The 136,817-nt window shown below is 51.2% G+C and overlaps 8 protein-coding genes across 14 annotated transcripts; 5 read left to right on the plus strand and 3 right to left on the minus strand.

Moving 5' to 3' along the window:
• Positions 1–6,218: 6,218 nt before the first annotated feature.
• Positions 6,219–18,033, minus strand: LOC106863407 (uncharacterized). The gene is made up of 9 exons (XM_088173475.1): positions 17,973–18,033; positions 16,965–17,078; positions 13,432–15,102; positions 12,225–12,324; positions 11,167–11,315; positions 10,850–10,962; positions 9,584–9,673; positions 8,514–8,636; positions 6,219–7,923 (listed from the first exon to the last, which is right to left on the minus strand). The coding sequence occupies exons 1-9, from the start codon at positions 18,031–18,033 to the stop codon at positions 7,747–7,749; spliced, it is 2,598 nt and encodes an 865-aa protein (XP_088029601.1). The 3' UTR covers positions 6,219–7,746.
• A 3,275-nt stretch (positions 18,034–21,308) lies between these two features.
• LOC106863419 (putative glutamine amidotransferase-like class 1 domain-containing protein 3B, mitochondrial) lies at positions 21,309–26,311 on the plus strand. Of its 2 annotated transcripts, none has more exons than XM_014892882.2 (4): positions 21,309–21,465; positions 23,589–23,760; positions 23,994–24,195; positions 25,614–26,311. In XM_014892882.2, exons 1-4 carry the CDS (start codon positions 21,358–21,360, stop codon positions 25,804–25,806), a joined length of 675 nt encoding a protein of 224 aa, XP_014748368.1. In that variant the 5' UTR covers positions 21,309–21,357; the 3' UTR covers positions 25,807–26,311. The 2 variants fall into 2 exon arrangements, with proteins under 2 accessions (XP_014748368.1, XP_088029149.1); XM_088173023.1 differs by lacking the exon at positions 21,309–21,465 and adding an exon at positions 23,282–23,384.
• Positions 26,312–26,913: 602 nt separating this feature from the next.
• Positions 26,914–35,774, plus strand: NSDHL (NAD(P) dependent 3-beta-hydroxysteroid dehydrogenase NSDHL). Of its 2 annotated transcripts, none has more exons than XM_088173022.1 (8): positions 26,914–26,954; positions 27,683–27,733; positions 30,160–30,321; positions 31,000–31,146; positions 32,167–32,295; positions 33,398–33,540; positions 34,025–34,127; positions 34,591–35,774. In XM_088173022.1, the coding sequence occupies exons 2-8, from the start codon at positions 27,713–27,715 to the stop codon at positions 34,924–34,926; spliced, it is 1,041 nt and encodes a 346-aa protein (XP_088029148.1). In that variant the 5' UTR covers positions 26,914–26,954; positions 27,683–27,712; the 3' UTR covers positions 34,927–35,774. The 2 variants fall into 2 exon arrangements, with proteins under 2 accessions (XP_088029148.1, XP_014748367.1); XM_014892881.2 differs by having other exon boundaries at positions 26,922–27,066.
• Positions 35,775–45,687: 9,913 nt separating this feature from the next.
• Positions 45,688–66,745, plus strand: ZNF185 (zinc finger protein 185 with LIM domain). Its single transcript, XM_088173476.1, is given in 27 exon segments — positions 45,688–45,712; positions 47,048–47,183; positions 48,234–48,284; positions 49,323–49,361; positions 49,550–49,621; positions 50,072–50,140; positions 50,732–50,806; positions 51,419–51,502; positions 52,173–52,211; positions 52,683–52,766; positions 53,678–53,764; positions 54,084–54,152; positions 54,683–54,754; positions 54,941–54,985; positions 56,624–56,707; positions 57,603–57,686; positions 58,700–58,792; positions 59,186–59,266; positions 60,264–60,365; positions 60,809–60,964; positions 61,634–61,730; positions 61,930–62,024; positions 62,906–62,983; positions 64,236–64,304; positions 65,218–65,298; positions 66,035–66,137; positions 66,647–66,745. Coding segments are annotated over 27 exon segments (2,169 nt in total).
• A 3,821-nt stretch (positions 66,746–70,566) lies between these two features.
• On the plus strand, positions 70,567–91,893 carry LOC106863413 (SLAIN motif-containing protein-like). Of its 2 annotated transcripts, XM_088173024.1 has the most exons (9): positions 70,568–70,701; positions 73,774–74,441; positions 81,301–81,434; positions 83,438–83,587; positions 85,739–85,879; positions 87,517–87,834; positions 88,455–88,592; positions 89,956–90,262; positions 90,837–91,893. In XM_088173024.1, the coding sequence occupies exons 2-9, from the start codon at positions 73,795–73,797 to the stop codon at positions 90,901–90,903; spliced, it is 1,902 nt and encodes a 633-aa protein (XP_088029150.1). In that variant the 5' UTR covers positions 70,568–70,701; positions 73,774–73,794; the 3' UTR covers positions 90,904–91,893. The 2 variants fall into 2 exon arrangements, with proteins under 2 accessions (XP_088029151.1, XP_088029150.1); XM_088173025.1 differs by lacking the exon at positions 83,438–83,587 and having other exon boundaries at positions 70,567–70,701.
• An 817-nt stretch (positions 91,894–92,710) lies between these two features.
• VAMP7 (vesicle associated membrane protein 7) lies at positions 92,711–105,668 on the minus strand. 4 transcript variants are annotated; one of them, XM_088173027.1, is made up of 9 exons: positions 104,435–104,737; positions 103,627–103,703; positions 101,038–101,193; positions 99,509–99,566; positions 97,946–98,083; positions 96,869–96,959; positions 96,548–96,615; positions 95,147–95,239; positions 92,711–94,313 (listed from the first exon to the last, which is right to left on the minus strand). In XM_088173027.1, exons 1-9 carry the CDS (start codon positions 104,582–104,584, stop codon positions 94,245–94,247), a joined length of 900 nt encoding a protein of 299 aa, XP_088029153.1. In that variant the 5' UTR covers positions 104,585–104,737; the 3' UTR covers positions 92,711–94,244. The 4 variants fall into 4 exon arrangements, with proteins under 4 accessions (XP_088029153.1, XP_088029155.1, XP_014748363.1 ...); XM_088173029.1 differs by lacking the exons at positions 103,627–103,703; positions 104,435–104,737 and adding an exon at positions 105,622–105,668; XM_014892877.2 differs by lacking the exons at positions 103,627–103,703; positions 104,435–104,737 and adding an exon at positions 105,622–105,653 and having other exon boundaries at positions 101,038–101,196.
• Positions 105,669–105,692: 24 nt separating this feature from the next.
• Positions 105,693–108,556, plus strand: LOC106863416 (DNA-directed RNA polymerases I and III subunit RPAC2-like). Its single transcript, XM_088173030.1, has 5 exons — positions 105,693–105,769; positions 106,677–106,774; positions 107,617–107,693; positions 107,998–108,080; positions 108,364–108,556. Exons 1-5 carry the CDS (start codon positions 105,734–105,736, stop codon positions 108,409–108,411), a joined length of 342 nt encoding a protein of 113 aa, XP_088029156.1. The 5' UTR covers positions 105,693–105,733; the 3' UTR covers positions 108,412–108,556.
• Positions 108,557–108,650: 94 nt separating this feature from the next.
• LOC106863414 (endothelin receptor type B-like) lies at positions 108,651–115,577 on the minus strand. The gene is made up of 7 exons (XM_014892876.2): positions 115,084–115,577; positions 113,401–113,513; positions 112,734–112,938; positions 111,882–112,031; positions 111,056–111,189; positions 110,379–110,487; positions 108,651–109,827 (listed from the first exon to the last, which is right to left on the minus strand). The coding sequence occupies exons 1-7, from the start codon at positions 115,528–115,530 to the stop codon at positions 109,678–109,680; spliced, it is 1,308 nt and encodes a 435-aa protein (XP_014748362.2). The 5' UTR covers positions 115,531–115,577; the 3' UTR covers positions 108,651–109,677.
• Positions 115,578–136,817: the final 21,240 nt, after the last annotated feature.

Below are 136,817 nucleotides of genomic sequence, written 5' to 3' on the forward strand. Positions count from 1 at the left end.
AGCACAGAGAACCAACTCATCCTCTCTGAAGGCAAATTTTACCAACTCATTATTTAGTCTAAAAATAAGGAAGTCCTCCTGAGGCCAGGAGTTGGTGCCACCCTCCCCAGAGCTGCCCCACATCAAGGCTGGTGCTCTCTGGTTTCTCCTGCCCACACCTGTCTCCTTCCTTCTTCTTGGGATTTTTTTACTGATGGATCAAAGAATTCTATCTGTCAGTTAATTTTAGCAGGTGGCAAAATGCATCTTCCTGGTGGCAGTTAGATCACAGCTCCGTGAATTTGCATTTTATCAATTTAAACGTGATTTCATGCATAGAAGGACTCAAAAACAACCTGTGAGGACACGAACACAACCAACTCCCACCAGGGATCTGCTGGGATTCACTTTGTCAAAGGACAGCAGGAATTTTTCCGAGCAAAGCACGTCCAGAAAGCTCCAAAATCTCCAGAATCTGCAGCACCACAGACAAGGCAACCTCAAAGGATCCACCTGGTGCTGTGCAAAACCATTTCAGTAATCCCAGAACTCCAGATTGGTTTGGGTTAGGAGGGACTTAAAGCTCATCTCACTCCACTCTCCTGGGCAGGGACAGCTCCACTGCTTGGTTATGAAAGCTGTTTCATATTAAAATTTAGCAAAGCTGCTAAATTTTAGCAGCTAAATTCACATTAAAGTTTAGCAAAGCTGCTGTTTCATATTAAAGTTTATCAATGGAGACACCTGGATGAGGTCTCCCCCTTCCCTGGATTCACGTCTCAGGTCTTTGAGGGCCAGCCCTTGGAAGTGAGATGGAGAGCAGGATCTCCATGAAATGTCTGTGCAAAGGCCAGCTCAGCTGTTCCTGTGGCCCATGGCCCAGCAGTCATGGAATCCTGGGATCGTGGAATTGTGAAATTGAGGAATGCTGGAATCATGGAATCATGGAATTGTGGAATGCTGGCATGATGGAATCGTGGAATTGTGGACTCATGGAATCATGAAATAATGGACTCATGGAATCATGAAATCCATGGAATCATGGAACCATGGAATCATGGAATTGTGGAATCATTGACTCATAGAATCCATGGAATCATAGAATCCTGGAATCATGAAATCATTGACTCATGGAATCATGGAATTGTGGAATCATGAAATAATGGACTCATGGAATTGTGGAATCCTGGAATCATGGAATCATGGAAACATGGAACCGTGGACTCACAGAATCATGGAACCATGGAATTTTGGAATAATGGACTCATGGAACCATGGACTCACAGGGATTTGTTAGATCATCAGTCTAACCATCTGGGCTTGGTTTCTTCATTCCCAAAACAACAGCGAGCTTCCATGTCTGCTCCTTCCTTATCCCTCACTTCTTTTGCCATTTCCAATCCCCACAAGAGAATCCTGTGCTGCCAGTCAGGACTGGGCTGGTTTTGCAGGGGAAGGAGGGCCTGGAGCAATTGTAGGGTTGGGAAAGAGGGGGAGAGGGGTCTGTGTGACCCCTTGGGACCTGTAAGATCTGATAACCCAGAGTGGGACAGCAGGGAAAGCCGCAGGCACGGGATGCCAGAGGTGGTTTGGGGACTTTGGGGAATTTTGAGGAGATAAGGTGAGCGTGGGGTCAGTGCTGCTGATACCCCCTCACCCTCCGGGTTCTAAAGAGCTCCTGAAAGGAATCCAGGGCACAGCCTGGTCCTTTAGGGAGTTTTAACTCCCTAAAGGGTTGTGCTGGAACCCACAGCAGTGGGAATGATCACCTGGATCCAGGTTAATTCAGCAGAATGGGGGGTGGGAGCCAGCAGTGATACACGGGAGGTCAAAGGGGGAAGGGGCTGTGGCACTTCCAGCAACGGGTGGTGTGTCAGGGAAGGAATCTGGGGCTGGGGATTTACTGAAACTCCTCACAAAAACACCTCCCAAAAGGCCCACGCTACTTCCTGCTGGGTGGGTCACACAAAAAATGGGGTGTGAGAACAGAGGTGCTCACCTGGAAAATCTCCCGTGCCGAGGTGAACACCTGGGTGAGCCAGGAATGCCAGGAATGCCTCTCAGTTTGGGATGGGGCCATGGGAGCTGCACAGAGATGGTCAGAGGATCCTCTTCTGCAGCAGGGGGTGAGAACATGGGGTTCCTCAGAGCCTTGGGGGGACCTCAGTGATTGTTCCACACACGAACCTCTCCCTGCACAGCTGTCCCAACCCTGACACCCATCCCGTGGCCAGAGCAGAAGAATTTGCTGGAATTCCTGGGTTTTGCTGTCCAGAACCAGATAACAACACGAGGGAGATCTTGGTGTGTTTTCCAGGGAGGGAATGGAAAGTTCTCACAGGAGCTGACAGTGCTGACCCTTTAACACGAGATTTTTCACTCCAGGTATTTATTGGAGCTGCTGAGCTGGATGTTCAGGGCAGACCTCCCCATCCAGCCCCATCCACCCCCCCCTGCCCTGACTGCTCTGTTTTCCCTGGGATCCTCTGGCACTGGGAGGTGGCAGCAGCCATGGGATGGAGCAGGAGAATCCAGGACATGCCATAAACCCATCAGTGCCTGGTGGGATGCAGCTCCCACAGACCCTTTCCTCCCTCAGCCCCAGCTGGCAGTGCCCTGCAGAAAGAGGGGATGGAAATCCTCAAACCAAACAGGAAGACCATGATGGAGTCACAACTGGATTTAATTAACCCCATTAATTGCTGTTAATTGTCAAGAAACTCGATTTCCATCAAGCTGTTTATTCCTCCAAGATTTCGTACATGATCCATCCATCCCCTAGGGAGATAAATTCTCTGCTGCTGTTCCCCATTGGAACACCGAGAATCACAAGCAGTAAAGGACAAAGTGTCCAGGGCCAGGCTGGAAGGGACTTGGAGCAACCTGGGATAGGGGAAGGTGTCCCTGCCTGTGGTAGGGGTGGGGCTGGATGAGCTTTGAGGTCCTTTCCAACCCCAAAGAGTCTGGGATTTTGGGATTTAACAGCTGTTTTCTGCTTTGGCTCAGGGCCCCGTTGCTGCCATCAGCCATGTCTAATCCAGTGTCACCCCTGGCAGGAATGTGGGGGCTCCAGGGTGGCTCTGGGCCAGCTGGGCACCACAGCTCAGCCCCTCTCAGGGGTTAAATCCCAGCAGCTGAAAACCTGGCCCCGGGTTTTGAGGGCTGATGTTTCTCTGCTGTTGACAGAGAAGATTACCTGGTGATTTTGCAGGAATAACCCCAGGCTGTTGCTGGGAAAGGGAGGAGCAGAGGGAAGAATGCAGCGGGGTGAGTGTGACCCGAAGCCACTGCAGGTCCTGTGCCCTCAGCCCTGGCCAGGTCACAGGGCTGGGCTTGGACTGAAGATGACCCAACCAAGCTGGGCTTTATTCCTGTCTTTTCCCTTTTCCCTCACCCCATACCCCATCCCAAGCCACAGGCAGATTTTCTTCAGGATAAAGAACCCAAGAGGAGAATCATAAAACCATAGAATCAATAAGGTTGGAAAGTATCAGTGGGGAGTTTTTGTTTTATTTTCTTTTTGTTTTCTTTTTGTTTTTATTTTTTTGTTGTTTGTTTGGTATTTTTGTTGTTTGGTTTTTGGTTTTGTTTTGGTTTGTTTTTTGGGTTTTTTTTTAGTTAGAGTTGGGATTGTGTGTATGAGAGACGATGTTTTGTGTTTGGACTTGGTTGTTTATTAATTCTTATCTGCAGTACAGAGAAAATCAATCCTACAGCACCTCTAGCTAACAAGCTAAAAGTGAGAAAATGTTGGTGGATCTCACTGGTTACAAGGTCTTTTAAGGCCCAACTGTTCAATTAAAAACTAACACCTATATTATTTGTACTTTTGACTCAATGAATGAACACCCATGACCTGCAGTGCAGCACTTTTTATTTAACCAAAAAATATTACTTAAAACTAAGAGGAAGAAGGAGGAAGAAGAAGGAGAAGAAGGAAGAAGAGTCACTGCCTTAGAAACTCCATCTTGTCCCATACCTATTACTGTATTCTAAAACTCTAAATTCCAAACAATTTATTATAAATTAAAAAAAAAAAAAATTCCAAACCTATGTGATGTTACACAATTCTCAAACTGCACACCAGTGATTTTAACTCCATCACTCAATTTTGGAAGCTTTCTCCAAGCCCTCAAGTTAAAAGCAGAGATCTTTTGGGGGTCAGTGTCAGAAAACAAAGAAAATTCAAAACTCCCAGGTTTCAAGGTTCCAACAGGAAAAGATCTCCAGGATCACCCATTTCGATGTCCCCCAGAGCTCCCCGGTGTTCCCGTGGGTGGGAGGTGACCAAGGGACCTTCCTGCCCCTGTCCCAAGGTTTCTGCAGGGTGGTTTTGGCCCCCAGCTCTTCCCCAGGAAGAGCTCTGCCCACCCCAGCATGTCCTGGGCCATGGCACCGGGTCACTCCTGTCCCATGGCACCAACTCATTCCTGTCCCCATGGCACCGGGTCACTCCTGTCCCCATGGCACTGAGCCATTCCTGTCCCCATGGCACTGAGCCATTCCTGTCCCCATGGCACCAACTCACTCCTGTCCCCATGGCACTGAGCCATTCCTGTCCCCATGGCACTGAGCCATTCCTGTCCCCATGGCACCAACTCACTCCTGTCCCCATGGCACTGAGCCATTCCTGCCCCATGGCACTGAGCCATCCCTGTCCCATGGCACTGAGCCATTCCTGTCCCCATGGCACCAACTCACTCCTGTCCCCATGGCACTGAGCCATTCCTGCCCCATGGCACTCAGCCATCCCTGCCCCATGGCACTGGGTCAATCCTGTCCCCATGGCACTGAGCCATCCCTGTCCCATGGCACTGAGCCATTCCTGTCCCCATGGCACTGAGCCATCCCTGCCCCATGGCACTGAGCCATCCCTGCCCCATGGCACTGCTCTGCTCCCAAGGGTGAGCTGGCTTTTTCCTCCCACTGCAAGGAAAACACTCTTCTTTTACATCCCTTTTTAAACCTATTTTATTTTTTCCATTGACACGGGTGTCTAGACTGCACAAAGGGCAGAGGGAAGGTGGGACAGCCCTTCTTCCCGGGCTGTTTCCAGCCCCAGTGGGATTGCAGGGCTGGCTGCTGCACAAAGAGCCCCATTCATGAGCTTGTTTTGTCTCCCAGGGTGACCTTTCAGGCCTAAAGATCTCCCAGACATTGACAATGCAAACCCAAATTGGTTTCAGGGGAGTCTCCTCTGGTTTTCCTCCTCCTGGGGTGGAGGTTTGAGGTCCTCACACCCCCTTCTGTCTCTCTCATCCAGAACATGGGGATGGAAAGTGTTCTTCCCTTTGAGCAGGACAGAATCTCCCTTGAGGACACCTAGACAACCTTTTTTGACCATAAACTCCAGTTTTAGTGATGAAAAGACTCTCGTTGTTAACCCAAAATAGATTTGATCTGTGATTTTTCAGCACATGCACCCAAATAATCAAATGTTCATCTCAGCCCTTTCTGACTGAAGTGTTTTGGATTTTCCCCTTAAAACAGCAACTTTTTCCCTCTCTCCACTTCTCTTCAAAAATGTTTTGCTTCCCCCTAAATGCTGGGGAACTGTGGAAATAGCAGAAATATTGTTTTGCCTTGGTTTAAGTGAAAGATGCCATTTAAATCTCCTTTTCCCTGAACTGTTCCTTTTCGTTTTGCTGCTACACAGCAGAGCTGTGGGTGGGGTAAAACCAAGGCTGAAATGAAACCTCTCCTTGTCTCACTCCAGCAAAGTGAGAAATACTTCCCCCAGTGTCCTGAGACTGAAACCAACATTTGCTGTGAATAAAAACCAAAAATAAAGTATGGAGACAAAGGGGGAAAATGGATCCAGATGAAGTACCAAGTGAAGAACACAGTTTTTTGAGCCACTTTTAATTTGTCCCACATTAAAAAAATCATTATTTGCAGCACAGGGCAGCAGCACCCCTGGTATATTTAAGCCAGGGCAGTTTTCCCTCACCAAAAGGCTTTGTGATGTCTCAGCACCTCCCCAAATTCCCAGTTTTTACCACATTCCCTCAGATTTTGGTGTTTATGGGGTATTTTTAATGATTAAGGGGTGAAATTCAGCCCTGGTTTTCTTTGAGCTGGTACCAGGAACTGCTGTGAGGAGTTTTCTTCTCCCTCCCTCCTCTTCCCCACCCTGGGAGTGTCACAATTCGATTCCCTCCTGAGATCCTGCATGGCCAGGAAAACCCCAAACACCCAGAAACCATCACCCCACAATGGCACAGCCCTGGGTTGAGATCTGTTTATGGAAAACATTTTATTGCTTTCTAAAAACCAGTTTTGATAAACTCCAAGGAGATAGAGGAGGAAGTAGACCAGCAGAACTACTGAATATAATGAATTCTCTGGAATTTTCTCTGCAGGAAGAGAGATAGAGAGCCAGCTCTGTGAGGACGAGTTGAGGAGACCCCATTTTTGCCAGAGCTCCTCTGACTGCACCACTTTTATCTTTAAATTCCAGCACAACTTCAGGTGAAATCAATGACCAGTGGATTGGTTTCAGCTGGAGTTTGATCAGCACCTTGCACCTGAGTCAGGTAAGAATAAGATCAGCAGTTTTTGGAGCTGGAACGAGCCACAACTGCAGAGTTTGCAAAAAAAAAAACCAAAAAACTCCTCAGGAGGGTTTGAGACTCCTTCCCAACTGCTCCTGGCCAGCAGCCACCACTCCACACTGCCTTGTCCTTCCTAAAATGTCCAGGTCCTCCCATTGCTCCAGTCCAGGAGCCATCCCACCATGGCCCAGTAAGGTCCTGGCTGAGCACATCTCCAGCTCCTTGCCTGTGTTTCAGGAGAAATTTCAGAGTTTGCAGAGAACTTGTGCCCCTGGAGAAGACAAATGAGTGCCTGGAACGGCTGGAATTCCTTCCTCTGGTCCTATGGAATTTGCACTCTGGAGGAAATGTGCCATGAGCTGGGAAGGGTTGGGGTGGAAGGCAAGAGAGCAGCTCCTGGCATCCTCAAGCACACAGAGATTGGGCTCCTGAAATTCCTGCCATGGGAAGGGAGGGTCTTCCCTAAAGCTCCAGCACCTTGAAGGATGTAATATTGGGGTCATCCAAATGGGAATTCCACCCTGACACCGAGTGTGAAGTGCAGGAGTGACACCTCACACCTCGGGTCTGGCATTTCTTTGGAGTGTTGGGCTCTCCCAGCAGAGGAATCACCTCCCGGGGGGGGGTCAGATGTGGGGGATTCTGAGGAAAACACAGCAGGAGACACCCCCAGCTCCCAGCCAGGCTTTGCCAAGCCCGTTGGATCCAACAGCAAAGCACCTGGACACCTCTCCCCTCCTCCTTTCCCACGTGGTGTGGCACCTGGGGACACGGGGACACACCTTGGCACACCTTGCTGGGGCCACGGCTGGGCTCAAGGGTTGGGAAGGTCTTTCCCCACCTAAAGCTTTCTGTGTAATTCAAGTTTCATGTAATATTTCTCCCCCACCACGCAATTCTGCACCGCTTCTCCTCCAAATTTGGGGAACTTGGAATTCCCCAAATCCAAGGAATTCCCTCCCAGTGGCAGGGATGGAGCTCTGTGACTGCCACCAAAGGCTTTGGTGGTGACTGATCTCCGGGGAGAGCTGGCAGTGTCCCTAAGGGAAAATTTTCCTGTGGTTTGCAGGGATGTGTGAGCAGTGTCCATAGAAAGACAAATGAGTCACCCCTGCAGCTGGGCAGCCTCTCCCATTCCCCAATTTGGCCCAAATGGCTTTTTCCACATTCTCCACGTTTGTTTTTTTTCCAGCAGACGATGTCACAGTGGGACTCAGAACCGGGTGTGATGCTCGGAATCAGGATCCAGCTCGCCCAGGGCAGCTCTGCCCACCCCGTTGTGCACGGCCTGGCCACGAGCCTGGAGCTCTTCCCAGCCTTTTGTGGGACAAGTGGCACTGGTGGGCACCACCAGGTGTTTCTTCTGCACCTGCTCCAGGATCTGCAGCACCTGGAACGAGTAAACAGAACTGGGAGTAGGTCAGGAATTAGGGGAGAGCACTCATTTCTTCTCCAGCTGTTGAAAGAATCAAATAATCATATTTGATGATCGTTTTATCATAAAATAACCAAAAGAAAAATTGGGAGGTTTTGTTAAAGGTTGGAAGTGACCTTTAAATGTCCCCCATGGGCAGGGACACCTTCCACAAGATCTCCTCTTTCACGTGTCTGGCTTGGGATTTTTGGGATGGCACAAATCATTTCTGTGCTCAGAGGTCTCTGGGATGGGTGAACTTGGAGATCCACGGAGGTCCATGACCTTGGATCTCAGAGCCCTTTCCATGGATGAATCAGCCCCATTTTTGGGGGGAATTGCCCATTCCCCAGCCCCACAGAGGTGCTCTGGAGCAGGATGAGGACAGGAGCTCTGCTCGTGTCCCTCACACCAGGCTGGGATAACTCCCCAGGCATTCACAGCCTCCTTTGTCTCCTCACTGAATTATGAAGGCCCAGGCTGAAACTCATTCAGTGGAGGGAGGGAATGGAAATGAAATCCACGGAATTTCACGGATTTCCATGCCATGGGAAGTGGAATTTCACCTGAGACTTGGGGATGATGCCGACGCGGAAGAATCCGATGTTGCCGCTGTCGATCTTGGTGCAGTCCACCACGGTGGAGGCAACGTTCTCTGGAGAAGGCCCTCCACAAAGAACTGCATCCACCTGCAAACAGCAGATTTCCACACCGAGTTCCCCTCGGAATGGGGAGAGTTTTCCCTCTCAGCAGCAGATAATTCTCACCCAAGGCAATGCTGCTCCTTCCTGCCCCACTGCAGGGACACCAGGGCTGCATTTGGGATGAATGAGCCCCAAAGAAAGGACAGGGAGAGCTCAGTGGGGTGCAGGTTTGCAGCAGATGAGGAGCTCTGGGGAAGTCCCATCCACAAAGAAAATGTGAAGTTTTGATTTTGGAGGAGTCAGAGGTGGAAGATTTGTGCCACCCCTTGTTTAAAGCTGTGCCTTTTTGTGACACAAAATGTAAAACCCTCGGAATTCAGCAGTGAAATCTTCGAATCATGGAATTATCCTGAGCTGGAAGGATCCACAGGCACCATCAATCCAACTCCTGGCTCTGCACAGGACATCCCAACAATTCCACCCTTCCAAACTCTCCTGGAGCTCTGCTTCAGGGCTGTGCCCATTCCCTGGGGAGCCTGGGCAGTGCCCAGCACCCTCTGGATGAGGGAAGAACCTTTCCTGATCAGAACCAATGAAAGGCCATGACCATGGCACTGCCATGAAAGCTCTAAAAGCCAGCAATGTTTTGGAGCTCAGCACCAGTTTTAGGCCAGGCTTAAATGGGAATCCCTGAGTTCTGGAGCCCTGGCACATCCAGGCACCAGGATTTGATTGCTTGTAAGCAAGAAGGAATTTTTGGTTGCTCCCATCATCCCGTGTTGGAATATGAACCAACTCTCACTGCCAAGCCCTAAGAGCAAGCATTGCCTAAGAGCAAGATCTGTGTTTGAAAATCTTTGAGGGGCAGCATGAGGAGCATCCACAAGATTTTTTTTTAATTAGAGGCTTTCCCAAATTCCTGATCCCATCTATTGGTTTGCCTTCTGGAAGCAGAGGGGTTGCACCTTTCCATGCCCACACCCCTTGGTTACCTTGTCTCCCAGCTTGGCGTACACCTGGTTGTGGTGGGTGGTGTCAGCCTCACCTGTTGGGTTGGCTGATGTGACCACAATGGGGCCAACCTGGAGACACAAAAATGGGAATCACTGCTCTGAGCAGCCCTTTTGGGATCAAACAGGTGACCCGAGCTCTGAACTTCACCTGTGACCCTGAAGAGAGCTCAGTGTGGCTCACCCAGGTGAGGAACCTTCTTCACAACTACAGTCCCACCAAACTGGGTTTGGGCTACCAGCTCTGACAAATTTGGGTTTGGTGATGATGGCCATGAAATGAAATCTTGCTTTCCAGCATCAGCCCTTGCCTAGACCTACAACACTCAGGGTATCACCTGTGGTGGTCACCTGAAGGTTCCTGTGGCCACTTTCTGCACCTTCTGAAGTCATTCTGGCCTCACAGAAGTCTGTGCTTTCCAATGCTGGAAATGAAAATGTGTCTGTTGAGGGCATTCTCCTGATTTCCTGACGTGGTGGTTGTTGGAGTCAGTGAGTCAGGGGTCTCTCAGAATTCTTCAGAGAGAAATCAGAGTGCAAGGATTGAATTAAAGCCTTTGGATGGATTGAAGTGTGTTAAGCCACTCACACATAAGGCAGAGGTGAAAGTTTAGGTTTTAGCATGAATAAGCAAGTAATTAGAATGGGTTTTTAATGCTTTTAGTGACTAAAAGTTCTTAGATACCAGTGTAGAAGTTCGAGTTCTAGTGAAGGTTGAAAAACATAGTCCTAGGTACTGGTGTTTCCTGGAGGCTCCAGGAACACAGTTTCAGACATAATAAAGTTATAGTTAAGAATATTGCTTGCATTTTTCAGATAGAACAAGACAGACCATGTATGTAGTTTATACATAACCTGGAGTGCTAAAAAACTAGAATTCTAATGGGTTAAGAAGTGGTGATCTGAGTTTGTGTCTTAGCTAGTTGGGAAGTTTCTATATAAAAACATGCATTGGGGAGAGCTGGTGCCTTTTGCCATTTGCTTTTTGCCATGCTTTGCTTTGCTTTTGCCTCGGAGACTGATGTGCTTCTGTAATAAATAACTTTATAGTAACTGTGAGCTGCTTGGCTCATTGAAGAAAACAACAACCCCACAAATTGGGTGCCCAGGAGCACCCAGAGGTTTAACCTCACACGTGGCTGCTCCTTTCCCCCTCTTTGGTGCCATCAATCCCCTCCCAGGTGCCTGCAGGCCCCAGCCCCTCTCGGGGAGGGCTCAGGTGAGCTCAGGTGAGGTGCCCTGACTCACCAGGTCGATGAGGTGCGTGGTGACAGAGCAGTCGGGGATGCGGATGGCCACGCTCTGGGGGGTCCCGACGTACTTGGCAGAGTCCTTCATTCCCAGGAAATCCACCCACTCACCTGCACGGAGCAGAGCCACAGCCAGAGCACTCAGAGCTTCAGAGCAGCCCAAACACCACGGCTGGGACGGGAACATCCCCAGGGAACATCCCCAGGGAACATCCCCAGGGAACATCCCCAGGGAACGCGCGGAGCCGCGCGGGGCCGAGGGTTTGGGAATTCCAAACCTCTCCAGAGAGCTCGGGATGAACAGCATCTCCTCACCTCTGGGAATGACCAAGCTAATGGGGGACGGCCAGGCAGCCTCCATGAAGTCCCAGAGGAGGGGAGTGAACAAATGCTTGGCGGGTTCCAGCTGCTTTAGGCTGGAAATCCACAGGGACATGGGGCGATCCTGAGCCTGGCGCTTGGACCTGGGAAAGAGGGAGGAAAAGGAGGCTGGAAATTTAATTGCAAGGAAAAGAAACTGTTGGAGAGGTCTAGAGCTAAGGGAAGGTGTGCAGGCTCTGCCCAAGGTCACCAGTCTGGAGTAAAAGTAGGACTGGGAAGGGACATTCATGGCTGCTCCCAGTCAGGAATGTCCATTCCCAAAGCAAGGCTTTAATTTCTTGTGATGGGCAAAGGTCCCAATTTCCCCTTGGAAACCCCACCAATACGAGGGGCTCCTCACAACTCTCCATATAACTCCTCAACAAAACAGCTCCCCATAAATCTAGCAGCAAAACTCACCAAAAAATTACGTTTCAAGTGTAAAAAATTTAAACATATCAAAAATATTACCTAAAGTCTACAGAAAATACGAAAACACCAAATCGTTAACCAAGATACAAAAAAAAGACACTTTACAAATCAGTGTGGTTCCAAAATAAATGGAATTAAGAAACCTCTGCCACTACCAAGAAACTCCCCCAAAAAAATGAAAACAACACACTACAACACAAATAATAACAGTAACTCATCAACCCAAAACCCCTCAAAACACACAATAGACTAAATACCCCAAACTCCTTACACTCTCCTGAGGAGTTATATGGAGAGTTCACAGTCTGTTGTCACCAGAGGGGTTTTGTCGTGACAACAAAAAAGAACAAAAAGTTCTCACAACCTCCAGGTAAGAACAACAACCCCCTGCCCTATTTTCCGCCGGTTTGGGTTTCTGGTGGTGTCCAAATTACCCAGCTCCATCAACCTTCAGTGTGCCAGGACACAACTCCAGCTCAATTCCCTCCTTCCCTCACCTGGATCTTCCCCCCAGCGAGGCTGAGCTGCTCTGGCTCTGGTTCTGGAAGGTTCCTGAGGCCAGCCCAGGTGCCAGGACTCACCTGTGAGCTTTCTCCACGGCGTCAGGCCGGCTGCAGGCGGCCACCAGCACGTACACGGTGTCGGTGGGGATGCCACAGGTGCCACCATTCCTCAGGATATCTGTTAGCACAGGGAGGTGACAGGGCTGTCATTCCCATGGCAGAGCTGCCACACGATGTGTGCTGCTCTCCTCTCCTCTCCTCTCCTCTCCTCTCCTCTCCTCTCCTCTCCTCTCCTCTCCTCTCCTCTCCTCTCCTCTCCTCTCCTCTCCTCTCCTCTCCTCTCCTCTCCTCTCCTCTCCTCTCCTCTCCTCTCCTCTCCTCTCCTCTCCTCTCCTCTCCTCTCCTCTCCTCTCCTCTCCTCTCCTCTCCTCTCCTCTCCTCTCCTCTCCTCTCCTCTCCTCTCCTCTCCTCTCCTCTCCTCTCCTCTCCTCTCCTCTCCTCTCCTCTCCTCTCCTCTCCTCTCCTCTCCCCATTTTTGGCAGTGCATTTTCCCAGCACTCCTCCAAGGGGATTTCTGGTGTTCAGGACCAAACACTGGCTCTGATTTCTCCGTGCAGAGCCTGGAGGATTCCTTGGAGGATTCTCAGACTGGATGAGGACACAGGGAAATGATGCAGGAGACTCAGCAGGGAATTCATTGCCCCACTCAGCTCCTGACCCCTCTAACTTGGCCCAGGAATTCTGATTTTCTCCCCAGGAATAACCTGGACAGATTATCCCTTGTCCTTTCCAGGATTCCTCATTAAAAAGGAGTTTATTCCTCCTTTGCAGCCCTCCCTCAAATACCAAACATGGTGAGAAGATCTCCCCTAAATCTCAGCTCCCCAAGGATGAACAAGCTCAGCTCTCTCAGCCTTTCCTCACTTGGGAGCTTCCCAGGCTTTGGATCATCTTTGTGGCCTTTCTCTGGATCCTCTCCAGCCTGGCCACATAATTTTTTTTTCCTGGTAAAGTGGGGATCAAAACTCTTTCCACCACTCTGATGGCTTAAAAACAAAACTTTACCAAAACATCACCACATCACCCAGGTTCCCACATCATCCAGGCTGGACGGGGCTTGGACCAACCTGGTCTGGGTGAAGGTGTCCCCATGGAACAAGAGGGGCTTTGAGGTCCTTTCCCACCCAAACCATGCTCTGATTGGGATAATATCCTTTTAACAGTGTTCTGCTACAAACCCTCCATCCCCACATCCCACCCTCTGGTTTTTTTTTCCCCTCCTTACCTGCAATTCTCTTGACTGAGGACGCTTTCCTGGCGGGCAGGTGAGGGCACTTGGTGGCTCCTGCCCCGACCCCGCTGAGCTGCACCACGGGTTTCCCCATGGGCAAACAAAAACCCTCCAAGGTGCTGCTGGCCAGGGCGGCCAGGAAGCAGTAAAAGCTCACCAGCCCGAAGATGAGGCTGGCAGCAATGTCATATCCAGCAGGAAGGGCGTGGATGGCATCCAGCAGGAAGCTGCCAGCCACCAGCATGAAGGTGAGGGAGTAGAAGAACCAGGCTGTGCTGAGGAAGAGCGAGCAGAAAACCACGAAGCTGTTGAAGAGCATGAAGGCAACGATGCCCACGGCTGCGTGGAAGCTTCTGGAAGTGCCATGGAGGCCAGCAAACCGTGCCAGCCCCCAGATGATCCACATGACAGCGTAGAGGATGAAGGCGCTGCTCTCCAGGGTTTTACCCCGGGCAAAAGCCACCGAGCCGCCGAGAAGCTTCAGGATGCCACCAGCCACCACCAGCCACGGGATGACCACGGTGGCCAGGGGAGCCTGGGGGTCTCCCGTGGCTGTCAGAGCAAAAGAAGCCAGGACGCTGCAGGCGTAGGTGAGGATTTCTGCATCGGCATACCTGGAGTAGCCCAGGTAGGGGGCGTGGAGGTCGGGCCCCTCCCGGAGCTTCAGGAGGCTGCTGCGAGCAAGGAGAGCCCTCACTGCCCCCTTGCCTGTCGGGATCTTGGCCTTTGCCCTCACGTTGTACAGGTGAATCAGAGCCACCAGGGCCGAGGCCACGAAAATGGCCACAGCCACACCTTGGGGGCCACCCCCAAAAAAACCCCTGGGGCTGCAAGCCAAGGCGATGCAGTAGGTGACAAAAAGCAGCAAGTAGAGCCCATCCACGGGGCTCTGGAGGGAGAGAAAAAGAGCCAGGACGGCGAAAAGAATGGAGAAGACCAGCAGGAGCGGGGTGGGGAGGGCTGGCTCCTCTGGCTGCCAGGTGGGGTGCAGCAGGCTGTAGCCCCCGGCGAATTTGAGGATGGAGGTGAAGCCGAAGGCCGTGGCCATGAGCGCGTCCATGGCTCGGTAGCACAGCACACAGGTGCCAAGCTGGTGGGTGGCAGCGGCCCACAGCCAGGGCACGTGGCCCAGGGAGAGGCTGTGGGTGACCCCCAGGAGCCTGCAGCAGAACACACTGGCCGACAGCGCGTTCAGGAGCAGCCCAGGGGCTACAAAGGGGTGGCCGGTGCTGGCCCAGCCCCGCTCCTGGGCTTTCTTCTGCGTGCCGGGGAGGGCGACTCTCCCTTTGGTCAGGAAGCCGAGGATCCTCCCCAGAGCAAAGTAGCCCCCGAGCAAGCAGACAAGGAGGTGGCTACAAGCCACGGCCGAGGGGCCCAGCGAGGAGCTGTAGTGCAGGGCAACCTCGTGGCCACTGGCCAGGGACAGGGCAGTAGCCACCAGGGCCAGGAGGGGCTCTCCACAGAGGAAGCCCACCGTGGCCAGCAGCAGCAGGGCCAGGGTGAAGGTGGCCAAGCCTGGCACCAGGGCGTCACGGGCATCCCCTGGCGTGGGCAGCACCCCCTGCCCTGCCAGCATCAGAATCACTCCATAGGCACTCCAGAAGGACGACAGGGTCAGGCACAGGGGCACCAGCAGGGAGCCATTCCCGAGGTTCCTCCGGATCCCTGGGGACAAAGGGATGAGGTGTCACACATGTGGGAAGCGAGCTTAGAGTCATTCAGAGAGAAATCAGAGAAATCAGGTTCGAATTCAAACCTTTAGATGGATTAAAATGTGTTAAGCCACTCACACATAAAGTAGAGGTGTAAGTTTAAGTTTTAAAGTAAGCAAGCAAATAAGGAAGGAAGGAAAAGGAGTTTTAAATGCTCTTAGTGAGTAAAAAGTCTTTGATGCTTGAGTAAAAGTGCAAATTCTAGTAAAAGTTGAAAAATGTAGTCTTGGATACTGGTGTGTCCGTGGAGGCTCCAAGAACATAATAGTTTTAAATATAATAAATATATATATATATATATATATATATATATAAATATATAAATACATAAATATATATAATATAAAAATATATCATATATAAAAATATATATAGAAATAGATATATAAGCAGTTTGAAACATTATAAAGCTATAGTAAAAATACTTTTTATATTTTTCAGGTAGAACAAGGTAGACCCTATGCATAGTTTTTACATAACCTGTCGTGTTAAAAAACTCAAATTCTAAGAAGTTAAGAAGTAATGGTCCGAGTTTGTGTCTTAACTTTTTGGAAAGTTTCTATATAAAAACATACATTGGGGAGAGCTGGTGCTTTTTGGCTTTTTGCCATTGCTTTTGCTTTTGCTTTGCTTTGGTTCCTGCTCTCTCACCACCATCATCAGCACCCAAAAAGAAGACAGGAGCTTCACCAGGAGCAGCTTCTGCTTCTATGTGGAGCCCTACATCAAATCTAAACATAAACTTCAGCATCTGTGATTTTTTTGCTTTTAAAACTAACGTGCTTCTACAATAAATAACTTTATAACAACTATTAACTGCTTGGCTCATTAAAGAAAATAACCCAACAAGTTGGTGCCTAGAGCACTGGAAAAATAACCCCAAAAAGCAAGGATCAGCACGGCTCCTGCCTGGTGATGGATTTATCCTGGAGAAAAAAAGGCTCAGGGGGATTTTATTACACTTTACAACTACCTGGAATGAGATTGCAGTGAGGGCTCGGGCTCTTCTCACAGGGAACAACGACAGGATGAGAGGAAATGGCTTCAATTTGTACCAGGGGAGGTTCAGATTGAGTATCAGGGAAAATGTCTCATGGAAAGGGTTGTGCAGCCCTGGCACAGCTGCCCAGGGCAGGGGTGGAATTCCCAGCCCTGGAAGTGTCCAAAAGCCACGTGGATGTGGCACTGAGGACATGGCTGAGTGGTGACCATGGCTGACTCGACAATCTTTAAGGTCTTTTCCAACCGGAACGATTCTGTGATTTCGTGTTCTCATTGCTATGAGTGGCAAAGAATAAATAATTCAGCGTTAATTTTTGTTCCAGGCAGGGATTGTTTCCTCTGAGATGAGTAGGTGCCATTCACCCATGGACATGTCAACCCGTGGGTGCTGAAAGCACTCTCAGAGAGCCTGGCAGAGAAATGGTGTGCTCAGTGGGTTAAAACTCCGAGATCCTGGTAGAGAACTCGTTTAAAACAAACATTGATTTCTCTTCTTGCCTATAGAGGACAAAAATTGCTGTGCTGACACAGAGCCATGGATTTGGGCTGGGAGAGACCTCAAAGCTCATCCCATCCCACCCCTGCCACGGGCTGGGACATTTTCCACCATCCCAGGCTGCTCCAAGCTCTGTCCAGCCCGACCTTGGACATTCCAGGGATCCAGGAGCAGCCAGAGCTTCTCTGGAGAGCACACACAGCCCTGGGAGAAGGGATGGGTGCTGCAGCAGGGTTTGTGTCCTGCTGGCAAAGCACACCTGGGTGTGCAGAGCCACGGGAGGGAGGTTTGGGGGTCTGGGCAGCCCCAGATCTTACCTGCATAGGCCAGGAGAGCCGAGAGGAGCAGCAGCAGCACCCCCAGGGCCGTGCTGGGGATCAGGGGGGCAGCTCGGGGGGAGCTGTAGAAGTGCACAGCCAGCAGGAGAGACCCTGTGGGACACAGAGGAGGGAAGCACAAAGAGCTCGTAAAACCATCCCAAAAACTCGAGAGGATCAGGGTGGAACGGGGCAGGGAATAGAGGGGAAACAACAAAGTGAGATCTGCAGCTTAGGGAGCCTGAGGAGCTGAGTGTGGCTCGGTTTGTGCCCAAAGTCTCGCTTCGTTTGAGGTGCCCGGTTTGGAAAAGCTCGAAATGAATCATTTGAGGCTGCCCAGAGAGGCTGGGGATGCCCCATCCCACCAAGGCCAGGTTGAACAGGGCTTGGAGCAACCTGAGACAGTGGGAGGTGTCCCTGCCCACGGCAGGGATGGAAGTGGACGGGATTTAAGGTCCCTTCCAACCCAAACCATCCTGGGAATGTATGGAAGAGTCTGAAAATTGCCAGCTAAAGGTAAAAATCCACCATTCCAGTTATGCAAAAGGCAGACAGACACAAACACCCTGCAGCTGATCCCTCCAGCTTTGCCCTGATGGAAAACCAGCCCAAAAAAAATCCGGGAAGACGAAACACAGAGAAGGAGCAAGTGAAGAGGAGAGAGCACAGAAAACAGAGCTGCAGGGCTGGAAAAGGAAACCGCATCCAAAGCGAGATGATTTACTACGGTGACTACGAAAAAAAAAAAAAGTTTGGACTCGCTTCCCACCCAGCGTGGAAGGAGCACCAAACTGCAGGCCAGCCCTTGGAAGCCAACACAAATATTTTGCTGGCGGCCGAAGCGGGCGCTGGGATGTGTGGGTTGAAAAGCTTTGCCCAGGGCAGAGCAGCCCGCGGATAAACAGCGCCTTTAGCCCCCCTCGGCAAAGGGGGAAGCTCTTCCCAAGCCCTGTCCCGTGCCAGGATGCCGGGATGCCGGGATGCCGGGATGCCAGGAGCGGTGCCTACCTGCGGCGATGCCCAGGAGCGCGATGCAGGAATGCAGCGACCCAGCCGCGCTGCCGCCCATCCCTGCGCCGAGCGCTGCACTGCTGCCTCTCCTTCCTCCCATGCTCTTTATAACCAAACCATCGCCTTCCTCCCTGCTCTCCACCCCTTTTCCCTACAAACCTCTTCTGTTCCTGCTCCTCTCTGCATGCGGGAGGAAATGCAAATGAAGTTCTGGCTGCAGTAAATTTGGGGCTGTGAGTCAGCCTGGGTTGCTGGTAGCTCCCTCCAGGGGCCTCTTAATTTTACTGTTGATTAACCCTTGTTCAAAAAGACACTTGGAAAATAAGGCTGAGGGTTTATTGCCGTTGCTGCCTTTCTTTTTTTTTTTTTTTTTTTTTTTTTTTTTTTCGCTCCTGCCAGTGAGGAAATTAGAGTGGTTAAAACGAAGGTTTTTGCAAGCATCCACCTCGATGGAGCAAACAAGCCCTGTGCAAGCCCGGCAGCTCCTTGGGGACCACTTGTTTCTCCTCACCCTGACCAGGGGCCTGCTGTTTGTCCCTGCCACAGCTCTGAATGCCTGGCACGGCCCCCTGAGCTGGGCAAACCCAGGGCACACTCAGTGCCATCCCCTTAAAGGTCACTCCTGTCCGTCTGTCACTCCACATCCAGCTCCTCCAGCCCGGAGGAGCCTTGCTGGCTTTCCAGGTCGGCAGTGGGAGCCCAGAACTGCCAGGATTGTGTCCCAAAGGGGACAGGAAGGACCTGTGGGCACCTTCCTGCCTGCTCAGGGAATAAAGGTGGTTATGGATGGAGGGGAGGCTGCAGGGAGCAGTGGGGATTGTGCTGAGCCATGGGTGGGGTGGGAATTGTCCGAGAACCATTCCGGGAGAGCTGCCAGAGCTTTGCTCCTCTGCTGTGCTGTTTGTGGGGATGGAGCAGGGCAGGGATTGCTCCCCGGAGGGATCAGCTCCAGTTAAAGCAAATCCCACAAGAGCAGAGGTGCAGGACAGCGTGCAGAGCCCTGCACTGATCCTGCCAGGGATGGCTCTGCAGAGCTCCTGCAGCTCCAGCTCCGATGTTCCCCTCAGCAGAGCCTGCCCTGTGACCCAAAACCCATCAATCCTGTTCCACGGGAGCCCGGAGGACAGGAAAGCTGCTGGGAATGGGGCTGGGAGCTGCACCGGCCTGAGGGATCATCCAAGAGGTGTTGGAGCTGTGGCAGCATCCAGAACAAGCCCAGAGGAGCCTGCCCCTCCTGCCCCTGAGCCAGCTGGAGCACGAGGGACTCAGCTGCATCCCAAAATTCCCTGGGATCTCTGTGTTCATCCTGATGATGGATCCAGCTGCATCCCCATCCCTGCTCCCAAACTTTCCTGGGATCTCTGTGTTCACCCTGACAATGGATCCAGCTTCATCCCTGTCACTGCTCCCAAACTTTCCTGGAATCTCTGACTGTTCCCCCTGACAATGGATCCAGCTCATCCCCACCATTGCTCCCAAACTTTCCTGGGATCTCTGTGTTCACCCTCTCGATGGACCCAGCTGCATCCCAAATTTTCCTGGAATCTCTGACTCTGTTCACCCTGACAATGGATCCAGCTCATCCCCATCACTGCTCCTAAACTTTCCTGGGATCTCTGACTCTGTCCACCCTGCAGGACGAGGATTCCTTCCCACCCCTCCTCACTGGAACCTGAATGCAGATGAAAACTTGTTGAAACCAAAGCCCACAATAAATGTGTGCAGCCAAGGGCACCCGGGCCGGAATAACCCAGCTGAGAAATGTCATTTATCGCTCACCTCCTCGCTGCACACACATCTTTAGGGCTGACATGTTTTTCCAAGGGGAGGAAACAAGCCTGGCTGGTCCAGTTGCACCAATTATCCCAGTTAGGGGAACCAGCCCAGCCAGTTTACAGCAGGCAGGGGTTAGTGCTGTGGTTTGCAGCAGGCAGGGTGTGGAAATCCTTAGCCTCTGGCTATTTTGTTCCATGGCTAAGGGGAGCTCCTGAAGCAGCTGCAGGAAGGAGAAATTACCTGTTCAGGTTGCAACATCACTCGGCTGCTCTTTGATGCAAGGGGAAACAAAATACCCCTAAACCATAGCTGGGATTCCTTGGATAGCAAAACAAACTGCAGGGGAAATGCTTTGAGGATTTTTTTTTAAATGTATATCTCAGTTGAATTCTGGGCAATAAAAGCAACTGGGGTGGATTAGCGGGACTGCAAGGTCTCTGCCACACATTTCCTGTTCCTGCTCGTTCAGGTAGCAGCTGGGTGCCTGAAATCCCTAATTTTGGGAGAAACATGCCATAAATGAAGTCCCAAGCAGCAGCAGCAGCGAGCCTGCCCTGACTGAGCACCCTGCCAAGCCACGAGTTCATTACCCACAGGATGTGCTTCACGTCTCTCCCGAAAATGACGGAGCCCCGAGGAGCAAGTTTTATAAATAAGCCCTGAAAACCAGCCCGCGGCCGTGCTCTGCCAGGGTTTTGTTCCCTCAGCCCCCACAGGGCACGGTTATTTCAGCAGGGCCGGGCTGGAATGGAGAGGGGCAGGATCATCTCCCTGTGAGCAGAGCCAGGGAGGGAGGAATGAGCTGCAGACATTGAATTTGGCTGCCAGGGGTTCCGCCAGAGCTCAGGGCTCCACCAACCCCCCAGTGCCACTTCCGTGGAATTAAATACATGGAGAGGTGGTGCTGTTGGTGAAGAATCCCATTACTGCGGACATCAAAAAGTGTTTGGACGACGCTGTCAGGCGCTGGGTGGGATTTTTGGGGTGGGCACAGGGGTTGTGGGAGTCCATTCCACCTCTATGACTTCATTAACTTCTAAACTCAGGGTGCAAAAGCCAGCAAAGAACTGCAGCAAAATGTGAAATATCCACATCTGAGAGATGGGATCTGAGGGAAGAAACATTCAGGAATGTTGGAGGTAAAATCCGCAGCAGCCTAAGCAGTGCAGGGTCCAAAAAATGGGGCACAGAGGGGAATGCACCGCCCGAAATCCTGGCTCCCTTTGGTGCCACCTCCTCTGCAAAGGTTTTGGTGCTTCAGTCTGAGCTAGGATGGAAAATCAACAGCAGAGGAGGGAAAACACAGCTGCTCTGTTGAGCCGGGCACGTCAGCTCTGCAGACAACGTGCTGGGAGGAAGATCTGGAAGGGAGCAGCCGGTTGAGGAAACAAATAATATTTACATGCCCTGCCTGTGGAACTGGAAATAAAACCTCCTTGCCAGTAAAAAAAAAAAGAAAAAAAAAAAAAAAAAGCCCAGCCCATCCCTGCCGGCCCCACCTGCTGCTGGCGAGGGTGATGCTATAAAGGGCTGCGGACGGCCCGCGGGGCTCAGAGCGGCGCGGGGCTCTCCGGGGAATCGCTGCGCTCGGGGGACAGTGGCAGCGATGCCAAAGAGGGTGGCAGTGGTGCTGGCAGGCTGCGGGGTGTTCGATGGCAGCGAGATCCACGAGGCTTCGGCCGTGCTGGTGCAGCTCAGCCGGGACGGGGCTCAGGTAAGAGGAGGAAGCGGCTCCTTGTCCCGGGATCCTTGTCCCGGGATGCTGTCCTGGGATCCTTGTCCCTGGATCCCTGTCCCGGGATCCTTGTCCCGGGATGTTGGTCTTGGTGTCCTGTCCTGGTTCCTTGTCCCGGATCTTTGTCCTGGGATCCTGCCTCAGGATCCTTGTCCCGGGATGCTGGTCCCGGTGTCCTGTCCCGGTTCCTTTTCCCGGGATCCTGGTCCCGGTGTCCTGTCCCGGTTCCTTTTCCCTAGATCCTCTCCCGGGATGCTGGTCCCGGTGTCCTGTCCTGGCTCCTTGTCCCGGGATCTTGCCCCGACTCCTTTTCCAGGATTCTGTCCCGGGATGCTGCTCCAGCTCCTTTTCCCAGGATCCTGCCCCGATCCTTGTCCCGGGATCCTGCCCCGACTCTTTTCCCTGGATCCTGTCCTGCCTCCTTTTCCCGGTGTCCTGCTCTTCTCCTTGTCCCTGGATCCTGCTCCCTCTCCCTCCCCTCTCAGCCCCTCGATCTCTCCCCTCTTGTCTCCGAGACGAGCTCCCCAAAGCCAAGCAGCGGTGCCTGCAATCCCTGCGAATGCTTTGGAGAATTCCCTGCCCGGCTGTGCTGTACGGAGGGATTGGCTCTGGATCCAGTGTGTCCAAACTCTCCAAAAGACTTCCCTGAATGCCTTCTTTCCCGAATTATTTATTTCCCGAATTATTTATTTCCCGAATTATTTATTTCCCGAATTACTTATTTCCTGAATTACTTCTTCCCTGAATTACTTCTTCCCTGAGCGCCTTCTCTCTCCACTTTTGCCTTGCACATCCTCTTTCCTCCCCTGCTGTTTCTGTTTAAAAGACAGTTTGGGCAGTTTGAAATTCATCTTTTTAAAACCTTCCAAGAGCGGAGGTGAAAATAGAATCAGAGAATCCCGGGAAGGTTTGGGTTGGGAAGGATTTTGAAGCTCATCCGTTCCCACCCCCTGCCATGGCAGGGACGCTTTCCACTGTCCCAGGCTGCTCCAAACCCCGTCCAGCCTGGCCTGGGGCACTGCCAGGGATGAGAGAACAGGCAAGGGTTAAACCCGAGGGGTAAAAATGGTGCAGCTGCTCTAAAAGTCGGGAGAGCCGCTCCGTGAGGCTGGGAAAGGAGCGAGGGAAAAGCTCTGGAATATCCCAGTGAGCTGAGAACCAGCCAGTGCCTGGGAATGGGAATTGTGGAACACGCAGGGGTGACCTACCCGTGCCACCCCCAATTCCAAACCATCCCAGCGCTGCCCTCGCTGTCGGGATGAGATTTGGCCAGGCGTTTTCTCCACTGTGTGTCGTTTTGCTTTTCCTCTGCTGGAGCTGCTGCTGTCGCTTCCCTGCTGCCACATCCCAGCCCCGCAGGCTCGGATCCCATCCCTCCCTCATCCCTGGATCGGCAGGGGCCTCTAGTGGAGGAAACTCGGGAATCGTCCCATTCCCTCCTTTTCTAACAGCTTAGAATGGAAAATTTCAGCCGGAAATATTCCACGGGAAGCTCCTCACTCACCTTGTCTCCCACCTGGATAATTCCAAAATCCTCGGCTGCTCCTCACGGGATATTCCTTCCAGCCCTGCCCTCCTCGGCACACCTTGGTGTTCCTTAAATCATTTTTAAATTGTGGGATCCAGAACTGCACAGGTGGTACAGTCCCCAAATCCCTTCACAGCCCTCCACTCTCAATTTCTGCACATGAGCTTTAAAGTGCTAAAGGAAAGGGAAGCATTTTTATAGAAAAAAAACCACTCTGGCTTTGGGAGAAGAGTGGGTGGGGAGAGGAAACTCCCAAGTGCTGTCCTGGGGTGGGACAGCAGCTCTCTGGGTGAGCAAATCCCAGCAAGAAGGATTTACTGGGATGTGGATGGACCCTCCAGCCCCCCAGACAAGCAGATTTGGGCTAAAGGTTTCCTTTTCCTTTTTCCTTTTCCTTTTTCCTTTTCCTTTTCCTTTTCCTTTTCCTTTTCCTTTTCCTTTTCCTTTTCCTTTTCCTTTTCCTTTTCCTTTTCCTTTTCCTTTTCCTTTCCTCTCTCAGCATTCCCACTGTGCCATTCCCACATTTACCCACCATTCCTGAAGGATAACAGCCCCTTTTTTTTTCTCCCTCCAGGCTGAGGTTTATGCCCCCAACATCCCCCAGATGCACGTGGTGGATCATGTGAAGGGGCAGCCAACACCAGAGCAGAGAAATGTCCTGGTGGAAAGTGCCAGAATTGCCAGAGGCAACATCAAGGACCTGGCCACGCTGGATGTCAAGGGGCTGGATGCCCTCATCATTCCAGGTGGGATTTTGTGGGGCCTGGTGAAATATTCCATAGGTCTGGAATGATGTGGGAGTTGTGGGATGGGGAGGGAGAGGCTGGAGCAGAGGCTTGGAAAGAGAGAAAATTTTAATTCTTTTATTCTGGATAATTCTGCCAAGCATCCAATCCACCTGGTAAAAAAAAAAAAATTAAAAAAAATATCGTGCCCTGGGTAGAAAAATCTCCATCCTAAACTGCTTCTCTTTCCTCAGGTGGCTTCGGGGTGGCAAAAAACCTGAGCACTTGGGCCACCCAGGGCAAGGACTGCAGCGTCGCCAGGGAGGTGGAGGCGGTGCTGAGGGCGTTCCACGCTGCCCACAAACCCATCGGGCTCTGCTGCATCTCCCCGGTGCTGGCAGCCAAAATCTTCCCGGGCTGCGAGGTGACAGTGGGACACGACAAGGAGTGTGAGCAGTGAGTGACCCGGGGGGCACACCCCAAAATCCCCCCAAAATCCCCCCAAAATCTCTCCAAAGTCCCCCAAAGTCCCCCCAGAGTCCCCCGGTGGTGCTCAGGGGTGGGAGTATCACAAAGAGCTGAATTTTATTTCTCATTAGGAGAAATGGTAGAACTCAGCTGTGCTGCCTTTCTCAGCTTTTGGGGATTTAACAGAGAAAAGCAGAAACTCTGGAATGCTGATTTTATCATTTCTCAGCAAAGCAGAAGGAATGGTGCAACACCAGATCAGTTTGCCTTTTTCTGACTTGTTTCCACCTTTGAATAAGACATTTCCTTTTAAATTGAAATGTAATTTATTCTCCTAAATTAAACATTTGCCTCCCTGATGCCTCACAGAGCCAGGGTAGGAAAAAGCTTTGCTGGCTCCAAGTTAAGGAGATCCAAGGGAGTGAAAATATCTTCAGTCCTGCAGGAAAACTGTGGATTCTCCCGAGGGCAGGCAAGGAATGTTGGTGGCTTTTGCTAGGATGGAGTTTTTTCACTAAATTGGAGGATTTTGGTGCAAAAAAACCCCCACACCAAACCTAAATCTAATTGTTGCCAAGGGAAGCTGTGGCTGCTCCATCCCTGGCAGTGTCCCTGGTCTCGTTTTGGCTTTCGTTCAGGTTTTTAACTCATTTGAACAGGAGGTTTTCTATTAGTGGTTATCTTTTCTATTTTTTTTCTTCTGTTTTTAGTTAGAGTGGGGACTGAAGTACAAGAGACAGGATTTTTGTGTTCAGACTCAGTTGTTTATTAATTTTTATCTCTAGCACAGTGAGTTCTTCTGCACTTTTAGTTAACAAGCTAAAAATGAAAAACTAGATCTTGGTAGTTACAAGGTCTTTCAAGGCCTAACTATCTAATTAAAACCTAACATCTGTATTATTTATACTTTTGATTCAATGACTAAACACTTGTGACCTGCACCGTGGTACTTTTCTATCTAACTAAAAAATATTACCTAAAACCAAGAAGAAGGAACAAGAAGGAAGAAAAAGACAACCCAGAACTTCTATCTTGTCCCATACCTATTAATATTCTAAAACTCCAAATTCCAAACCCTTCACCGTGTGATATTACACACTTCTATTCAAATATTCTATTCAAACTACACACCAGTGATTCCAACTCTTACCACTCAAATTTGGGGAGCCTCAAATCCAAAGCAGAGTTTTTTTGGGGTCAGTGTCAGAAAGCACAGATCGTTCAGAACTCCCAGGCTTCAGCATTCCAAGAGTTTTCCTGTTGTATAATCCTGGAAAACTCCTGGAGCAGGACAAGATTTGGCTCCTACAGAGCAGGTTTTGTGCCCTGAATTTTCCCTCTTTCCTTTTCCCAGCAGTCTGTAGGATGTTCCTCACTCCAGGTTTTCATTCTTGGTTGCCTTGCAGGTGGCCTTATGCCAAGACAGCCGAGGCCATGAAGGAGCTGGGCTGCAGGCACATCAACAGCCAGGTCAGCGAGGTCCACGTGGACCACCAGAACCTGCTGGTGACCACCAGTGCCTTCATGTGCAACGCCCCCATCCACCACATCCACGATGGTGTGGGGAGGATGGTGCAGGAAGTGCTCAGGCTTGCCTGATCCCACCCTGCTGCAGGGATGATGTCCCCAAATGTCCCTCCCCTCTCACTCAGCAGCTCTGTCCCCACACCTCTGGTGGCTGCTGGGGAGGGACAACCTTGGAATTGTGTTCCCTCACTGGCAGGAGCTGCCCTGGGGTCATGGAGTGGTTTGGGGTGGGAGGGATCTCAAAGCTCACCTTGTTCCCATCTCCTCCCATGGCAGGGACACCTCCCACTGTCCCAGGCTGCTCCAAGCTGGCCTCGGGCACTGCCAGGGCTGCAGGGGCAGCCACAGCAAATCTGGGCACCTGTGCCAGCCCTGCCCACCTTCCCAGGGAGGAATTCCATCCCAAATCTCACCTGTCCCTGCCCTGAGGCCAGGCTCCCACAGGGCTGAGGTTCAGCTGCTCCCCAACCCCTCCCTCGGAGCAGTGAAGGAACGCAGTTCTGCTACCAAATAAAAGAAATAAAATTGATTTTATACCATTTATTATAGCAAATAAATGCTTCTACTGAATTCTGAAGTCTGCTTCTGTCTCTGCCTTTCCCTCTGGGAAAATGACCCAGGAAGAAATGCGCAGCACCAACCCCTCCCCTTGTTTTCTGGGATTTCTCAGAACCCAGACTGGAGCGGGAATGTGACACTGCTGAGAGCAGCCCCATGTCCCCAGCCAGCTCTGCTGGGAAGACGTGAAATTCTTCTCCTGCTTTAACAGAAGCAGAGCCCTCAGTGCCCCTGATCCCAATCACAGCCCTGATCCCCCATATTTCCCCACGGCCCCAGAGCCCCCATACTTCCCCTGATCCCAATCCCCGATATTCCCCCACATTCCCCTCACTGCCGGCCTCCCACCTGCCAGCCTCAATATCGCGCCCTCCCATTGGCTGCCGCCCCCACGCCGCTGCTATGGCAACGCGCGCTCCTATTGGCTGGCGTGATGGCGGACCAAAGGTGAATGAAGGCGTGGAGGAATCTCCGCCTTCCTTCCACGCGATTGGACGGAGCTGAGAGGGGCTGGACCAATCAGCGAGCGGGAGCGGCTGGCGCGATGCTCGCCCCAGGGAAAGAGGCGGGAACGGGAGGAGTGGGCGTGGCCTGGCGGGAGGCGCGGCGCTGATTGGTGGAGAGCAGCGAGGGGGCGGGGCCAGAGCGCCCTAGGGGCAGCGGTGAGCGGGGAACGGGCAGGTCCTGGCAGCTGGGAAAAGGCGTGGGAACCGCGGGGAACAGCCGGGAACAGCGGGGAACGGGGTTCGGGGAGGTCCTGGCAGCTGAGAAAAGGTGTGGGAACCGCGGGGAACGGTGTGCGGCTGCGGGAGGAGGTCTGGGATCCGGGAGGAGAATGGGGAAGGGTCCTGGGGGCTGGGGGGAAGGTGCTGGGAGCAGGGGAGGAGGTCCTGGAAGCTGCGTGGAGGGTCCTGGAAGCTGTGGGAAGGGTCCTGGGGCCATGGGAAGGGTCCTGGATGATGTGGAGAGGGTCCAGGGTGCTGTGGAAGGGTCCTGGGGATCGTGGGGACGGTCCTGGGGGGTTGGAGTGAGGTCCTAAAGGCCATGGGGGGCTCTGGGCTGGGGGGAACTGGAGGTGCAGCAGTTTATAAAGGGAGTTTTGGAGAGGGATGAGGTGCTGAGGAACAGTTTTGTCCCTGCTTTAAACCAGCTCCGTGTTCCAGGACACCAATTCTGCCTCTTCTCGGTTTTTTTCCTTGGAATTTCAAAGATTTTTCAAGCACCAAAGAGCCAGGCCAGCACCTGCACTTGCTGATTTATAGAAGAACAAGGAGAATCAACTCCCTCTCTTCATCCTTCTTCAGCATCACGGCTTCAAACCTGGATTTCTGTGACTAGAAAAATGTCGTTTTATTGGGAATAAAAATATTCTCCTTTATTTTTTTTCAAGGATTCTGGTGGACAGTGCCTCACCCAAGCCATGGCCACACACCTGAGATCGGTGAGTTGGGGCCTCAGATGGTGCTTTGGGAGCTTTTGTGTTGCAGAAATAAATTCATAAATATTCTGCACATCACTAAGGGAAGGCATGAGGCTGATCCTGCTGTTAATGATAATTCTGGGGAGAAAACGTGATTTTCCAAGGTACGATTTGAATGGGTTGAATTCAAACCTTAAAATCAATATAGATGTGTAGCTTGGCTTGCCTTAAATATTGTACTGTGCAATAGCAAATGATAGAGAGTTTGTAATAAAATTATCTATAATTGTGGCTGCAAACTGTGCAATAGCAAATGATAGAGAGTTTATAATAAAATTATTTATAATTGTGGCTGCCCCTGGATCCCTGGAAGTGTCCAAGGCCAGGCTGGATGGGGCTTGGAGCAACCTGGGATAGTGGAAGGTGTGATTATTTTATTTTTTTTTATTTTATTATTTTATTATTTTATTCCAACCCCCGTTTTAAGGATGGAATAAAATGAGCTTTAAAATCCCTCCCAGCCCAAACCAGTCAGGGATTCTGGGAAGCCTCTGCAGTGCTCTGGGGTGCAGAGGCAGAGGGCAGCATTCTGCTGCACTAAAACTTCACTTCCAGCACTTCCCAGAGCATTTTGGGGGCCCAGGGGTCAGGGAATGCCACAATGGTGTGGGCTGGAAGGGACCTGGTGGGAAAGGGTGCAGGGAAAAGGGAAATGTCAGTGGAAGGGAGAGACTGCCTTTGAGGAGGAGCTGAAAATGTTTCTGTCCCCTGTCTGACTGAATGCCCTCATCTGCTCCAAAGCACATCCCAAAATCCCCTCCTCGTCTGAGATTCCCAGGGATGAGCACTCCAAACCTCCCTGGGCCACTTTTTCAGTGGAGAAATTTCCCCACCGTCCCTCCTGTCCCCGTTCCCTGGGGTAAAATCCCAAATCCTGCCCCTGGCAGGGGCTGTGCAGAACCAGAGGTTCCCCCTGAGCTCCTTTCCCAGCTGCTCCTCACAGGATTTCTGCTCCAGCCCCTGCTCAGGGTGGCCCATCCCAAAGAACTGGTGCAGCTTTGATGAAACTCAGGGAACTGCTCCCGTTCCTCCTGTGGATCAGCAGAACTTTTCCTGAAGGATGTGGCCCCTGAAGGGTCGTGACCAATCCTTGTGTGGCCCCAGGGGGTTCAGGCTGGCCCAGAGATCCCTGCAGAGCTGAGGCTCGCGTTACAACCAGGAGTAAAAAGCACAGAGCATTCTTTGTGTGAAAGCTCCCTCAGACTCAGGGCAGTTCTGGGCAGTGCTTTGGTCTCAGTCCAGTCAGAAATCTGTTCACCAGAGACTCCAATCATTGCTTTACAAAGCTTAAAGGACAAGAAAGGCAGAAGTGATGGCTCCAAAGCAGAGCCCAGTCCTTTTGAGCCTTTACCTGGCTGCTTTCTTGGCTCTGAGGGTCACAGGTTCTGATAATGGTGATGCTGTTAATGGTCTGAATTAAGAGGCTGAAGCAAATCCCAGAATCATCCCAGAATCCCAGACTGGTCTGGCTTGGGAGGGACTTTAAATCTCACCCCTGCCATGGCAGGGACACCTCCCACTGTCCCAGGCTGCTCCAGCCTGGCCTTGGGCACTGCCAGGGATCCAGGGGCAGCCACAGCAAATCTGGGAACGTGTGCCAGAGCCTCCCCACCCTCCCAGGGAACGATTCCTGCCCAATATCCCAATATCCCACCCATCCCTGCCCTCTGGAAATCCTCTCTCTCCATCTTCCTTGCAGGCTCCCTTCAAATCCTGCTTTGCTCTCCAACCTTCCCTTTCTTCCCTCCTCCCTGAGCCTCTTGGTTGTGTCAGGAAAATGAACCCACAAACACCAGAGGTTTGTGTCCAAAAGGGAGACAGAGGAGTTTTTTACTTTATTGAATAAAGGAGAGGCCGTGGGGCTTTCCCCTGGGGTCTCTCAGATTTTTGGAGGACTCCCCTCCCTTTTTATCCCAATTTCCCTCTCTCTTTCCCCCTTGCTGAGGGACTGGAGAGGCCCAGACTTCCCAACCCCTGATCCCTGAGATTCCCCTCGAATGTACAACCCTCCCTTGGCATTTTTAATTCTTACAGAATTCATGGTTTTCCCCATTGCTTCTTTCACCTTTCAATATCCAATTTCATTTCTCAGCAAACCTGCAGTTTGTTTGTAAAGGCAAATATATCTTTTTTTTTCATTTATCAATCAGTGGAATCCATCCCATTTTTTCTTTGATCTCTCAGTGCTGGTTTTATCCACCAGCTTGTTTGTAAAGACAAACCCAACATTCCTCTGTGAACACGGGGCAGACTCCTTCCAAAATCCCGATTTTTCTGCACTCCTGACTCTCTGTCACAGCTCAGCTGTCCCAGCCCAGCCCCAGGGCAGCTCGGCTCAGTTTGCTGGGTGTGCCAGGGGGGTTCTCCCTGTCCCTGTGTCCCTGCAGGCTGCCAGGACCTGCACGGTCATCGGGGGCTCAGGATTCCTGGGCAGGCACCTGGTGGAGCAGCTGCTGGCCAAGGGCTACAGAGTCAACGTCTTCGACATCCAGCAGAGCTTTGAGAGCCCGCAGGTGACCTTCTACCTGGGAGACCTGTGTGACAAGGAGGTGAGCACGGCTGGCTGCAGGTGGCACGGGCAGGGATGGCACTGCTCTGGCATTTTCCCTCTGGAGGAAGCAGATCTCCTGTCTGTTCTTGCATTTTTCCCTCTGAAAGGAGCAGACCTGCTCTCTGTTCTTGCATTTTTGATTTTTGCCGGGTGTGGATCTGCTGCCTGGTGCCTGCCCCGTGCTGAGAGGAGCAGGGCTGGGCTGTGCCCGGTGCTCTGCACTGCTGTGAGCTGGGATTCACGGGGTAATTACAGCCCCTGCCTTAATTACAGGGGTCTCTCCCGAGCCCGTGTTGCCAGCAGGCAGGGTGGAATGGGTGGGAGCCTGCAGGGACCTGGGGACAGCACCCAGTGCCACGGGGGGAGCTCGAATCCTGCTCCTTCCTCATGCCCCAGCTCCAGGTAAATCCTGGGAGCTGCAGAGAGCTCAGCTCCGGCTCTGGGGAGGCTCCCAGGATGTGTCAGGGGACAGGAGAGGATGTGGTGTGTGCTGAGGACCCTGTGGAGATGCTGCAGGCTAATCCCATTCCGGGGAGCACGACTTGAAATGGAGCTGTTTCCATGGAAAAAAAATTAAATCAATAAAAAAGAAAAAAAAGCTGTTTTATTTCCCTGCTGTTGTTTTTTCCCACCCTGGCTGCTGCTCCATGCCCTTGTCCCGTGTGGTTTCCTGCAGGCTCTGCTGCCAGCCCTGCAGGGAGTGTCCGTGGTGTTCCACTGTGCCTCCCCAGCCCCTTCCAGTGCCAGCAGGGAGCTCTTCTACAAGGTGAATTTTTTGGGAACCAAGGCAGTCATTGCAGCCTGCAGAGAAGCTGGAGTGCAGGTAAAGCTGGAAAAAAATCCTGCAGGGATTGTTTGGATTTGGTGACATTGGCATCAGTGGCAGCCTTGCTTGAGAGGGGGCTCTGAGACCCTGAATTTCCATTTATTCCATAAAAACCAGAGACTCTGGGGGTTTCCTGAGTGTAAACTCAATCCCTGTTTGCCACAGGAAAGCATCCTTTAAAATCAGTCCTTTAAAATCAGGGAGAGCAGAACCTCACAAGTGGCTCCTTTGCACTTGTGGCCACTGGGACAGCCCCAGAGGAGACTTTTCCAGCAGGGAAATATTCCTGGTATTTATTCCCTCGGAATTCCTCACCACAGAATGTGAGTGAACACCTCACTCGTGCCATTATCTCAGTGTCATTTGGTTTAAAAACTCAATTTCCCACAAAAGGAAGAGCCTGAAGAGGCCAGCCTGGAATTGGAGACTGAATTTTCTCCTTAAATTCCTTTGATATCCCATAAGTTTTCATTTAAATGTATTTATTTCATTTATATGAAATTGATTTATTATATTCATTTCAATCACCAAGCAAAAACATCCAAGGTTTCCTTTTTCTATTTATTTGAAATTGATTTATTACATTCATTTCATTTTAATCACCAAACAAAAACATCCAAGTTTTCCTTTTTTAATTTGAGATTGATTGAAAACCATCCAAGGTTTTCTTTTTTTTCTTTTTCTGTTATTGCCAAGATGAGCAAATCTTTCTTTAAAACTCTGGCTGTGTGTTGAGTGTTCCCAGCCTCTGATTTTCCTGGAGATATTTCCTCTGGATTGACTGCCTTGGGTGTTTGTTGGAAGGTTTTAATTTCCTTTAGGTACCATTAAATGATGGGACAAAATTAATTAAAAAGGGGGAGTTCTCTTATCTGCAGTTTCTCTTCATCTTCTGTTAGACTCAGGTTATTTTCTGTAGCATCAATTGGTTAAATATTATTATTATTATTATCTTTACTCAGCCTCTTTAAATAATTTTAGGCTTTAAACAACTGTTTTCTCCCCTTTCTCTTGCAGAAATTGGTGTTAACCAGCAGTGCCAGTGTCGTTTTTGAGGGCACAGACATCAAAAATGGCTCAGAAGATCTCCCCTATGCACAAAAACCTATTGATTACTACACAGAGACCAAGATCCTGCAGGAAAAGGTATTTACCAATGGTTAAAATGTTCTTTTTGGATGTGTTCATTGAATAAAAAGAGGATAAAATGAGGCTGTGGCACGGATTGTGAGTGCAGTCCTGTGTGGCACTGCAGGGCTGGTGCCAGAGCTGTCACAGCCACGGGATAATCCAAATTCTCACCTGCCCCAGCCCGGGGTTCACAGCACTCAGGGCAGGTTTTTGTCTCCTCTGCTGCTTTTCCTGGATTTCCAGTTGGGAATGTGCAAAAGGCACTGGGGGAGGAGAGGAGGAGGAGGAGGAGGGAATGTGGCCTGAGCTAAGGGGCACACTGAAAATATTAATATTAAATTGATAATCTCCAATATTTGCTCCTCTCATGTTGCTGCTGCTGCAGCATCTCTGCTTGCAGTGTGGGATAACAATGTTTGCAATCAAAGGCTGCAGGCCTTTTTTTTCTTTTTTTTTTCTTTTTTTTGGATCCTTTTTCCATGGCTTGCATTTCAGCTGGGGGGAAAAAAATCTTTGCTTTTTGTGCCAGAAGAATTTTGTCCCTTCCACGCTGACAGTGTGGAATTTCCCCCACAAGAGGAGCTGAATTAATTTTAATTGTGGCAACATCTGTGCCTTCAGAGCAGCAATCAGGGGGAGCCCCAGTGATTTTGGCTTTGCTTTGGGGGAAACTGAAAGGATTTCTGTCTGTGCCTCCATCACAGAAATTCCTGCAGCTGCTGGAAATGAGGAGAACACGTTGTTCAGGGAATCCCAGGAGGATGAAATGGGCTCCAGGGAGATGCAGGAGGGCTGGGAGGGGCAGAAATGTGGAATTCCTGAGACTTGGAACTGCCCTGCCCCAGAATTCATGGAGTGGAGGAGCCTGGAGAGCTGCTCTGGCTTCTGGGGTGTTCAGTGAGAGAAGCAAAACTTCCTGTGTCAATTCGTGGAGTGTCAACCATAAAAACTGAATTTTGTCCGATTTTCTTATCGAGGAGAGCTGGGAACAAAGGGAGGACCAGGAAAGACAGGAGAGGATTAAAATTGAGGGAGATGAGCAGCCCCCAGCCCCTGCAGTGGATGCTTTGCTGAGCTCTCTTTTCCTCCTTCATTTTTTTCTGCTCTTTCCCCACAGGAGGTGCTGAGTGCAAATGACCCAGACCACGATTTCCTCACCACTGCCATCCGGCCCCACGGGATATTTGGCCCCAGGGACCCTCAGCTGGTTCCCATCCTCGTGCAGGCAGCTCAGAGTGGCAAAATGAAATTTATCATTGGGTGAGCAAGGCCCAGGCATTGCAGAGCTGGGGCAAAATCCCTGCTGGGTCTGCAAAGGACTTTTGGAAGGGAGTAAAAGGAAATCAGTTGTGTTGTTTCTTTTCTTTTTCACTTTCTAGATTTTTTTTTTTTTTGCTTAAAAATCCCCTATTAGGGGCTCACTCCCTGCCATGGTGAGTGTCCATAATGCCAAAGGAATATCCATGAGGAAAGCTGGAGCTGTTCAGGAGCTGTTCCATTAATATGAGACAGCTCAGATCACTTGCTGTTAATTTATAAAATTACCACTTGTATTTGAGGTTCTGGCAATTAAAACCTCTATAAAATAAGAAATAGTGAAAGTATGGCCTGAAATTACAGCACCAGAGAGTGGGAGAAGGGGAAACTTGGCCTGAATTTCTCCTGGAGGGAATCTTTGCTTTTGCCACAAGCAGATTTTCAGCCCAGCTTGCTTTTGGGACTAAAATTCCTTTTCTGTGTGCAGGGATGGAAAGAACTTGGTGGATTTTACCTACGTGGAGAATGTGGTGCATGGACACATCCTGGCTGCAGAAAAACTGAACAAAAACTCTCCCCTGGGTGGGAAGGTGAGGAAAGAGGGAAGGGAAAAGGGGAAAGGAAAGGAACAGGGAAAGGGAAAGGAACAGGGAAAGGAAAAGGAAAAAGGAAAGGAACAGGGAAAGGGAAAGGGAAAGGAAAAAGGAAAAAGGAAAGGAAAAAGGAAAGGAACAGGGAAAGGAAAAAGGAAAGGGAAAGGAAAAAGGAAAGGAACAGGGAAAGGGAAAGAAAAAGGGAAAGGAAAAAGGAAAGGAACAGGGAAAGGAAAAGGGAAAGGAAAAGGAAAAAGGAAAGGAAAAGGGAAAGGAAAAGGAAAAAGGAAAGGAAAAGGGAAAGGAAAAAGGAAAGGAACAGGGAAAGGGAAAGAAAAAGGGAAAGGAAAAAGGAAAGGAACAGGGAAAGGGAAAGGAAAAAGGAAAGGAAAGGAAAAAGGAAAAGATCCCCACCAGCATTTTTAGGATTTTAACCCCTGCTTCTCTGCCTCTCTCCCAGGCCTTCCACATCACCAATGATGAACCAATTCCCTTCTGGACCTTCATGTCCCGGATCCTGACCGGCCTGGACTACGACCCTCCCAAGTACCACATCCCCTACTGGCTGGCCTATTACCTGGCCCTGCTGCTGGCCCTGCTGCTGGCCCTGCTCAGGCCCCTGGTGACCATCAAGGCCACCTTCACCCCCATGAGGGTGGCCCTGGCTGGCACCTTCCACTATTACAGCTGTGAGAGGGCCAAGAGAGCCCTGGGCTACCGGCCGGTGGTGAGCCTGGACGAGGCCATAGCCAGGACTGTGCAGAGCTACCCCAGCCTGCGCCGCGCCAGGGCCTGAGGGCCGTGCCCGCAGCCTCCCCGGCCTCGTCCCCGTCATCCGGGCAGCTCCACCTGCTCCAAACGGCAGCGATTCCCAGGAGGATTTTTTATCCTGGGCTCTCTGCTCCTCCTCGTCGTTCCCGGTGTGGGAGTTTGTTTCTGGGATGCGATTTCTCGTTTTGGGAGCAGCTCTCTCTGGGCTGTGGATAAACACCCACCCTCTGTGCCCTCTTCAATCCCGGGCAGGCACACCAGCATTCCTGCTCCCTTCCCTCCGCCCTCGTCCCGTGTTTTGTTGCTCTGGTGACAGCAGCCACCCCTTCCCAGAGCTGGCTCCCCGACACTTCCCGTGCCTGCCTCCCCTCGGGGCTTTGGCTTGGCCCTAAAGGAGCCCTGCCACCGTCTCTTCAGTCAGCGCAGCTCTCCTGCTTTCCCCTCCATGATCAGGGCGTCATTTGGCTTCTCCCTGAGGCAGCAGGAGGAACCCGTGAGCGGGGTGTTCCTTCATCCGTGCAGGATTGATTTCTGTGCCAAAAAAAATCCCCGAATCAGTCACACGGGGGTGACTTGCCAGCCTCGTGTCCCGTCTCCGAAAGGGCAGATCCACAAACAGGATGTTCGTGATTCCCTTTGTGGGGACAGAGATTTTTGGGGAGCAGCCCCAGCACGGTTTTAGCACAACTCCCTTCGCACAGGAGTGGATCTTCCCAGCCCTGAGCACCGAGCTCCTCCTCCCTGCCCTGGCCCCGGGATTTTTGGTGCTCTGACCACGAGAAAAAACCTCTTTTCCACAAGGAAATGGACACGAAGCAATGGTCCCCAAGCTATTTCCTGTAACTTGTACATTAAATGTTCTTTGCCCTCTAATCCTTCTAAGTTCTTCAGTTCTGGTTGGGTTTTAAAGGAGGGGTTTGGGTTGGAGCTGCAGTTTCCCCCTGTGCCAATTCCTGGCTCCCTGAGAGCTCTGGTGTTTGGAATTTCAGAAGGATGGGAAGTGCCTCAGAAGCCAGAGGATTGTGGAATCCCAGGATGGTTTGGGTTGGGAGGGACCTTGAAGCTCATCCCATTCCACCCCCGGGGACACTCCCACTATTCCAGGCTGTTCCAGCAGTTTGGGACAGGGGATGGGCTTTAAGGCCCCTTCCCACCCCAACCATTCAGGGATTTTTGTGCTCCCGGTGTGGAATTGTTGTGTGTGTCAGCAAGCAGAGGCTGGGAAGGGAAATTGCTGTTATCAAACTTCCCTTGCAAACCTCCAGGATCACATCAGGTGCAGCCTGTCCTTGTCAGGAACCCTCAACAGGAGCTCCCCACGACTTCAAAGAGTTCCCTGGAGCACTCTCATCAAACTCCTTATCTCCCTCTCTCTGCTTTTCCCTGCTCCTCATTCTGCTGACCTGACACTGGTTTTGGCAGTGGGAGAGATGAAGACAGAGATGTGCTGTTGCTTATCCTGGAGGAAGGAGAGGGAGGGAAGGCACAGAGGATTAAAAGTGGAGTTAAGGTGACCAAAACCCCCATCCCCCTCCTCCAGAGACTGCAAGGTGAACTCGCTCAGTATTGCCCAAGGAATTCCTTTCAGTCTTGCCCTTGGAATGTGGGGGAAGCCCAGAGAGGAAAAAGGGTGGCTTGGGTGTAATTAAAAATAGTTAAGAGGAAAAACGGATAAAAGCAGGTCAGAAATGAGCATAAAAGGCACGGAGGGCACCCCGGGGGTGTGCAGGAGGTGTCCAAGGCCAGGCTGGGAATAATCTGGGATAGTGGAGGGTGTCCCTGCCCATGGGGTGGCACAAGATGGGCTCTGAGGTCCCTCCCAAGCCAAACCATTGTGTGGCTCAGCCAGCTTTGGGAGCAGCGTGCCATTCCCAGGCACAGCCATCCCGGCCACCTGCAGGGCTCCAGCTCAGCATTTTCGGGGTGATTTTTATCCCTGGTACCCCCAAAGTGAGCACCAGGACATTCCCCACACCTGCCAGCCTGTTCTTCCCAGTTCTCCCTGGAGTTTCGCTGGTGCTTGTGCAACCCTGCCAGACCCACGGGGGGAGAGTGCAGCAACCCAAACCCTGTCACGACGGGGTTAAGAGGGAACTCTCCGAGCTGCTGGGGACACATTTGGAAGCCCTCAGCATCTCCCTGCTTGCTCCAGAGCAGGTTCGGGGTGTCCCGGTGGCACCGCGGTGTCCCCGCCACAGCTCCGTGCCCTGGCTCTGCTGACAACAACAACATTTTGTGTCAGTGCTGGCACTCCTGAGCTCCAGGTGTGTCCCTGACCACCTGGTTCCAGCAGGGAACAGCTTGGGATAGGCAATGCCCTGCTATTAGGAAGGTGAGGTCTGGCGTTCTGGCAGTGACACCTCATGAAAAACCAGTTGGATTCCCTCGTAAGGAATGGGTGTAGTGGTTTTACACCCTGCCACTCATCCCAGCCCGGCTGGGCTCGGCCTTGGTGGCAGCTCTGCAAAGGCCAGGGTTACTCACCTGCCCTCCCCCCCTGCAGCACCTGGGAGGGGTGTGGTCACTGCTCTGCAAAGAGAGGGAAAGGACAGCAACACACACCGGGCAATTTGGGGGAAAAAAGGCCAAATTTATTGTCCTGTCCTGGCTGCACTAACACACTTTAAATCCGGGCTGTCTTGTACAAGACAGCCCGGATTTAAAGTGTGTTAGTGCAGCCAGGACAGGACAATTGGGGAAAAACATCCTTGGGACAGCACCTCAGGATGTGTCCCACGGGACAGACACCAGGGGTTAATGTTGGTGATGAATTCCACTCTGTTTGTCACCGTGTTGTCACCCTGGGAGACTCCTCCCTAACTGAAGCTGCAGTCAGCTTGTCAGCCTGGGAATGGAGCTGAGAGTCAGGAGAAATCCAGGCCTGGAAAGGAATTTCCAAGCTGGAATTCCCCAGCTCTCTATAAATGTGTGTGTCCACAAAGGGGCTGCTCAGAGCAGTTTGGGCAGAGCAGGAAAAATTCCAGAGCTGCTCCGTGCTCTGAACTGGGGCTGGTGCACTTCCCACAGCCAGAAAATACTGGAAAGTGGCCCAGGATGCTCCCCAAAAACACAAACACAGGCTGGGAGGGTGGCCCTGGGCAGGAGCCACCATTGCCAAGGGAATGGTTTGGGAAAACCCAAGAAATGGGCAGCCTGGATTTGTAAATCCCTGGATTTGTAGACCCCTGGATTTGCAGGTCCCTGCATTTTTAGATCCCTGGATTTGCAGGTCCCTGGATTTTTAGATCCCTGGATTTGCAGGTCCCTGGATTTTTAGATCCCTGGATTTGCAGGTCCTTGGATTTGTAGGTCCCTGGATTTGCAGGTCCCTGGATTTTTAGATCCCTGGATTTGTAGGTCCCTGGGTTTGCAGGTTCCTGGATTTGTAGATCCCTGGATTTGCAGGTCCCTGGATTTGCAGGTCCCTGGATTTGTAGGTCCCTGGATTTGTAGGTCCCTGGATTTGCAGGTCCCTGGATTTGCAGGTCCCTGGATTTGCAGGTTCCTGGATTTGCAGATCCCTGGATTTTTAGATCCCTGGATTTGCAGGTCCCTGGATTTGCAGGTTCCTGGATTTGCAGAGTGTGGGGTTCCAGCTGTTGGCACCCCTGGAAGTGGCAGAACCAGGCTCAGTCAGTGGCAGCTGTGGGACATCTCCATGAGAAAAGGGATCTTTGTGCTTTCCTTGGGGAGGAGATCCCATGAAAATCCATTTCCTGGTGAAGTCAGATACTCCAGGCCGAAATTTACTTTATAACAATAATGTTTTTAACAGGAGCTGGGGAAAAAGCTCTTTATTCCTGCTCTGCTGTGTGTGTGTGTGTGTCCCTGTGGGGTTGGGATGGGAGGCACCAAATTCAGTGGGAAAATGGGAAAAATTCCCCTCTTGGATTCTGCTCAGGTGGGATGAGTATAAATGAGTATAAATGAGTATAAATGAGTATAAAGGACTTTTTGTGGTGTTGCCTTCAGCACACTCAGGTTTCCACCCGAGGTGGGTTTCTTTTCCTGGAGCATCCTGAATTTGGCAGCATTTAACTCCTGCTTAACTCCCTGACACAAATCTGGGTCTGTCCTGAGTCTCTGCTAGGAGCTCTCAGCTCCTTCTTCCATTTCTGGTTGAGATTGGGGTGTTCATAACCTTTTCTTTTTTTTTCTTTTTTTTTTTTTTTTTTTTTTTTTTTTTTTTGTTTGTTTGTTTGTTTGTTTGTTTTTTGTTTTGGGGGTTTTTAAATTTATTTTGTTTGTTTGGGGGGGTTTAAAATTTATTTTGGTTTTGTTTTCTGGGGTTTTTTTTCCATTTGTTTTTTTTTTTTCTCCCAGTTTTTGATCACTCAGCATGGAACAGAGTGTTCCCACTGGGAAGGACCAGAGCCCTGGATGTCCCTGCCGTGCTCTGGGCCCTCCTGTCCCTGCAGGGCTGGCCAGGCCGGGTTCTTACTCACTGTTATTCCAGGGAAGAACCCGGACAAACCTTCAGCAAAGCCTGCCGTGACTCAGGGCTTGCCCAAAATAAAGCTGCAGTGTCAGCCCCAGCCCTGGGGCAGGGGATGCTCTGGCACGAAGGGTCGGGGCTGCTTTAAAAATTCTGATTTCTCTGAGCTGGACCCACCCCGAGCTCGGGTGCGGCTCAGCTGAGCTCGGCTTATCTGAGCCGGGATCAGCGGCAGCGCAGAGCCGGGCTCAGCTGAGCCTGGGGAGATCGGAGAGGGAGATTTAGGCTGGAGTTAATGCCTGAAATCCCTGATGTCATCCTCGCTGTGCTGCTGGGAGCCAGGGCTGGGCCATCGGGGTGGGATAGGATGGGATCTGTGGGGTGAGAGCCATGGGAAGGGATGGGATCCATGGAATGAGATCCATGGAATGGGATGGGATAGGATGGGATGGGATCCATGGGACCTATGGGATCCATGGGATCTTTGCCCATCATCCCCCAGCACACCCAAGGGCTCACAGCAGGAGTTTCCCTTTCCAGCTGCTGCAGGCTCAGCATTGCCTGAGCTTGAAAAGTGGAGCAGGGACAGGGGATCCTGGGCTGGAGGAGCTGCTGGGATAAATAAAACTGCTGGGATAAATAAAACTGCTGGGATAAATCCAGAGGAACCCACGGAGCTGCTGCAGGGCTGGAGCCAGGCTGGGAGAGCTGGGGGTGCTCACCTGGAGAGGAGAAGGATCCAGGGAGAGCTCAGGGTCTAAAGGGGCTCCAGGAGAGCTGGAGAGACAAGGGATGGAGGGACAGGACACAGGGAATGGCTCCCACTGCCCCAGGGCAGGGCTGGATGGGATTTTGGGGATTAGGAATTGTTCCCTGGGAAGGGGGGGATGGAATTCCCAGATTTTGCTGCCCCTGGATCCCTGGCAGTGCCCAAGGCCAGGCTGGAGCAGCCTGGGACAGGGGGAGGTGTCCCTGCCGTGACACTGGGTGGGATTTAAGGTCCTTCTAATCCAAACCATTCTGGAATTCTCGGGTTCTCCCCACCCTGTGGCAGTGCCAGGCTGAGCCCTGACTCCTCAGGACGGCTCCACGCACACAGCCCCGGCTGCCGCGCTTTGGGGACGGTCAAAATCGCGTCCCAGGTCCTGGCAGTGCCATCCGTCCCCTCCGCCAGCCCTCGGGGACCCAGCGGTGACCGGAGCAATTAGAAAGGGAAATAAAGCCGGGAAGAGCGGAATGCCCGGCAATTTCCCGGGCCATTATCACACCTATGGGCCCCGTTAATGAGTTCCAGTGACAATCAGTGCCGAGCGTTAATTACAGCGCCGGTCCCCGATGCTCCCTGGGTAGCGCTGCCCAAAGCGGCTCCGAGCCCGCCCGACCTGGGCATTATCTGGGGGTTCTGGGGGGTTCTGGGGGGCTGCTCTGGGCCGTGCCAGTGACCCACAGGGCTGGGGAATGGCAGGGGAATGCCAGGAATGCAGAGCAGAGCCTGCAGGGAGGGGAGCCCGTGCCGCCCAATGGAGAAACCTGTTTGATTCCCCTGAAGGGCAGAACACACCCAAGGCTCCTCCTCAAAACAAGGCTCGGCCCTCTCGGCAGGTAAGGGCTCAGGTGTGCCACAGGTAAAGGCTCAGGTGTGCCCCAGCCGTGCCAGGACCAGCTCCGGATCGCCAGTCTCACCTGGGGAGCTGCACAGGTAGGGCTGAGATGGGGCTCCCTCACCTGTCCCCTCCCTCCTCTTCTTCACCTGTCCCCTCCCTCCTCTGCCTCACCTGTCCCCCCGTCCTTCCTCACCTGTCCCCCCTCACCTGTCCCCCCTGCCCGCAGGTGAGGACCAGCAGGGTTTTGCTGTCCTCAGTGGGACGCCCCAAATCCTTTTCCCGGTGCGGATCTGGAGATTTGTGGGGTGCTGGGGGTGTGGGCTGAGCTGTGCCCGGATTGGGATTCCTGCAGCAGCGGGGCTGGGGCCGAGCTTTGGTTCTTGGGGTTTGGTTGCACCTGTTTGATCTCAAATTCCCTGCCCCGCATCCTCCTAAAACCCTTTTCCCTCTGGGATTCACCTGGGACAGGTGCGGGTGGGGGCAGAGTGGGGAAAACTCCCGGGAAATTCAATCCTGCGACCTCTGGAAATCTCTGGAGAGATTTAGGGCAGCTCCAGCTCCTTCTGCCCCTCCCTCCCAGGACTCCTGTGGGATCCAGGTGGGGATTTGGATCCCTCCCTTCCTCCCTTCCTCCTGCTCTGCCTTGTTTTCTTTCTCCCTGGTGAAATCAGAGCCCTGGGAAGGAGTGGCAGAGCTGGCACAGGGGACAGAGAGCACCTCCCTCTGTCCTTGCTTCATCACAGCGCAGGGAATGTCCCATTTAATTTTTTTCCCCCCCAGAACCCATTTAATTTTTTTCCCCCCATCTCCCATTTATTTCCCATTTTCCTGTTCCACCCTCTCCAGGACAGGAGGATGAGCTGGGATCACCTGGACAGGTTGGGAAGCAGGGATCTCCTCCCTCCTCAACTCGATTTTTTTTTTTTTTTTTAGGGTATTTTATTTATTTATTTTATTTATCCGCTTATTTTATTCATCCAGCCAATTCAGCACATTTCTTCCCAAAAAAAAAAAAAAAACAAAAAACAGTCATGATTTTTTTACAAAAAAAAATTAAAATTGTATTTTCTTGGCAAAACCTGGTGGTGTCTGTGATGTCAAGGAGCTTTTGTCCTGCGACACGAACACAAAGCTCCACCTCCGACACAAAACCCATTTATTTTCCCTTCCTTTTCCCTTTCATCTTCGGACATCCAGGCTCAAGGTCAGCGGTGCGTGGGTGTGGTGAAGGTCCCGCACATCCTTCCTTTCAAAGGCAGAAATTAGCTGAGCAATTAGGAACGGATTCCGTGTAATTAGAGCAATGAAACTGCACACCCAGCACGCTGAAAACAAAAAAAAAAAAAAAAAAAAAAAACGAACCGAGGATGTTTTTGGGCAGTAGCAGGGGGGGGAATTTTTTGTGCTGGGGATGGTCCAGGATGATCCCTGGGCATGGGCAGGGCTGGGCGCTGCTCTCAGGAAGTTTTCCACTCTTTCCTCACTTCAACAGCTCCAGCATTTGAATTTTTAATTTTTTTTTAATATTTTATTTTTGTGGGATGCGTGGTTGTGAGTGAATGAAAGGAAATTCTAATTGTGCATTTGTCTGTTGTGAGGTCTGGGCAGGTTTTCCCCCCACCTCCAGCTCCAGGTTTTCATCCCTTTTTTCTATATTCAAGGAAAATTCACTGTCCTCAGGCCACGGGGAGATGATCCCGAGGGAATGTGGGGCTGGGATGGGGCTGCTCAGAGCTCCTGCAAAGCCCCAGGTCAGGAAATCAGGAATTTCTCCATGGAAAGGGTGGCCAGGGATTGGCCAGGGAGGGTTGGGGTCCCCATCCCTGGAGGTGGGAATTGAGCACAGGATGGATTTGATGATCCCAGAGTGATTTTCCATCCTCTGGGAGGTTTGGGGTCCCCATCCCTGGAGGTGGGAATTGAGCACAGGATGGATTTGATGATCCCAGAGTGATTTTCCAGCCTCTGGAATTCTGGCTCATGAACCAGGCAGGCAGAGCTGCTGTGTTGCACAAGCCCAGCAGGTTGGATTTAAGGTTTGGCTGAAGCATTGATTTAAGGTTGGATTTAAGGGTTGATTAAGGGTTGAGTCCAGGCTGGATTTTAAGGGTTGGGTCCAGGTTTGGTTGAAAGTTGGATTTTAAGGGTTGGATTTAAGGTTGCCTGGACTCTTTCAATTCCTGAATTCCTGCTTGTTCACACCTTGACTTTAGGAATCTCCTGGTGCTTCTTAAACATCCCCAGCGTTTATGGAACAGCATCAGTGTTAAACAGTGGCTGCATGGAGGAGGGAAAAGCAGGAATAAAAATCTGGGCATTGGCTAAAACTCTGGCTGGGGTTAATTTGGTCCTGGCAGGGTTAATTTGGTCCTGGCAGGATTAATTTGTCTCGGGCTGTCCCTTCTCAGGTGACAGCAGGGCAGAGCAGGGACAAGCTCAGCTTTGTGTGCTGTGCTGGGCAGAGAAAGCCGAGTGTGTGCCCGGCTGGGGGGCAGTGCCAGGCTCGGGATGTGCCAAGGGGGAAAAGGAAAAGATTTCTCTCCTTGCTGTGCCTTTCCAAAAGCTGGGCTCCACCTGCCACCTCCAATTCCCACTTTTCCAGGTGGACTGGGGGCCTGGCCCCACTGGAGACGGGGCTGGAGGAAAAAACCCTCAGCAGGCTCAAAGGAAGGAGGTTCAAACCTTTTGCAAGCTTTCAACACGTTTTAATTGGAGGCCGTGAAGGTCAGAGCAGGCAGCAATTATCCTCAGAGCTGGAGATTTTTCTGCATGACTGCCCTGGGTGATGTTTGCAGCTTGGGGGTCACTGGCCAAGCCCTGTGCCCAGCTCCTGAAACGAGTCCTGTGCTCGCCAAGGGCAGGGGAGAGAAATCCTTGGAAAACTCCAGTGGTGGGAGCAGAGCCTGGAGCTGCTGCTGGATCCGGGACCCAGATCAGGGTGGGCAGGATCCCCTTGGGATTTGGGGGAATAACTTGGGAAGGACAAGGATTGGACAGGAAGGGCTCACAGATGTGTGTGGGTAACAGAAAGATCTTAGAATGTAGAATCTGAAGAAGGAATAGAAATGAGAGCAAGTTTTGATATAGAAGCAAGAATTGCTGAGCCAGTCTCAGTGGATAACTAAGAAAGCAAAGAGCAAGTGGGCTAGAAAGGGTTTTTATGACTCAGAGCAAAGGATAAACCCACCTCCAACAAAAGATGTTTTTACCAAGCAAAAAAATTTTCACAGACAAAGAAAAAAAGCCAATGTTGCAAGCAAAGAAAAAAATCTCAGAATTTTTCACTGCAAGAAAACTGAAAAACAACTTTTAGCTTAAACTGTAACATATTAACTTTTTGTGATTGGAGAATAGTAACAGGAATATGTAATGTTAGTGGTTATGATAGGCTACAGGTAATAGTAAAGGCATTGATTGGTTGTCATGTATTAAAATAAAAGTTTATAATGCATTGTAACCAGAACTGGAGTGGCTCGAGATGAACCCAGAGCTGATGCTAAAAAACCCGTGGGCTTGGCTTTTGTCACCCCTGACCTGTGAATTACTGAATCCTCTGGATACAATAAACAGCATTTTAAACAATAAATAAATGGCTGTATCCTCTGTGGCATGGAAATTGAGGAGTGTGGGGTTTGGGGTGTGGAAAAAAGGGAGCAAAGCTGAAAGGGGTCACTACCCCACAGAATGCAGGCTGAAAAGTTGGAATTAACATTGAACAGTCCCAAAAAGGAGCCTGGAAGGGAAGGGGAGCTTTTCCCATCAGCTTTGGAAGAACAGCAAATGTTTCATCTCCTGCAGGGCAATTTCAGGTGTTTAAGTGGCTCCCGTGGAAATCGGGATTTCTCAGTTTAGGACGGGGCTGGCAGGGACAGGTCACCCCCTCTGGGGCCACCACAGCTGCACAGCCCCGGGCACAGCTGGAGCTGCTCCCCCCCTTCCTCCAGGGCTGGGATCCAGAGGGTCGGGAAAATGAACCCACAAACACCAGAAGTTCGTGTCCAAAAAGGAGGCAGAGGAGTTTTTTACTTTATTGAATAAAGGAGAGGCCGTGGGGCTTTCCCCTGGGAGCTCTCAGATTTTTGGAGGACTCCCCTCCCTTTTTATCCCAATTTCCCTCTCTCTTTCCCCATTGCTGAGGGACTGGAGAGGCCCAGACTTCCCAACCCCTGATCCCTGAGATTCCCCTCGGATGTACAACCCTCCCTTGGCATTTTTAATTCTTACAGAATTCATGGTTTTTCCCCATTGCTTCTTTCACCTTTCAATATCCAATTTCATTTCTCAGCAAACCTACAGTTTGTTTGCAAAGACAAATATCTTTTTTTTCCCCTATTTATCAATCAGTGGAATCCATTCCATTATTTTTTTGATCTCTCAGTGCTGGTTTTATCCACCAGCAGCCCCACAGTTTATAAAGACAAATCCATCATTCCTCTCACAAGGATGCTCCAGGAACCTCAGAGCTCTGTGGGCTCCAGGGCTGGCTCACCTGAGTGGCTCTGGGCACTTTTTTCCAAGGTTTCCTCCTGGAAAAAACCCCTCTGGCATGGCTGGATTTGATTTTCCTTGTCCTTGATGCTGCAGGTTCATGGATGGGGAGAAATCCCAGGTCAGAGTGTCCCCATCCTCTGGGCACCCTGGCCAGGTTTTTATACCACACCTGACATTTTCCTTTTTTCTTTTCTCCGTTTCTTCCAGGGGTTGTTGGCTGTGAGCAGTGGCAGGAGGGGAAGGTGCTGCTGACACCATGATGTCCCTGGGTGTTGCTAAAGGTAATTCCTTTCAAAAAAAAACCAAAAAACCTCTCCTGGGTTTCCCTCTGTCCAGCTGGGGCTGCTGGAATGTCTCTGCTGGCACAGGCCACCAGGTGTAAATGTGTAATTTCACCATTTAATTAATGCCTTGTCTTCATTTTCTTCTGTCTTCACTCAGAGTCAGGATTAAAAACACGAAGGAGATGAATTTTGGACTTGGTTGTTTGTTAAATTTTATCTAAAGTGCAGAGAGTTCAGCAACACTTCCAGCTACCAGCTAAAAGTGAGCAAAATGGAGATGAATTTAGTTAGTTACACGGTCTTTTAAAGCTAAATATTTCAATAGAGAATTAAAATCTATATTATTGATACTTTTGACCCAATAACCAAACTGCTGTGACCCTCAGTGCAGAATTAACTGTCCAACCAAAAACTACCTGAAATCATGAAGAAGACAGAAAGGAAATAACACCCAAAATCTTCCATCTTGTCCCATACCTATTACTATATTAGAAAAAAAAATATCAAAATCCTAACCCTTGACCATGTGAAGTCACACGTTTCTATTCAAGGACACACCCGTGATTTTAACTCCATCACCCACATTCGGGAGCTTTCCCCCAGTCCTCAGGTCAAAAGCAGAGTTCTTTTGGGGTCAGTGTCAGAAAACACAGAAAGCTCAAAAATCCCAGGTTTCTGGGTTTGAGGTTTCTGGATTTGAGGTTTCTGTGGTTCCAGGTTTCTGGATTTGAGGTTTCTGGGTTTGAGGTTTGTGTGTTCCCAGGTTTCTGTGTTCTCAGATTTCTGGGTTGAGGTTTCTGTGCTCCCCAGGTTTCTGTGGTTCCAGGTTTCTGTGTTCTCCAGATTTCTGGGTTTGAAGTTTGTGTGTTCCCAGGTTTCTGCAATTCCCAAGTTTCTGAGGTCCCAGGTTTCTGGGATTCCCAGATTTCTGGGTTGGAGGTTTGTGTGTTCCCAGGTTTCTGGGTTTGAGATTTCTGGGGTTCTCCAGGTTTCTGTGATTCCCAAGTTTCTGAGGTTCCAGGTTTCTGGGATTCCCAGGTTTCTGGGTTTGAGGTTTGTGTGTTCCCAGGTTTCTGGGATTCCCAGGTTTCTGTGTTTGAGGTTTCTGGGATTCCCAGGTTTCTGTGCTCCCAGATTTTTGGATTCCAACACCAGGGAGATGTTTCCACTGAGCTGTGGGGATCCTGCACGGATCTCTGATCCGGCACGGTGCTGATCCTCATCTCTGCACAGCCACATCTCCCCCAGAGCTGGCCGAAATCCCCCCCAGGGGATGGGAGTGAGGAGGGGGCTCCAGGCTGGGATCTGAGCCCTCCTTTCCCGGTTTTCCAGGCGGGCTGATCCCGCCCACGGACGAGGATCGCCGCAGGATCATCCGGCAGATGAAAGTTCGCACCACGCTGCGAGGGGACCAGAGCTGGATCCAGCACCACGACAAGGATGAGGATGAGGAGAAGAGCAGCTCCCTGTGAGAACATTTCCCTCTTGGCAGGAAAATGAACCCGCAAACACCAGAGGTTTATGTCCAAAAACGAGACAGAGGAGTCCTTTAATAGAATAAAGGAGAGGCCGTGGGGCTTTCCCCTGGGAGCTCTCAGATTTTTGGAGGACTCCCCTCCCTTTTTATCCCAATTTCCCTCTCTCTTTCCCCATTGCTGAGGGACTGGAGAGGCCCAGACTTCCCAACCCCTGATCCCTGAGATTCCCCTCGAATGTACAACCCTCCCTTGGCATTTTTAATTCTTATGGAATTCATGGTTTTTCCCCATTGCTTCTTTCACCTTTCAATATCCAATTTCATTTCTCAGCAAACCTGTAAGGCAAATATCCTTTTTTTTTTTTTTTTTTTTTCATTTATCAATCAGTGGAATCCATCCCATTGTTTCTTTGACCTCTCAGTGCTGGTTTTATCCACCAGCTTGTTTGTAAAGACAAATCCATCATTCCTCTCACTTCCCCTTCCCTCATCACAATTCCCAGATCATGGATCCAAGCCCCAGCCCTGCACCACACCCCAACCATCCCACCCCGTGCCCGAGGGCATTGCCCAAACCGAGCTCTGCCTTCTCCCGAGCTGCACAGGATGTGCTGGGACAGGTTTTGGGGTCCCCGCGGTGCCAGCAGAGGAATTGCTGCTCCTGATTGTTCCTGATAAAGGCAGCGTGGGGAGGAGCTCGCACAAATTGAGCAGCACGGACAATTTGGAGGATTCGGGAGAGCTCCAGGGTTTGGTGAAGCCAAATTGTGCTTCAGCACCTCGGGGTGACAAATCAGGACAGGCTGGAGGGGCGAGGTTTGGATGGAGGAGGAAGGGGATCAAACAATGCCCTGGGTGCCACAGGGAGCCAGGGAACACCTCTGCTCCATCTCCCCTTTCCTTGGGAACAAACCCAATCCCAAATCTTCATCCTCTTCTCTTCCTCCTTCTCTTCCTCCTTCTCTTCCCTCTCCAAACCCATCCTGGCCACGTTCAGCAATCATTTAACCCCTTGTGTCCCTGTGTTTGCTGTTCCCTCAGGTCTGCACAGAGACCCCCAGCCCCCAAAGCTGCTGCTCCCCAGCAGGACAGGTAATTCCAGGGACCCATCCCAGCCCCATCCCTGTGAGCCCCCTCAGCTCCTGCTGCCAGCACAGGGCTGGGCACAGCCATGGAGAGAGCGTGGATTGGTTCTGGAGAGGTCCAGAGGGATGGAGGGGTGGCTGGAATGGAGAAGGAAGATTGGAATGGAGAGCTTGAATTCAGAGGGATGCCTGGAATTCAGAAGGATTATTTGAATTCAGAGGGAAAACTTCAATTCAGGGGGATGGCTGGAATTCAGGGGGATAACTTGAACTGAGAGGGATCACTTTTGAAATCCAGAGGGATAATTTGAATCCAGAGGGATCACTTTTGAAATCCAGAGGGATCACTTTAAAATCCAGAGGGATAATTTGAATCCAGAGGGATGGAGCCTTTGATCCCCTGTCCCCACAAGGGATGGGACCTCAGTGCTGTGCTGGTGTCACCCCCCAGTGCTCCCAGCAGGGGCTCCTCAGGGCAGGAGAGCCCTGGGTGAGGCTGGGATGGGATCAGAGCACCAGGAGTCTCCAGGAACTCAGGAACTTGCAGGAATATCCTGAAATCCCAAATTCTTGGGCTGTGGGAGAGCTCTGCCCTGTTCCCTGCTCCCCTTTCCCAGCTCTCCCCACTCCTGGTCAGTCACTCTGTGCCAGGGATTCCTCCCTGGGAATGCACCCCCGGAGGAGCTCCTGGAAATAAAATATCCTGGAAATAAAATACAATATAATTCTTTTATCCTGATAAAATAATCAGGATCTGCATCACAGCTGATTTCCCCCTCCTGGGGAGTGAATGTAGAGAACACTGCCAGCCTGGCTAACATTAATTGGCTCACTCTAAAATTCACTTCCCCTATTAAAAAAATCTTTAATGGATTTTTATGATGATTATTAATTTTACTCCATGCCTCCAGGGTCACTCCAGCTGTGGGATCCCTCCAGGCCTGCTCAGCTGGATTTTTGCTTTGACATCCACATGGACATTCCCTTCCCCATTTTTTCCCTGTTTTTTTTTTTCTCCTCTCCCTGATATCTGTTCTTTGCACAGGTCCTCATCCTCCAAGCCCCAGCCTGGATACCTCATCAGGTGAGTATGGAACGAGCTGAGAGCTGGACCAGGAGCCAAAATCAGGGAAAATTCTCCCGGATTCTGGGAGCTGGGGACCCCTCAGTGCTCAGGATCACGACCCAGCCTTGTTGTTCCACCCGTGGTTTGAACTTTTGCCAAACGTTTGGCAGCCAGAAATGTGAGGTGTCCCTTCCTTCCCTCGCCAGGGGGGTCTTCACCAGGACCATCGACAAGAGCTCGCCCGAGTCTTCTTCACCTGCCAGCCACGCACAGAAAAAGTAGGCGTGTCCCGTTTTGGCCCCGCCCCCGGTTTTGGCCCCGCCCACCTTTTTTTGCCCCCGCCCATTTTTTGGTCACGCCCCTCGTTTCGGCCACGCCCCCCGTTTTTCGGGCCCCTCCCTTTTTTCCTTCCCCCTCTCTGATCCCAGGATGCAGGAGCTCCATCCCACAGCAGGAAAATCCACATCAGCTCCCTGGCCAAGCAAACCAGACCTCAAATCCCATCCCTAAATCCCAAAAGCAGGGCAGACCTCAAATCCCAACCCTAAATCCCAAAAGCAGGGCAGACCTCAAATCCCAATCCCAAATCCCAAAAGGAGGCAGGTGCTGCCCTCCCATTGAGTGGGGATCTCTGGGGTGATTTTCCCCATCCCTGGGGAGCTCCCCTGGGAAGGAGCAGGGCAGGGATGGGGAGGTGACAATTCCCAGGGTGGTTTGTGTCCCCTCAGAGCCTCCCAGAAGGGCCAGAGCCGCTCCCCCTCCGGCTACAGGATGACCACAGAGGACTACAAGAAACTGTGAGTGTGACAAGGGGGCAGCTGCCCCTGTCCCTGCTCTGGGAATGTCCCTGGAGGGGATTTTATCACCGGGGAATTGGGTTTGGAGCATTCCTGAAGGCTGGAGAAAGGCAGAGCAGCACTTTATATATTTCCTATATTCAGATATTTCCTCTATTCAGATATTTCCTATATTCATGTATTTCCTATATTCAGATATTTCCTATATCCAGATATTTCCTATATCCAGATATTTCCTATATTTATATACATAGAAATAAGACATATAATAATACATATTTATACATACAAAATACAAGGTTTGCAGCAATCCCTTGGATTTGAAGCCCCCCTGGAGCTTCCAGAAAGTTCCAGGGCCAGGAGAAGCTCCTGGAACTGGAGGGGATTTTATCACCTTGAGGGGCATGTGCACCCCATATAAAAATACATGTACATATAAATAATACATATAAATAACACATATAAATAACACATATAAATACATATAAATGCAGGGTTTGCAGCAATCCCCTGGGTTGGTTTGTGCTTGGCTCCTGCTGCCCCAGCCCCAGCAGAATTCCTGACCTGGCTCTGCCTTCCCTCCCACCCCAGAGCTCCCTACAACGTCCGGCAGAAATCCGGGGACGAGGAGGATTCACCTTTTTCTGCCGATGAGCACAAGAAAAGGTGAGACCTGCAGGTGTCTCCGTGTTCCTGGAGGATCCAGGGTCGAAAAATCCCAGGATTGAACAATCCCAGCTCTGCCCACAGCTCCCGGCAAAACCTCATTAAAATCCTGATGTGATCCAGCCTGACAGCACGGCCCAATTAATTCCCAATTAACGAGGAATCCGTGGATTGTGCTGTGGCCATGGGGAGATGGGGATGCCCAAAGAGCCAGGAGGGAGGAGCCCAGGACTGGAACTCGAGGCCAGCTCCAGGCAGGGCTGTTCTCCTGGAGGGAATGGGATCAGAGAATCATCCTGGAATGGTTTGGGGTGGGAGAGACCCTCCAGTACCACCCCTGAACACCCATGAACAGCAGAGATCCCCACAGGGATCAGGATCACTGCTCCAGCTGCTGGAACAGCTGGTGACAGAATCCAAACTTTTGGTCACTTGCCTGATGGTTGGTCCGGATGATTTTTAACCATTCCATGAAATCTGCTCCCCAGAGTGCAGCAGCTCTGCCAGGGTTACCCCTGGCCCCCAGCAGGTTGTTCCTCACGTGTCCAGGGCTCCGTGCAGCCGGGATGAGCAGGATGTGAGTCCTTCTCTCCCCCCCTCTCTCCCCTGCAGGGCTGAGGCTGCCAACAGCGTCCTGCGGCGCTCGGCCGGCCGCGAGCGCGCCTACGTCCTGTCTGCTGCCAAAAAGAGCAACGGGTGAGTCCAGGGGCTGGGAATGGGGCAGCAGCCAGGAAAAGGTGAAGGGAACCTCCAACAGCTCAGCCACAAATCTGCTGCAAGGGCTGGAGCTCCTTCTCTACGTGGGAAGAGCTGGGGGTGCTCACCTGGAGAGGAGAAGGAGCTGGAGAGAGACAAGGGATGGAGGGACAGGACACAGGGAATGGCTTTCCCATGATTAGGTGGGATATTGGGAATAAATTCCTGGCTGGGAGGGTAGGCAGGGCTGGCACAGGGTGCCCAGAGCAGCTGTGGCTGCCCCTGGATCCCTGGCAGTGCCCAAGGCCAGGCTGGAAATTGGGGTTGGAGCAGCCTGGGACAATGCAAGGTGTCCCTGCCCATGGCAGGGAGTGGCACTGGATCTTTAAGGTCCTTTCAACCCAAACCTTTCCATGGTTCCTTGGTAAATGCAGGTTCCTGCAGAACTGGGAAATCCTCCAAGCATTCCTCACTGAGAGGGATGGAATTGCTGGAAAAAAAAAGTCAGGGGAGTCCCTAATTCCCCGAGGCAATCAAGAGGGGCAGGGTCCTGGGGGTGACAGGACCACGGGGGTGACAGGACCTGGGGCAGGTCCTGGGGGGTTCTGCCCCTCCCAGGGAATTTCTTTCCCTCCAATCCTTTAACTGTTCTTTATCCCTTCCTCCACAGCAGCCCAACACAGGAATTCCCAGCCCTGTTTGCCAAGAGGTGAGTGCTGGGACTGGGTGCCTGCTGCAGGCTGGGACAGCAGATCCCAGGAGCACAGGAAGAACAATTCCTTGAGAAAGGAAGGATGCTGGGGGCTGGATCCTGCTGGTTTTTCGGGAGTTGGAAACACTGGGAATACAATCCTGGTGGGCTCAGCATTCCCGTTTCCTGGGAAGCTGCTCCAGCCAGCCAGGGGGATGCTCCTCAGGCAGCTCCCTCCCAGGGCTGCCAGTGGGGCAGGGAAATGTGCCCAGAGCTCCCTCTGGGATCCAAAATCTCAGCTTGATGCTGTGTGGAAAAAATCCCACTGCCCTGGCTGCACTGTGCCCCTGGGGATGCTCAGCAGGAGCAGGAATGACCTCAGGAAATGGGGAAATGTGGCTGGGGGATAGCAGGGATGAAGTGCCTGGAAAGCTGCAGAAAAAGAGGAAATAAATGCCGTGATATTTGTGTCTTTGTCCCTGCGGAAAGGATTGAGATAGAAGAGGAGGAAGGACAGCAGAGGAGGAGTCCGACTGTGCCACCTTCATCCAGGTGTGCTCCAGACAGCAGCAGGTATTCCCTGTGGGTGTGGGTGTGATTCCAGGCTTCATCCAAACTGCATTTACCAGTTAAAAAACGGATAAAGTGCCCAAACACAGCCAGATGTGCAGGGTTTGTAGCAGTGGCACCACATTCTTGTTTTCTTGTTTTCCCCTTCCTTTATTATTTTATTTCCCCCTTCCTTTATTTTATTTCCCCTTCCTTCATTTCTCCTTCTTTTTTTTTTCTCTCCCTTTTTTTCCTCTCCCTTCACTCAGAGTCAGGATTGAAGCACAAGAAGCAAATTTTTGTGTTCAGACTTATTAATTCTAGTTTATTAATTCTTATCCATAGCACAGTGAGTTCCACAGCACTTCTAGCTAACAAGCAAAAGTGAGAAAATGGAGGTGGATCTAGATAGTTGCAAGCTCTTTTAAATCCTAACTATCAAATTAAAAACTAATATTTATATATTTATTATATAAAAATATTGGTATATTAGTATATTCTATTACTATATTATTTATACTTTTGACCCAATGACCAAACACCTGTGACCCACAGTGCAGGATTTTCTATCCAACCAAAAACTACCACCTAAAATTAAGAAGAAGGAACAAGAAGGAAGAAGAGACAAACCCCAAGAACCTCCATCTTGTCCCATTCCTATGAATATTCCAAAACCCCAAATTCCAAACCCTTCACCGTGTGATATTACACACTTCTATTCAAATATTCTATTCTAACTACAAAAAATTGCAACGAATATTCTATTCAAGCTCTTATCTCTCAAATTTGGAAGCTTTTCCCAAGGCCTCAGGTCAGAAGCAGAGTTCTTTTGGGGTCAGGAAGTTCAGAACTCCCAGGTTTTGGGGTTCCAGGAGTTTTGCAGAGGAGACCTCCCAGCTTCGTGTGACAATTTTGTGTTTTGTCCTCCCTTGCAGCCCCAAACCAGGCGGCAGGAGCCAAACATCCTCATCCTCATCCCTGAGTGACAACCTGGGGAAAATCTCAATTTCTGCTGAGAGCAGGTGGGTCTGGAGGCCCTGAGGGCAGGATGGGCAATTCCTGGAGACACAAAATCCTCCAGGAGCAGCACAGAGCAGCAAACACCACCCAGGGAATTCCAGGGGAAGGGCAAAAACATCTGGGAGGAAACAATCCCAGATCAGGGAGGGTCTCCCATGGTTTGAACATTGCCCAGCTCTGGGCTGGGAATCCAAATCCAAACCTGCAGCCTTTTCCATGGCTCAGATCATTTTCCTGTTGGTTTTTTCCCCCTCTCCCTGCTCCTGTTCATGGCTCACCTCCAACCCCTCCTTCCCTCAGCTCCTGCTGTTTTCCCTACAGGAATGCTGAGGACAGGCAGGACCTGAATGGGAAATCCCCCTTGGAAAAAATCTCCCAGCGTGGGGAAGGGTAAGGAACGAGCAGGGATGAGCTGAGATGGGAATTCTGTGCCCTGAGTCCTGGGAATCCTCTGGGAATTCTCTGGGAATTCTCCTCTGTTCCCTCAATCCTCTGGGATTCTCCTCTGTAATAATTTATATATACGTATAAATGTTTTTATTATGCTTTTATTATAACACTTAAACTCTTATTTTATATCATTGTATTATATATAAATTTTAAAATTATTTAATACAGGTTTTTGCATACTTAAGGCATATTTTTACTTACAATTGTCGAAAACATAAGTTTATATATTTTTTTTTTACTTAATATCTGTGTACTTCTATTTTTACATCGATCCAAGCTTTTTCCAAGGCTGCAAATCAAACTCTTTAGTATTTGTGGAAGTTTTTCCCTTTCCCACTCCTCTGGGATTCTCCTCCACTCCTCCATCTCACTTTATTTTTATTTCCCAACCAAACAGCAGCAGATTTCTCTGGGTTGATGCGCTGCAAATGCTGAAAATTTCATTTTCATTGGAATTTCCCTTTTTCTAGTGACAGGGCTGTGAAGGAAAAGCCTGAGAGGTTCCCATGGGATGAAGGAGCCCCCAGAGCCACGAATGGGAGGTAAAGTCACTGTGGAATTCCTGCTCTGGGCACTGCACAATCCATAACATCCTGCTCTGGGGCTGGCTGGAATATTGGGATGGATATTTTCTGATGGAAAATCAGATTCCATCTGGGCTCTGTGAGTCTGAAATGCATGGAAAGCCCCTGTAGAACATTCCTCAAGTTGTGCCTCTCTTTTTCCAGCTTTCCTGAGCACACAGAAGCCAACAATGGGTTTTACCCACCCGAGTAAGTGGAAAATTCCCTTTTTCTCCTTCATTTTAGGCTGGGGGAGTTCTCCTGAGCTGGGATGAGTTTTGGGTTCAGCCCCTGCAGGGCTGGGTGAGCCTGACCCAGCAGCTCAAAAAACTCTGGGATCTTCCATCTGCTGTCCTCACACGGGGATGAGTGGCTTGGGTTTGGGATCAGCCCTTCAGGAAATTCCCAGAGCTAAGCAGGAGGGAGGAAAATCTGTTCCATGGGAGCCAGGAAAGCCTCGTGGTGGATATTTTGGGTTTTTTATTTTGGCACCAAGCCCCTCCTGTCACAGGCCCAGCCCTGGTTCCTGGGACAGAGCTGGGGATGCTCCTGAGGAGCTGCTCCATCCTGAGCCCTGCCAGGAGACTCCAGGTGGGACCTGGGGATGGCAGCTCTGCTCCCCCAGGCTGGGCTGGGAACAAACAGCGAGCCCAGATTAGAGCTGGGATTAGAAAATGAGACGGGATTGGAGTCCAGGCTGGGATGAGAATCTGAGCTGGGATTAGCATCTGAGCAGGAATGAGAATCCAGGCTGGGATTAGAATTGGAGCCAGGATTAGAATCTGAGATAGGATTAGAATATGAGCTGGGATGAGAGTCTGAGCAGGAATGAGAATCCAGGCTGGGATTAGAATCCGAGCCAGGATTAGAATCCAAACCAGGATTAGAATCCAAACCAGGATTAGAATCCAAACCAGGATGAGGATCCAGGCCAGGATTAGGATCCAGGCCAGGCAACAAAGGAAAAGGCAAATCCTGCGTGGATAAGCAGTGGGAACAGCGTTTTCCAGGTCACTGTCACACAGCTGCTTCCCAGGGAATTGAGCAGGGATTCCCCATGGGAAGGGGGCTCAGGGATTGGAGCTGCCCAGGGAGGTTTGGGGTCCCCATCCCTGGAGGTGCCCAAGGAATTCCTGATGTGGCACTCGGTGCCCTGGCTGGGGATCAGGCTCAGCTGGGACTCTCATCCCAGAAGGTTTTTTTTTTCCAACCCTTGGGATTCTCAGAGCAGATCCAGCAGCTTCAGCTCTGCCTTCAGTGCCTCCATCCCACAGGATTTTAGATTTTGCTGCCCTGACATTCCCAGGGTGCAGGGTCAGGGAGGAATTGCTGCTGCTGGGATCTCCCTGGAGCTGCTTCCCTCCTTGTCCCTTATTTTGGGATTCATTTCCATGTTTTGGCCCAACAGAGGCTTTGGGGTGAGCAGATTTCAGGGCCAGGTTGGACACTGGGGCTTGGAGCAGCTTGGGGTAGTGGGAAATGTCCCTTCCAACCCAAATCTTTCCATGATTCCTGGGTTCTATGAAATTAATTCAGCCCCTGAGCTGAGGTGAGGAGGATCCCACAGCCTGGAGCTGCTGGTGTAGGAATGTCTTCTGCTCTGTCCAGGTGCTCCCTCCTGGGACAGGACAGGGAATTCCTGCCTGGAGATGTGTGGGAATTGAATCCCAGTAACCTCAGTTCCACCACCAGCCTCTCCTCCTCGTGGTTGGGATGGAAATTTTTTTTTTTTTTTTTTTGAGGGAAAACCAATTCTCTGAGACAATTCTTTCCTGGGCAGTGTTGCTGTTCCATACAAATCCCCTGGAAACTTCTGGAAGTTCTGAATTCCCCATTTTTTTTTGCCAGGTCACCCTTGCAGTCTGATGTCCCTTTTCATGGCACTGAGAGAACCCCTGTGCACATCGAGGACACAGAATATTCCTTTAAAAGGTACCAGTAGGGTGAATTCAGGGGCTGTAGGAATAATCCCATAAAAACATGGGTGTCCCATAATCCTGAGGATCAAGGGAAACCTGAATGGGCAGGCACAGAAAGAGGCTCCTGCTCCCACTTTTTTCCCCAAGGATGGGAATTTAAACTGAGGTTTAAATAAACCAAGAGCTTTGTGTTGTATCCCCCTCCATGTCCTTTGAGTCCAGCCAAGAACTGCAGAGATTTCCTCCTCTTGTTCTTGGTGGGCTTCAATTCCCTGATAATCCAGGGGGGATTGGGGTTGGGTTAGGGTTTGGGATTTGGGTTGTGGTTTGTGTTAGGGTTGAGGTTTGGGTTAAAGTTGGGATTTGGGTTGAGGTTTGTGTTAGGGTTGGGGTTGGGTGAGGGTTTGGGATTGGCATTGGGGTTTAGGTTCGGGTTGGGTTAGGGTTTGAGTTTGGTTTAGGGATAGGATTTGGGTTTGATTTGGGGTTAGGGGTTTGGGTTGGATTAGGGTTCGGGCTCAGGTTTGGTTTCATGTTAGGGTTTGGGTTTGCTTTAGATTAGGGTTTGGGTTGGGTTTGGGGTTAGGGTTTAGAGTAGGGGTAGGGTTTGGATTAGGGTTGGGGTTTGGGTTAGAGGTTGGGTTAGGATTGTGGCTGGGATTTGGGTTGGGGTTAGGGGTTGTCCCAGGAAAAGCCCCAGTGCAGGCTTGCACAAGCCTGGCCTGGTGAGCAGAGCAGTGCCAGGGTGCTGGTGCTAGATTTTAGGGTTGTGATTGGGTTAAGATTTGGGGTTAGGGTTTTGGGTTAGGGTTAGGTTTAGGGTTTGGGTTAGGCACAAGCCTGGCCTGGTGAGCAGAGCAGTGCCAGATTTTAGGGCTGTGATTGATGGGTGCCCCTTTGCTTTCCAGGTCTGGCCTGGGCTATGAGGAGAGGAGCAGCCCCACAAATCCTGAGGGCCCATCCCATCAGCAGCCCTACTGGGATGAGACCAGGTGGGGACTGGGGGGACTGGGACGTTTGGGGTCAGAGATTTGGGGCCCTTTGGGGCTGGAGATTTGGGCCCTTTGGGGCTGGAGATTTGGGATGTTTGGAATGGTTCTGGCCAAACTGGCTCGTGCTCCTCTCCAGGGAATGGGTGTCTGCCCATCCCACACGGATTTTCCCAGCCCTGGATGTCTGGTTTAGGTTTCTGGACTCAGGCAGCCTCACTGAGAGGGGCCCTGGAGCTTCTGGCCATGATTCCCCCCCAGAGCCCCCCAGGCTGAAGGATCCTGCTGAGCCCAGCAGGGCAGGGTGAGGAATGGGAATGGGAATGGGAATGGGAATGGGAATGGGAATGGGAGTGGGAATGGGAGTGGGAAATTCCCCCTCCCTTCTGTGGGATGATTCCCTGGGCATCTCCCCCTGCTCATAAACATCCTCCCAGGTTCTCCTGTTTGTAGAATCATGGAATTGTTCAGGTTGGAAAAGATCTCTGGATTAAATCCACGTTCAGCACTGTCCTCAAGTGCCACATCCACACAATTCCCTGAACATTTCCAGGGCCTGACAACCCTTTCCATGCAGAATTTTTTCCCCATGTCCAATCTAAACCTCCTCTAGTGCAACCTGAGGCCTTTTTGTGCCTGATTCTAGTGCTAGTTTTACTGGATTGAACCTCTTACCATGTTTTTATAGGAAAACCTGGCAGAAAAGATCCTCCTTAGCTGGAGCCATCAAAGCCAGGAGTTGCTTCCTAGACTTTAAATTTGGGAGCAGAGAGTTTCTAGGGAGAGACAACAAGCAATAAAATTTGGCATTAGGCTCCATGGTAATGCTGGGTCTGGTTTTGAACTGGGCTGGGTGTGCACATGGAAGAACTTTATGGAATAATTTCCCTTTTTTTGTCCATATTTTCTGCCTGAATTGGAAGAGTTGAGGCTCTTTGTAAATCTGGGCTCCCTCCCGGGTGTGTCAGTGAGAACACCTTGGCATCAGAGGGTGACCTGAGTGTTCCTGTCCCCAGGTCTGAGCTGTGCTCCCAGGACCCTGCTGGCAGCAGGGACAGGGACATGGGGATGTCATCCTGTGTGCAGAGTGAGGACAGCACTGCAGAAAGGCAAGAGGAAAAATGGGATTGCTTTTCCTGCTGGGAGGATGTGGGGATTTGCTGCAGGGGGAGGCACTGAAGGTGCTGTGCTTGGCATCTTTCCTTTCAGCCCTGTTTCTTGAGAGGTCTGGATTTTCCATCTGTTTTTTTCACAACACTTTGGGTTTTTTGAGGACTTGGGTTAGTGCTGGGTGGTTGCATTTCATGACCTCAGAGGGCTTTTCCAACCTAAGCAATTCTGTGATTCCATGATTCTATCTTGCACATTTTCATGCAAGGATTTTGCATTTTTTTTTTTTTTTATTCCTTGAGGCAGGAGATTCTCCAGGGGCTGCATCTCCATCCCACAGGAATTGTGTGCTCAGGGTGTTTCTACCCTGTAAAGATCTCCTGTCTTGGCAGGTGCAGCTCTGTTCCTGGGGGAAGCAGCATCCCAGCTCCAGACATTCCACATGCAAAGGAGCCTGAGCCACGGCAGGACAGGTACAGAGCCAGGACACCCCTCACTCACCTCCAGTTCTCCTTCCTGGCCTGTCCCAAGGCATCCAAGTGCTCATTTCCTGGCTCAGGGAATTGGGGGATCAATACAGGCTCTGCCAGTGCCATCCTTCACCCTGGGAGGAGCAGAGCACTGCAGGGATCTCCCACAGGAATTGTTGCAGCTCAGCACCAGAAGGACCTGGAGCTGCTGGGATAAATAAAACTGCTGGGATAAATCCAGAGGAACCCACGGAGCTGCTCCAGGGCTGGAGCCAGGCTGGGAGAGCTGGGGGTGCTCACCTGGAGAGGAGAAGGATCCAGGGAGAGCTCAGGGTCTAAAGGGGCTCCAGGAGAGCTGGAGAGACAAGGGATGGAGGGACAGGACACAGGGAATGGCTCCCACTGCCCCAGGGCACGGCTGGATGGGATTTTGGGATTAGGAATTGTTCCCTGGGAAGGTGGGGATGGAATTCCCAGATTTGCTGCCCCTGGAAGTGCCCAAGGCCAGGCTGGAGCAGCCTGGGACAGTGGGAGGTGTCCCTGCCATGGCAGGGGTGGCACTGGGGAGGCTCTGAGGTCCCTTTTCACCCAAACCATGCCAGGGTCCTATAAACATCACCCCTGCAGTGGGCAGAATTGGGTAGTGGAGCATCCAAAGTGAAACTTCAGGTCTCGTTTTGGCTTTACTTCAGATTTTTAACTCATTTGAACAATTTGAACAAGAGGTTTAGTGGTTATCTTTTTTTTTTTTTCTTCTGCTTTTCGTTAGAGTGGGGACTGAAGTACAAGAGACAGGATTTTTGTGTTCAGACTCAGTTGTTTATTAATTCTTATCTATAGTATATATAAATATATATATATAGGTGAGTTTTAAGGTCCCTCCCAAGCCAAAGCGTCCTGACTGTGACCCTGTGACAGCCACGGTGCTCCTGCAATTCCCCCCCAGGACAGGGTGACACCCTCGGGTGCTGCAGCTCCTGCCAGCTCTTTCCTCCCCCAGGATCCCTCTGGACCGTGAGGAACAAAGCCCTCCCAGCACTGAGAGCCACCGGGACAGCCCGGGGGGCTGGAGGCACAGCGAGCCCGGCCCGGGGCCAGCCAGGTGGGCTGGGGACATCCCTGGGCTTGTGCCATCAGGACCCCTGTCACCCTCACCCTCTGCTCCCTGAAACTCCTGCCAGGAAATTCAGCCAATGCAATCACACTGACACAGCAATATTGGAAGGGATTCCCTGGGAGGGTGCCCAGAGCAGCCCCTGGATCCCTGGCAGTGCCCAAGGCCAGGCTGGACTGGGATTGGGATTGGGATTGGGATTGGAGCAGCCTGGGATGGTGGAACTGGGATGAACTTGGAGGTCCCTCCCCACCCAAACCATTCTGGAATTGTGGAATTCCATGGCCCTGTGCTCCTATAGCCACCAGGGTGTCCCAGCTCTCCCTGTTCCCGTGGGAAGTGGCAGGAGCCACCCTCAGCACACCCTGAGCACTCGTGTGAGCTCAGAGCAAAGGCAGCCCTTGGCTTCAGGGTCCAGTTTCACTCTCCAGCAGGTCAGACTTCAGCAGCTCCCAGGAGAGAATTCCCAGTGGCCACGAGTCCCAGCACCCCCTGTCCCTGCTCCAGGAGCGCCAGGGCTTTGGGGGCTCTGTGCCCAGCCACAGGATCCCAGCCTATGTGGACAGCCAGGTGTTCAGCACCAGGAGGTGAGGGTTTGGGAATGGGGATTTGGGGGTGAGGGTTTGGGGATGGGGATTTGGGGGTGAGGGTTTGGGAATGGGGCTTTGGGTGTGAGGGTTTGGGGGATGAAGGTTTGGGGGTGAGGGTTTGGAGTTAAGGGTTTGGGGATGGGGATTTGGAGATGAAGATTTGGGGGTGAGGGTTTGGGAATGGGGCTTTGGGTGTGAGGATTTGGGAATGAAGATTTGGGATTGATGGTTTAAGATGCAGACACAGGGAAAGCTGCTGGCATGGGACACCTTCACAATCTCAGGCTGCTCCAAGCCCCATCCAGCCTGGCCTTGGACACTTGCAGGGATCTGGGAAAGCTTGGGAATGCTTTGGCTTTGCTCAGGTGTTGGGTTTGGAGTCTGCTCTCCCTGTGGAGCACAGGGGCAACAGGCAGAGCATGGGGGAGTGCATGATGGAATCGTGGAAAGGCCTCTGAGATCATCAGCTGTCAGTCCAGTGCTGTCACATTGTCACCACCGAGCCTCCAGTGCCACATCCACACATTTTCTGGACATTTCCAGGGACGGGGATTCCATTGCTGTGGCAGGGTTTGGTGGTGCCAGGAGCCTGGCAGTGGCTGTGTGCCCAGTGTGGGCACTGCAGAGCTCTGCTGCTGTGTGCTCAGGCTTTGTGTGTCCTCTCAGGCCCAGCCCTGATGCCCAGGGCAGTGTTTATTCTGGGAGCAGCTGGTATGACAGTGCCAGGGGGCACGGGGACTTCAGCCCCTCTGCAGGACGGTGAGTGCAGGGCTGGGATCCCAACTTCCCAAGCCAAGGAACTTCCCAGTGCCACATTTATTCAGTATATCCAGGTGTCCAGATGCATTTGGTGATTCCAAATTGGGTGTGGAGTGGGAGATGTCAGTGCCCAGCAGGGACATTCCAGCCAAAATTCCCACCCTGTGTAAGGATCCTTCAGATTCCCCAACTCAGAGCTTGAGACTGTTCCACTTGCTCTCCCCAGAGATGTCACCATGTCCATGGCCCAGAGAAGCCACAGGGTGCCATTCTACATGGACAGCTTAAACAGCACCAGGTAAATGGGGAGTCACAGGGGCTCCGAGGGAAATTTCCCAAAAATTTATGGAGCAGGAGCCAGCAGGCAAAGCCAAGAGCTGAGAGAGTGAGGATTGGTTTCCAGGCAGTGGATCCATGATCCAGTGGCACAGAGCTGCTCTTAAACCATTCCTAACTAAAGCTGCCTAGCTGAGGGTCTGGGACACATCCAGAAAAATCCCTGGAGATTTTTCCCTGTATGGGAGGCCAGAAGAGAGGGACAGGAGAATGGGGAGCTGATTCCTGGCCAGGAATTGGCCTTTGCTACAGGAAAGCAGAGATCACAGCAGAGAGAGGCTCACTGTCCCCAGAGTGTCAATGGCTCAGTGACAGAACTGTCCCCAGTGTCAGTGGCTCAGTGACAGAAGTGCTCCCAGATCAAGGCTGTTGGAAGGGGCAGGATGTCTCCAGTGTGGAATGCCATCGTCCTGGGCCCCTGCAGCCCCTCCTGGCAGTGCCAGCCCGTCCATGTGCTGTCTGAGGCTCCAGTGCAAGGCTGAGGGCTTCAATTTACTGAGCTGGGGACAGACAGCTCCATTGGCTCTGGGAATGTTCCCATCTCTTGCAATTCCTCCTGTGCCCTTTCTCCCCATGGCTGCTCCCACTCACTCAGCCCATCCTCACTGGAAGATCTCACTGGATCTTCTGTCTCACGGCCCTGCAAGTGAGGCTTCCCCAAATCCCTCCTCCGGGGGAGCAGTCCTGTCCTGTGGCAGAGATGGAAGGACAAAGGGATTGGTTTGGTGCATGACAAGGTCTGGCAAAGGGCTGTGCTGTCCATCTGCCCTCCCAGCAGTGGCAGATTCTCCTGGCTGTCACTTTGGCTCCTGCCATCCTCACAGGTCTTCCCTCTCTCCACAGGCTCCTGTCCAGCTCCAGTGAGAGGCTCTGCAGCTCCCACCCCAGCTCTGGCTACCAGCCTGACCCCAGCACTGCCGGGTAAACAACGGGAGGGGCAGGAGGGGCCACTCCAGCCCGGGCACCCGCCTGGTGTCACCCACTGTGCCAGCAGGGTCAGGGCAGTGATTGTCCCCCTGGGCTGGGCACTGTGAGGTCCCACGTGGAACCCAGGGCTCAGCTCTGGGCCCCTCAAGGCAGACCCTGAGGGGCTGGAGCGTGTCCAGGAAGGGAATGGAGCTGGGAAGGGGCTGCAGAATTCCTGAGGGAGCTGGGAAGGGGCTGGAGAATCCCTGAGGGAGCTGGGAAGGGGCTCAGAAGGAGAAAAGGAGGCTCAGGGGGAACTTCTGGCTCTGCACAACTCCCTGACAGGAGGGGACAGGCCGAGGGGATTTGGGATTTTGGGATCTGCTCCCAGGGAGCAGGGACAGGAGGAGAGGGAACAAACAGCCTCAGGCTGAGCCAGAGGAAGTTGAGGTTGAGAAAATCGGGAGCATGGTTTGGTGGTGACCGTGGTGGTGGCAGTAACTGATGGTTGGATTTGATGATCTTAAAGGTCTTTTTCAACATTAATGATTCCGTGATGTAGAAGAGCTCGTGCTCAGTTTAAGGAAAAAAAGAGGTTTCTTTCCTTAGCTATGACAGGGCTTAGTGTAAGAAGGGAGGATTAATCCCAGCTTTTAGGCAGCAGTGGAAATGCACCATGGAAAAAGGCTGATTAATTCCTGTCAGAGCTGCAGGCTGAGGGTGGGGGGCACAGGGCTCCCCTCGGCCTGCACCAGGGTGGGACATGGAATTCTGGAGCCGGGATTGGAATGAGGCAGGGACATGCAAGGGAGGTAAAAACATCCCCAAGCAGGCAGCAGCAGTTCCACACAGGCTGCAAACACCGGAGATATTCCAGAAGGGGCAGAAGAGCCCCTGGAAGCAGCGCTGTGCCACAGGGCTCGCTGTTAACCGGGAGCTGGGAGCTCTCTCCATGCCCATTGTGTGCCTAATCCTGACAGGAGCTGGGAAAGAATTATCCCTCAGACCCATAACCGGATGAAAAGGGGTTACATTATCCATCCCATTCTTGCCAATTAACTCGATTTGTTGTGGTGGGGTAATTAGAGGAGTTGTTATTTAGCAACAAAGCTCGATATGCAGGATTTATTCCAGAACAACAACAACAACATCCCGCTCCGAGCCCCTCCCGCACGCGTTCTGTGCCCAGGGGCTCGCACGGTCCCTGCCCGGCTCGGGCTCTTTTCTTTTTTCTCTTTTCTCATGGAAATGCTTCCCGTTTTCCCAGGAGAGGGATCCTCTTTGTCAAGGAGTACGTGAACACCGGCGGCTTTGCGGCGTCGCCGCGCCACGGCAGGTACGGAGTGCTGGGGACACCGTGTGGCACTGCCAGGTGTCACCTGTGCCACCTCCCACATGGCAGGAGGATGGAGCCGATCAGCCCCGGGGGGTTTTTGGAGGGCAGGTTCTGCTCTGGAAATGCTGCCCTGTCCCCCCGCTGTGCTGGGGCCAGCAGGACCTGTGTCCCACTGCTCCCAGGGAACAGGGAAGCTCCTCCGGAGGTGGATGAAAACACCACCCTGCAGGTTTGGCACTGGGAGGATTCACCTGTAAACGGCTGGAATGTGGAGGGTGAGGGCTCCCACTGCAAAAACTTCATTGTATGTGTTTAAAAAAGTTAAATGGCACCGTTTCCAAACTTTGATCTTCAGTCCTTTGTGTTCTGCTCGAGTGAAGCTGCTCCAGACTTCAAGACAGTGACAAGAGCAGAATTTGGTCCCATGCACATCACCCTCGCAGTGATGTGGCACCAGTTCACAGCAGTTTGAAGCTCCCTGCAGGCACTGCTGGCATCCCTGGGGGAGCTGATTACACCCTGTAAATCTCCAGCCTGTCCCAGAACTCTGCACAGCTGCTGGCAGCAGCCAAAGCCAAATATCCAGGAAACTCAGAGAGGGAACACTCAGCTGGATGAGGGATGGAGCCAGGGATGGGCTCTGTGCCTTTTCCTGCAGGATTTGGAGTTTTAGCTGCTATTTGTAGGGAGCAGATGGAAACATGAGAGCCCTGGTGAGGAGAGTTTTGCCTGGGCAATTCTCCCTGGGGGTACTGAAAGGCTCCTCTCTGTGTCCTGGGAAGGCACTTTGAGGATCTTCTCCCCAAGGAACAGGTAGCCAGGATATTCCAGATCATTAGATTATGATTCCACACAAAATTCTCTTCCCACCTATCACTGCCAGGTGCTGATATTTCCCTCTCTCCTTCTGCAGTGGCAGCCTTGTGGATCTGAGTGACCTGGAGAGAAGCAGCTACAGCCAGCACAGTTTCCTGTCCAGTGCTCCCCTGCACAGGTAGGACAGGGCAGGGCTGCCTTGGGGGGGTTCATCAAATTCTCAATCAGAAATGATTGTAAGAGTTTGCTTTTTGAGGACCCTGGGGTGTGTCTGGTGGAAGAGCAGCACAATAAACGGAAATGCAGTGACTGGGAGTCCATCAGAGGGATGGAGCATCTCTCCTGTGAGGAAAGGCTGAGAGAATTGGGATGGCTCAGCCTGGAGCTGAGCTCTGTGGTAACTGAATTGTGGCTGCCCAGTGCCTGAAGGGATCCCACAAGGAAAATGGGAAGGGATTATTTCCAAGGAGTGACAGGACAAAGGGAATGGCTTCTCACTGACTGAGGGAAGGGTCAGATGGGATATTGGGCAGGAATTGTTCCCTGGCAGGGTGGGCAGGCCCTGGCACAGGGTGCCCAGAGCAGCTGTGGCTGCCCCTGGATCCCTGGCAGTGCCCAAGGCCAGGTTGGAGCTGCTTGGAGCACCCTGGACAGTGGGAGGTGTCCCTGCCATGGCAGGGGTGGCACTGGATGGGCTTTAGGGTCCCTTCCAACCCAAACCATTCCATAATGCCACAATTCTAGGATTCTAAGATCTGTCCTGCACCCCTGGGCCAGCACAGTGCCCTGCTCTGTCACTCACACAGCCACAGTGTGGGAGCAGGTTGCTCGTGGACAGGGACAAAATAAACCCAGTCCCAGTGCTGGCACTGGAACCAGAGCATCACAGAGGAATCCCCTGCCCTGTTGTCCAGGTCCAGTGAGCCCCTGTGCACTTACTGCAGCCGGGAGATCCGAGACTGCCCCAAGATCATCATAGAGCACCTGAACATCCACTGCCACGAGTACTGCTTCAGGGTAAGCCCCAGGCAGTGCCTGTGCTGCCGGGAATGGCAGGGCTGGGAGCAGGGATCTTCCTGCAAACTCCATCCCCAGGCTGCCAGAGGGATCTGCATGGGGTGTACCAAAGCCTTACCTCACACCGGGACAGAAACAGGCAGGCAGTCACAGGTGTCCCCAGAAGGTTTTCTTTGAATAAATGTTAGAACAAGGAGAATTCTTTATTATTGGCAGCACCCTCATGTCCTCGCCCCACTGTCCTTGTGGTCTTTGTGCTCTAGTGGAGGTGGCTGAATCCTCAGAGCCTGCAGGGTTTCCAAGGAAAGAGGGTGGGAGGAGGAGGAGGAGGGATGGGCAGTGTGGGAGGAACAGGCCTGCAGGGACATTGTAGGGCTGTTGTAGGAAAATGCAGCCCCAAAGGTTCCATCCTTGCCCCTTAAAATGCTGCAGACTTCTGCCCCCTCCCTCTTGCTGCTCCTGTGTGGGGTTTTGGTCATTACCCAACCTTGCTGTTTTCCTTTTGGCAGTGTGGAATTTGCCACAAAGCAATGGGAGATCTGCTGGATAAAATATTCATCCACCGGGACATTGTCCACTGTGACAAGTGCTACGAGAAGCTCTTCTAGGTGGGTTCCAGGGCCCCTTTCCAAAGCCATTCCAGGGGGGATGGCTGGGGGAGGGCTCAGAGCTCACTGCTGAAGGCCATTTAACCCTCACACTTCCAGGCTTGTCAGTGTCCAACAGTGACCTTGTAGCAGCATTAGCTGCAAACTCACTCCTGCTGTCCAGGGGGTGTTGGTTGGAGCTGGAATCTCGGTGACAGATAGGCTGTGGTGGCTTCCCGGGGGTGACAGGCAGAGGCTGGCTTGAGTGATGACAGAAATGTCCCTCAGAGGTGGAGAGTCCTCAGGGAAGGCAGTTCAAGGTTCCTCACTGTGTCCTGGGCTGACCCCGTGCTGTCAGAGCTGTGACATTCCCCTGACAGGGACACAGCTTCACCTAAAGATCCTTCGGGCTGAAAACCTTTGGGAAGAGTAGAGACAGATCAACAGGAGAGGGTTGGACACGGTTTGGTTTTGTCTGATGATCTGGAAGGAGCAGGAGGTGCCATGGCAGCGAGCAGAGCTGCTGGGCTGGGGCTGGGAGAGCTCGTGTGCTCCCGGCACGGAGGAGGAGGAGGAGGAAGAGGAGGGAACGGGGCTCCTGGCTCGCTGCTGCCCGTAGCTGGTCAGGGCTGTGGCTGGGGAGGATTCCCGCTGCGATCAGGCCGTGCTCAGCCGCTCTCTGTGTGCCCGCAGGGCCCCGCGGAGCCGGGAACGCCGCAGCTCTGGCATTGCACAGTTCCTGCTCCCGCTTTCCTGCAGTTCTGCTCCCTCTCCTGCCCCGTGGATGAGTTCAGCACCCGCTGCTTGCTGCTGTCACCTGCACGGAACTCGTGTGATGGGAAGGCGATAAGGCAGGCTCCTCCTCAGAGCTAACATTCCCCAGAGGTGCCGAGCCTGGCTAAGCCTGGCTTTACCTGCACCAGGGTTCCCGGTGCTCCTGGAGCTGGGAGCCACGCACAGCTCCCCATTGATCCCAGCTCATTGCCACGAGGCTCTGCTGATGAGACATGGATTTCTTTCCCTTTCTTTCCTAAATTTGGATTCTTGGGAGGGTTTGAATTTAGTCCTTAGTAAAAGCCTATTTCTGCTTCCTTCACCCCCAAATTCAGCCTAGAAATAGCTTCTGCCTGGTTTCCATGTGCTTTCCCCAGGATTCCAGGAGCACTTCCAAACTCTGTTCTAATTGTGTGCCAGCTTTAATTCTCCTTCCTGCCTCTTCCCCGAGGATGCTGCAGCAGCACTTGTGGCTGCAGCCTGTTTGGGGAGATAACACAAGTCCTTCCCTGGTGTCTAACTCGGGCTCTGAGGGCAGGGGAACCTCAATTCCCCCTCCTGACAAAGAGCCCTGCTCAGCTGAAATCCCAACTTCTCCCCTCACCAGGGCTTTGCCCACACCTCTCGTTGCTGTGAACTAATTAGTGCTCACTAATATTGAACTTCCAGCAGATGCTGCACTCAGTAAAATCAGAACTGTGTCATTTGAGCCCTTAACTCAGAGCTGAGAGGTTGGGAATGCTGAATACTGAAAGTCAGGTGTCCTAAAAGTATCCAGACCTCCTGTTTCCTCATTAGGAATCATAGAATTATAGAATTACAGAATGATTTGGGGCTGGAAGGAGTTCAAGTTCACGGGCAGGGACACCTTCCAGGATCCCAGGTTGCTCCAAGCTCCGTCCAGCCTGGCCTTGGACACTCCCAGGGATCCAGGGGCAGCCCCAGCTGCTCTGGGCAACCAGGGCTTCGCCATCCCCACAGCCAAGAATTGCTGAAAACCAAGCTTCTCCTAAAATCCTGTGAGAAAAGGAACCCTGTTCCCCCGTGAGATGTTTATGTTTGTGTTTGAGAGCAGCTGATGGAGCTGGGAAAGGGCTCAGGATCAGGAGGGGCCCCCTGGCTCTGCACAACTCCCTGACAGGAGGGGCTTTTCCCCCTTCCAGACATGTATCACCCCAAAGGAACCTGCAGCTAGCATGAAAATGTTCTGCTTTATGATTTGTATGGAGCTTTGAAAAATTGCTGACCTACCCCTCCCCGTGAATAAAAAACAAATGAATTATTCAAAGAGGTGAATCTTCCTGCTCTTTGTGTCACCTGCACACCGACTTTTTCCTTCATGATGGATGAGGTCATGCACGTATTTTTCTTTCACAAAAAAGATGTTATTTCTCTTGGGATTCTGCTGCTTGTGGGGACAAAACCCGACCAGGTTATTTCACGTGAAATCAAATAAAAAAATAAATAAAGGGTATGAAATGTGCTGGTGGTGACTGAGCAGAGGAGGAGGCAAACCCATCCTGGCTTTTGGAAATCCCACCTTCTGCACAGACCAAACCTTCCCAGAGCATCTGAGAATTACAGAAGAGTGACAAAATGAACAACAAGAGTGCCAAAATGAACAGACCTCGAGCAGTGTCAGGGCTGGATGTGGTGTTCAGCTGGTACAAAAAACGAGATTCTGCTGGCAGCACGTGGCCTTGGCGACTGCCAAACATCCAACACTTCTTATCAGCAGCTGCCACAGGCACTGTGAGGGTCCAGCTGGGGAGCAGGATGTCAAAGAATTGTGTTTGTTTTATTGTTGCCTGATAAAACTGTCCTGAAGACGTTGCACTCACCGAAGCTTTGGGAGATCCCAGCTAAGCTGTATTTTGTGCATTTTTCTGGATCACACGCACAGGGAGAGACCCTTTCCCCCTCACTCACCCTTCCCTACTCAGCCTTCTTCCCCTCATTTGCTCCTCTTCTTCTCTCCCTTCTTTTCCCTGACTTCCTCACATTTTTTATACCTTCTCTTTCCTCCACCTCACTCTAATCCCCCTCACTTACCCCTTTCCCTCTCATTCCCTTTCCCCCTTTTTAAACCTTTTCCCCTCATTCATCCCCACTCCCCATTCATCCCTTTTCCTCCTCACATCCTTCCCACCATCACTCCTTCATTTTCTCCCATTTATCTCCTTTTTCTTCCTCACCCCTTTCCCCCTCACTTAGCCCCTTTCCTCCCTCACCTGCCCCATTCCCCCCCGGTTCCCTCTTTCCTCCCTCACCCATTCCATTCCCCTCTTTCCCCCTAACTTGCCCCTTTCCTCCTCACTCACCCCTTTCCCTCATTCACCTTTTCCCCCTTTTAAACCCTTTCCTGCCATTACTCCTTCTTCCCCTCACTGATCCCCATTTCCCTCATTCATCCCTTTTCCTCCTCACTCACCTCCTTCCCACCATCACTCCCTGCTTTCCCCTCACTCATCCCTTTCCCCCTTCTCACTGCCATTCCACCTCACTCACCTTTTCCCCCTCTCCCCCCTTGCCCTCACTCTTCCCTTTTCCTCTCACTCACCCCTTTTTCCTCATTCCTTTTCCCCTCACTCACCCGCTTTCCCCTCACTCCTTTGCCCTAACTAACCCATTTCCTCCTCACTCACCCCTTTCCCCTCACCTTTTCCCCCTCATTCCTCCTTTCCCCCACTCATCCTTTTTCACTCACCCCTTTCCCCCTCACTCTTCCCCTTTCCTGTCACTCACCCTTTTTCTCCCCATTCTCCCCTTTTCCCCCTCACTCACCTCTTTCCCCCCACCCTTTTCCTCTCATTCACCATTTTTCACTCACCCCTTTTCCCTCATTCACCCTTTTCCCTCACTCACCCTTCTCCCCTCATTCACCTTTTCTCCCTCACTCACCTTTTTCACTCACCCTCTTCCCCTCACTCACCCTTTTCCCCTCATTCACCCTTCTCCCCTCACTCCGCTCCCCTCACTCAGCGCTCACCGCCGCTCCCTCCCCGGCTGCCGAGGCGGCCCCGCGCATGCGCAGCGCGCCCCTCGCCCGTTCCCCGCACAGGGGCGGGGGCGGCGCCTCCCGCCGTTCGCGGGCCGGCCTGAGCCGCCGGAGAAAGGCGGCAGCGGCACCGAGCGCCCGCCGTCCATCCGCCTGTCCGCCCGTCTGTCTGTCCATCCATCCATCTATCCATCCGTCCATCCAGGTACCGTCTGAGGGAAGGGGGGGTACCCGCCGCGCTCGGCTCTGCCGCGCTCGCTGCGGACCGGCCGCGCCCGTGCCCCCCGCGGGGGTCGCGTCCGCCGGTGCCGCACAGCGCGCAGCCCCGGCACGGCCAGCAGAGCCTTCCCCGGACCCTCTGCCCGTCCTTCGCCTCGCCCCCCCGGCTCTGGGAGCTGCTCAGAGCCCTCACAACCCCCGGCCATCACAGCCCCCCGGCCTCTCAGAGCCCTCTCATAGCGCTTGTGGCCATCACAGCCCCGTCACAGCTTCCCCTGTAGCTCTCACAACCCCATGGCCATCACTGCCCCCCAGAACCGCCCCATGGCCATCACTGCCCCCAGAACCTCCCCATGGCCATCACTGCCCCCCAGAACCGCCCCATGGCCATCAGTGCACCCCAAAACCGCCCCATGGCCATCACTGCCCCCCAGAACCGCCCCATGGCCATCAGTGCACCCCAAAACCGCCCCATGGCCATCACTGCCCCCCAGAACCGCCCCATGGCCATCACTGCCCCCCAGAACCGCCCCATGGCCATCACTGCCCCCCAGAACCGCCCCATGGCCATCACTGCCCCCCAGAACCTCCCCATGGCCATCACTGCCCCCCAGAACCGCCCCATGGCCATCACTGCCCCCCAGAACCGCCCCATGGCCATCACTGCCCCCCAGAACCGCCCCATGGCCATCACTGCCCCCCAGAACCGCCCCATGGCCATCACTGCCCCCAGAACCGCCCCATGGCCATCACTGCCCCCCAGAACCGCCCCATGGCCATCAGTGCACCCCAGAACCGCCCCATGGCCATCAGTGCACCCCAGAACCGCCCCATGGCCATCAATGCCCCCCAGAACCGCCCCATGGCCATCACTGCCCCCCAGAACCCCTCATTCAGCCCCATGGCCATCACTGTTCCCCAAATCCCCCCGTGCAGCCCCATGGCCATCACAGCCTCCCCTATGGTTCTCAGAGCCTCCCCAGAGCCTGCACCCCCCCTAAACCCCATGGCCATCATTGCCCCAAAGACCCCCCAAGCCCCATCCCAGCCCTTTCCCATCCCAGCCCTTTCCCATCCCAGCCCTATCCCAGCCCTATCCCCACCCTTCACACCCCCGGCTCTCCAAGAAGCCCCCATGGCCCGGGGTGAGTGAGGGGACCTTTCCCTCCATGAGACACCCAAATATCTGCTCTGCAAACTCCAAATTCTTGTCTCCCATCCCATCTCTCACGGCTGCCGCCTTTTTGCCTCCTTCTAAACGTGTTTTATTTCTTCCCCCCTCCCCGTTATGAAATTAACAACGAAATTAACTTTGGCAGGTTTGTATCTCTTCCCCCGCATGTCTTTGCTGGGGTTTGGGTTTTTTTTTTGTGTGTGGTTGTGGGGAAAGACTCAACGTTTTTCAGCTGCTCTTCCCCCTCAAGGTGTGTTTTTTTTCCTCACGTGAGGTTTTTTTCCAGCTCCTTACCTTTGGGATGGAACCGATTTTTGGGTTACTCATCTCCTAAACCCCCGTCCTTGAGCTGTTTAGCTTGGACAGTGGAACTCCTAAAACTCGCCATCCTCAGAGCTGCTGAGCTTTGGGATATCTCTGGAAATCTCCCTTCCTCAGAGATCTCTTTGGAAATCACACCCAGAGGATTTGGGTTTGTAGCAGTGGGAATCCACACCAGGAGCTTTTTGGAGCTGGCACACGAGTGTGAATGGGATTGCTTGGTGGCTCCGCAAATTTATTTTATTTTAAATTTATTTTCCCCAAGGCAGAACGCCTTCAGCAGTGCTGCTTACAGGGTTTGGACTGTGGGTGCAAAGTGTGCTCTGTTCACTCACAGCTCTTCCTAAATGCTGTTTGTATTTTTATTAACTCAAGTGGAAGTTGAATATTTACATCTAGCAGATAGAGGACCAAAATAATAATAATTTTAAAAATCAGGTAAAAAAAACCCCAACAAAACAAAATGTATTTTTAAAGAAATTAAACATCTACTGCTATTACAAGTGCCTAAATAATGGGGAGATGCTGAGGTGCCTATGGGGGTGTCTTTTTGTAACCCTGCTTTGTGTGACACCGAGTTTTTGTGGTTTCCTTTGCTCACTGGCACTTAAAAACAGGTGCAGCAAAGGGAAGGGGAAGAACATCCACAGCCACAAAAAGTCAGGGTTTGATTGTTTGATTGCTGTTGTAACAAGTGCATCAGTTTTTAAACTTTGAATTGGCTGTGTTGACTCACTCCCTCTGCTCTCCTGTAAAACAGAGAGGATTTCTGGCTTTTAACCCATTTTACTGCTCCATGGACTGTTCATTAAGGGATTTTCAGTACTGGGGGTTTTCAGTGAAGAGTCAGTTTGGAAATGAGTGTGCCCAATGAAACTGAAAACTCACATAAATCAGGTGGAGGGGAAAAGCAGTGTTTGCTCATCTTGTAAAACCAGTGTGAAAGGCACTTTATGGGGTTTTTGGATTAGCGGAATATATAAGCTTAACTTGGGATTTTTTTTTTTTTAATTTTTTTTTTGCTGTTTGCTCCCCTCTCTCTTTTCAGTTGTAACAGGAACACACACCGGTATAAACATTATTTAAGCTGATTTTCGTGTACCACAGTAACTGCAGTTCCTGTTGTTACTTTGGTGTAAGGTGATACAGAAATTTTTCCGAGTTTTTTCCTGCTTTTCCAGGATAAACCTGGTAATGAACAAAGGATGTTTGCACCATTTTCTTGACGCTGCTGTTGCCTGACGTCAGCACCCTGTTAATGATGTTTCCTGACTTTGCTCCATCAGCGCTTTTCTCAAGTATTTTGTTGGTAAACAGATGGAAACTAAACTATTGTGGGGGATTAAATCAGCTTCCTTTTATTAAATTTATTGATAGCAGAGCAGGTGCAGCTCGAAAAGAGGAATTGGTGAGCTTTTGCAGTCGTTCTTTTTGGATTTGGGTGAAACTCGGACCCCTTCCACCCACCCCGGCGTAATTAGGGTGACGCTTATAAAAAGCAGAATTCTCAGTGTTTAATTCCATTTACCTGAAACTCCTGTGGATGTTTGGCGTGCCTTGCAGAGTGCTGGAGTGTCCTGGAGGATGGTGGTGCCCGGGAATTCCCCGCTGATCCAGCAGGACCCGGCTCTGGAGCCGGCCCTGGGCAGAGACGCCGCGGAGCACTCGGCCATGGGCACGGAGCCCCCCCAGGACGTGGGCCCCGAGGTGCTGAAGCTGCGGGAGCTGGTCAGGAGGCTGGAGCTGGACAGCCAGCACAGCAGGAGCAGGAGCCTGCTGGGGACAAACGTGCCAGGGGACATCCGTGCCGGCGTGGAGAGCCACGAGCCCGGCCTCAAGGGCGTGGAGATCAACAGCAGCATCAAGGCCATGGCTGAGCAGCAGGAGCTGCAGCTGATGGCGGATCTGCACAGCCAGCTCAGCAAAATGAGGCAGGAGGAAGGAGAGAACAACTTCAGGAGAGCCCTGGATGCACCAGTGCAGTACAGCTGCAAGAGTGGCCCCGAGGAGGTGGCACCCAACGGGGAGCAGAGCCACAGCAATGGGTGCTGTCCCTCACCCGGGCATCCCAGTGCCAGCTCCGAGCTGCTGGGCAGCCTGCTCATGGCTGGCATCCACGAACAGAACCCCAGGGAGAAGGGGGCAGATCTCCAGGGCCTTCCCAGCCACGCAGGTCTGGATGAAGTGAAAGTGTTGGAGCTGGAGAATTGCCCCGAAGAGGAGGATTGCTGGTAGGTATCCCCAGGCCTGGGGGCAGGGCTGTGCTCTGCCTAGGTGAGCAGTTCCTTTAAAGCCAGGAACTTCAAGAATGCAGTTCTCACTGGTGACCGTTCTTATTTATATGTCCGCTGTGCCAGACCATTATTTTTTAAATATAAATTTACCTGTAGGTGCTGTTTTTTCCCCCCTTCCTTCCAGCCACAGCTTCCTTTCCCTCTGAGTTGAGTTATATATAGCACATGCAGATGAATGAATAATGCAGCTTTTAAACCTTGCACACAACTGTCAAATACCACATTTAAATAAGAATTTTGTCAATAAGAATCCCCAGACCATCTGGAATTTGTGGCTTTTGCAAGGAACCGAGGAGACAAACCCATTCCCAGCTCCTGAAGGCTTTTTCTTTCCAGTTAAGCAGTTCCTCTTTTGTTCAGAGACATGAACTGAACCAGATCAATGATGTAATCCTTAACTGACCCGACTCTCTGGGACTCTCCCCTCCACCACCAGCCTTGTTTAGAACTTGTTTTATAAATCAGAAAATTAACAACCTTTGGAAGGGCAAGGGAAATGTAAAGTTTGAGGCTGATTCCAGCTCCTGCAATAACTGGGATAACTTGAGATTTTACCCGGAGTTGTTAATTGGTAAGACTTGGGAGGAAAAGCCTCAGGGCTCTGCAAATTGGGTTTCAAATTTGTGTAGCCAGATGAATCTGGCAGCAAGGACAGGGCTGCTGAACACAAACCAAACCTTCAGCTCCAAACATTCATTAGCTGGTAGAGGGAAGGTAAAGTTTTTGTTAATGGAGTGGAGCTCAATGAGGTCGTGGCATCAGCTTCAGCCTGAATTTGAGGTTATATTTAAAACAGGGTTTTTTTTTCTGTCGAAGTGTACTTTTAGAACCCAAATACTGGCTCTAACTTGATCACTGGAACTCTTCAATATACCTAAACACCATTTGGAGCAGATTTCTTATAAATAAATAAGGGAACATATAAATAAATAAGGGAATATATTTAACAAGTTGCATAAGGAAGACTGGCTTGATTATTTCCACGTTAATGCAAGCAGCCAGGTTTATATTCACATTTTTAGAGCCTGTGACAGGGGAGAATCCTCGAATTCTGTTGAGTCTCAGAGATCTCCCCAGGCAGGGGATGCTGCCCAGTGAGATCAGGAGAGGTTCTGTGCCCGGCACTTCTGTTCTTTGCCCTTCCCTTCAGCTGGTGGCTGCAAGGCCCTTCTTTCCCAGGTGCCCTTCACTCTGCCCCTTGTAGGATCCTTGTGGGTTTGTTTCCTGGTTTTTATGGCCAGGTGTGGTTGGAACAGGGTAACCTGTGACAAAGAGGCCCCTGAGGGGCTGGGTGAGGGTGGTGATCCTGCACTTGTGCAAGTGCCCTTTCCTGGAATTATCTTAGATTGTGCTGCATCACTTCCATCTGTTCCCTTTTCTTCTTGTCAAACAAACCTGCTGAAACGGGAAGCTGCTTTTAGTGGTGGCTTCTTGTTCTGAAAGTGGGGAATGAATCCTGTGTACAATCAGTAGTGCCTGTGTACAATCAGTAGTGCCTGTGCTTATTGCCAAAATTCCCAAACTGTCTCCATAAACACGTCCCACGTGCAGCCCCTGCAGGTGTTTGTGCTTCCCCACAGCAAGAACCAGGAAACAAAAATCCCCAACAAACACCCCTTAAATCTCTGTGAATTTAGGATCAGCTCTAACAAGGTGGCTTTGCTGATGGGGTGGATTTAGTGCTGCCTGGAGTGAGCAAATCCAGAGGGAACAGCCGAGTGCATTTTGTATTTACAATCCTTTTCTAAAATACTGTCCAATACGGGGTGCTCAGAGGGTTTCTTGCTGTTCCCTGCAGGTGCAGGTGGAGTCTCAATCCCTGCTGTATTCTGGGCTGATTCTCTTTGTTCAGCTGGGGCTTGCAGCAGTTTGTGTGCAGCTGCTTCAGGGCTCTGAGCTTGTGTTTAGGAGCTGTGAAACCCGAGGCAGTGCCCACTCCCAGCTGCTGGAACTCTGCCCTGGCCTCTGCCTGCTCCCTCAGCTCCCTTTCTCAAATAGCTGCTCAAAATTGTAAATATCCTGGGGACCAGTCCCGTGCAACTGGAGCTCAGTGATGCTCACCTGGGACTCCAGCACAGCTCCTGAGCCGTTTTGGGAAGGCTTTTATCCAAATTCCCTCTTTCCCAGGGAGCAAACCACATCTGTGCTGGTGACATTGCTTGGGTTCCCAGTGTTTGTCATGCTGGGTTTTTCCACGGGCTGGGGAGAAGAAGGAATCCCTGGCACTGAGGTGAATCCCTGAGTGCTGAACTGGAAGTGGGTCATGCTGTCTTCACCTCAGTGTGGTGCTGGCTCCTGCCTGAACAGTGCCCAGCACAGCAAGTGGGGTGCCCCGAGTTGGGGTTTGGACAGAAATGACAGTGTTACAGTTTCCTGGGAATGGGATTTTTCAGCCTTAGCTGATATCCAGTGACCTTCTGTATTCACATTTATGACTTTTAATTCAATGTACTGGAGGAAATCATTGCTGCTTGTACTATCAGAGATGGGGAGAGAAATTCTGGAGAAGTTCCACCAAGTGAGGATATGATGCTGCACAAAATCCAGGAATTCTGGAATTCTTGTGCCTCTAATCTGAAGGAGAACTTTGCTTACAGAGTGTCTGTGTAATCCATTTATACCCTTCACAGGCTGTGGTGTTCTTCCTGTGATCTCTGCTTGTCACAGGCTGCTGCTGACAGCATCTCCATGGCTTACAGACAGCAATTTGCCATCTTCTTTTCTCAGACTGGTCATTTTAGGAGGTGTTTTTACCTCTGTTGCATTCAATAATGCACGAGTGACTTCTCCAAATCTTTCCTGAGGTTTGAGGAGAGCATTACCTGCTTGTGCTGGCTGCAGATGGCCACGGGCTGGGTGACATCTGTCCTGCTGGGACACTCTGGGTACAGGAGCTTTGTCAGAAGTCCAGTGCAGCTCTGGGGGTGTCCCCAGCTCCTCTGGGTGACATCTGTCCTGCTGTGACAATCTTTGGTTCAGCAGGATTAGTCCCCAAATAGACATGAGGAAGTGTCTTTGCAGTGACATTTTTTCCTCTCTTTGCAGATTCTTAGGGGTAAAGCTCAGGCCTCTCCTTGGGCTGACAGCAGAATGGTTTTGTGTGAGGTGTTCTCCCGTGTTTTTATTTATAATTTCTGTCGTTTCAGAACCTGCATCATGTTTCACTGTGGCTCTCTACCCCACTCTTGTCTGTGTTAGGATTTCTGTTCAGCAGGAGTGTTTAGATTTGAGATAAGCAGAGTACTAAATCTGAAAATCAACTCTCTGAAGCCTGATCTGTCCAGGAGAGGAAAATGAATGTATTACCCGTTTGAAATCCCTGCTTTGGAGGGGAATTCAGCTGCCTTTGAGCACTTGAAGGAGATGTATCTCACAAACCTGACATTTTCTAAACACTTCAGCTACTTGAGGTCTCCTTCTCCTTGCTCTGTTGTACATAACTCAAAAGGTCTGAAAATCGGTGCAGTGTTTGCCATTTTTGGAGCTGCTGCAGCCACTGGTGCCAAGTGCTTTGGAAGATGGATTATAACCCGAGCTGTGCCTTCAGCAATGGCCTTTGCTTTATGCTCAATTTCATTTCCTAATGCCCTGCTTCTGGAGCCTTCTGCAGCCTCAGTTCTGCTCTCAGCTTTTGCAGATTCCTGCTGCAAATACTCTGCAGGAGCAGGAGCTAAAATTGCACTCTCAGAGCTGCTCTGAGCTGTTCTTCAGTCGGGAGGATGATTTTTCTTGGTGCATAAATTGTTGTGTTTCCTGCATTCTTGGGGTTTGGGTTTTTTTGAAGCAGGAATTTTAAAATCCAGCAAGAGTGGCCATTAACTCTTGTAAATCTTTCTGTGACATTGGCTCCATGAGGGAAATAACATCTCTGGGATATTCCTTGGTTTTTAGTGCTCAGAATAAAGTGCAGAGAGTATCACAAATTTATTTGTGGCTGGCTACAACTTAATGGAAGAAAAATCCTTGTGGTACTGACTGGGTCCTTACCAGAGATGTTTGTCACAAAACTCTCTGTTTTACAGGGTAAACACAAACAGTAGTAAACAGAAATTAAAGATACTTTATTATCAAAGGGTTTCCTCTCAGAAGCAAAAAAAAAAAAATCTCATTCATATTTAATAATTTATACAACAAACCCCCAATACATCAAACTGGGAATATTTGCCCAAATGTTTACTCTGTGCATTTTGTATGAGGCCTTGTAAGTATCTAAATAACCGATTTTCATTTGCAATTTGACAAAAGAAAAACATTCAGAGACATTTAGAGACAACACCCAAACTGCTGAGCTGGTGGAACAAACTGCAGGGTAAGGCTTGGTCCTGAGCTGGGCTTTGTTAAGCTCTGCCTGACTCTGGGCTGGCTCCTGCTTTTCCAGTGCTTCTGGGATTCAGTTCAACCTGGCAAATCAAACAGGCTGAAATACCTGAAAGAAAAATTCAGAGTGTTTTTAAACAAAACCAAGAGTTTTTAGCTTTTCACACCCCCTTTTTTCTGAGGTAAGGCTGTTTTAGTTCCCTGGATGTGAGGCTGGGTTCAGTCAGCCTCTGGTGGGTGCCACTGAATTTCCTGACCTAGGAAAAGGTGACTTCAGGCTCTTAATATGTCCAGGGAAATATTCACATTCACATTTCTGAGGTGCTTTAGTTTAGTGCTAAAAGAGAAGTCAGGGTGCTGAGCCCTTCCCAAAGCTCTTGCAGAAGGAAAATGCTGTGAAATCAAACCAGAATTCTTTTTTTTTATTTTTTTTTTAAGTAAGTTGCTTGTCAGTGCTCTAAAGGATTGAGCTGTGTTCACTTAATTGGGTTTGGGGAAATTGTGAGAGCTTCTCTTGCCAATGGATTTATCAGCAGAAAAAATGTCCAGAGCTGGGAATGAGTTTGTCTCCTCAGGTCCTAGCAAAAGCCACAAATTCCAGATGGTCTGGGGATTCTTACTGACAAAATTCTTATTCCCACACATCTCTGCTCCATGTGGGAATGGCTCTGCCAAGCAAACTAGGTTTGCCATCCTGAGCTGGGATGGAAACAGAGTGAGGGGCTGGGCAGGATTCTCTCCTTAAACCTGGAACCTGTGCAGGATTCTCTCCCTAAACCTGGGATCTGTGCAGGATTCTCTCCTTAAACCTGGAATCTGTGTAGGATTCTCCCTAAATCTGGAATCTGTGCAGAGCAGGAGTCTCTCCCTAAACCTGGAACCTGTGCAGGATTTTCTCCTTAAACCTGGAATCTGTGCAGGATTCTCTCCTTAAACCTGGAATCTGTGCAGAGCAGGATTCTCTTTTCCCCTAAACCTGGAACCTGTGCAGGATTTTCTCCCTAAACCTGGAACCTGTGCAGGATTTTCTCCCTAAACCTGGAATCTGTGCAGGATTCTCTTTTCCCCTAAACCTGGAACCTGTGCAGGATTCTCTTTTCCCCTAAACCTGGAACCTGTGCAGAGCAGCCTGACCTGCCCTGAGGAGCCTGTTGGCCTCTTTTTTGTCTGATGATTTTCCTGCTCGTTTTGTGGTCTGAGCTGTACAATAAATCCAGGGAGAGGCAGCACTTTGCTTTTCCTGGCTTTGATTGGATTTGAGTGCCTGCAGTGCTCATTTATCCATGCAGAAACTCAGCGAGGTTTGCTGGGGGGTCTGCCCTGAGAGGTACCTTTGGAATTTTCCCATTCATCCCTCAGCATTTATTTTGTCAATAACAAATCAGCCTTTGGAATTTTTAAAATTGTTTTCTGTTTTACACACTCCCACACTTCAGGAGAGGGGGAACCTGAGAGCCAAACCTGATGTCCACAAATCCCAGAATCCCAGAAGGATTTTGGCTGGGAGGGACCTTTAAAAACCATCAGGTTGCAGATCTAGGTCGAGGTCTCTCTGCTTTCTGCACCAGGGTGATGTGCAAGAATTAAGAACAGTTTCACTTTTGGATGTACAAAGGACTGATTTTTCTTTCCTCTTACAAGTTTTGAATGTGTTGCTGAACAGCAAAAACATAAGAAATAGGGAGCTGCTTTTTGCTTTTAAAAATACAAATGTGGGATGTGTAAATAAAATACTTGAGTTGCTTTTCTAGCAAAGGCTCTTCTAGCTTTGGCCTTTCCTCAGAGGAATGTTCTGCTTTGGAAATCTGCTGGAGATGCTGCTTTACACCCAATCCCTTGTAAATAATCCAGGAGTTGAAGATGATGAAATCTATCTATCCATAAGGCTAATCCTGGGTGTCCATGCAAAGCAGAGATGTGGCAGGCACTGAGGCAGGGGGAGAATTGATCTGACATTACAGGGAAGATAAGGCACAGCCACACTTCTGCCTGTCTGGGAATGTCTGAATCCTGCAGGGAAGGCTTTATCCCTGGAATCTTTACCCCTGGAATGTGGGAATGCACCTTTGGGTGTCTCAGACAAAGCTGTGCCTGCGGTGCTGAACACATCCAGTTTTTTTTTTAAATAAAATCTGCAGCTCCTGGGAGGAGATCACCCTGCAGCTGGAGTTAGGAGCTCCTCACCCCCTCACTGCCCCTGAGGGGGGTTTGGATGGGGACAGACAGGTGAGTGTCCCAACACCTCCATTTCCAGCCCAGGCTGGCACCTTGCCTTGCAGAGCCTGTGGAACCACTGAATTTCCCTGTTGTGGCAGTACATTTTATTTCTGAGTCACAATCTGTGATTTAAACCTGAATTTTTTTTTTTAATTTGGGTAACTTGGTTCCTGATGGCTACACTCTAGCAAGTGCCACTTTGCTAGCTGCATGCTTTGAATTAACAAACATTTCTTCCTGTCTCCTTTGAATCCTTGCCAAGGCTCTATGTGTCTCCAAGGAAATCCATGGATGAGAAAACTGCCTCTCCTCTGAAATGGTGCAGGCAGGTTCTGGACAACCCCAGCCCTGAGATTGAGGCTGCCTGCAGAACCCTCATCAACAGGCTGGACCAAGGTAGGGGCAGCTGCAGCCTCTGCTGCTCTGGGCTCTGCAAATCCCTCATTCTCAGCAGGAAAATCGAGCTGGGTGTTGTCAGCCCCTCGAATTTTTAAGTTTTGTTAATATTTAAATATATTTAAATGTAAGAAATGTGTAGAGGGAAAAATGTGCTGCTGGTGAGTGGGGAGAGAACCATGGAAAACTCTTCTTGCAGTTTCTTTCTGGAGAAGAACTGGTGCTGAGTATTCCTAGGGGTGATTATTCCTCTGGATATTCCTGCTGGATCTGCCCAGCTGCTCTTCCCTGGGTGACAAAGTTGTCTGCTGCTCATAGCTTTACAACAATGAAATATTAAACTTGAAGAAATGGTGTCACAGGTTTTTCCTCCAATTTATCATCCCCTAAAAGCACTTCCTGGTGGCTGTGTTAATCCTGAGGGGAAATCCTGATTTCACCTGCCTGAAGTGCAGACCTGCAGTGTTGTGTGCAGTGGGGACATCCCTGATCACAGGCACTGCTCTGGGGCTTTGCTTTTCCACCTGGCCTTTGGTGGGAGAGCTCTCAGAACAGATGCAGTTCACAGGACAAAAATGAGTTTATCCAGGTGCAGTTCACAGGACAAAAATGAATTTATCCAGGTGCAGTTCACAGGGCAAAAATGAGTTTATTCTGCTCCTGCCATCACCTGGTGCATATCCTGCCTGTGTCACTTCACAGCCCAGGTTTGTGTGCCATGGGCTGGGCACTGAGGGCTTGGAAAGGAACCTGTGAGTATTTTTTACCTGCCCTGGATCCCCTCTCATCCAGCTGTGCTGCTCAGGATGTGCTGCAGTGTGCTGTGCCCAGCTGGGCTCAGGAGCCTCCAGACACAAAAGCTGTGTTTGGAAAGGTGACAGTCCTTGGAGAATCCATGGAATTGGATTTGGGAATCAATTCTGCAGGAAGCAAGCCCAGCTGGGTCCCCACATTGCTGTCAGAGTTTGTGGTGCCTGGCTTGGTCTCCATGGAAATGCAAGAATTCTGATTTCAGTTTCATCAGCAGTTTGAGCCCTGTGGTTTGGATCTGAGGTCACTGCTTTGGGGCTTGGTCTGGGTTTTTTTAGTTTGCATTCTGTCAGTGTTTGGCACTGCTTGAGATCTCAGGCTTCTCTTGAGTTTAACCTTGGCATTCCTGGTTGGAGATAACTGAATAGACTCTGAGAACAAACTTCTTTTTTTTTTTTTTTTTCATAAACCATCAGTGCTTAGAAATTCGAATGAAATCAATTTGATTGCCTCTTTTCTCTCTGAAATGTGTCAAGCTTCAGTTGTGCTTAGTCTGACCTGGGAGAAATTAAAAAAGAAAACTTAATCTGGTGAATCTTCATTATTTTCTTAGCTGATACCCCCCCAGTGGGGAGAACTGAGTTCTGTGGGCAGTTCAGCTGCCCCTTGAGTGTCTCCAGATCATGGTGTGAGTAATTTCCTCAGTGTTGTAGCTGCTCATTTCCACCTCCAGTGAGGATGGGGGCACTTGCTTTTGCCACCTGCTTTATTTTGGTTGGTATATGAACATGTGAGTGTGTGTGAGCTGAAAGAATTTAATTCAAAGAGTTGGTTTTTGTATTGGATTGGCACAGTTTCTGTGGTTTAATACAGTCTTGGTTCCATCATAAAAATTCAGAATAGAAATTCAGACTAACACACATGTAACATAAAGTTCAGTGAGTTCTCTAAAATGAAGGGGTGCAAAAGTGGCAGCTATTGATGGAAAAAATCATCTGGGAAGCCCAGCATTTGTGAAATGTTTGGCTTCCTTAAAGCCAGGCTTGTCAGGAGTTACTCTTGGAATTCTTCAGAAGGGACAAACCCAGTTAAAGGACACGAGTGGGGCACTGCTGTGCCCCCTGCAGCCTGGCACTGCTGCAGAATTCAATCCTGTTTGATAACCCCTGTATCTTCTTCTTGATCTTGCTATCCAAAATAATTTGCTAACCTTTGTGGCTTTTTTTTTTTTTTTTTTGTATTTTTCCTTCTAGCCAGTAGATGGAAAAACCTGTATTGCAGCCCCCTGGCGTCTCCCAGTGCACATAACCTGAATGCCGAGGCAGGCTCCTGTAGCAATGCACTAAACTCTCCTGGGCACCTCAAATCGACTAACAAAGCACTACTAACCTGTGGCAGCTCAGGTATGGCATGGCACTGCAGCTCTGGGCTCTTTAAAATGCAAGGAGGGTGAGGGATTGGCACAGGGAAAAGTTCTCGTGGTGTTTTGCTCCCTTCCTCACCCAGCTTTCATTTGTGTGGGAGAAAACCTCCTTGCATTCTAAATGTCCTGTAGTTATTTCTTGGTTTGGGTTTCTCTCCTTTCTCTCTCTCTGTATATATATATATTTATAAATTGTACTAATTTTAAAGTGGCTTAAAATAGAAAACAGCTGTTGGGGCAAAAATATATTGCTCTTGAATAATGCTGTAGAGTGTAGATGTGATTTTTATAATGGTTCTTGGATTAGGTTTTCTGGGCAAGGTTTCTCTTGGGAATATTGATTAATGCAGGGAACAGAAAGCTAACAAAGCCTTCAATTCAATTCAATTCAAGAGTGAGCAGCTCAAACAAAATAGCAAAACTTTTCCTTCAGCTTTCATTGTGTGTGGAGGAAGTTTCCTTACCTTAGAGGCAGCTCAGGCACAACTCTTGTTACTCCAGATAATGAAGCTGCTCCGAAATTCTTTGTCCTGCTTGAGGAGCCAGAAGAGCCTTCCAGGAGCTCCATTTGTTATCCCTGCTGCAGTTCCTGCTGTTCCCAGCACCAGGTCTTTGCCTCTTGGCTCTGTTATCAAAGGACTCTTCCTTTTCTCTTTGTTTTGTGTGGAAATTGCTACACCCTACTTTGCATGTTTTCAAACACCGAGCATGTTTAACAGTCTCTGCCTCCAAACTTGATGTTAAATGAACTTTTTTCCCCACTCAGAAAAAGAAAAAGGGTTGCCTGTGGCTGTTTTCACGGGTGCAGGTTTGCTTTTGAGGTCTGATTTTCTGCTCTAAATAGAAATTAACACTAATCTCTGTTCTGCAAACAAAAGGATGCACGTAGGACTGAGGATTTTTGCCAGCTGAGCTCTGCAGGGAAACATCTCTAAGGCAATTTTTATATGAGTTTGGGGGGCAATCCAGGTGTCTGAGCACCTTTCCATCCAGCAGCAGCTCCTGATGAGTAAAACCAAAGTGGCTCTGGCTTCTGGAAGGTTCTGCTGGGTGGGAAGCCAGGACAGGCTCTGTCCTTTCAGAGCATGATGAGTTCACTTCATCTCAGCTGCCTCTTCCCTGTGCCTTGTGCTAACACGAGTTTAAAGTTTCCTGTCAACCCGACTGACTCAAATCTTCTTTTATTTCCAAGAAAAAGCAGCTTTCCAACCCTTCAAATGGAAAAATGTTTAAAGCAGTGACTTCCCTTGAAAACCAAACCAGCCCCTTTGACAAAACCCAGGTGTGGTTTCTGTTTGAAAACCATCAGCAGCTCAGCTTTACTGATGGAAGAAGCAGTTTTATCCCCTCCTTGGCTATTTTTAGCAATTTGAAATGCAACAGCCAAACTAAACAAAGTTGGATTGGGAGTTTTGCCTTTTAGAAAGCTGGTCTCAAGGTCCAGCTGGATTTTTAATCAGTATTGAAGGTGCTGTTTGTTAATTACAGCAGGAAACCTGTGCTCGTTCATTCCACCACATCCTACAGGTGCAAGCCCTGCTCAGGATGGATTTATTTCAACTCTTACAGCCTTTTCCTGACACCAGGAGGAAATAAATGGGATTTTATTGTGGAATATCTTGACTTGGATTGTGTATTTGTGCAGCATGCACCTTTAAGGTACAGCCACACTTCTGTCACTCTATTATTTAAGCATCACAGTTTTCCTGCCATGTTCTGAGAAGATTTGAAGGCAGGGCACCTCCTGAATACTCAGCAGTGGTTTTAAAATAAACCATTTCCCAGCAAAACTGAGCAGCCCTTTCAAGCTGTGATCAAACTCAGGCAGGCAGGAAAAAGCAGCAGGTTCCCAACATTGTTTCTTGGAAGAGAAGTAACTGCTGACAGTGTGAAGTTCAGGTGTAAAATGATTTTTTTTTTACATGGGCACTGACCAAGTCAGCCTCACATCCCTTGTTTGCAAAGCACCCGAAGACTCCAGGTTAAAAACTGAGCGTTGCAATTCTTCAATTCTCATTTCTCCCACCTGGAACCCGAAGTTCCCAGGTTCACTGCCCAATTCCTGGGGTAGATCCCTGCTGCTCCTGGTGCCTTTGGCAGGGTCTCACTGGCTTTGTGTCCCTGTCCCCAGGTTACCTGAGCATGCACTCGGCCCTGAGCTCCCAGTCGTCGGTGGACAGCGAGCTGAGCACCTCGGACGACTCCATCTCCATGGGCTACAAACTGCAGGACCTCACTGATGTGCAGGTCATGGCACGGCTGCAGGAGGAGAGTGAGTTTTGTTTGTGTGTCTCGTGGGGTTTTTGGGGGGGTTTTGTTTGGTTTTGTGGTGGTTTTTTGGTTTTTTAAGAGGCAGGAAAACTTCAATAGCAGCACAGATCGGTGAGGAGCTGTAAATAACCCAGGTGCCCCCCAGGCAGGTGTGTTTCCATGGGAGACACACTTGAAATCTTTATTTCCACCTTTGAAATGCTGGTGGGTGCAGAATGAACAAAACTCAAAGATTGAACCAGTAAATAAGACTCCCATAGCTGAAAATGAGACTTCTATACCTAAATGAGACTCCTCTACCTAAATAAGGCTCCTATAGCTGTAAATGAGACTCCCATTCCTAAATGAGACTCCCATACCTGTAAATTTAGACTCCTGTGAAAAACACTCTTTATTGTTTTGGTAAAAATGTAAAAAGTTTAATAAAAAGATAATAGGAGTCAAACATAAAGGAAAGGGTTAAAAGGGCCAGGGGCTGTTTTGGAAATGTCTTTTTAAATAGGTTTTACAATATATTAACTTGTTGTATGTTTATGTTTTTTTTATGTATAGTTAAACTTTTTTTTTGGGAACTGTTTAGTAGGGCTATTTTTTGGGTTTGATTTTTTAGAGCATGTGTGTTTTTTGGTTTGTGGTTTTAATTTTTTTAAAATTATTTTTTAATTTGGGTGGTGGTTTTGGGTTTTTGCAGTTAGTGAGTGTTGATAATCGTTGTGTTAGCTGTAGGGTTTTTATTACACGTTTATGGGTTGTTATTTTAACTAAGTGGGTAGTTTAAGCATACTATTTAAAAAAAATTATGTTTAACTTTTGTTATTAGAAGAGAAAGAAGAAAAGAAAAAACTACATTTGTACAGAAAAGCTATTTTAACATTATACATATAGCGCTTATTTTAATATTTGCAAAAAGCCAACAACATGTCATGTACTTATAACACTCCTATACCTAAATTAGACTTGTACCTATACACAGTTTAAGAGAGCTGTGAAAATGGGAGGAATCGGTAGAAAGTGAAGCTGAATCTTTAAAAAAAACCCGGTGTAATCACGGACAAAGACCCTGTAACTAATTAAAGTTACAAAGTGGAATGTTTATTCACCAGTGGGTGGCACGGGAGTCACCTCCCAAAGGCGTGACCGCCCCAAACAAGGTTCTTTGCCATCTATTTATTCCCCAAAATTTTACATACAATACATCTGCATAACCCCAGCACCTCCCATCCCCATCCAGTATTAAAATGAGCCCATTAGTCCTTCACGTGTGCGCAGTTCTTCTCTTGAATTGGGTCGGTGGTCTCGAAATGGGTCAGTGGTCTCAAAGGATGAAGTCAGGAGAGTCTTCATCAGGTCTCAGTGACCCTCTGGCACGATCCAAGGCTTCGTGATTAACGGTTTATTATTTTACCTTCTTCTGTACGTAAATTTATTATAGCAGATAATTATACCAATTAGCTCTAGCCTAAGCATCTAGTAATTATCAACCTACCATTTACCTACCTAACTTACATCTTGGAAACTACTTCTACCCTTAGCAGAAATCCTAACTTTTTAAAACCACGATTCAAAGCCAGGAAAGAACCGTGGGATTAAAAAAAAAACAACAAAAAAACAACTAAAACCCAAGGTTTTTCCGCTCAGGTCTGCGGCAGGACTGCGCCTCCAGCTCCGCCTCCGTGTCCCGGCGCAGCTCCAGCGCCTCGCTGCACTCCCTGCGCCGCGGCACCTACAGCGACCAGGAGTTCGACACCTACAGCCTGGAGGATGAGGAGGAGTGCGACTGCTCGCTGTCCCTGCGCAGCGCCCACCGCTACTCGCCCTCCCCGCTCAGCTCCCCGCGCTGCCAGTCGCCCTCGGCCGGCACCGAGCTGGGCAGGGCGGCGGCGTCCAGGCTGCGAGCCCCGCGCAGGGCGGGGCAGAGCCCCATGCAGGAGCGCCTCAAGTACAACGGCAGCGAAGGTGAGGGATGGGCAGAGGCACAGAGGGGTCCCGGCACGGATCTGTGATGTGCCCGAGCTGTGCTGGCTCTGTGCTCGGAGCGGGGTGCACGGCCGGGGACAGGGGGCTCCTGTGCTCCCAGGGGTCTGCGGTCCCCGGGTTCTCCTGCAGCCCCAGGGTTGAGCCCCAGGGTGCTCCTGTGGCCTTTCCTGTGCCCTGTGTTCCAGAAGGGATTTTCTGCCTTTCTCTGCCCCCCCCCCCCCCCCAGTGGAGCTGCTGCTCTTTCCTGGGCATTTCACAGGAGGTAAAGACCAGAAACTTCCCCAGAGTCAGATGGGAACTGCTTGAAGGCTCCATCCCAGCTGAAGCCTCTCAGGCAGGGTGGATTGTTTCCCTACAGAAATGATCAGGAGTGGGTTGCCCAGGGGAGGTGATGGAGTCACCATCCCTGGATGTGGCCTTGGGGTGCTCATGGTGATGCTGGGCTGATCCTGCTGGGATGATCTCAAAGGTTTTTTACACGCCGTGATTTCAAAACCACCGCAGCTAAGGACTGGGCAGGGACTGCTCAGCTTTTTGCAGAGAGCCTCGAGGCAGCAGAGGCTGAGGCTCTGTGTGTGTGTGTGTGTGTGTGTTTGCAGAGGAGCTGAGGCACAGCATGCCCAACCTGGCCCGTAGCAGCCTGCGTGCCCTGGACGCCGTGCGCGGCAGCCGCAGCCTCGAGTCCGACCTGCAGGTGCCCGGCAGCCGCATCCCCAGGACTCAGCAGCGGTCAGCAGGTGAGTGCCAGCCCTCAGGTGAGTGCCAGCCCTCCCACACACCCCATCCCCTCCTCTCTTCACACACAACACCTTCACACGTGCTCTGGTGTCCCTCCCCTGTGTGTGGTCACTGCGCTGCAAAGAGAGGGAAAGGACAGCAGCACACACGGAGCTCTTTGGGGAAAAAAGGCCAAATTTATTGTACAGACAGCCCGGATTGAAAGTGTGTTAGTGCAGCCAGGACAGGACAATTGGGAAAAACATCCTTGGGACAGCACCTCAGGATGTGTCCCACGGGACAGACACCAGGGGTTAATGTTGGTGATGAATTCCACTCTGTTTGTCACCATGTTCTCACCCTGGGAGACTCCTCCCTAACTGAAGCTGCAGTCAGCTTGTCAGCCTGGGAATGGAGCTGAGAGTCAGGAGAAATCCAGGCCTGGAAAGGATTTCCAAGCTGGAATTCCCCGGCTCTAAATGTGTGTGTCCACACCTGTGTGGGGTTGTTGTTTTCTTTAAAGAGCTGTGGGGAGGGTCCAGGGTGGGGGGAGCATCAGAGACCAATTTCCAGGGGACAGAGGAGTGGCACAAAGGTGGGGTTAGGGCATGGGAACCAACAGGGAAACAGGGTGGGAGTGACTGAAAGACTGAGGGACAGGGAACAGAGCAGGGTTTGCTGTGACAGAAGCCACTTGTGTCTCCCTATCTGGGAATGCCTTTCAGGGTCTCTGTGAGGTTAGCTCCTCAGGCACCCAGCTTGTCAGGTTATTTTCTTCAAAAAGCCAAGCAGCTCACAGTTACTATAAAGTTATTTATTGCAGAAGCACATCAGTCTCAAAGGCAAAGACAAAGCAAAGTATGGCAAAAAGCAATGGCAAAATGCAGGTGGCAAAAGGCACCAGCTCTCCCTAATGCATGGTTTTATATAGATACTTTTCAACTAGTTAAGACACAAACTCGAATCACTACTTCTTAACCTAGTAGAATTATAGTTCTTTAGCATGCCAGGTTATGTATAAACTACATGCATGGTCTATCTTGTTCTAACTGAAAAATGTAAGCAATATTCTTAATTATGCATTTATTATGTCTGAAGCTAGGTTCTTGGAGCCTCCAAGGAAACACCATGTTTTTCAACCTTCACTAGAATATGTACTACTACTCTGGCATCTAAGACCCTTTACTTACTAAAAGCACTTAAAACTTATTTTACTTGCTTGCTTATACTAAAATTTTACTTTATGTGTGAGTGGCTTAACAGACTTCATCCAAAAGCTTTAATTCAATCCCTGCATTCTGATCTCTCTCCGAAGGATTCAGAGAGACTCCTGACTCACTGAGAAACTCGGCAAACTCTTTGTTTTTTGTGGCTCTATCCCAGGTCTGACTCCCAGCAAGCTCAGGTATTCCTCGGGGGCAGCGCAGTCGCCGCTCACGGCTCGCCAGCCCTGCAAGGCTCCGGGAGCCACGTCTCTGCTGCCGGGCAGGCAGGTGGGCAAACCCTGCAGCTACACAGCCCCTGCAGCCCCGGCCCGCAAGGCACAGCTGCACACGGGCTCCCCCGGCAGCGGCTGCGCGTCCCGGAGCAGCAGCGCCGTCACGGTGGCCAAGGGCTCTGCCCCCAAGGCACGGCCGGCCGTGGCAGGAGTGGCCGTGCCCAAGGGAAAGGCGACGCCCCCGTCCAGGAGGTGAGTGAGGCTTGGCAGAACCCTCAGACCTTCCGCGGCAGGGTGGGAGCTGTCCCTGCACTTCCATCTCTTGTTCTTGCTGCTGGTTTGTAATGCTGCAATTCGGAGTTGCATGGTTGAGAGGAATTAAATTGATTCAGATTTGTTATTATGATATAACTTACACCAGACTAACAAGCAACCAGTGTTTGTTGATTTTTAATGTCCCATCGGAGCCTTACATTGAAATGTATCTCCTTTAAAAATTCCCTTTTTCATGGTTTTAATCTCCTAATTTATATCAGTACTCTACATACCTGATTATTTTTCATGTGTTCAGTTACCTTTGCATGGAGAATATTTCTCATGTTCTCAATCATGGGCTGAAGTCACAGCAGTGTGAATTGGGGACATATCAGTGTTTAATCACCCAGCAGCAGCCACTGAATTTCCTTAAACTGTCTCAAACTGGTGCTGAGGGTGTGACAGCAACACTTCACCCATGACAGGGAGATGTTGTAACACAAACCCCAAACCTGTGTCCACTACAGGGCACAGCCTGGGCTGTTCCTGAGCTCTTGTTCTGTCCCCCCAGGTTCCTCCAGGCAGCACAGACCCCCCAGGCCCCCGAGGATGACTCCTGGAAGGATGGATGCTACTGAGAGCCCAGAAAACTCCTGTGTGGAGCAGATCCCAGCTGGCTGGGCACGACCTCCCTGGGAAAGGCCCCGAGCCCCTGTCCCTGCAGACTCTGTACATATCCCAGCCCTCACTCCGTGCTCCCACAGCACCCACCTCCCTCTGCTCTGCCAGGAGCTGGGGCTGGGACACAGCTCCCACCCCTCACTGAACCCTGAGTCTTCCCTGAAGACTGGAAAAGCCTTATTTGATCCCAGCCCAGCTGCAGCCCTGGGGAAGGAAGGAAGGAAGGAAGGAAGGTGTGCCCCGTGCCCTCCCAGGGTGCTGCAGAGCTGGGGGTGTCCTCTCTGTGCCACAACTCTGAGCTGGTGCTGGGGCAGAGCTCGTGGAGAGTAGAAATAGTGACATAGGTGTTAGATTTGAGACTTTTTAAACCCAACCTGATGTACTCTAATATTTGTCTGGAATTCAACTGGGTTTGTTTTTTCTTTTTTGTTTGTTTGTTTTTTTGGTTTTTTTTTACTTTGTATAGAATGTATTTCTGCTACTTTTTATTGTTTGGTCTAGAGCTGCAGCAGGTTTTTATAACTGTAGAACACTCTGTTGTATCCAGGTGTCAGCACAGGTCACGAGGAGCAGTACACAATATTTGTGTGGGGTGGGAACAGGCAGGGACAGGGATGCCAGTTAAAAACTGCTGGGCACCAGCACCTTCTTACCTCAGCTGAGTGAATTCACCACCACTTCAGAGTGAACTTTTTAAAAATCACCTTCCCTCACAGCTTTGTCTTGAAGTGTTGGAGCTCTCAGCTGGTTCCCAACTGCCCTGACTTTTGTAGAAGTTTTCTACTGTCTCTTAAGGATTCTGTTCCAGTGTCCTTTTCCTCAGCAAGTGCTGGATGCTACAAATACAGTCTTAGTCCAGGAAATATGCACTGATAGCAATGTTCTCCCTGCCATCAATGTGACTTTGATAGTGTAGTTTAATAAAATGTTATGGTGCTGAAACAACAGATCTGCTTTATTCTAACAGTGAGTTTTGTGTGGGGCTTCTGACAGAAAAGAGATCTGCAAGGATAAACAGGGCTCCAGTGAAGTGTGGTAGGATGCAAGGAGTGAGATTTAATTCCTTGGAGATCACAAGGACGAGGTGGGTGTCAGTAAATTAAAAACCCATTTGTGAAACATCCAGAGGCAGGAAGCAGCACAGGGGAAGCTCCTGCACTGCAGAGATCTCTTGGGATGCAGGGGAACAGGAAGAGACAGCTGAGCCCAGGCCTGTTCCTGTGCCACCACTGGAGAGCTGCTGCTCTTTCCTGGGCATTTCACAGGAGGCAGAGACCAGAAACTTCCTCAGAGAGTCAGATGGGAGCTGCTTGAAGGCTCCAGCCCAGTTCAGGCCTCTCAGGCAGGGGGGATTGTTCCCATTTTCTCCAGCCTGGCAGAGCTGGCTGCAGTTCCAGGCTGAGCAGAGCAGCAGGAAGGTGCTGAGGTTGGATCCTGCTGGGATTCCCAGGGGTTTCCATACAAACCTGATGCTGGAGGAGGCTGTCCCAATTCAGGAGGGAGCACAGCACCACTGGGAGCTGTTCATTTAATTTTATCCTTGCATTTTTCTGAGCTGTTCTCACACTTCAGCTCCCAATGTTCTCCATTTCATGGCTGTTACCATGAAAATGCAGCTTTGCCTCAAACTGAGATAACAACTCCCAATATTTTCCAAGTCCAAGAGGAAATCCAACTCCCTCATCCCAAAGCATCCCTGCTTCCAGAACCTTCCTCTGCACCAGCACTGAGCACTCCCAAGGTAAGCTTTCCACCAAACTCTGCTTTCTGTACAGGAATTTTATTGAAATCAAGGTCATGGGATTTTTTTTACACTAATGCCTCAGTGCATCCTCGAGAAGGAAAGGAAGGATTTTCTTTAAAAATTATTTGTACATAAGACAAGAAATCATCCAAATGAACATGGTAACAGCACTAGAACATGCATGGCTGCACCTGGGGCTGCAGGAGCTGCAGGGAGGGGGCTCCAAGCTTTACATTCACAACAGAAACAGAAGCAGGTGCCAGCGGCCACTGGCACTTTGTGGGTATCCATCACCCTTGGTGAAACTTCAGCCCAGCAGAAGACAAATCCAAAGGAGCTGCTGGTTACAGGAGACTCCAGTTCTCGACCTGGAGGAAGCTCCGTGCTTGGTGCCACACTGAAGGGCAGCAGAGCCACGTCCCCACCCTGCCAGTGCCACCAGCACCTCGTGCTCCAGCTCAGGCACCAAAAGAAGCCTCCCCTTCCAGCCCTCGACTTCCAAAAGCAGATTCCTTCCCCTCCCCGAAGGGTGTTTCCACTTTTTCCCTGGGAAAGGAGCCCATCAGCTCCAGCTCCAGTGTCCCCAGCAGCTCCAGCTCCACAGCCAGGCCTGCCTTGGGATGGAGATGTGCAGCTGGCACAGAAACAGCAACCCTGAGCCTGCATTTGGTTACCAGCCTTGGGTTTGGTCTGAAATCCTCCCCGAGGAGAACGTTCATCCTCGGGCAGAGCCTTGGAGAAGTCACCAGCCACCAACTCCAACCCTCCTGTGCCCTCAGTTCCAGTGCACACCTCCCAGGAGAAGCACAAGCAGCAGCTCCCTGGCACCTCAGCAAGCCACACTGGCCCCAAATTCACCGTAGCCTGTGGCAGAATTAGAAATTCTATTCATTGCAGTCCACCCTCTGAAGGAGAGCAGGAGAAATCATCTGTGAGAAAGCAGATCCTGAACCGTGTGCTGTGTCCCCTGTGCCACCAGCCCGGGGGAGGTGAGGAAGAAGTGAGGATGAGGAGGCAGCCATTGGACACGCTGAGGTGACCCCACACCTCCTCCTGCCTGCAGCAGCACCTCCACCTGTGAGTGCACAAAGCCCAGCCCCCCCTTTGTCACCAGGGTGACACCTGCAGCACTGGCAGCCACCAGATGTGGCCAGATGTGCAGGAGAGGCTCTCTGGGAACCCAAACCCCATTCATTTGGCTCTGCCCACCCCAAACCTCCTCTGTGGGACAGCTCCAGCCCAGGTGGAGCTGCAGCCACTCCTGTCCCCACCCAGGGGAAGCCACAGGGACACGGGGCCAGCATGCACAGAGCCCTCTGCAGGGGTGGCATTGGGACAGCAAAAGGAACACCAAAATCCTCTCAAGTAATGAACCCAGCCCACTCTTGAGGGGAGGAGCAGCAACCAGCTGGGTCTGTCCGGGTGATAAGGCAGAAAGTCTGAAGTCCTGGAGGGCTGGGAGGGTGGAGGTGGCAGTGGTGACAGGCAGGAGTCACTCTGGAGGTTCCTTCTTCACACTCTGCCTCATCTCCTGGGGAGCAGCTCCAGCTGCAGCTACTTCTGCACACAGCTGGGCCAGGCCAGCCCCCCACATATGGCTGACAGGATGATGTACAGGATCACCTGGGCAGGGAAAATGGCAATATCACAGCGATTAGGGACTGCCAGCACTCACTGACTGCCACAGCAGCCACCTGGAAACCCCAGAAGAGCCTGTGTGACACCCTCCCATCCCTCCCTGCAGCTGGGAACTGTCCCCAGGGAGTGACAAAGTGCTTCCCACCCTGCCCCTGTTCCATCCACAGTGCCTACAGCTGGACGGGAACTGTCCCCCCCCAAAAAAGCCACTTCAGAGTCACAGAATGAGATGCCACCAGGACTGAGGGCTAAAAAGCCACCCCAGCTGCTGCTGGGGCAAGCAGGGGCAGCTCCTGGTGCTCCCAACTCCTCTCAGAGGGTCACAAAGGTTGGAAAAAAACCTCCACAATCACCGAGTCCAACCTTTGATTAAATCCCTCCACATCCTCTCGTTTTCTGAACCCCTCCATGGTGACCCCAGCACTGCCCTGGGCTCCATCTCTCTGTCAGGGAAGGAATTTTTCCAAATATCCAACCTGAATCCCCCCTGATTGCCTGGGAGAAGAGGCCAAGCCCCTGCTCAGCACAACCTCCTTGCAGGGCCTTGTAGAGCCAGAAGGTGCCCCCTGAGCCTCCTCCTCTCCAGGCTGAGCTCCCCCAGCTCTGATTGCCCAGGTCCTTCATCCTCCTCACACAAGGACACTCAGTGCCCTGGTTCTGCCCTGCCAGGCAGGGCTGGGCACACACAGAGCCCAGGGCACAGAACAGGGCACACACAGAGCCCAGGACACAGAGCCCAGGGCACACACAGAGCCCAGGACAGTGCCAGGGGTTTGGTGTTCCCAGCCTGGCACAGCAGCTCCAGGCTCCACACTCACAATGGACACGATGATGATGACGATGGTGAGCTTGAGGTTCTTCATACACATGGCTCGGGCAAGGTTCCTGCTGGTGGTTTTGAAAGTGACTGACTGCAAGAGAAAACAAGGGAAATCCCAGGATGGATGGGTTGGAAGGGACCTAAATCCCATCCAGTGCCAGCCCTGCCATGGCAGGGACACCTCCCACTGTCCCAGGCTGCTCCAATCCCCATGTCCAACCTGGCCTTGGGCACTGCCAGGGATCCACAGCTGCTCTGGGTAACCTGCTATGGAAATATTTGGGATGTGGTTGTCCCATCCCAAATATCCTCTCTGTACATCTCAACAGGATTTGGGCACCAAATGACCCCAAACAGCCCAGGCTGTCTCAGTGCATCCCTTCCCACCCAGCCCTGCCCCAGAAGCAGCCATCCCATGGGGCAGTGCCAGCTTTTCCTACAAACCACCCTCCCCGAGGCTGCAGCAGGCAGGAACCACATCCCTGGGAGCTGCAGCTCTGCCTCAGAGCCCATTCCCAAGGTGGGGAACAGCCCTGGATCTCCCTCCTGTGCTGTGGGACATCCCCCTGAAGGATATTCCACCCCTTCACTCCCTGTGCTTCCCACGGGGACAGCTCCTCCATCAGCCCAGCTGCTGCAGGAATTCCAGTCCCTTTCCCTAAAGCTCCACCTGAGCTTTCAGCCCTGCCACCCCCTGAGGATGGGGGGAGGTTTGGACACCTGGGAGCTCCAGGCATCTCTGCTGCCCCTCCAAAGCAGCTCATGGATGTTGGGATCCCACACAGGAGCTCCTGGCACTGTCCCTGGATGCCACAGGAGCTGGGCACCAAGCCATGGTGCTGAGCCAGGGCCAGGCATTCCCAAAGGAATAGACAAAAAGCTTCCAGAGTGCACAGCACTTTGCTAGATAACCCTGCTTTAGAATTATATTAATTTGGGGTTTTTCCAGTCTTCACTTCCTCAGAAACACTCCGAGAAGCTCCAGAGTCTTTAAAGATTATTTAGGTGCAACAACTCAGCTTTTGAAATTTTACATCAGCCACACAGTTCCTGCTGCTATCAGAACAACTCCACACAGATGCACATTTTGCAGTTTATTTGCATCCAGCTGCCTCCAGCCCAGGCTGCCAGGGCAGAGTAAATTGTGATTTTATCTCTCCTATCACTGCAGATAACCAGAGGGGTTTTTTTTGCCCCCGTGATGAGGACAGGGATGTGTCACCCTGGGCTGGCTGTGGCACAGGGAGCAACTGGACCTTCCCCAAACTGGGAGGCAGCTGGGGAGGATTCCCTGCAGGTCTCCACGCTCCTGTGTCCCTTTCAGTGTCCCCAGGAGCTGTCCCCACCTCCCTGCTGCACAAACACAACTTCCCCACTGCCAGGATTCCCCCAGGCTCACCGAATCCACGAGATTCTCTGTTTTATCAATCAGCAGCTCCAGCTTCTCTCCTCTTTGTGCCACAAGGTCTGGAGAAAAGACACAAAAATCCAGCTCTGAAGGTGAAATCCCAAAAAGCAAAAAGCTGCTCCCAACATCCAAGCCCAAGCCAGGAGCTCGTGGCTGCAGCCTCCAGCTTTCCTGGGATAACCACGGGTTGGGAACAGCCCCACATCACACAGGCTGCACTTTGGGACTGAATTTTGGGTCAATTCCAGATCTCAGCCTCTGTTTTGGATGCCAGACTTGTCAAACCCAAACCCAAGCCAAGGGAAGCTGTACCTATGTTCCGGACCATGATCCCTTTGAGTTCATCGATCTGGGCCTGTGTCTCTGCCACCTGGTCTGGGCCCTTGCTCTCTGAGTGGTATTTCTGCAACAGAACAGGGAAAACAGGAGCTTCAAAAACCCGGGAGAGAGGGAAAACAGGAGCCTCAAAAAACAGGCATGAGGGAGAAGAGGAGCCTCAAAAAACAGGATCCAGGGAAAACAGGAGCCTCAAAAACCAGGACTCAGGGAAAAACAGGAGCCTCAAAAGCCTGGAGTCAGGGAATACAGGAGCCTCAAAAAAACAGGATCCAGGGAAATCAGGAGCCTCAGGATCCAGGGAAAACAGGCAATTTGTGACTACTTTAAGCTATGGCTGAATTCTTGCTTCTCTAAATCTCACAGCCCTGAGGCTGATGTGTAATAAATCTGAGACACCTTGTCTTCAATCCAAGGGACATCTCCACAAAGCCCACCCCAGGAGGATTCCTGCTGGAACCTTGGAAACTGAGAATTTGGGATTTTCTGTGTTGACAGGCACTGATTCCCAGGAAAACATTGCTTTTGACTTGAGGCTGTGAAGGAGGCTCCCAAAATTGAATGACAGAACTGGGATTGTGGGTGTGTAGTTTGAGTAAAAGTGTGTAATACCACAGGGTGAAAAATTTAGAATTTAAGGTCTTAGGGTATAGCAATATACAGAAAGCAAGATGGAAGTTTTAGGGCAGAGGTTTCTTTTTTTTTTTTCACCTTCCTCTTCATGGGTCTGGATGATATTTTGTATGATTGGATAAAAAAAACTCACATTGTGGGTGACAAGTGGTTGGTTACTGGGTTAAAAGTAAAAATAATTTAGGTGGCATTTCTTAATTGGACAGATTGGAGAGAGAGAGAGAGATAAATCTCCATTTTTACTTTGTTAGCTTGAAATGCTGTAAAATTCACTGTAACACAGATAAAAATCTGAGTCCAAACAAGAGATTTCATTGGATCCCGATCCTGACAAAGGCAAAAAAAACAAAACCAAAGGAACAAAAATGCACCAGGTTGTTGTGGGGAGAGCTGGGCTGGCAGGGAAGGGCTGGGGCTCACCAGCTGGGCAGCCAGCACAGAGGAGAACTCGCTGTTCATGGCGTAGGGCAGCGCTGTCTGAGCCCGAGAGCCGTACGTGGTCTGGAAACGCTTCCTGATCTCGGCCAGGAACGTGAACGCTCGGGAGCGCTCAAAGTCCTGAGGGCAGACACACAGCGTGAACAACGGCAACAGCAACAGCAGGAACAACAACAGGAACAACAGCAGGAACAACAGCAGGAACAGCAACAGCAACAGGAACAACAGCAGGAACAGCAACAGCAACAGGAACAACAGCAGGAACAGGAACAGCAACAGGAACAGGAACAGCAATAACAGGAATAGCAGGAACGTGAACAACAACAACAGGAACAACAGGAATAGCAACAGGAACAACAACAGCAACAGCAGGAACAACAACAGCAACAGCAGGAACAGCACCACCACCCTGCCAGGCTGGGGGGCTGTCTGAGGTTGCAATGCAGGATGTGACCAAAAGTTTGGATTCTGTCACCAGGGCAGTGATCCTGATCTCTGTGGGGATCTCTGCTGTTCATGTTCCAGCTGTTCACCCAGCTGTGGCAGTGTTCTTTATCTTGCCCACAGCCCATCCTCCCTCCAGGAGATCTCTCCTGTTCATGGCCATGCAGTCCCAGGGCAGGGCTGATCAAATTCCATCATCCCATTGGGAGATGCTCCAGCCAGGGCAGGAGCCGAGCATTTCCTACCCAGATCAAAGGGGAGATTTGGAACAGCAGAGCAGCCTTTTCCCACTGGATCCCAGAGGAAAACCAGAGCCTTGCACATCATCCCTGCAGCTTTGGAGGAAAAGTGCACCTTGTGCAGGAGCCCTGCTCCAGCAGAACCACATCTGTCACTGCAGGAGGATGCAGCCACCATGGAATGGGACTGCACCAACCCTGACTGACTGACGGGGGCACCTTGGATTCTCCCTCTGCCCCTGCTCTGGGTTTGTTCTCTGCAATACTGCATTGCTATTGGCATTTTCCTGGCAAAGAACTGTTATTCCTGTTCCCATAGCTTTGCCTGAGAGCCCCTTAATTTCAAGATGATAATAATTTGGAGGGAGGGGGTTTGCATTCTCCATTTTAAAAAGAGGTTCCTGCCTTTCCTAACAAACATCTGTCTTTCAAACCAAGACAGGGGCTGCAGCTCCCAGCTCTGCCTGGGACACTCCTGCACTGAGGGGAGCAGTTCCTTCAGCACTTCCAGAATTTGGGAGCAGCAGGAAATGCCACTGGCACCTGGAATGGTCTCTGCAGCACCAACCCACTGCTCTCACTGAGACACAAACTGGGCAAAGCCAACAGCTTCACCCCAAAACTCACAACCCACACATCCTCCCGTGGCAGGGGCTGGGATGGGATGGTTTGGAAGGTCACTCCCAACCCAAACCATCCCAAACTCCAATCTGAGCTCCAGGCTGAGCTCAGAGCTGTAACTGAAGTTACTGAAGCTCCAGGGGGAGAAAAGGCAACTCAGGGCAGCCCTCATTAATAAATACTACGTGGAAGCCCAAATTCCCAGATTTCCCTGGGCTGTAGGTGTGTCCCCAGTACTCACATCATCTGTGATGCACAGGTAGATGATCCTGTCCTGGCAGATGTAATGGAACAGGTAACTGCAGGGATTGAAAGGAAGAAACAAAACATCATTGGGAGCTGCCACTTTTCCAGAATTTCATTTTTTCCAGAAGCCACCGCTGCCTTTGGGGGCTGGCAAGAGAAAATGCCAGTTATTCTAGGGAGCTGGCACAGGTAAGTATGTCCCAGGGAAATCTCCAGGGAAGTGAGGCTGGGGCACAGCTCTCTGCTCCCATAAAAAAAATTCAAAAATCCTTGCACATCCACAACTCTCCTGGAAGGAGTGAGGTGAAACTTGTCTGGCACCACCCTCAGAGAGTCCAAGAAGGATCCCAGCAGCAGAGAGAGAGAAACCCAAGAATTCCTCATTTTCCTTGGAGATTTATGCAGGAGACACAGAAGTTCTTCAAAAACAAAAATAACTCATTAAAAGAATTTCAGGAGTTCAAAATTTAAAGAAACTCAAGTATTTCCTGTTTCAGAATGGGAGAAACAATCTTGGACAGAATCCAGGGAGTTTAGGTTGGGAGGCACAGGATCCCTGGGAGGAACTGGACAGGAGGAACAATTCCAAGTGCTCATGGAGCTTCAGAGCTCCCACATCCTGCCCAGCTACCTCCAAAAATGCACCACAGCACCCCTCAAACTTTTCAGGTGGTTGAGCAGCACTCAAGAAATTCCTTTCACTTAAAGGATTAACTTAAAATATCAAAATTTATCCTTAAAATTCCAGCAGGAGGGAAGAGCTGCAGCACCCGAGGTGTGTCAGACTTCAGAGCAGGCACTGGAGGATTTGGGAAGCCCAGCCCAGTTCTCATCTCCTGCATCCTCAGAACAGCTCTGACACAACAGCCTGGGCACCAGAGAGGACCCAGCCATGCTGCCAATTCCCAAAAAAGAGCTGGAATGGGCTCCAACACCTCTAAATTTGGGATTCCCATGGTTGTTTTAGTTTGTTCCCACTGCACTTCCCACGTGCAGGTGATGAAGCTTCAGCTCCCTGCTCTACCAACACTGACCAAGGGCTTTTCAGAGGGCTGGAAAAATCCTGGGAAAAAGCTCTGTGTGTCCTGCAGACTGCATTTGGGGCAGCCCAGGATGACTCCACGTGAGCACAGCTTGTCTCAAAGCCCCACAGGCAGCCCAAGAAGGGTGACAGTTTTACCTAAAAAGGTTCAAGCCCCAAAAAAAACCCAGGGGAAGCTTCCAGAAGCCAAACTCCAAAGATTCCACAGTTGGAAGGAACCCTCCAGCTCACTTTGGAATTGTATAAAAATGGAAAACCTGATTTTGTGTCAGCTGCCTTGTGCTGCTGCTGGAGCTGAACTCAAATCCTGGGTGTGCTGCAAAGTTCTGGGGGACAGCAGGAGCTGCTGAGCTCCATCAAACAGGAATTTGGATGGGAAAAAAATACAGAATCACAAAAAAAACCCCCTAAAACTCCCAGCTCCTTCCTGTCCTCATGCATGCCCACAATTCCCCCCAGAGCCCAGGAGAGGGGTTACTCACCTGCCATGGGAATAGGTGAGTTTGTTGTTCTCAGATGGGATTTTGGCCAGGATCTGCTCAGTCACCTCCAGGAAGTTCCCTCCACACCAGGCATGCTTGGCCAGGATGGTGGTGCCCCTCGCCACCACAGCAAACAGGATGGCCATGGCTGCTCCCCTGCTTGGGGACACAACAGGGGGGACATCAGCAGCTGGCACAGGGACCAGGACACAGCCAGGACACCACACCACAAAGTTCTCTCACTTCCCCTTCGAGGTTCTGCCCCCAGCAACACAAAACCCAACATTAAAAAAGGGCTTTTGTCACCCCTGTGCCCTGTGAGGGTGGCAAAGCTGAGCCCAGGGCAGCTGTGGCTGTCCCTGAATCCCTGGAAGTGTCCAAGGTGAGGCTTGGAGCCACCTGGGACAGCAGAAGGTGACAGGAGCTGGGACTGGATGAGCTTTAAGCTCCCTTCCAACCCAAACCCCTGTGGGATTCCCCAAGTCTCCAGGGCTGGAAAACCATCCCTGCTGCCACAGAAAGGGACACTCTCAATCAGCTCAAGTATCAGCACATTAATGTGGGGCCTGAGCCAGATCTGGCACATGGCAGAGCCCAGCTGGGACAGCTGCCCTGCTCATCCTGCCATCCCTAAGCCTCTTTTCTGCTTAGGAAGGGCTTAGGAGCCTGCAAAACCCCAAAATCTCATTTTTCACTTTGCATTTAGGCCCTGCTTATTACCTGCTCTGTTCTGTGCCTAGGCAGATGTGGCAAGATCCCAGACCTATCCCAAATCCCCCAGGAGAACTCTCTGGGAGCAGCCACAGAGCAGGAGTGGGTGCTGAGCTGCTGGATCCAGCTTTTCCATCCCCCTGGTGATATTTAGGGATCGCTCCTGGATTAACAAGGCTGTGAAAGGAGATCCAAGCACCACCCCAGCAGGGCTCTCCTGGCCAGGCTGAGCTCCACAGATCCAGGCCTGGCCAGCACTGGCCACATCTCCAAACCTCCCACAGGTCTGAGCCCAGCATGGGAGGGAGGAAGGATAAAGTCATGGATTTATTCACAGGACAGACTCCACACAACCACCTGGGAGCAGTGCCAAGGGGACAGAACCGTGGAATGGTTGGGGTTGGAAGGGACATCAAGACCATCCCCGTGGCAGGGACACTTCCCACTGTCCCAGGCTGCTCCAAACCCCATCCAAGATGGCCTTGGACACTTCCAGGGATCCAGGGGCAGCCACAGCTGCTCTGCCCTTCCCTCTGCTGTGAGCAGCATTCAATGTGACTTAGACAAGGCTGAATTTTCTTTCATGCTCAGAAATTTGTTGGGTCTGGTTTGGCTGCTCTTCCAATGGAGCTGCTGGCTCCTGCAGGAAGCTTCCAAGGAATTGCTTATTCCTTTAAGTTTCAGCTCTGAGTAATCTCCACTTTGGCTCATTTTCAGGTTGAAATGCTCCTGTCTTAAATGCACTGTGAGCTCACTAAGCCCAGGGAACTCACTGCACCCTCCTGTCCCTCCAGAGCCAATGGGCACAAAGGCTGTGGCCAGCCCAGGGCTGCCCCAGGCCTGTGGAGCAACAGCTGGGCTCAGCCTGGAATCACAGCCACCCCTAAACCTGGAATCACAGCCACCCCTAAACCTGGAACCACAGCCACCCCTAAACCTGGAACCACAGCCACCCCTAAACCTGGAACCACAGCCACCCTAAACCTGGAACCACAGCCACCCCTGAACCTGGAATCACAGCCACCCCTAAACCTGGAACCACAGCCACCCTAAACCTGGAACCACAGCCACCCCTGAACCTGGAATCACAGCCACCCCTAAACCTGGAACCACAGCCACCCCTAAACCTGGAACCACAGCCACCCTAAACCTGGAACCACAGCCACCCCTAAACCTGGAATCACAGCCACCCCTAAACCTGGAATCACAGCCACCCCTGAAGCTGGAATCACAGCCATCCTCTGGAGCAATCAGGGGAGTGTCCAGCACCAGGAATCCACTGTCTGCTCCTGCAGCCACCCAGGAGCCAGAGAAAGGAGCAGCAAACACATCCCTGTCCTGCAGGAATTCAGGGCACAGAGCCCACAGACACCTCAGTCCCCTGAGCAGAACAAATGCAGCCCCAAAGTGAGGAGTGTGAAGTGGTTTAGACAATTCCTGCACATTTCTCTCCATTTAACATCGGGTACTGGTGGAACTCCCAGCCCTGAGGTGACACCAGGCCAGCAGCAGTGTGCTCAATTCCATTCCCTGAGCTCATGGCTCTCACCTGCCAGGATTCACAGTCCTCATCTCCCCAAATCCAGCCCAAAACTCCCTGAGTTCACAGCCCTGACTCCCCAGATCCCTGGCCCTTGCAGTACTCAGGGTACAGGAGCCTGTGCTCAGCCCCAGCTTTGAGCAGAAGGGGTTAAATGAAATAAAAGAGATTAACAAGGAACATTTTCCTCCCTGAGCAGCCCCGTACCAGCTACTCCTGGTAGTAACACAAATCTGTTAAACTGCTCCACAACGTCCTCCCTCAGCCCTTACAGGAATGAAATCCCTTTAAATCAACCCTTCCTGCAGAGCTTTCTTCTAAACTAAACCTAAACTTACAATATCTCACAGCTGGATGCAGCCACGATCAAACCTTCCAGAAAGACACTGCAGGATGCACGAGCTGCTGGAGGATGCTACAAACACAGCAGGGTTTGGGTTAGAGGGACCTCAAAGCTCACCCAGTGCCACCCCTGCCATGGCAGGGACACCTCCCACTGTCCCAGGCTGCTCCCAGTCCTGTCCAACCTGGCCTTGGACATTTCCAGGAGCATCCACAGCTTCTCTGGGCCCCCTGTGCCAGGGCCTGCCCATCCTCACAGGGAGGAATTCCTTCCCAATACCAGGGCATGGAAAAAAGGCACAGAAAAAGCTTCTTCAGGAAAATCAAAAACACAGGCTCAGCATGATGTTTCAAAGGATGATTTCCTGGCCCAGAAGATTCCCAGCTCAGTGCCAGTGAGCCATGGAAATGCCTGCACTTCCAGAAATCCTCTTACAGAAAGCAAAGGGCACCACGCTGCTTTTTAAGCACAGAACAAGGGGAGGTGTTGCAACTCAGCCAGTTGCAAAGTGCTGCAATAAAGAGATCGTTTGAGGAGGGTGAGCTCAGCAGAAAGCAGCCCTGGCTTCCCTTTAACCTCTGCTGGGCAGCTGGAAAAATCTTTATTTCATTACAGAATATTCCACGCTGAAGCCCTGGGGCTCTCCTGTTCATTTTGAGCCTGAGAATTGTGACATTTGTGCTCCAACTTATCCCAAGGTCAGTTTCCCTTCTGCACACAATTTACTCCAGGTTCTCCCACTGCATCACTAGGGAAACAAATCAACAAAGAAATTAATTCCCGTGCTCCTCCAGCCCCATCACCTTTCCTGGAAGCAGCACTGCAGGGTTTGGAGAGGGGTAAGGACACACGACAGGATCATGACTGAGTAAGGGAACACGAGCATCCCAAAGCACAGAATCAGGGAATTGTTCGGGTTGGAAAAGCCCCACAAGACCACCGAGTTCAACCATTCCCCAGCACTGCCAAGGCCACCCCAACCCGTGTCCCCAAGTGCCACATCCACAGGGCTTTTAAATCCCTCCAGGAATGGGCACTCCATGGGCTGGACACTCCTGTCCAGGTCAGAATGTTCCCAATCTCCCCCCAACCTCCCTGGCACAGCCACATCCTTCCCTGGGAGCAGAGCCTGACCCCCTCCAGCCTCCCCACACCCCCTACCCTAATTAGTTAATTAACCAATTAAGCCATGCAGTGCTACGTTTGTGACACCATCCACTGCCACACACACCAGTAACACCTCAATAACACGGCAGCAATACATGGGTAACACCCCAGTAACACAGCACTAACACACTAATAATACCCCAGTAACACCCCCGGGGACACACTAAAAACATCCCAGTAATGTGGCAATAACACCCCCAGTAACAGACCAGTAAGACTCCAGTAACATCCCAATAACACGCCACTAACACCCCCAGTAACACACCAGGAACACAGCGATATAACACTCCAGTAACATGGAAATAACACCCCAGTAACACATCAATAACATCCCAGTAACACCCCAGTAACATGGCAATAACAGCCCAGTAACACAGTGATATAACGCACCAGTAACAGCCCAGTAACACAGCAATAGCAGCTCAGTAAAACAGCAACAACACACCAGTAACAGCCCAGTAACACAAAAATAACAGGCCAATAACACAGCGATATAACCCCAGTAGCATCCCAGTAACACACGAACAACACCCCAGTAACACGCCGCTAACAGCCCAGTAAAGGGCCAGCAGCACTCCCGTAACACGGCAACATCACCCCGGTACCCCCGCTGCCTGTCCCGGTCCCCATTCCCGGTATCCCCGGTCACCCCGAGCCTGTCCCCGTTCCCGAGCGCGGCCTCCTCCCGCCGGCAGCGCCCTTGGCCGGCGGGGCTGGGGCCGTGCCCGGGGCTGTGCCCGGCCGGATCCCCACACCCGAACCCCCCCGGCCCGGCCCTCCCGAACCCCCCCCGAGCCCCCCGGGCCGAGCCCCCCGCGCTCACCGGCGCTCCGGGCCCCGCCGGCCCCGCTCGGCCCCGCCCGGCCCGGCCCGGCCCCGACGCGTTTCCGGCCGCGGGGCCGCCGGGAGAGCGGAACGGCGGCACCGGAACCGCCATGGCCGGCACCGGCACCGGGCCCGCGCTGGAAACCGTGAGGGCACCGGGAGATGGGATCGGGGAAAGGATCGGGGAAGGGAAGGGAGCGGGGAAGAGATCGGGGTCGGGGAAGGGATGGGGATTGGGATTGGGGAAAGGATCGGGGAAGGGAAAGTCGGGGAAAGGATTGGGATCGGGGAAGGGATCGGGATCGGGATGGGGCTCGCTCGGGGTTGGGGAAGGAATCGAGATTGGGGTCGGGATCGGGATCAAGATCGGGATCGGGGTTGGGGTCGGCTAAAGGATCGGGATCAGGGTCGGGATCGGGACCGGGATCAAGATCGGGATCGGGGTTGGGGTCGGGGAAAGGATTGGGATTAGGATCCGGATCGGGATCGGGGGTTCCCTCTCGCTCCCTTACAGGATGTGGAGCAGCGTGCCGGGCTCTGCTCCCGAGAAAAGCAGCCCCACGTTGTGCCGGGGGAGGGTTAGTTGGGATATCAGGGAAAAATTCCTTCATTTTTGCGCTCCCGGGGCAGGGGTGCAGTGCCCGTCCCTGGAGGGGTTTAAAAGCCCTGTGGATGTGGCACTTGGGGACACTCGGGGTGGCCTCGGCAGTGCAGGATGCTCGGAGGGCTTGGAGGGCTTTTCCAGCCTAAATGATCCCGTGCTTCCATGATCCTGTGATTCCCAAGCCTGGCTTAGTGCTAGGGTACCCTGACGAGTGGTGGGGTGGCATCAGGACAAATGGTGTCAGGATGGCTCCAAGGGACACCCTGGCATCCTGTGCTGGAGGTCAGGACTAACCTGTGTTAAAGCTGGGATTTAGATCTGGGAGCTTTCCCTCCTCTCTGAAGGTGTTGTGGTCCCACAGCAGCACCAGAGGTGCCCAGTGAGATCCACAACCCTGGCAGTCCCTGAGCTCAGGGGGGTCACAGCTGCTCTCCTCCCCCTGGGGACAGATCCAGGCCGATGGGACAGATGGGGACTGTGTCACCTTCGTGCTGCACGACGAGGATCACACCCTGGGCAACTCCCTGCGCTACATGGTCATGAAGAAGTGAGTGTGGCCTCTGAGGAACTCTTCTGCCCTGCTCTGGCCTCCTCCTTCCTCATCCACAGTCAGCTGTGGCTGGGATGAGGCAGAGCCATCCCGAATTCCCTCTGTGCACAGCCCTGCTCCCACCTGCTGCTCCTCCTTTTCCTTGTGCTGAGAGCACCAGCAGCCCTTAAAGGGCCTGAGCAGCCTCTCCTGAGCCTCCCCCTCAGCCTCCCCTGCCCAGGAGCCCAAGTTAAGCTCGGCCCAGGGCTTTCAGTCCCTCCTGAACTGCTGGAGGAGTAACTGGGTCCGGGACTCTCCAGAGAAGCTGTGGATTCCCCATCCCTGGAACTGTCCCAGGCCAGGCTGGATGGGGTTTGGAGCAGCCTGGGATAGTGGGAGGTGTCCCTGCCATGGCAGGGGTGGCACTGGATGGGCTTGAAGATAAATCACCGTGACAACACCAAAAAATCTGGGGGCCAAAGCTCCAGCACTCGGCTCAGCTGGAGGGAGAGGCCCTTCAACATTTTGGGAACTCCTGCAGTGCCCTGGAGCACTCAGCCTGAGCAGCAGCAGGTTTGGCTGCAGGGAGAATTCCAAGCATGCAGGATGCTGTGTTTGGATGTGCAGAGCTGGCACTGCTCTGGCTGTGTCCCTGCAGAGCTCCAGCTCAGCTCAGGGAGAGATGGCTGTGAGGGAACAGGGTCACACGGGGGGGTTCCCCTCAGCACATCCCTCCCCTGAGATTCCAGAAACATCCAGAGCCCCGGCAGGTCAGGGCTGCCCTGAACCTCTTCCTTCCCTGGGATTTGCTGTGGATTCCCTGGGTTTCACTGCTCCCTCTCCTCTCTGCCCTCCTGCAGCCCTGACGTGGAGTTCTGTGGCTACTGCATCACACACCCCTCAGAAAGCAAGATCAACTTCAGGATCCAGACCAGAGGTGAGGCTGGGGCTGTCCCTCCGTGTCTGGGGCCCTGTTCTCATGGAATTCTCCCTGCTCATGGCAGCTTCCCACCAGGAGTCTGCTAAATAAAGAACAGCCTCTGCCCTCTGCCAGGTTCTGCAGTGCTGAACCTCACAGGCTGCTCCCAAAATTCTGCTCCTGCTGCAGTGGGAAGCACATCCCTGGCTCCAGGCACCTGGGCTGCCCTGGCACCCTGAGCTGTGGGGCTGGGGAGGTGAGGGCTGCCCTTGGGAAGCACCTCTTGTGTCCCTAATCCATCTTTTCCCATCCTTTCCCAAAGGAGCCCTTCCTGCTGTGGAGCCATTCAGGAAAGGGCTGAATGACCTGATGGGTGTTTGCCAACACGTGCTCAACACCTTTGAGGTGAGACATTCCTGGGGAGCTCAGGGTCATTTCTGTCCCTTGGGCCATTCATGGGGAGCTCAGGGTCATTTCTGTCCCTTGGGCCATTCCTGGAGAGTTCTGTCCCTTGATCCCAGAGGGGGAAGCTGAGCCTGGTGTTGGGGACACCTTTGGCAGGAAAACCTGGGAGATTTTTTTGGCTCTTCCTGAGCTTCCCAGCTCCAGGCAGAGAGGCCCAGCACAGCAGGGAGGTGGCTCTGTGCTGCCCCAGGGACAACGTTGGTGACATTTGTGTTTGTTTCAGAGGAGCATGAAGGAGTTCAGGGCACAGAAGGAGGAGGAGATGCAGTAGCCTTTGGGAATGGCATGGATGCCCATGGATGTGTAACCTCTGTGTTGTATTCCTTGTGTCCAAACAAGTGTTTTTTTGTTGTTGTTTTTTTTTTATGACTTTGTTGCAAAATGTATTTTCTTGTATAATAAAGTTTATTAATTTAGATGCTGCAGAGCTGATGCTGTGTCCTGCTCAGCACAGGGTTGGAGGGACACAGATTGCTCCACAGATTGGGAAATTTATGGAAAATGGGCTGGTCTTGATCTTCCTCAGTCTCTGTTTTCCTTGAAACCCATTTGTCTTCATGATTTATTTGTAAAACTTTTACATTTCAGTGAAAGTTAAGCTAAAAAAATCCACCCCAACACCTGGAGAATATTTTAATTGCAGGTCTCATCTCCCCTTTTCCTCTCTCCATTTTTTCCATGACGAGGTAGAAAGGGGAAAGAAGGAAAAGAGAGAGAGGGAAAAGAGAGATGTGGGAAAACCAACAAAAAGTCATCAAAAACCTGGTAAATACAACTTTTCCATGGAGCTCTCCTGCCAGTTTTGGCAGGAATGTTAGGATGGAATCACATGGATTCAGAGTCACATGGAATCACATGGATTGCCATCCCAGACTGGTTTGGGTTGGGAGGGACCTTCACTCCCCCTCCTGCCATGGGCAGGGACTCCTTCCGCTATCCCAGGGTGCTCCTGTCCAACCTGGCCTTGAAAAATGCTGGGAAATCACCTGGGGGATGAATGATTGCCAATAATCAATCAGAGAGATGCCTTTTCCATATTTTAGTTGGTTCTACTGGCTCTTCCAACTGAGGCTGGACCTTCCCCACTGCCTTTCCCACCTCCACACCACCACAAGGACATCTCTGTCCCCCACAGGGATTTCTCCAAGCTTGGCTTGGCTTTCCCAGCTGGGAATTGTGTCTCTCTCCCTCTGCTCCTCACCCCACATCCATCCCAGAGTGAGCACCCCAACCTTCCTTCCCTTCCCACACGCTTCCCACGTTCCACCACCCCCAGGCAAATGGTCACAAATCCCTTGGTTTTCCTGCCAGGAAATGAAGAATCCTGTGAGGATGTGAATCCCCTTCCCTCTCTCCTGCAGAGGTGACCTGGGGTCAGGGGCTGGGTTTGGGGCTGGTCCCTGGGCAATGCTCCAGCTCCTTCCAGCTGGGTTGGACACGAGGGCAAAGCTGATTCAGGCCCAGCCAGGAAGAGCCTGGGAGAGGATTGGAGGGGTCCCTGCTGTCCTTGGGCCTCGTCCTGGGCAGGCTCAGGCCCTTAGGATGAGCTGTACTTGTTGCTCAGGCGGGAGCTGCTCCTGTCCAGCCCCAGCTCCTGCCCCGTGGCTTTCCACTTCCCAACAGATCCCTTCTCATCCGTGGGGGTGATGCTCAGGGCCGGCCTCTGGCACCAGCAGCACAGGCAGGACTGGGGGGGGACACAAAAGGGGAGAGGTCACACGTGTGGGATGTGGAAAAAGGAGGAAATATTCCCATATTTGTGCCAGCAGGTGTCCCTGCACAGTGCCAGGCTGGGCTCTGCTGGGAGAGGGTTTTCCAGGATAGGGCTGGAGAGGGTGGGAAATGAGGATCCTGAAATATGAAATTTGGGGCATTTTTTGTAATTGTGTGTTGTCGTCATTAGGGGGCAGAAAATGCTTAGCTGGGCTCAACTCCCATCCCATTATCCCATCCCATTATCCCATCCCATTATCCCATCCCAATCTCCTTCCCTTCCTTCTTCAGGGCTTCACTACTCCTGAAAATTATCTCCCAAATCTTGGGTTCAAAGTTTGGAGCAGCCCCAGCCCCTGGTCTGATGGTTTGTGGGGATGTTCCTATCCCAGGGTGACAGGGAATTTTTGGCTTGTCCTAAATCCTGCTCTAGCAAAAGCTCTGGCATAATAACGATTTGGATAATTATGGATGATAATAATTGGGGGTAATTTGGGATGAGGAATAAGATCAGCTCATTCCTACCTGGAAGCAGTTCTTGAATTTCCGGCTGACAAAGTACAGAGCCACGGGGTTGATGCAGGAGTTGAGGGAGGCCATGTTGATCCCAAAATAATCCATCACCAGCAGGAAACTGAGGTGGGAAGGGAGAGAACAGATGTGTCAGATGTGGGAATTTCCAAACTGCCTGGCCTGGGATCCCGCTTCCATGGAGGAGCAGTGAGTGATAACAGAGCTGAGCACAAATCCATCCTCCCCTAAGAGTCACTTTTCCCTGCAAGGAGCATTCCCTGAGGAGCCAAGGACACGAGCTCTGGTTTCTCCTGGTGCTCCTGACATTCCCAAACCCCAGCTCAGCAGCAGCCCCTGGCCTGGGCTGCATTTTAACTTGGACTTTTTGACTTTTTTGACTTTTGGATTTTGATGGGTAGAAGGGGAGGGAGGCAGAACGTGAAGAACCCTCAGCCCTGCTGGGAATATTCCCGCACCCAGGACACCTCATCTTCCCAGAGACATCCCCAAATTCAATTTAACCCTTCCCATGCCCTCCCTGTGCCCATCAGGAGGGCGGTGCCACCGCACCAGGAATTACTGAAAGCAGGAGGGGAAAGGCAACTCCCCCAGCCTGCTGCAAGCCCAGCAGGGCCAGCACTGGTCCCGGTGGGGCTCCTGGGCTGGTGTCACCTGCTGGGGGGCCCTACCTGAGCAGCTCACAGCGGTTGGGGTCGGTCTGGTCGTAGATGGTTTTCTTGAGGATGCGGCTGAGGTGCAGGGGCAGCCAGCAGAGAGCGAAGATCACCACCAGGCAGAACACGGTCTTGGCCACCTCCCTGCGCTGCCACACAGGGCCAGGGGCAGGGTGAGCACTGGGGAGCAGCTCCCAGGCCGTGCAATCGTGCAATGGTTTGGGTTGGAAGGGGATTTAGGTGGGCAGGGATATGTTCCACCAGCTCCTGGAAGCTGCAGAAGGTGCAGGGCAGCAGCAGCTCCAGGTGGGGCACACCTGTCCCCACCCTCTCCTGGGGGCTTTGGTGGGATGGTGATCCCTGGGACAACCCCTCCATCCCCAGGCCCCTCCCCAGAGCTCCTGGGGCTCTTCTGTCTCTGTCTCTGTCCCAGCTATTCCCTGGACACCTCCTCCATCCACCCCTCTCACTTTTAGTCACAAATTTTGGTCACAACCATCTGGAGCTCCTCAGGGAACTGTTCCCAAAGTGTGGGAGGGGACAGGGAACCCTTCCCTGCACCCTTTGTCTGGGATTTGGCACATCCAGAGTGGTGTGGGCTGGGATAAATGACCAGGAGAGCTTTAATGAGGCCGGGATGTGGCCACAAGGCTTTGGGGTCATCCCCAAGGCTGGAGATTTTGGAGGTTTTGGAGGTTTAGGCTCTTTTCCCTGCACCAGCATGCCAAGATCCACTGTGAGGCTTTGCCAGCTCACCCGGCCCTGCACAGGGACAGGGTGTCCCCCTCCAGCTGCACCCCCCCCTTTTGGGAAGCCCAAAATCCCTCCCTGGGTCCCTCACCCGTTTCATGTGGTCGTTGAGGGCGATCCTCATCCCGTTCCTCTTGCTCAGCATCTCGCAGGACATGAGGGTGTAGAAGATGCCCGTGCACACCAAGGGCAGGCAGAAATAGAACCCAAAAAGCCACCAGTCCTTCACATCCCGATAGAACTGCGGGGAAAAGGGACAGAGAGAGGCTGGGAACGGGGACAGGCAGGAGGGACAACTGGGGGTGACCACGGACCCTGCTGGAGGGGGTGGGGTTGGGATTGGGATTAGGGTTGGTACCCTCATGAAGCAGGATTGGGGTTGGGGTCGGGTTTGGGGTTGGGATTGTGTTTGGGGTTGGGGTGGGGGTGGTACCCTCATGAAGCAGGATTGGGTTTGGGATTGGGATTGGGATTGGGTTTGGGGTTGGGTTTGGGGTTGGGTTTGGGGTCAGGGTGGGGGTGGTACCCTCATGAAGTGGGATTAGGTTTGGGTTTGGGGTTGGGGTTGTGTTTGGGGTCGGGATTGGGGTGGTACCCTCATGAAGCGGGATTGGGTTTGGGTTTGGGGTTGTGTTTGGGGCTGGGGTTGTGTTTGGGGTCGGGATTGGGGTTGGGGTTGTGTTTGGGGGTGGGATTGTGTATGGGTTTGGGGTCGGGGTTGGGGTGGTACCCTCATGAAGCGGGATTGGGTTTGGGATTGGGTTTGGGGTTGTGTTTGGGATTGGGTTTAGGGTTGGGTTTGGGGTTGGGGTTGTGTTTGGGGTCGGGGTTGTGTTTGGGGTCGGGATTGGGGTCGGGATTGGGGTTGGGGTTGTGTTTGGGGTCGGGATTGTGTTTGGGGTTGGGTTTGGGGTTGTGTTTGGGGTCGGGGTGGGGGTGGTACCCTCATGAAGCGGGATTTCTGCTCCGAGGCCAGCATGCACACCCACAGGTGCTGCTCCCAGTAGCTCAGCTCCACCATGTCGAAGGCGATGGCCTCGGGCACTGCCAGCACCACGGCCACGGCCCAGATGAGCAGCACCTCCACAGCCTTCCACATGGGGATCCCAATGCCCTGGATCCGGCTCCAGGACGCCACTGCTCGGTACCTGCCCGGCGTGGGGGCACAGGAGCAGTGGCACTGAGACAAACAGCCAGCAGGGCAGGAGAAGGGGCAGAGTGGAATTGTCCCCAAAGGTCCCTTCCCTCACACCTTCCTGAGCCTCCTCAAGAGTGGGAATGGGAAACAGGGGCTCAGTGGATGGATGGGATACAGGGATGGGATACAGGGATGGGATGGGATGGGATACAGGGATGGGATGGGATGGGATGGGATACAGGGATGGGATACAGGGATGGGGGCTGTCCTCGGCCACCCTTCCTCACCACCCCACCAACCCATACCACGATCCTCCCCTTGGCCTTTCCCTGCTGGATTCCAGCTCTGGAATTCCAGCTCCACACGAGAGCAGCCTGTCCCCATCCTGGCCCTGGCCTGGGAACGAGCTCCTGGCTCAGCCCGTGGTGCCAGGGCCGGGCTGGGCAGGGCAGGTGTGGCTGCTGTGTCTCACCTGTCGATGCTGAGGGCACACAGGCTGAGCACCGTGATGCCCACGGAGGCTTTCTGGATGAAGGGCACCAGCTTGCAGACCTGCACTCCGAAGGGCCAGTCCTTGGCCAGGAGCTGGGGAGGACCCACAGGTTACCAGGCTGCTTTGGGAATGTTCTTCCAGCTCCTCTGGGCTCCCCACAGCTCTTCCCAGAGCGGGGAGAGCTCTCGGAGCTTCCCACCCCTGGGAATGTGCCCTGGGCGCTTTCCCGTGGTTTGTTGGCACTGGGGAACTGGGCTGGGCACAAACAAAGGATGGTCCAGACACCAGGTCCTGCCTGCAGAGCCTGGGGGGTTCTGGGTGGATCTGAGTCCTAAACTCCACACTGGGCTGCTCTGGGATGTTTTCAGAGGGACAATGAGAGTCGTGCTCTGACACAGCCAAAATCCCGCCTGGACTGCTCCAGAGCCTTTTGCAGCTCTGACCCCTGAGCACACTCCCTCTCCTGGCAGTTGGGACAGGCAGAGGTGGGGACAAGGGGTCCCGAAGGCTGGAGAAATCCAGGCCGCTCATTCCAGAGGAGAACGAGGAGAATTCACAGCCCCTCTGCCCCCCTGAGCCCTGAGGCCACCCCAGAACCAGCCACCCCTTCCAGCTCTTTCCTCCACACAAAGCAGGGAACCCCAGAAGGGTTCCAGAGGGACCTCAAAGCCCATCCAGCACTGGGGCAGGACAGAATCCTACAACTGTGGAATCATGGAATGGTTTGGGTTGGAAGAGACCTTAAAGCCCATCCAGGGCCACCTCTGCCACCCTGCCAGTGGCAGGGACACCTCCCACTGTCCCAAACTGCTCCAAGACCCATCCTGTTGGAGTCTGAAGAACAGAGGCCTCTCTGAGTTCCTCAGGGAGAGATCAAAATGCAGGGTTTGAATGAAAGCTTTTAGAGAAATTACAATATATTAAGTCCCACAGAAATGAAATAGAGGTGTAAGTTTAAGTTTTAGATAAGTAAGTTTAAATAAGTAAGAGTATGTTTCAAGTGCCTTAAAGAGCAAAAGCCCTAGACATCAGTGTAGAAAACAAGTCTTAAAAAACAATTCTCCTTGAAAGCTCCAAAACATAGTTTTAGACATAATAAAAACCTAGTAAGAATATTGCTTACGATTAGACAGAACAAGATAGACCATATGTGTAGTTTATATGTAACCTGGCGTGCTAAAAAACTAGAATTTTAACAGGTTAAGAACTAATGGTTCGAGTTTGTGCTTTTAGCTTGTTGGGTAATTTGTGTATAAGAATCTCTGAAGAAAAATTTGCTCTTGCTCCTGCTCTCTCTTTTCTCCTCTCCTCACCGCCATCATCGTCACCCAGAAGAAGAGAGGAGCTGCTGCAACAACATCAGCCCTGCTGGGACCTCAACAGGAGCAGCTCCCACTTCTACTTGGGACTTTGCTTCTATTTCAAACTCTATGCCAAAAACTTTTAGCAAGGACTTTAACGCTTGTGATTCTTTGTCTTTGGAGACTGATGTGCCTTTGCAATAAACAACTTTATACCAACTGATAACTGCCCGGCTCTGTAACGAAAACCAACTCAGCACCATCCAAGCTGGCCTGGGGCACCTGCAGGAATCCAGGGACAACCCCAGCTCACCCAGGAGCCCCTCCCAGGTGTGAGCAGCCCCAGGCCGGCCGTGCCCACCTTGTAGACGTTGATGGGCAGGGCGATGAGGATGTAGAGCAGGTCCCCCAGGGCCAGGCTGGCGATGAGCACGTTGGGGCCGTTCCTCATGCACTTGTTCTTGTAGATGATGCGCAGCAGCGTGGAGTTTCCGATGATGCCCACCACGAAGATGGAGCAGGACACGATGGTGTTGATGTATTTGAAGGCGTGGCGGATGTCGGCGGGCCGGGCACACACGGGCAGCAGGGGCGGCTCCGAGGGGGACACCTCGGACACGTTGGACACTGGCACGCCCTGGAGGAAGCCAGGCTGAACCAGGCTGTGGGGATGCTCCTGGCCCGGCAGCTCCAGGGCCACGGTGCTGTCCTGGAAGGGCCCTGGGGTCTGGGTGAGTGTTCCTGAGAAAAGGCAGCTCAGGAGAATGGTCAGGGCTGGGACTGGTCCTGCCGAGGAGCCCCAGCTCATGGTGCAGGTTGTGGATATTGGAGTCGGGAAAACAGCGATGTGAGCTTCCCCAGGCTGCTGGAAGGAAAACAGAAAGGAAAGAATTAATAACAAAGTTACACCTGGTGGTGTGAACACAGGCAGTGTGTGTGAGATGTGATATTTTGGTAAAAGCTGTTTGCAAGAGGTGCTGCCCTCCTTGGACCATTGAGCTGGTCCCGTTCGTGGTTCAGTGGTCGATAAACTGTGTGCACTTGTACAATAAATCATTCCTTCTGTTTTCTGAGAGGAAGCAGAGTTGCTGTCTTCCTTCTCTGCTCTCCAGACGACAGCGACTGGGATCTGCCAGTGCAGAAAGGGACCAGGGAGAGAAATGTTTAGAGGATGGAGGGATGGGATGCTGGAGAGAAGAAGATTGTCCAGCCTGGAGAGGAGGAGGCTGAGGTCAGACCTCGCTGGGGTCTGAAAGGTCTGAAAGCAGAGAGGCAGCTCCAATCCCTGCTCACAGAGACCCCAGGGAATGGCTGGAGCTCTGTCACAGAGGCTTAGGTTGATACCAAGGAAAGGTTCTTCCCTCCCCCAGAGGAATGGGCACAGCCCCACAGAGCTCCAGGAGAGTTTGGACTCTGCTCCAGGGATGCCCGGGGGGGATGTTGGGGTGTCTGTGCTGAGCTGGATGGTCCCTGTGGTTCCCTCCCAGCCTGGGATATTCTGTTTTCTGATTTAATTCTATTTATGAGCTGCTGGAGAGCTCCATCCTCCCAGCAAACACAAACGACGCCAGATCGGATCCCAGCGGGTCAGAGCTGTTGACCCTGAGGGTGGGGACTGTGCTGCTAAATTTAAACCTTTCAGAAAACAAACTGGAAGGAGAACACCCTGTCCCTTGTGCTGTGACACGGCCCTGCAGGGGCTGGGGGCACCTGAGTGTGCCCAGCGAGTGTGGGAGCAGTGCCAGCACCTCCTGCACTGCTGCTCCTGAGGCAGCCCCAATTTCCCTCTGTGCCCATCCCGCTCCTCCATTAGAACTCCAGAATCATTAACGTTGGAAAAACCCTCCAGGATCGTTGGAGTCCAAGCTGTGCCCAGTGCCCACCTTGTCACCAGAGCACCGAGTGTCACCTCCAGCCCTTCCTTGGACACCTCCAGGGATGGGGATCCAAATTTCCCCGGCCAGCTCCAGTCCCTGCCCACCCTTTCCATGGGGAAATTCCTGCTGCCCACCCTGAGGCTGTTCCCTCTCCTCCCGGCCCTGTTCCTTGGGATAAGACCCCAAATCCCCCCTGCCTGTCCCCTCCTGTCGGGGAGTTTAGTTTTGGGGTTTAGTTTTGGGTCCTACCAGGTTGAGGTTGCAGTTTTGGGGCACCTCTGTCCTTGTCTGCACATCTGGGCAGTTCTGCAGTCCCACCTCAGGGTCCCCAGAGCCAGCAGAGCTTTTCCAGCTCATTCCAGGGGGGAAGTGGAGCCTCACCAACATCCCCCTCCCCAGCACAGCCAGAAAACACTGCAGGGATTTTTCCAGCAGTGCCACGTTGATCCCTGACATCCCATCCTCCTTCCTCATCCTCACCACCACCATCTGCACCTCTTCCTCCCCAAACCCCCGAGCTCAGGGCTGTAAATGCCCCTGGGCTGCCCCCAGCCCTGGCTGCTGGCACAGTGAGAGCTCTCCAGACTGCAGATCCCATAAATAACCCCTGAGCTCTGCACAGCTCCTCCAGGCAGGAAGAGCTCCACAACCACAGCAGAAAGCTGGGGGTGGTGGTGGCACCATCCTGGGGGATGTGGCTTTGAGGTTCTGGGGGATCCAGGCTTGGAAATGGGCCCAGAGAAGGAGTGGGAGAGGGCAGCAGACTCCAGTCTGTTCCTCAAACAGGGATGAATCTGGGGGGCTGCTGGTTGGAGGGGTCCAGGAACACTTTGGAACACAAACTGTGGAGGCTCTGAAGGAATTGCTGTGGCTGGACTGGGAGCTGGAGCCTTTCTGACAGTCCTTGGGATTTCCCTGCTCAGGGAACAAGTGAGGGATCAGGGATTAGAGCAGGGACTCGAGCTCTGCTCTGACTCCTCCAGAGTGATCCCAAACCCAGGATCTGCTTCCCAAGACACCCCCAGGCTGTAGCAGGGCTCTCCAGGAATTCCAGACCCGGCCAGGAGCCCCCCAGGACTGACCCCAGCTCCTGTGGACACGGCTGTGCCTCCCCCGGGGGCTGGGGCTCGGTGGAAATGCCTGGGCTGGGAAGGGAAGGGGGAAGAGAGGGAGAGGAATATCGGATTTGTCCTTCCAAACGAGCTGTGGGGCTGCTGGTGGATAAAACCAGCACTGAGAGATCAAAGGAACAATGGGATGGATTCCACTGATTGATAAATGGAAGAAAAAAAAATATATTTGCCTTTACAGACAGACTGCAGGTTTGCTGAGAAATGAAATTGGATATTGAAAGGTGAAAGAAGCAATGGGGAAAAACCATGAATTCTGTAAGAATTAAAAATGCCAAGGGAGGGTTGTGCATTCGAGGGGAATCTCAGGGATCAGGGGTTGGGAAGTCTGGGCCTCTCCAGTCCCTCAGCAATGGGGAAAGAGAGAGGGAAATTGGGATAAAAAGGGAGGGGAGTCCTCCAAAAATCTGAGAGCTCCCAGGGGAAAGCCCCACGGCCTCTCCTTTATTCAATAAAGTAAAAAACTCCTCTGCCTCCTTTTTGGACACGAACCTCTGGTGTTTGTGGGTTCATTTTCCCGACAAAAGGGAAGAGGGAATGGATGAATACCCCGAAGGACACAAATCCCTGCTCTGGGCTGTTCCAGGGATTTCAGCCACCCCAGTTGTCCCCTGGGAGTGTCCCCAGCTCCCCGGGGGCTCGCAGGGACAGCTCTGATGGCACAAGGTGCCACAGCCCCCCTGAATTCCTGCCCAGAGCCTCCCCCACATCCCGGGGCTGCTCCTTGTGCCCAGCCTGACCTCAGAGCTCCGGCAGAGAAAAATGGAGAAGCAAAAACACAAACCCTGGGGCAGAGGAGCTCATGTGAGGGAGGATCACAGGACACAGCCCCTCCATGGGCAGTGCAGGACAAAAACACTTCCTCCCCATCTCGCCCTAAACCCAATCAAATCTTACACTAAATCCCAAATTCGGGCACAGAAAATCTTTGTTTCTCCTGTTTTCTCCTGTCCAGCTGTCATTTATTCCATCCTGGAGTGTTTGGAAGCGCAGCCCTTCCTCAGCTGAGGGAAACTGAGGCACAGGAGCATCAAGGAGCTGGTTCAGATATGAAAACAATACCCAAAGCAATCCAGCGGGGTTAAATCCCAGATCCAGAACTGCTCTCACCCATCCCAGGGGGAATTTTAACAGTTCTGAACCTAAATCGCAGCTGAACCCACAGGAATCCTGACATGGACACCAGGGAGAGAGAAAACCAAACTGGAAATTTCTTTTCTTTTTAATTTAATTCATTAATTTAATTTCTTTTATTTTCATTTAATAAATGAATTTATTTATATCTCTATTTATATCTCTATTTATATCTCTATTTATATCTCTATCTATATTTATATTTATATTTATATCTATATTCATCTTTATTTGTATGCAATATATAATTATATTAATGATTAAGTGCATATAATAAAAATATAATACTATTATATAATACTATAAAAATATTACGACATCATTATAGATAAAATAAATTATTATTATAATTACTATTACTATTGTTATTATTATTATTATTATTATTATTATTATTATTATTATTATTATTATTGTTATTGTTATTATTATTATTATTCAGTGGATTATATATAATATTTCTCCTCTCCCACATGGATTTCCCTCACATGGATTTCCCTCTGCCACATCCTGGACCTTCTCCAGTCCCTTCAACACCTCTCAGAGGAGGCTGAAAATCCTTCCAAAACCCACCCTGGCACAATAAATAAATTTTTTTTTTTGCAGATTAAAGCCCAGAACAGCAAAGCTCTCCATGGAATCGTTACCTTGGTGCTGAGCACGGAATTTGGGTTTTCCTGGAGTTTTTCCTGATCCCTCAGGGCTCCTTCCCCGTGCCCGGGATCCTGGGCATGTCCTGGGGCAGCTGCAGGATGCTGGGGCTGGCTTTAGGCTGGCTTTAGGCTGGCTTTGGGCTGGCTTTGGGCTGGCTTTGGGCTGGGTTTAGGCTGGGGGTGGTTTTATGGTTTCATAGAACATCGTGGTTTTATAGCACAGCACCCTGACCAATGGCCGGGCCGGGATGGGCTGGAGGAGGGAAAATAAGAAATAAATAAAGCTGGACAAGGGGGTGGCACCCTCTGCTCCCTGAGTGACAGATCCTCGGCCCAAGGTTTGCTCAAAGTCCAGTGAGAACTGGAAAAGCCAGGCTTTTCTCAGTGAGCTTTGCAAAGAGGGGAGAAATTATCTGTGTGTGCAGGAAAAGCCAGGTTTGGTGGGAAGGACACAGAGGTAAAGCCAGGTTTAATGGAAGGACAGCAGGTAAAGCCAGGTTTAATGGGAAGGACAGCAGGTAAAGCCAGGTTTAATGGAAGGACAGCAGGTAAAGCCAGGTTTGCAGGGCTGGGCTGGGCTGGATGCACACAGCCCATCCTGGCTTTGCCTGGAACACTTTTCCCCTTCTTGCCCAGTATCACCCAGAGATGTTTCCACCTGGAAATTCGTGTCCCAGAGTTGACTCTGGAGCTCGGGGATCATTCCTGACCCTTGGTGCATCCCTGGCACTCCGGGGCTGGACTTTAGGCCTGGCTCAGGCAGGAACAAACCCGTCCACGCCCAGGATTTGAGGATTTGGAGGGCACAGGAGGTGAGCTGGCCCTGTCCCCTCTGCTCAAAGGGCTCCTGTGCCCAGGGCAGAATCCTCACCCATGGATTTAACCCTTTAACCCTTTGTCCTCTGGGAGGGGCTCCAGCTTTTTCTGGGCTCTCTTCCCAAACCAGAGGAGTTTGGGGCATGCAGGATCCCCCTCCCTGAGCCCTGGGGGGCTCCTGGTCCTATTCTGGGCCAGTCACAGGACAGGGCATGAATGGCTTCTGTGTCCTGCTGCAGACAAAGGACGGCTCCAGCCCCTGGAGACCCCCAGGAAAACCCAGCCAGGGCAGCCCTGACACACTCCGGGCTCCAAGGCTGGGGTTGAGTCACTTCAGTGAGGAGAATGAAACCCCAAAACGACCCCAAACCCCACAAGTGTCCCAGCAGGAGAGCAAATTCCCAAGGAATCCAGGGATCCCTGAGGTCTGGGGACAGCCACAGCTCAGGACACTCCTCCCTCAGGGAACTTTGGAGTCCAAGCCACTGGAGCAGCTTTGCCAGACAAGGATTGGTGAAGGAAAATCCAGCCAGGGTTTAACCTGAGGTGGAAAAGCTTGGGACTGCCCCAGGGTTTAATCTAAAGTGGAAAAGTTTGGAACTTCTGCCGGGTTTAACCTGCAGGTGGAAAAGTTTGGGACTGTCCCAGGATTTAACCTAAAGTGGAAAAGTTCGGGACTGCCTCGGGGTTTAACCTAAGGTAGAAAAGTTTGGGACTGCCCTGGGGTTTAATCTAAATTGGAAAAGTGTGGGACTGCCCCACTGAGGCTCAGCTGGGCTCTGCTTTGGGCTGTGGAGATTGAGAGGAATCTGATTTACGGGTGTGGTCATGGGGCAGAGAAACAGCTGGGAGAATCCTTACCCCTCCCAACATCTGGGCATGGCAGGGGGAATGCAGCCCCTGGATGTGCCCAGGAAAGGATGGAGGTGCCTCCCAGACCCTCCATTAATTGCTCTAGTTATGGCACTAATTAGGGCACTAATTGCTCTTTATTACCCTGAACCCAGTTCAGTTCAGTTCCCAGTGCCCAGGTGTGGGTGTGTGTGATCCCAAATGCAGGAGGGGGCTGGGAAAAGGAAAAAAAAATAAAAAGGAAGAATCAGGGAATGTGTGGGAGAAGGGAATATTCCTGCAGGCATCACAGACAGAGCCTCTCCTCTGGGACCTGAGCAGGAAAACTCAGAGAATCCCTCAGGAATTCCAGCAGGTAAAACATTGTGGAGGAGCCACTGCTGGGGACAAATCCTTTGGGAAGCTGTTTTTGTTGCAGGGCTGTCAGCTGACAAATCCTCCTATTTTCGGGAGGCCTGGTGTGATCTGACTGAAATGTTGGGTGTATTTGTGCTCCTCTGGAAGGCTTGGGTTCTGTTCTGGGCCACTGGGAATGCTCAGAAACTGCTCCCAGCCCGACACCTCCACTGAAAATAAATAAATAGAGGAATAGAATGCATTTCTGGTCATGTTCCTCCAATCCTGCTGCCAGCATTCCCTTTGCCCTGCCCCTTGTGCCACGGGGGTCTGGAGTGCTGGAGAACAGCTCTGGCATCTTTCCAGCCGTGCTTTTCTGCTGCAAATATTTTCATTAACGTTGAATTCTGATCTCTCGATTTCCCCTTCTCCTTCCTCCTCCAGGCTGATATTCCCTGGTTTTAACTCCTGGAGAAATCCAGCAAGGCAGCAATGAGGAGTGAAGAGAGCAAGAGGTGGTGCCAGCTCATATCCTTTCCTTTTCCTTTCCTTTTCCTTTCCTTTTCCTTTCCTTTTCCTTTCCTTTTCCTTTCCTTTTCCTTTCCTTTTCCTTTCCTTTCCTGAATTCTCAGAGCTGCCCTTCAGGTGAGTCAGGGAAAATGAGAACATGGAAGCAGTGGGGTGCAAACCCCCATTTCCCCATCCCCTGACCCCCAGCCTGCCCCACACCATCCCAAGGGGAATTCCAGGTGATCTCCTCGAAATTTATCACCAGGAATCCTCCAGCAGCTCCAGGCTGGATCCCACCAAACCAGGAACGTTCTCCCGTGCAAAGAGCTGCAAAATTGGGATTATTTCAGTGTCTGCAGCCACATCCCCTCCTGCAATCAGGACTGGGATTGTCCCGGCTCGGGATTTTCCCTTCCCTGGAGGAGGGGATGCCTCGGGAAGCGGAGCCAGATCCCCGCTGTTCCCACGAGCCCGCGCTGACCCCGCACTTGAAGTTTTTTTGCTCATAACTCTCTTATCAGGCAGGGGCCGAGTGAAGTCGAGTTCTTGGGAGCTGTTCAGAGCCGTTTGGAGTTTTTGGAGTCGTTCAGAGCTGTTTGGAGGGGGACAGGGCCCAGCTGCTGCTCCCCAGATCTCGCACGTCCCGTCCCGCTGCCGCCACTGGGGCTCCTGCCCGACTTCCCATTAATTTGGGATTTGACATCCCATAAATAATTTGGGATCTTGATGAGCCTCTTGTTGTTCTTCAGACGGCCCCGATGGTGAAACATCAGAGGTTTGGGTCCCCTGTGTCCCCTACGGAAGTCACAGGACCGAGGAGGGCTCTGTGTCCCCAGGATGTCACTGCTGGCCTTGGTGGGAAGGGGGATTAAAATCACACCTGTGGGTGTAAAATAATACTGATATTAATTGATAGGAAATGGAAGTGGATTTGGGCTTCTAATTTCTGAATGCTGTTTATTATCTCCATTTAGTTTAGTAGATCTACTTCCAGAACTGTGAATATTTTGAATTTGGAGCCAAACTTCTTTTAAAAATTGGAATTGAAGTAAATCCAAGCATGGTTGGTACTGAAGTGGATCCAGACACTGGATGTGACAGCCACAAAGATTTGGGGAAATCTCCAGATCTTTCCAGTGCTGGATGAGCTGGGGCAGATCCTTGGTGGATTTGGGAGAACCATGGCAGTGCAGGAGCTCCCAGTAATAATAATAATAATAATAATAATAATAATAATAATAATAATAATAACAACAACAATAGAAACTATAAATTATATTGTATTGTTTTGTATTGTATTGTATTTTATTATATTGTAGTGTATTGTAGTATATTGTGTTGTATTGTATTTTATTATATTATATTGTAGTATGTTGTAGTGTATTTTGTTATATTATATTATATTGTATTGTTTTGTATTATATTGTTTTGTATTGTAGTATAGTATATTATAGTGTAATAATAATAATTCTTATTATAAAAATTAAAAAAAATTAATATAATAATATAGTAATAAAATATTAATAATCATCCAGGGAATGTCCCTGGATAATTTCCCAATGTCTCCCACCTTCCATCCCCTCCTTCTGCTTATCAAGCTTCTGAGAACAGCTTGGACAAATGGGTTATTGCTCCTGAAACCTCTGCAGATAATTACAGAGAGATTAATGGCCTCTCCTCAAAGAGCCACCGACAGCTTCCAGTGCCATTGGCCTTTCCAGGAAATGGGAATGAGAGGGGTTGGATAAACAGGGAGGAATTCAGGGTCTGCAGAGTTCTGGGGAGGGCAGATTCCCCACATTCACCCCTCAGTGCTCAGCTGGGAATGGGGAAATGGAAAAAATGCTTTGGGAAGGAGAAAAAGCAGAGGAAAACACCAGTGGGGAAAACATCACCCCCCTGGCATGTGGGACAGGACCTGGGTTAGCCCTGGGGAAGGAGGGGGGAAGCCAAAGCAGGGAATTCCAGGCTGCCCCCACCCTGGGATTTGCCAAATTCACTTCCATAGCTCAGGGATGAGCCAGGAAAAACCAGAATTTAATCCAGGTGGGGGCAAAATAAAGCACAACTGGGCACTGCTGAGTCCAAACTCAGCCCTGAGCCTGGGCCCTGCAGGAAGAGGAAACCATGGATGGCATCCAAGGAAAAAGAGGAATGAAAAACCATGGATGGCATCTGAGGAAAATGAGGAAGCAAAGAGGAAACCATGGATGGCATCCAAGGAAAATGAGGAATCAAAAACCATGGATGGCATCTGAGGAAAACGAGGAATCCCCATCCCTGGGATGCCTAAAGAGGATCTGGGCCTTTTGGGATGAGTTTTGCAGTGGCACCTCCAGCAGGAATCTGGAGGAATTTTAGAGCTCTGCCCATGGGAGCCGCCCTGATAAAAGGAAGGATGGAATTGCTTTGGGATCATTGCAATCCTGCCAGGGGATGCTGAGAGCCTGAAGTTTGGCAGCCCCACCACGGCCACAGTTTCCTCTGGGCCAGGCACTGGCTGGTGACATCAGAGTCCCCAAAAACACAAGAATTGTCCCATCTTCAATTCCCTGGCTGCTCCAAGGGAATCCTGCAAGGAGAGGTGGGAAGAGCCCGTGGTGACACGAGCAGAGCTGGCTTGAGCATGGAACCATCAGCTAAAATCCCATCCATGCTCAGGAATCACCAATCCCTGTGCCCCAGGGTGGTTTTAACAAGGAGCCATCAGCTAAAAACCCATCCAGGCTCAGGAATCTCCAATCCCTGTGCCCCAGGGTGGTTTGAGCATGGAACCATCAGCTAAAAACTCATCCAGGCTCAGGAATCTCCAATCCCTGTGTCCCAAGGCAGGGACAGGAATTAGGGAATGGCTGGAGTGGGGCTCAGGCTGGATTTTGGGAAAGGTTCTTCCCTCCCCCAGAGGGTGCTGGGCACTGCCCAGGCTCCCCAGGGAATGAGCTCCAGGATTGTTTGGACACCACTCCAGGGATGCCCAGGGTGGGATTTGGGGGCCAGGAGATGGAGCCATGATCTTTGGGGTCCATCCCAATCAGGATATTCCAGGATTCTCTGGGCAGGGGGGACAGTGAGGAGCTCAGCCCTGGAGCCCAGGGTGGCTCAGGTGACACAGGGGGGGGACAGAGGGGCTGGGGGGGGGGTGTTCATCCTGCTGGGGTGACACTGGTGCAGGGAAGGGAAAAAAAAATGTGAAAAAAATATGGAAAAAAATCTGGAAGAGAGGAGTCGCCTTGTGAAGCAAGGATGGCCTGGGGACAGAAGCAGTCACGCGTGTCAGGGCTGACTGGGCCATGTGAGGAGCCTCAATGGGGCTCTGTGAGGGGACACTGAGCCCTCTGTCAGCGCTGCTGGGTCACAAGCACCACATGTGACAGGACACGGCCACCCCAGCACCGTGGGGAGCATTTTGGGAAGCTCCTCCCTGCTCCTTTAATTAAGCAGGAGAGGTAGAGATGGAGTTTTTGTGTTGTTTTTTTTTTTTTTTAAGGATTTCATTATAAAAACGCTCCCAACATCCCATTTTATCAAATGTTGGTTTCAGGGGAAATGTTGGTTTCTGCTGCCATGGATGGACGAGGGCAAGGATTTCCTCTTCTGTCACCCCCAGATCTCCCCTGGGATTCAGGAGGGGAAAGCAGCACGGAGGGGAGCTGATGTCCCCTGCCACCTGCTGATGTCACCTGTCACCTGCTGACGTCCCCTGTCACCTGCTGAGCACAGAATGGTTTGGGTTGGAAGGGACCTTTAGGGTCACCCAGGTCCTGGAATGGCTGCCCTGGAACAGAGACTAGGCAGAGCAAAAGGGATAAAATGGGTATTGATTGGAAGGAATAAAATAGGTATTTATTGAAAAGGATAGAATAGGTATTTATAAAAAGGGATAAAATACGAATTTATTGAAAGGGATAAAATACGAATTTATTGAAATGGATAAAAGAGGTATTTATTGAAAGAAATAAAATACAAACTTATTGAAAGGATTCACTTTGGGCAGTGCAGGAGCCTGGCCAGGGCTGCACCCAAATCAAATCCCAGATGGATCCTGGTCATGAGTTTTACACTTTTACAGGTTTTGGTTCATTTCTACATTGGGGTCAATGATCCACCCAGAGCCCCAGGCTATGAACTCTCAGCCCCCTTTCCCTCGCTGTTGTTTCTGATTTTTGGGTACCAGTTGTCCTTGATTCTCCAGCTAGAAATGAATTGTTTTGTCACTCCCGTGTGAAGAGAACTCCCTGACATCTCACATGAAGGCTCAGAGTTACACACTGAGCAGCAGAGATGCTGAAAAATAGAAAGCTAAATATAATATAAATAATATGGTAAATAATAGAAATAATATAAATAAACAAAATAAATAATATAAATATTATAAATTATATAAATTATAGAAATAGAAATAGAAATAGAAATAGAAATAGAAATAGAAATAGAATTATAATAACATAAATAGAAATATTCTAATATAAAAGCTAAACCCCAAGGCATCACCCCCACCATGAGCTGCCACCCACCAGACCTGGGAGGTCGCTCCGTGCTGAGGTGTCTGCACCAAGGAAAGCGCCCTGAAGCCATTCCTGGCACAGCCCTGCAGGGAGGACCTGCTGCAGGGAGCTGGGTGTGCTGAGACCCTCAGCAGGGGAGAGAAGAAGTGGAACAACAATCCCAAAAAATCCCCATTGTCCCCTCCCCACCCCCGGATCCCGGATGGGACAGTGGCAATGTTCAATGTTCTCCTGTTTATTCCAACAGGCTCCTGCCAGCGACTTCAAAGAAAAGTTTGTTTCTGTGTTCTGCTAATTACCGAGCACCCAGACCCCTTGGAAAAGCAGGGAAAGGTTAATTGAAGGCAAAGGGAAAAGGAGAATCCCGACTTTAACCTCCCTGGGCTGCCCTTGCTGTGCTGCCAGCGCGGTGCAGGCAGATTTAATGACTCCTCATTACCCCGCTCCCTAATTAACCCCCTGGCCTGGAGCACAGAGAGGCTGAGACAGAAGTGCCCGCCCAGGAGAGCCCGCAGGGCTGGAGGGGACACCTCCAGCAATGCCAGGCTCAAATCCTGCCCGGACTGCAGAGAAGCCACAGCGAAGGGCAGGGCTGGCATCCCAAGCCCGCTGCAGCAATCTGTCTGTCCCTCATCCCACGGGGGACACAGCTGGCACCGGGCTCCCAGTGGGACTGGGAAAACTCCAGGGGTGCTCCAGGCTTGTGTGAGGGTCGCAGAATTGTTTTGGGAGCTGCCCCTGCTCCCTCCTTGTAAGAGTTTGATGGAGAGATGGAGGTTTTGTTGGCTCTTAACTATTAAAACTTAAAATTATTATATTATGTTAGTGATTAGTTAATCATTGGAGTTAGTAATTACGTGTTAAACTTTGGGACTTGTTTTGCAGTGGAAATTATCTCTACTTGCAATATTGGCTTTCTTGTTTTCCTGTGAAAATCTTTTTTTTTGGTAAAAACATCTTTTGTTGGAGGTGGGTTTATCCTTTGCTCTGAGCCACAAAAACCCTTTCTAGCCCACTTGCTCTTTGCCATCTCGTTGCCCAGCAAGACTGGCTCAGCAATTCTTTTCTTCTATATCAAACCTTGCTTTCATTCCCATAGAACCTTCTGGATGTCTGCAAAACTCCTCCGTTAAATTCTCGTCCTTCCCAGCACCTCCTGAGCTCCCACAGCGTCACAGAATGGGCCAGGTGGGGAGGGACCACAGTGGATCCTCTGCTCCAACCTCCCTGCTCAAGCAGGGCCAGCATCTGGAATGTCACTCCAGATGTTTGGGATTGTCCTGGGTGGAACAGGAATCCGTCCCAATTGATGGGGAATAAATGTTTCGTGTTCTCTTGGCCGGATCAGCCCCTGGTTTTGCTCTTAGCTCAAACTCTGCTGCAGGTGAAATCAGGGATTGGCCCCTTGGTTTCAGCCCCAGAAGGCTGGAGAGGGATTTCCCCCGGGAGTGTGCAGTGACAGCACACGGGGAATGCCTTGAGCTGGATGAGAACAGGGCTGGATGGGATTTTGGGCAGGAATTGTTCCCTGGCAGGGCTGGATGGGATTTTGGGCAGGAATTGTTCCCTGGCAGGGTGGGCAGGGCTGGCACAGGGTGCCCAGAGCAGCTGTGGCCGCCCCTGGATCCCTGGCAGTGCCCAAGGCCAGGATGGACACTGGGACAGTGGGAGGTGTCCCTGCCATGGCAGGGGTGGCACTGGGTGGGCTCTGGGGTCCTTCCAACCCAAACCATTCCAGGATTCCACGACCCACCCTTCCAACAGAGCTCTGGGAGCTGGCCCTGCCTCGGAGAGGGGACACTTCTGTCACCTGTGAGAGCTGGGCCACCAACACGAGCCCAGCTGGTGCCAGTCTGGGATTCGTGACAGGAATTGCAGTTTGTTCCTTGGTCCATGAACCATCCATGAGTGCCACGGGTGGATAAAGAGCACGGACACCGTGCCCACAGTGCCCAGAGGGGATGATGAACATCTTCCTCCTCCTCTGGGAACAGCTGGGCACCCATGGGAGCACCCATGGGACAAAGGATGGGGAGAGGAGAGGAGAGGAGAGGAGAGGAGAGGAGAGGAGAGGAGAGGAGAGGAGAGGAGAGGAGAGGAGAGGAGAGGAGAGGAGAGGAGAGGAGAGGAGAGGAGAGGAGAGGAGAGGAGAGGAGAGGAGAGGAGAGGAGAGGAGAGGAGAGGAGAGGAGAGGAGAGGAGAGGAGAGGAGAGGAGAGGAGAGAGGAACAGGAGCAGAAACAGGAGCAGGAACAGGAGCAGGAACAGCTCCATGGCCACGTGATGGGCCAGAAATGCAGAGGCCAGAGCTGGAGGGAGATAAATCACCCCAAACCCCCCATGTGAGAGGGCAATGGTCTGCAAGGCTTATCTGGGCTTTGATGTGTCACTGAACTGTGCAGAAGGAGAAAAAAACAGGGTGGAATTCACTGCCCAGGACATTTAATTGGTGTCCAGGGCCACTCACATCCTGCTCTCCATGGGGAGAGACACGAGGCCAAAATTCCTAGGGGCTCTGGGTATGGGATTGGGGTCTGGGTGTGGGATTGGGGTCTGGGTGTGGGATTGGGGTCTGGGTGTGGGATTGGGGTCTCTGGGGAGCTGGGGCTGCAGCTCCAGCTCCTCCTGCCTTCCTCCTCTCCCTCTCCTCGGAAACTTTGGGGTTGCTGCTACTGGGCAAGGAGAAAATGGATCCCATTTGGGGTGGTGGCAACAGGCTGGGGGGGAAGGGATGGGGCAGTGGCTGTAGGGTCCATCCCAAACAGGGGTTTGTGTCCCTGTATCATTTGTGTCCATTTCTTTCCTTTCTGAGGATTTTTAGAATGGTTTGGGTTGGAATTTAGAGCTCATCCCATCCCATTCCAGCACCTCAGGCTGCTCCAGGCCCTGCCCCAAACCCTGAGCAGGGGCTGCCCCAAAGGGAAGGGTCCTTGCCCATAAAATGATATTTGCACCACTTCATTAATGCCTGGTCTGGAACTTCTTCTGTTTTCACACAGAGCCAGGATTTAAAACACAAAGGAGATTAATTTCCTCGTGTTTGGGCTTGGTTGTTTATTAAATTTTATCTAAAGTACAGAGAGTTCTGTAACATTCCAGCCACCAGCTAAAAGTGAGCAAATGGAGATGAATTTATAGTCACAAGGTCTTTTAAAGCTAGATAGTTCAACAGAGAATTAAAATCTATATTATTGATACTTTTCACCCAATAACCAAACTGCTGTGACCCTCAGTGCAGAATTAACTGTCCAACCAAAAACTACCTGAAATCATGAAGACAGAAAAAAAACACCACTCAAAATTCTTCACGTTGTCCCACAGCTATTGCTGCGTTATAAAAACCTCAAATTTAAAACCCTTCCCCACGTGAAACCACACATTCCTGTTTAACTACACACCCGTGATTTTAACTTCATTATTTCCATTTGGAAGCTTTCTCCAAGGCCTCAATTTAAAGCAGTGTCCTTTGGGGGGGTCAGTGACAGGAAAAGCTCAGAAATCCCGGATTTGTGGGATCCAACATTCCCTGCGTGCAGTGAGGGGCTCCGTGCGGGGATTTCAGGTTTTTCAGAGCCTGTGACACTCGGGGACAGGGGCAGGGCTGCGGGATCATTGACTCAATGATTTTAAAGTTCTTTCCCAACCTAAAATCCTGTGGGATCGCAGCAGTGCAGGAATTTCCGGGGCTGGTGGTGGCCGGAAGATGGTGCTGGTGAAAAGGGGATGAAAATCCTCGTCCAGAGAGGAGCTCAGAGCTTTGCTTTGCTTTGCTTTGCTTTGCTTCCCCCTCCCTCGTCCTGGAAAAATCCCATAAAAATAACCGGGCATGTTTAATGGTCCCAAAGCCACCCCACAGCACCCACCAGGTCATTTCTTAAAATTTATTTTATTTTATCTCATTTCATTTCATATTTTATATTATTTTATTCTATTCTATCAGTTTATTTTATTTTACTTTATTTTGGTTTTATTTTGTTTTTATTTTGTTTTTATTTTACTATTCTATTCTATTCTATTCTATTCTATTCTATTCTATTCTATTCTATTCTATTCCATTCCAATCCATTCCATTCTATTCCATTCCATTCTATTCTATTCTATTCCATTCCATTTATTTTATTTTATTTTATTGTATTGTATTGTATTGTATTTTTATTGTATTTTATTAACTTATTTCTTTTCTTTTCTTTTCTTTTCTTTTCTTTTCTTTTCTTTTCTTTTCTTTTCTTTTCTTTTCTTTTCTTTCTTTTCTTTCTTTTCTTTTCTTTTCTTTTCTTTTCTTTTCTTTTCTTTTCTTTTCTTTTCTTTTCTTTTCTTTTCTTTCTTTTCTTTTCTTTTCTTTTCTTTTCTTTTCTTTTCTTTTCTTTTCTTTTCTTTTCTTTTCTTTTCTTTTCTTTTCTTTTCTTTTCTTTTCTTTTCTTTTCTTTTCTTTTCTTTTCTTTTCTTTTCTTTTCTTTTCTTTTTCTTTCATCCAGCAGGGTCCTGAGAGCTCAGCTGCTGCAGCAGCTCCTGGCTCCTCTAATGGAAGCAGAGCCCTGATGGATCGTGCTTTTAAAGTGATTTATTTTTCTCCAGGATCTTCTCCGAGCATCCTCCTGCCACTAACCCTGGGCATTTCCCCCAGAAAGGATTTTTAGGGTTTAAGGGTTTCTGGTAAAAGCTGTGAAATGCAGGGCTTGGTTTGTCTGGGGCACTGAGAGGGACCAATCTAATTTTTATTTCTGCCTCAATATATTTTATATTCTTACAGGGGCTGTGCTGTCCCATGAAAGGATTCACTTGGCAGCCAAAGAAAACGGGGCTGGGAGTGGCACCTGCCGCTAATATTATATTATTTATATTTATATTATATTTATATTTTAATAATTGACATTTCAATTTAATAATCTATCATTACACTATATTTATATTATAAATATATGGTAAATATTTTTATATTATAAATAGATTTCTATATATTTATATATTTATATAAATATATATTATACCTATTTATATTTATATTTATATTTATATTTATATTTCATTATATTGTAGAAATTATATATTATATTATATTATATTATATTATATTATATTATATTATATTATATTATATTATATTATATTATATTATATTATATTATATTATATTATATTATATTATAAAGATATACTAATACTACATAATATAATATTAATACTAATATATACTATTAATACTAATATAATAGATTCTAATACTATATAATATATACTAATACTAATATAATATATACTAATAATATACTTGGATAAAATATAGGCAATGAGGCAGAATTAAGTAAAGGTGATGGCTTAGAAAAACAAAATAAACTTCATAGCAACTTTCCATTGGCTTAGAATGGGAATCTAATCCCAGAAAAAGCCCCAAACCCAAAATCCTAAACCCCCAAAATCTTCATTTCCTTGCAATGAAGAACCTTTGAGTGCTTTGAGTTAGGAATTCTTGCTCCTCTGAAATCTCACGGCCCTGAGGCTGATGTGTAATAAAGTTGAGTAATAAATAATTTTTAGCCTAAGAGTAGTCCCATCCCTTCATTTTGTTCCTATCCCCCTTTAGTATCAAAGTAGTTCCATATTAGATATTTATTCTATAAAATATTTTTAAATATTTCTCTATTTTATAAATTTATATATTTATATCTTAGTTGTCTCCCGAGTCCTACTGGGAATGGGGACAGCAGGGGCAGGGGGGCACGGAGCCTTTGGGCTGGAATTTATTCTGGGGGTGAAATCATTTCCCTGCAGGGTGGGGATTGATACCTGTGCCTCTCCAAGCCCAGGTGAGTGGATTTGAGCTGGTCCCAGGTGTTTGGTGACACCCAGGACAGGGCATTGTCCCTCCTGTGTCTCGGGGCTCCTGCAGCACCTCTGTCCCTTGCGGAGGGGGACGCTCACTCTGGACATCCTTTCAGCTGTAAACCATCTCCACTGGGATCCCCGGGCCTATTATAGGCTGATTAAATATTAAAACAATTCATTTTGTACTTAAACTGTTCCGAAGGCTCCTGCTGACGGCGACTTTGAAGTCTGCAGAGCGAGGCTTTGCTCCTGTTCCCTCCCTGCTCCATCCCCTCCTCCCACAGCTTTTCCTGGGCACGGAGGGAGGGAGGGGAGCCCTGGCTGGCTCTGGGTGTCCCGGGGATGGGATCCCAAGGGATGGATCCCAAGGGATGGGATCCCAAGGGATGGGATCCCAGGGGATGGGATCCCAAGGGATGGATCCCAAGGGATGGGATCCCAGGGGATGGGATCCCAAGGGATGAGACCCCAAGGGATGGGATCCCAAGGGATGGATCCCAAGGGATGGGATCCCAGGGGATGGGATCCCAAGGGATGGGATCCCAGGGGATGGATCCCCGGCTGTCCCAGGGGATGAGATCCCAAGGGACGGGATCCCTGGCTGTCCCAAGGGATGGGATCCTTGGAAATGGGATCCCAGGGGATAGGATCCCAAGGGATGAGATCCCAAGGGATGGGATCCTTGGCTGTTCCAGGGGATGGGATCCCTGGGGATGGGATCTTTGGGGATGGGATCCTCTCCTGGGGCTGTGCAGGGTGTGCTGGTCCTCCTGTGGGAGCAGGAGGAGAGCTCTGAGTGCTGATTCCAGGGACCTGGGGGGACTTTGGGGAGAGCAGGACGTGGATGCTCAAGGAAAAGGGGCAGTGAAGTCTTCACCTGGTCCTGCTGGAGCCCTGGCAGCATTTCTGTGGCAGGGAAAACCCTGCTGGTTTTCCTGCGCTGCTCTTTCCGGGAATCATTGGAAACCTGCAGGACCTGAGCTTGGAGCATCCTAAATCCGAGTGCAAAGTTTTGGTGACCCCCAGGCCGTGGTGTCCTGCCCCTCGGTGCCCTGGGGTCCTGCAGGGAGGGACATCCACCTGCAAAGAGCATCCCAAGGTGGGCACAGGTGCCCTGGGGGGAGGCAGGAGGGGATGTGGTGAGCTGGGACCCGCACCAGAGGGATTGAGGATGGATCTGTGACAGCCTGGCAAGGGATGGAGCTGGCTGAAGGAAGGGCAGGACAGCTCCTGGCAATGAGGGATTTGCTGGGGACACCATTCCAGCCCTGGCAGGATGTCTGAGCACCTCAGGGCTTCATTTTCCAGCTGCCACCTCCCTGTTTGTCCCCCTGATCCCAGCTCAGCAGCCTGAGGTTCGGGAGATTCCTGCGGAGCCCCTGCAGAGGGAGGAAAAGGTGAGCGGCGAATATTTCGCCTCCCCAGCTGGATCTGGCCCCGTTCCCTCTTCCCTCCCCCTTCCCCAACCCCATCCCGCACATCTGGAGGATGTGAAATGCAGCAAACTCTCAGCAGAGCTCATTACCCGGGGCCCATTGCTCTGAACGGGGCTGAAAGGTCCCGCTCGTAATGATTGCGAGGTGATTTGTATTTAAGGCGCTCGGCTTTCAGATGCTGCCAGGGGGAGGGGAAATTAAATAATTGAAAGCTGTGGGGAGGGGAAGGAAGGAAGGAAAAAAGGAGAGAGCCCTGGATGGAGGGAGAGGACCAGAGTTTCTCCTGCTCCAGAAGCGTTTCGTTCACCTGCAGGGTGCAGGTTTGAAAGGATTGAGGGAAATCTTCCTCTCCCCCATGCAGGGTCAGAACACTCCAGGGATTGATGGATGCCCCAGGGATTCTCCAGGGGTGGCACAGCTGCCCGGCTGTCCCCACAAGTGTCCTCGATGTCCTGGTGGCATGTGACTGCCTTGGCCACACTGACTGCTCCCCTGCCCTTCCCTCCTCCCTCCTCTTCCTCACTGCTGCCCCTGGCACACTCCAGGCAATAAAGGCGATTTTCCAGCCTGGCATCAAGGGGCAGCAGGGCTGAGGAAGGTGGAGCCCACAGGGATGTCCCTCAGCTGTGCAGGACAGAGCTGGGGACACAAAGCCACCGACTGAAAACACAGCAAGAGCCTCACGGCGTGTGTTAGGATCGCAGAGCAAAAGAAAACCCGAGAAAAAGAAAATCTCTGGGGTGGGTGGGGAAACCGAGGCACGAAGGGTGGGAATGAACTTCCAGGGAAAAGAGCAGCTGGGTGAGGTTTACCTGGAAGTCCAAGCTGAGCTCAGACATGATCTAAAGCAATGTTGTTCCACTTCCAGACACCAAAACTCCTTTCAGCCTAATTACTTCGCTCCATTTTTTTTTTTTTTTTTTTTGGACCAAATTGCCAAAAATCCCACGAGTCCGGTCTGTTTCTACCTGAGAATTAATGAATTAATTAATGAGAATTAATGAAGCTGTGCTCTGCAGGGCTGTGCCTCCTGCTCCTCTTCCAGCTCGTGGCTTCTGCAAAGCAGAGCCCCCTCACAAGCCCCTTGTGCAGCTGAACTCGCAGTTTAAGCTCCAAAGCCCGACTTTAACCCTGACCCAAGCTCGCTCCTGGCTCTGGATGCTGGGGGGAAGCTGCTCCCAGCCTGGGGAACCCTCGGGTGCTGATGCCCTTCCCAGACCCTAAGGCGCTCCCAGCAGTCGGTGCAGGGGGCAGGCGGCCCCTTAGGCTCGGTTTTAGGGCCGGGAAGGGGAATTTTGCTTCATCCCGGTCGGTGAGATCACAGGATCGGCTCAGACTGCGCTGGGGCTAACGAGGCTGTGGAAGGAAGGTCAGGAATCAATAGCCCGGGCAGATCTGATGCTTTTCCACGAGCCCTTCATGTATTTCCCAGCTCTGTGCAGAGAGCAGGGAAGTTTCAGGAGCCTCCCCTGAAGTCTGGTGTTTAACCCTTGTGTGTTTTCCCCTCCAGCCCAGTTTTCTCTCCCAAGGTGGGATTCCCACAGTGCCATCCTCCAGGAGCATCGCATTTTCTCCCAAAAAAGAGCTGGAGGTGCGTGCCTGGCTCCCTTGTAGACAGGGAAAATGAGTTTTTCTTAATCCCATTGTCCCAAAATTCACTTCTAGGCTAAAGAGTCTGGGAGGGCAAAGGGCTGGGGGAGGAGATAATTCCCAAATATCGGCAGAGCTGATGTCCAGACCCTTTCCTTGAAATCTCTTAGGAAAAATTACCTCCCACTGATTCTGGGGTGAGGACAAACAGCATTTTGTTGTCCCTATCCCCACATGGCTGAGGGTGTCCCATTCCCACCGTGGGCCACAGCCAGTGAGAGCAAAGTGTTCAGAGAAAATGATTCCGTGGTTTTCCAGCTGCAGCACTGGGAATTCTGGATCTCTGCTCCCAACTTTCTCGTCATCCTCACATCCCATGGAGTGGGAAAGCAGAGTCTAATTAAAGCAAGTTTAATTACACCAAAATCGGCTTGCCTGGGTGGAGAACTTGGAGTTCTTGGAATTTGGGGTTCAAATCAGCCGGGGATGGAGAGAAATGAGCCAGCACCCCTGGAAGGGGAGGTGGGTGCCCTTCAGGTGCTTCCTGATAACCCATAATGCCCTAAATTTATTGGGGAAAAGATTAGATTGTATGTAAAAATAATGACAAAACAACAGCAGCAGCCATAATAATAACAATGATATTAATGATATTATTAATAATAATAGAGACCCAGGGGGTTCACAGAGCTTTGCATCAGTAAAAACATTTTCCTGGGAACCCAAATCCATGGTAAACACTCCATCACAGAGCTCCACACGAAACGCTGGAATGAGCCCTAAATATTTATTATTAATAGCAAAGCTGTTTATTTTTTACATATTAAATAGGTCATATCTCATCTAATAAAACCTCAGGGCTGGCTCTGAGAGAAGGGAGAGGGATTTTGCTGTTGTGGTGTGAGTAGAAGGAGGGAATGCAGGAGTTCCTGGCAAGCTGGGATCACAGCCAAAGTTCCAGGTTTTGGATTTGCTGGAAGATTCTGTCCTGGCTGCCGCTGGCATCTCCCAGGACGTGCTCTAGAAATGTGACCACGGGGTTGGGATGCAGGTCCAGCCCCAGCCCATGCAGGAATTCCCTGTGTCGGGATGGATCAGGCACTGAAAGCCAGGGCTGGGCTGGAGCCTGGAAATGGGATTGCCCCAAGGAGCCCTTTGGGAGCGCCTGGGAGCCACGCGGTGACAGCAAAAGCTCTCCTGCCCCTTCTGAGACATCATTAAACAAATTCCTGCCGAGCTTCCCGAGCTCCAGAGCCTCGATTCCTCAGGTTTGCTGGATGCTTAAGTGCATCGGGATTTAATTGCTGCCAAGCCCAGGTGCCGGGGGGGAAGGAGTGTTGCACAACCCCCCCATCATCCCAACCCCCTTCCCGTGGCATTAACCCCACATCCATCTCCCCGGGCCTCCCAGGAGCCGGGAAAAGCTGGATATCC

The sequence above is a fragment of the Sturnus vulgaris genome, chromosome 14, assembly GCF_052056855.1.
Source record: "Sturnus vulgaris isolate bStuVul1 chromosome 14, bStuVul1.hap1, whole genome shotgun sequence".
Taxonomy (NCBI): domain Eukaryota; kingdom Metazoa; phylum Chordata; class Aves; order Passeriformes; family Sturnidae; genus Sturnus; species Sturnus vulgaris.

What these genes read in the sequence shown, in the direction of transcription:
- LOC106863419 (XM_014892882.2), top strand. Translation starts at nt 21,358, where the DNA reads ATGCCAAAGAGGGTGGCAGTGGTGCTGGCAGGCTGCGGGGTGTTCGAT. An exon ending in TCAGCCGGGACGGGGCTCAG is followed by an intron (nt 21,466 to 23,588) that starts GTAAGAGGAGGA and finishes TTCTCCCTCCAG; the next exon opens with GCTGAGGTTTATGCCCCCAA. An exon ending in GGATGCCCTCATCATTCCAG is followed by an intron (nt 23,761 to 23,993) that starts GTGGGATTTTGT and finishes CTCTTTCCTCAG; the next exon opens with GTGGCTTCGGGGTGGCAAAA.
- LOC106863413 (XM_088173024.1), top strand. Translation starts at nt 73,795, where the DNA reads ATGGTGGTGCCCGGGAATTCCCCGCTGATCCAGCAGGACCCGGCTCTG. An exon ending in CCCGAAGAGGAGGATTGCTG is followed by an intron (nt 74,442 to 81,300) that starts GTAGGTATCCCC and finishes ATCCTTGCCAAG; the next exon opens with GCTCTATGTGTCTCCAAGGA. An exon ending in GCGACGCCCCCGTCCAGGAG is followed by an intron (nt 90,263 to 90,836) that starts GTGAGTGAGGCT and finishes CTGTCCCCCCAG; the next exon opens with GTTCCTCCAGGCAGCACAGA.
- LOC106863416 (XM_088173030.1), top strand. Translation starts at nt 105,734, where the DNA reads ATGGCCGGCACCGGCACCGGGCCCGCGCTGGAAACC. An exon ending in CGCTACATGGTCATGAAGAA is followed by an intron (nt 106,775 to 107,616) that starts GTGAGTGTGGCC and finishes GCCCTCCTGCAG; the next exon opens with CCCTGACGTGGAGTTCTGTG. An exon ending in ACGTGCTCAACACCTTTGAG is followed by an intron (nt 108,081 to 108,363) that starts GTGAGACATTCC and finishes TGTTTGTTTCAG; the next exon opens with AGGAGCATGAAGGAGTTCAG.
- LOC106863407 (XM_088173475.1), bottom strand. Translation starts at nt 18,033, where the DNA reads ATGGGCGGCAGCGCGGCTGGGTCGCTGCATTCCTGCATCGCGCTCCTG. An exon ending in TAGCTTGGTCATTCCCAGAG is followed by an intron (nt 10,963 to 11,166) that starts GTGAGGAGATGC and finishes TGCTCCGTGCAG; the next exon opens with GTGAGTGGGTGGATTTCCTG. An exon ending in CCACGCACCTCATCGACCTG is followed by an intron (nt 9,674 to 10,849) that starts GTGAGTCAGGGC and finishes TTGTGTCTCCAG; the next exon opens with GTTGGCCCCATTGTGGTCAC.
- VAMP7 (XM_088173027.1), bottom strand. Translation starts at nt 104,584, where the DNA reads ATGGTTGAACTCGGTGGTCTTGTGGGGCTTTTCCAACCCGAACAATTC. An exon ending in CTGTGCTGGCTGCCCAGCTG is followed by an intron (nt 96,960 to 97,945) that starts GTGAGCCCCAGC and finishes GTTCTGTTGCAG; the next exon opens with AAATACCACTCAGAGAGCAA. An exon ending in TCATCATCATCGTGTCCATT is followed by an intron (nt 94,314 to 95,146) that starts GTGAGTGTGGAG and finishes TTCCCTGCCCAG; the next exon opens with GTGATCCTGTACATCATCCT.
- LOC106863414 (XM_014892876.2), bottom strand. Translation starts at nt 115,530, where the DNA reads ATGAGCTGGGGCTCCTCGGCAGGACCAGTCCCAGCCCTGACCATTCTC. An exon ending in TGCCCATCAACGTCTACAAG is followed by an intron (nt 113,514 to 115,083) that starts GTGGGCACGGCC and finishes GGTCCTCCCCAG; the next exon opens with CTCCTGGCCAAGGACTGGCC. An exon ending in AGAAATCCCGCTTCATGAGG is followed by an intron (nt 112,032 to 112,733) that starts GTACCACCCCCA and finishes TTTTCCCCGCAG; the next exon opens with TTCTATCGGGATGTGAAGGA.
- NSDHL (XM_088173022.1), top strand. Translation starts at nt 27,713, where the DNA reads ATGGCCACACACCTGAGATCG. An exon ending in CCAAGATCCTGCAGGAAAAG is followed by an intron (nt 32,296 to 33,397) that starts GTATTTACCAAT and finishes CTTTCCCCACAG; the next exon opens with GAGGTGCTGAGTGCAAATGA. An exon ending in ACTCTCCCCTGGGTGGGAAG is followed by an intron (nt 34,128 to 34,590) that starts GTGAGGAAAGAG and finishes CCTCTCTCCCAG; the next exon opens with GCCTTCCACATCACCAATGA.